Raw genomic sequence first — 144,179 nt, 5'->3', positions numbered from 1 at the left:
CAGAGTATAGAAATTCCAATATGTAAATGGGAAATGATCAATATGGATTTTGTGATAGGGTTACCATGTACTCCGCGTAAATTTGACTCAATATGGGTGATCGTGGATCGACTCACGAAATCAGCACACTTCTTACCAGTTAGATCCACCGACACTGCGGAACAATATGCTTAATTGTATATCAAGGAAATAGTTAGGCTTCATGGCACTCCAGTTTCCATCATTTCCGATCGAGGGGCCCAGTTCACAGCTAATTTCTGGAAGAAATTTCAGCAAGGTTTTGGTACGTAGGTAAATCTTAGCACGGCTTTCCATCCACAGACTGACGGGCAAGCAGAGCGGACTATTCAGACGCTTGAGGACATGTTGTGTGCGTGTGTGCTTGACTCCAAGGTTAGCTGGGATGATCATTTGCCGCTCATAGAATTTTCTTACAACAACAGCTTCATGCCAGTATTCAGATGGCGCCGTTTGAGGCCTTGTATGGTAGAAGATGTAGATCGCCGATTGGGTGGTTCGAGGTTGGAGAAGCTGAACTAATAGGACCAGACCTTGTGCATCAGGCTATGGAAAAGATTAAGATCATAAAAGAGCAGTTGAAAACTGCTCAGAGTCGTCAAAAATCCTATCCAGATGTTCGTCGCAGAGACTTAGAGTTCAAGGAAGATGATTGGGTGTTCTTGAAGGTATCTCCCATGAAGGGGATCATACGGTTTGGAAAGAAAGGTAAATTAAGTCTGAGGTATGTCAGGCTGTATAGAATTACTCAAAGGATAGGTACCACCTGAGATGTCATTAGTGCACCCGGTATTCCATGTGTCCATATTGAAGAAGGTAGTTGGAGATCCGTCCGCAATCGTACCGGTTGAGACCATCGAGATTAGTGAAGAACTGTCATACGAAGAGGTTCCGGTTGCTATTCTTAATAGACAGGTCCGAAAGTTGAGGAACAAAGAAATTGCATCCGTAAAGGAATTATGGCAAAACCAGCAAGTCGAAGAAGCTACTTGGGAAGCCGAGAATGAAATGAAAAAGAAGTACCCTCATTTATTTGAATAGCCATGTAATAGCTCTATAAAGTTGTCCCCCCCCCCTAAATTTTTGTACCACTTGTTCGGCTAATATAAAGACACTACTTTCTAGTTATATGTCCCCCATGAGGCTTCGGTTGGTGTTATTTTGCATTCTATTGTGTCATTTAGTTCTATATATGTTGCTAAGGTGTGTTTCGGGGGCTCTCTGACAGGTGGATAGGCCTAAATACAAAGGGAACTCTAGCAAAATTCTCAGAAAGTTAGGAAGTTAGGCAAATCTGGAGCTGATGTTACGTGGTACAACTGAAACTCTGTTAAGAAAACCTTGATCCTCATTCGAGGATGAATGATCTTAAGTGGGGGAGGATGTAAGGACCCATAAAAATTTAAACCAAAAACTCGGGGTTTCGTGGTGCCAAGATAGATTCCTGCGTTATTATAGTAGAAATTCTTCGCGGCGAGCTTGCGAGCCTCGGTTCGGACTTTTTGGATTGAAAAGTACCCCAAGGACTTGAGGAAAATGTTTCGCAGAAGGACGCATTTCTGCGGCCCATTATGCGGCCGCATAATCACTCTACGGACCGCATAATGGCCGCACAGTGAAGCAGTATGTTGGCCAATTTGAGGTCAGCTTTGCGGTCAATTATGCGACTGTATAACCACTATGTGGACCGCATATCGATCACATAATCCCTCTTGAGTTTTTGCGGAGGGAGTTCTGCTGTGCATTATGCGACCGCAGAACGAGTATGCGGACCGCATACTGGTCGCATACCTGGGCCATAAGTTTAGGCCCCTGAGGGCCATTTCTGCGGTCACTTTGCGGACCGCATAACCATTATGCGGTCGCATATGCGACCGCAGACCTGCGTCGAGGCACCCCTTTTCTTAATTTAAAAACCCGACCCCCATTCCGTTAAAACACCCCTTTAGTCCATTTTGAAACTCATTTCTCATATTTCTAGTGTGTGAGAGAGAGAGAGAGAGAGAGTTCTAGAGAGAGGGCCTAGTTTTCATCAATAAATCTTCAACCATCACTCAAAGCTTGGAAATACTCAAGTAGAGCACGAAATTCTTCATCCAAAAAGGTAATATTTCATCACCCCAGCTCTTAATTTCAAACATAGCTATAATGGGGTACTAGGGTAATACTTCATGGGTATGAGAGTGGTTCATCTTGCATGCATGTGATAAAGAGTGTGGGGAAAATAAAAAATGAACTAGAACTATGAACATTTTCCTAATTTTGGGTTCAATTTATATATTGCTAAAATAGATTGAGGTTGCTAAGGGTTCCGGATAATTGTAGAGTCTAAAGAAGCGCAATTGAGGTATGTATGGCTAACTCTTTTCTTCTTAGAATCGAACTCCTGGTGTCCGAATAATTGGTGTAAGTTCCAACTTGATCATTCTAGAATTGTTTGCCTTAGTGTGTTGGATTGAAAGACTCATGTTCCCTAATTGTTTTAGATGGTTACCATGTCATCATGCTATTTGAGAATGAAATCATGATTTTCCAAGATCCTTCCCTTATGTGTGAAATGCCTTATATGATGGTACTTATCAACATGAATGATGATGTTATTTGAACGAATACAAAAGGAAAAACTTGGATTATAAAATGTTCCCAAATGCCAAGTACTACTTAATAAATGAGGTTGTTTGTGGCATGTAACGAAAGATGGGAAAGAGTTGTGAATTGAGTGAAAAATTGAAAAAGGTTATATCTCAAGTGAGATGGCTTAGCCGATCGGGCCGAGATCGTACGCCATGCTGTACACATGGTGGCATTTGTGTTGGAATCATTGATTTACAATGTGGACATGGATATGTCTCACTTGAGATGGCTTAGCCGGTCGGGCCGAGACCGGACTCCGTGTAAAAACACGGTGGCATTATGAGTTGTGGCTTTGGCACTAAAGATTATTAACCTAAAAAAAAGATGGAAGAATTGAACTGGAAACTATGTGATCCTTACTTGGAGTTTCTTTGTATTTCTATGAAGTACTTATTGATTATTATGACTGCATTCTCTTTGTTTCACTGTTCATTCTACTAAGATTGGTGTTTGCCTTACATACTAGTACTATTCGACAGTACTAACATCCCTTTTGCCGGGGGCGCTACATAATTGAATGGATGTAAGTGGTTCCATCGTAGATAGTGCTGATCGCAGATAGTGGTGGTCTCCCTCACACTCATCACAACAGTCCTGGTGAGCCCCATTTTTTCCTCGGGTCATGTAGTCCTTCTTTTGTATAACTTTTCATATTTTAAGGTATAGCCGGGGCCTTGTTGTCGGCATTGTCATGTTGCTCTTTTGTACCCTTAGAGGCTCTGTAGACGTTTATATGGGTCATGTATGTATGTTGGGGTGGTCATTGGATCGAGTTGTATTTTGGAAACTCAACTATTTCATAACGTTTATATATTTATATAACTGATCTCTCCCCTGTTTTACAAATGGGGATGCGTTCCCTTTTTGGATTATGAATGAGTCGGGTAGGAAAGGTCTAATAGGCTTACTCGACCGAGTTCACTCGGTTGAGCATCGGTCGCGCTCCCCGAGGTTGGGGCATGACACGAAGCACATCATACCTATGACTATGGTTGATAGCAATAACTAAACTTTAGCATATGTGTTCGACACACATTTCCCTTTACTTTATGCCATACTTCAAATCTTTATTCAACAAAAGGACAACATGTTTCTAACAATCCTAACCTCACAAACCGACTCAATATCACAATGCATTCATGGTTTGAACACTTAACATCATAGAGAAATCTAATAACGTCACCTATCCCTTGAAAAGTCATGTGCCCTCACAATAACAAGAGAGTAAGTTGAATCCAGACATTCGAATCAAATGCTCAAATATATTTTAAGGATTCTCATATATCAAAGAAATTCCTCACTCTCACAAAGAAGTCCATTGCATGCACAAAGTACCATAGGCTTGCCCATTATATAAACCTCTACTAATGTAGACTTGCTCGATCTAAAATCAATTAGGACTTTTATGGTTGTAATGTTGATTTAAGGACGAGTAGGATAAATTTAGGAATAGTGACTAACCCTCCTAAGTACTTTAACACATCACATAATTAACTTTAAGCGCATTTTTCTTCAACCCAACTGCATTTTCACAAATAATATCATCCCCAAAGTATTTTCTCTTTCTTTAAGCACTACTTTAATTCACACCCACTAGCAAGAATAAGATATCTTTTTTTTATGATTAGTTTTCACTAGTGTGTATTATTTTTCAAAACAAGTGCACCCTTTTTATTTCATTGGTTCCACTCGAAAGCCACCCCACACTTAGTCCTTACTTATTATAGCGCTCACTTCACAATTAAAGTGCTTTACGAGGTACAATGATCAAAATATTGTTAATTGAGAACAAATGGGCATAGGCTTGTAGTGTGGTTTCCAAATAAAAGTCTATAGGCTCAAAAGGGTTGAATAGGTATAAATTTTATTTGTGGTAGACATTAAGTTCAAAAAGATTAAAGAAAGCCTAAAATCATTTTTCAAACCGAGCAAAACCTAAAATTTTGCTTCAACTCACATGTTGGGCAAGTTATAGACTCTAATGCAATAACACGGACTATACAATTCTCACCAGACATGGTACATGACTCACCAAGGACGGTTCCATTCCTATTCTCAAATAATTGCAAGTATTCACAGAGCCACAAAATATTAAGCATCAAACACAAAGTGACACAAGCCAAGAAAATGAGATATATGTGTCAACAAACATGTTATTACTCAACAAGGCATAATAAACATTTTCAAACCATAGGGAAGGTACTACACCTGCTAGAGCCTAAATATTCTATTATCAAACTAGTCAAAGACGCCTAGCAATTCTCATTTTTCCATTCTTTTATTCCCTAAATTCTATTCTAATCTAAATACAAAACAGAAACTACAATCCGGTTCAACTACATCCCGTGGAAATGAACCGAGGCACAAAGAAAAACCACGAGAGATTATTACTACCTAAAATAATAAAAAGACCTATATATATATATATATATATATATATATATATATATATATATATATATATATATATATATATTAGTAGACTTAAGTCCCTCAAGAAAGCTTCCTAAGAGATTCATCGTTGGGAAAAGTCCAGTCATTTCATTTTTTTAATTATTAAATAAGGAGAAATACGAAAATAAAATAAACATTGAACACACGAACTAATTAGTTTATCTAATATTTACAAATGACAGAGAATAGCTTCCACCCCACACTTAGATCATGCATTGTCCTCAATGCATATATAAATTCATAAACACAAAAACATGTAAGGTGGCAGGAAAAACTCCCTGATCAGACATCGTCTTCGCCCTCATCGTCGAAGGCTCCATCTACACATGTCCAGTCCTCATCCTCTTCTCCCCCATCATCATCATCATCATCCTCGCCGAACTGCTCTGGCTCAGCCTTGAAACATACTGGTGTGTTGACATCCTCATCATCTGGGAGTCGTTGCCCATTGACAAGCCTAACTAGCTGTTGTGCATGAGGATTGAGCGGATAACGCTCCTCCAAGGTGGCCCTCTCCTCAGTAGTGGACGGCATTCCCCTTATCCTAAGATGTAAATCCATCATCCCATATATATGTGCCATAAGGCTGTCATCTCGAGCATTGCTCTCGGCACCTGTCATTGTGGCCATGGCATTTTCCTCTTTCACCTGCATGCTTGTGATGTCCATTAGTCTGAGAGGTTGAGGAATGCTTTATCAAAATCTCGCTCCTCCTCCACCTCTTCTTTGCGCAGGTACTGAGTCAACATGTTGGCAAAGGACAATCTGTCAATGCGCTTGCTTTTCTCACCTGGGACATCTGGTAGCATATTAAGTGGCCCACATTCACTTTTTGGCCAGTCATGAGGAAGTAAAACACGCATATCCTTTCACGGCTTATAAGGGTCTCATGATTTCATGGTAATAGTCACGTGTTGATCAATTTCAGTCACACCTGAGCTTCTGGCTTCATTGGTTTCTTTGTAAATTTCCTATGGCGTTGGGTCTTCTTGTCACGAACCCAAGCGGCCACAGAATTGATACCACAAAGAGTGTGTCTCAATGCCTGATATGTAGGACGGGTGATGAAGTTGTCCAAGAGTTCTTGTGGAACATCCGGAGCTCCCAAAAACTTGCATATAGTTGTTTCCAAAAAATCGATCAACCGTCCGATAATAGGCATCAGCGCTCAGGATCATTCAGATCAAAATCGGTATAAAATTCTCGAACAAGGTTGACATTTATATCCCCGATGTTTCTAAACATGTAGCTTAAGACAAGGTCATTAATACCTTTCCAAATTGATTAGTACTTAGCTTGTAGGCACCGCTCATGAATAGTTGACTCAAAATGTATATGTCTCGGCCGACAAAGTTTGTACCAATCCTTGGAAGATTGAGGTATGCTCTTTAGTCCAAATTCTCGTTGTCCCTCAGGTTGTAGGCGTGTTGCTATAGCTGCAACTGCTTGCAACACTTCAACTTGGATTGAAGTGGCCTCCCCACATTTTCTCTTTTTCGGTGGAGGTCTGGAAGAAGCCTTGGCCTTAGTTGGAGCAGTAGCCTTGCCCTTACCTTTACCATCATCTTTTTTAGGAGACATACTCGTACCTACATAAGTGAATGTTCCTCAGTGATAAAGCAGATGAATCAATTCAAAACATGGTCTTGCGATCCCACACTTAAGAGTTCATTACATGATGTTCAACCATTGAGGCTACTCAGACTTCACCTCTTTAATTTAGCATGCGAATAAAGCAATGGCAAAATGGTGTTTACCACAATTGCTATGCATGTAGCTGCTGTTGAGCCCAACTAAATTTGCAATTTGGAGTGGTGCAATGCAACTTAGCACAAGTATTATAATCCTGGAGACCAGAACTTCATTTGGGCAAAGAGTGTCTTTGAGGCATTTCGACAAACACTTAGCATGTGCTAGTGTTGTCAAAGTGGTTGTAGAGATGAGGGATTGCCTCACCATCCCCAAATCGGCTTGGGGATTTCATGTTATAACCTTGTACCCAACATCAATACCATTCCTATGGGATTTATGGGATTAGGGCGAGAAAGCAATTTGATGCTATGAATACGTACCCAAAATTGTTGGAATTTCATTTCTTAACTCAATTCAAATTTGTGATAGATGAAAGAGTTAGGAACATACCTTAGATGCTTAGGAGGATTGAAATGTTCTTCAATTGATGTCTCAAGTGAGTAAAAGAGTGGATGCAAATCGTCTTGAATGAAATTTGTGTGTGAGGGTGAATGGAAAAATAGACGGGCAGTGTAGTGTGTTTAGTGAGGTGTGTGTCTTTGTGTAGTTTTTTAATATAAAGAGATTCGAAAACAAAGTAGTGTTTTAATATAAAGAAGTAAGAAAACAAAGTAGTGTTTTAATATAAAGAAGTTAGAAAACAAAGTAGTGTTTTAATATAAAGAAGTTAGAAAACTAAGCTTAAAAAATATTAAAACATCACTTACTTGGCGACGCACGCTCCCAGCGAGAAATTTACCTCACGAAGCAAGATCCATATGGAGATGAGATGCAGGCGAAGCGAGGTCATAGCAAGCTGGTGGTCTAGTTGGGCGAGGTCTGCAGCGTGGTATTAAAAAGAAAAGAAAACTGACCTCGCGATAACCCGCGCAATGCGAGGCAAACGCGAGCTCTACCTCGCTGTAACCATGTGAGGTCCATGGCGATCTCTAAAGCATGCATGTGGGCTGACGTGAGGTACTGCTTAGCGAGCTGTATCATTTTCAACCAGAGGCTTAACGCCAGGTTTTTCTTGTTGTATCCCTTGCGACGCGAGCTTAAACGTGAAGTAATTACCTGGCAACACAAGCTAGAAAGCACGCTGGGCAGCAGGCGATGCAAGCTGTACCGCAAGATTGACCTCGCTTAATCCCTCACTGGGTGAGCTCTATAGAACGCTTAAGACCTGGCGACGCGTGGTGTTTAGCGAGAAAAGGAGTGGTTCGTTGTGCTTAGGATGGTCAAGCTCCCAAGAGAGCAATGGACAATAGGTTTACAACAATGGACAGTAGGTGATGTGTGGTGCGTGCGTGTATGGGGCTGGCCCAGCGAAAATGGGAGATGGAGAGGCGAAACCAATAGCGAGATAGAAACTTGGCTGGCAAGAATTTCAGCGAGCAAAGGGCCGTGCGAGAAGATCTCTAATGCATGCTTAGAACCCGAGGACGCGAGCTCCTAGTGAGAAACTTACCTGGCGCAGCGAGATCCTTAGCGAGTTATGAAGCAGGCGACGCGAGGCATAATGCGAGGTTATTTTCTGGCTATGCGAGGTCTACTGCCCGGTTTTGCTCGTTGTTTCCCTTGCGACGCGAAGCTTCCGCGAGATTGGTCTCGCTATAACCCTCGCTGGGTGAGGTCTTAGTGCGCTGAAGAATTGGCGACGCTAGCTGGAAATCACGCTGGGCAGCAGGCGAAGCAAGCTGTGCCGCGAGGTGAAATGTTTGCGATGCGAGGTTTGCTTCCAGGTGCGATATGCATTTAAACTGGGTGACGCGAGGTATCCATCGTTGTTTGGAGCGTACACATGTAATTGGTTTTGGTTTTGTGAATGACTACAAGCGTCATGACTTTCCATCGTACTCCATTACCTGTTCAGACACCAAGATTTAGCTAAAAACTTGTTAGTGCATAAAACAAACAAATATTTATAGTTAAGCTAAAATAAACTACGAATTGGATTGCCTCTCAACGAGCGCCCGATTTAATGTCGCGACATGACGCATGCGATCAAACTTAAGGTTCACTCAACCATTGAGGCTCCTTCAAATGAATCACCAATACAATATTTTCCTCATCCATGCCAAGGTAATGTTTCAACCTTTGCCCATTAACTCTAAACCTGTTCGTTCCATCCTCGAATTCAATTTCTACAACTCCACTTGAGAGTACTTGCACCACTCTAAATGGTCCTGACCAACTAGATTTCATCTTACTTGGAAATAGTTTCAATCTTGAATTATACAACAACACGACATCTTCTGGTTTGAAAATCCTCTCTTGAATATGCTTGTCGTGCATGATCTTCATCATTTCCTTGTACAACCTGGTGCTTTCAAAAGTATGGTAACGGAACTTATCGAGTTCATGAAGTTCTGTGACTCTACTCGTACCAGCGACCTCCATGTCAAGATTTAATTGCTTTAATGCCCAAAAAGCTTTATGCTCTAGCTCCACTGGTAAGTGACACACCTTTCCGAAAACCAATTTGTACGGTTACATACCAATTGGAGTTTTGAATGCAGTGCGGTCGGCCCATAGTGCATCATCCAATTTTTTTCGCCCAATCAGCCCGAGTAGCATTTACAGTTTTGGTCAAAACACTCTTGATTTCTCTGTTTGACACCTCAACCTGACCACTTGTTTGTGGGTGATACGAAGTGGAAACCTTATGGCGTACACCATATTTTTCCAGCAACTTTGCGAAGGCTCGGTTGCAGAAGTGAGTTCCTCCATCACTAATGATCGCTCTTGGAGTTCCAAATCGGGTGAAGATATTTTTTCTTAGAAAATCAATAACTCCCTTTGCATCATTTGTTGGGAGTGCTACAACTTCTACCCATTTCGAGACATAGTCCACTGCTACTAGTATATACTTGTTGTTGTATGAGTTAACAAATGGTCCCATAAAGTCGATTCCCCATACATCAAATACTTCCACTTCTTGGATTGGGTTCATGGGCATCTCATGTCGACAAAAAATATTCCCCGTCATTTGACACTCATCACAGCTCTTTACCCAAAAGTGTGCATCTTTAAACAACATCGGCCAATAGAAGCCCTACTCCAATACTTTAGCAGTTGTCCTTACTCCTCCGAAATGACCTCCATAAACCAAAGCATGACAAGCCTACAAAACAGAAGCTTGGTCTATCTCTTGAATATATCCCTGGATCATGTTATCAATACAAATCCGAAACAAATATGGTTCATCCCATAAATACATGCGATAATCACGAAAGAACTTTGTTTTCTCCACAGAAGACAATTCATAGGGAACAATATCGCTTGCCAGGTAGTTTGCAATGTCGGCATACCATGTCGCTTCCTCAAGTTTCGTGGATAACAATTGTTCATCCGGAAAAGTCTCCATGTCTCTTCCATCTCAACCTTCATTTCAGCTCCTTCTATCCTGGACAAGTGATCGGCAACTTGGTTCTCCGTTCCTTTTCGGTCACGAATTTCCAAGTCAAACTCTTGCAGCAGTAGAACCCATCAAATCATGCACGACTTTGCTTCCTTTTTATCAATTAGGTACATGAGAGCATCATGGTCAATATAAACAATTACCTTAGAGCCTATCAAGTAGGACCGGAATTTGTCAAATGCGAATACCGCTGCTAGCATCTCTTTTTCTGTCACTGTGTAATTTAGTTGGGGCGCCATTCAATGTTCTATTTGCATAGTAGATTGGATGCATGATTTTATCTTTTCTCTATCCAAGTACTACTCCCACGACATGGTCACTTGCATCACACATCACCTCAAATAGTTTCTCCCAGTCGGGTGCAACTATGATAGGTGCAGACACTAGCCTCTTCTTTAATCCTTCGAAAGCTACTCTGCAGTCATCAGAAAACACAAAAGGGTGATTTGTTTTCAAGAAATTTACACAAAGGGTTAGCAATCATGGAAAAAGCTTTTATAAACCGCTTGTATAAACAGGCGTGACCAAGAAAACTTCTTATTGCCTTGACGAAAGTGGGTGGTGGCAGCTTCTCTATTACATCAATCTTGGCACGTTCTACCTCAATGCCCTTACTTGACACTAGGTGTCCCAAGAATATACATTCATGTACCATAAAATGATATTTTCCTTGTTCAGCACCAGATTAGTCTCCATATGTATCTGCAATACTCTTTTCAGATTTCTAAGCCAATCATCAAAAGCATTTCCCACCACTGAGAAATTATCCATGAGAACCCCATTATATCCTCTACAATATCTGTGAATATGTCCATTATGCACCTTTGGAATGTGGCGGGTGCATTTCATAGGCCAAACGGCATTCTCCGAAAAGCGTAAATGCCATATGGACAAGTGAATGACATTTTCTCTCTATCCTTCGGGGCAATAGATATCTGGTTGTACACTGAGTATCCATCCAAGAAGCAAAATTGGGACCTCCCTACCAATCTATCTAGCATCTGATCAATGAACTGCAGGGGTAAATGATCTTTTCGGGTGACCTTGTTCAATCTTCTATAGTCCATGTAAATTTGTCATCTCGTGACTATTCTTGTTGAGATTAATTCATTGTTCTCATTTTGCACAACAGTCATCCCACCTTTCTTTGGCACACACTGAACTGGGCTAACCCAGTTGTTATCTGAAAGGGAAAAAATAATTGTCGCATCTAACCACTTGATCACTTCCTTCTTTACAACCTCCTTCATGTTAGGGTTCAACCTTCTTTGATGTTCTATGGAAGTTTTGTGCCCATCTTCCAGTAGAATTTTATGCATGCAGAAGGCCAGACTGATACCTTTAATGTCTGCAATGGTCCAACCAATTGCATTCTTGCACTCTCTCAACACCTGAAATGTTGTTCTACCTGCACATCTAACAAACCAGATGAGATAATAACATGTAAAGTTGAATTAGGTCCCAAGAAATCATACTTGAGGTGAGATAGTAGCAGTTTCAGCTCCAATTGTGGTGGTGCTTCGACCGATAGCTTGGCTGGAGGATTCATTCTTTCTTCTGAGTGTAAAGGCTCAAATTCGAGCTCTTTTTTCCAGTACCCATGCCCTTGAAGAGCCAACACCCATTCCGCTAAGTCCTCGCCATTTACTTCTTCTATGTTCATAAGGTAGGCTGTTAAAGGGTCTTTTGCATTAAGTTCCTCATCATCTTCCTCCATAATTACATCCACCGTGTCTAACAAAGAGCAATTTGCAAACTCACTAGGTCGCCGCATAGACCTTTGCACATTAAATATTATTTCTTCATTATTTAGCTACATCTTTAACTCCCCCATTTCACAATCAATCGGAGCTCTCCCTGTGGCCAAGAACGGCCTTCACAAAATTATGGGAATCTCCTCATCAACCTTGCAGTCCATAATGAAACAATCTGCTGGAAACACGAATTTTCCAACTTGCACAAATACATTGTCAAGTATACCTGATGGTCTTTTCACCGTTCGGTCAGCTAGTTGCTGTAACATGGATGTGGGCCTTGCTCTTCCAATGTCTAACCTTTTATAGATAGACAACAACATCAGATTTATACTTTCTCCCAAATCACACAATGCTTTGGCAAATGCATAGCTACCTATGGTGCATGAAATTGTGAAGATTCTAGGGTCGGATAACTTCTGAGCTATAGGTCTTGACACAACAACACTACAAGTCTGTGTCAATGTGATAGTTGCCAAGTCTTGGAAGTCGAACTTATGAGACATCAAGTCCTTCATCATTTTTGCATAACCGGGCATCTTCCTCAAAGCATTAATTAGAGAAATGTTTACCTGAATTTGCTTCAGCATTTCCATGAATCTTTTGTACTATTCATCCTTCTGATATTTGGCCAACCTCTGTGGAAAGGGTGCTGGAGATCGCTTCTTTTCTGTGGCTTGAGTTAGATCCTGCTCAGGCACTTTTTATAAAACCTTTTCTTGCATTTTCTCAGTCTCCTTCGCAACCTCTTTTCCTTGTTCATTTTCTCATGGGTTGGTTGAACTCTTACTTCTGTTAGCCCGGTTGACTCATCTAACTCAATTGGCACTGACACAAGTGTTTCAGTTGGCCGACTCTCACGAGCAATTTCTTGCTCTGAATCAAGATCTCTACGATTTCTCAAGCTCACCTCCATAAGGGGCTTCGGGCCCTATTCTTTTGGATTGACATGTGTGTCCACAGGTAACTTACCTTGAGGACGATTGTTAAGGGCCATGGATAATTGCCCTAGTTGAATCTCAATGCCCTTGATATCCGAGTCGTGTGACACTAACTTTTCTTGCATTTGGTGGACCTTTTATTCCATTTTCCCGCTGGCCCTAATGAGTTGTTGCAACATTCCTTTTAATTTCAGATAACCCATCATCCTACCTCACTATTTGCTTTTGTTGAGGTTGTTGATAAGTTAGTTGCTGATTTTGCTGGTTGTATCCTTGTTGCCTTTGGTACTACTTGACCCTGTGGTCGCATAGCTCTAGGATTGTTGGTATTATTGGACTGTTGTTGTGTTGGTCTATACTGCTGATTTTGTTGCCCCCAATTCTGACCACCTTGTCTATGTCCTCCATAGTTGCCCACATAGTTCATGTTCTCTTGATAGTTCTGGTTGTCACTTTCACCACTCCACGAACACATATATGGTTGGTTAATGCATGGTGTACATAATCTCCCATTAGTCGTGTCAACTATGTGCACCTGCTTCTGGCCTGATTCATCTGTCACATCTCCTTTTTCCCGAGAGAAATAGGGAGTTTTTTCAGGATTATTTATTTAATTTAGAGTCGCCACTTGAGATAATTAGAGAATCCTCAAGCTCAGGTACCTCAAGACTGGATAAAGCAGACGGTTTTCGAGGCTTAATGTGTGATGCAGGTTTTATATCTTTTGTCATATTATTACGGATGTTTTGTGAGCTGACTACCAAATTTATAATTTTTAAAAATAGGGTACAGGTTAAAAGGTGGCACAAATATAGGGTACGACTGCAAATCCCTCAGTTATATATAACATGTTCATCTAGAAAAGAACCCCAATATCTATATACATTCTATATGTTATATACACAAATTATATAAAATTTATATACTTTTTCGGCTATCAAATATAAATAATTTCTGGTGCATGCTACAAGTGATAATATTCCTTATTTATTTGGAGTATATAATACTCAAAGTCTGTAAAAGCTTGGCAATCGCTACGAATTGCATCTTACGAAGGAGAATCTCATCTAGGGTGTTTTTCCCCTTCATAAACATTTAGATTTGATTATTCAGATGATTACTTAATTTTAGGTAATTGGCTATCAAAGTCATCTATCTATTTTTTTTTTCCAAAAATCACTTTAATTTTACCCGATTAAGCATCAATGATTTTGTTTTGGGGGTCTTACAAAAGTCACTTTACTTTACCTAATTAGCTTCAATGGTCATCTTTTCGATTTATGTGATATTCTTTTCTTTTTATTCAGTTGCAAAAAGAATAATATTTATGGCTCACTTTGGCCCACAAGTTTTGAAAGTTTTAATTTCATTCTTAACTTGGTGCTTAGTTAAATACCATCACATAAATTGGAAAAGGGGAGTAAAATACGTAATTAAAAACTTGGACCAATTTAGAACCCTACTCAACCCTAAATCGATTTAATACCTGACCCAACCTATCCATTTTTTATTCATTAAAAATTCTAAAACACTCATATTTTCATTTACTATTCTATGTCTAGTGATAAACTTCTCAAGATGTCCCTTCGGGGATGGCCCAGTTGGTTTGGAGGGCGGTCATCTATACAGATGACCTGGGATCGATCCCCCTCAATGCTTTTTGGGTTGAGCCTGTATACCTAGTGCAGTTTACATCCCCTGTGTGGTTTGCAGGCTATTACACATTTGAGGGTTTAGCCAGCATGCACAGAGTGCTCACCCGAAGGGCAAAGGTTGTGGCAGAGGCTGTAGCAGTTGCGGGTTTTCCTGCAGTTCCAAAAGAAAACGTTCTCAAGGTACCTAGGCATTAAAATTTTAGTTTTGTTTGTGAGCTATCAATCAATATGAATAGTGTTAAACTTGGAAAAAAATGGTACTAAGATATGAACGAAATGTGCAATGAATACCCTGAATCTAACAGATTGTTAGAACTTTCTGTATCCATTTTGTGGATGATTTGGAAGGCTAGAAATGACTGGACTTTCAACTCTATGCTATGGAATGAAACTGAGCTCTTGTGATGATCAATGTATGATTTTAATGAATTCGTTGATGTAGTGCAATGTTCTAAGGCGGATCTACCTTATGGGGTAGGGGTACCACGTTACCTGCTCGCTTCGCTAAAATTCTTACTATGCACATAATATCTCTGTAAAGAAACGTATAAAAGGATAGAGTGGCACCCAGAAGTTACAAAGTGAAAGTCGGTGCCATTGGTTCATTGGTTCAGCCTTCCCTTTGAAGGCTTTCTTGGCCTCATGTATGCAATTTCAATTCCCTGTTGGAGCAGCTCCTTTGATTTTTAATTTTTTTTACTTATTAAGACTTTTTTATTTTCAGTTGAGCCATAGGGCCTCACCTTTTTTTCTTCTTTTTCGGTTCTTTCCCTCCTTTTATTTCTTGCTAAGTTTCTCTTCTTTATTTGTTTAACTTCCAGTCCTCATTTTGTTTATATCATTATACCTGTTACACCCTATATTTCCGTACGTAAAAGTGCGTCGTGAGAAAACCAATATAGGACCAAAAATGATATCATATTTGAAAATATATAAAGTAAGTTAATCATGTTACCTCGGAGGTAACAACTATTGGAGATCATGAACAACAAGTAAAAAGAGGGTTGGAAGGTTCAGAAGCTAAAGAAATTGAAGAAAATAATGTTTCGTCGAAATTTGACAAGTTGGGAATGTTATAACATGTACTTTTGGGTAGATACTAGGGTGCATAACATGATAAGTAGGTTATGTTATGAGTTATGTTAGTCATATGATAGTCTTATGTTTTGTTTTGAAGTCAAAAGAGTTGTGGAACAAAAGTCGATGAAAGTCATCATAAGTTACGTTCATAAGTTTTACTGAAACTTTGGGTCAAATGTAACTGCAATTTTCTCCCAATATACTTAGAATTATGGGTTGTTTAACCCATCAAATTGAATATCTATGAGTCTATTTTCTAACTCATTAAACCGTTTGTCAATACAATATCGGAGTAGAGAGATATGGCCATTTTTGCGAGACTGCGCTGATTGTCACCTACTTGCTTAAATGAGAATCCAAAAATAGGCCAGTTCGGGTCGTCCAAAGAGGATATTTTAAAGGCCTATCTCCTTCATATATTAGACTGATAATAATTCATAATAACCAGACATTAGCTCTGAAAATATCCTCCCAAATATTGCCCACAAACCCTAATTGATGTTCTCTCCTTTTCAAGTTCTAATTGGAGGTAAAACCTAGAGTTTGAAGAACCAAGATAGGTCTGAGTTATCCAAAAAATAAGGTATGTTTACTGCTCTCTTTCATCCATTTTTTTCTGCTGTAAAATCATGGTAAGTCGTTCTATATTTGTAAGAACTCACGGGACGGTGATCGGAAACCGTGAGTTTGAGTTATTAACTTGTAGAGGACTGTTTTATGGATTGTTTTGTGTTGTTGTTGGGCTGCGTGTTTTACTACTATTTTGTGGAGTTTCGTAGGAGGAAGGGTGTGGAGAAATACCACATAAATGCAGGGTGGTGGGCTGGTCGTTCGTCGTAACATTTTCAGACTGTTTGACACTACTACGGTGGTCATTTTTTGTATGAAGAGATTGGGGTGTGTTGGGCTGTTCTGTAGTATTTTGTGGTATATATAAGGTTGGAAAATAATGTATATATATTGTTATTGTTGAGTTCTTGTGTTGTTGGTGTTATCTTGAATTTGGAGGAAGTAAGGATTATAGGGCAGATGTTTCCCATTTTAATACTAAATAAGCTTGTCGTTCTTTGTGCGATAGTTGTACCTTTCATAACTTAATGATAGTATTATTATCGTTGTTATAGATTAAGGTTCGCAGAGGCAAGTTCAACTTGGTGATTGGAAAGATTGTGATAAGGTATGTTAAGGCTAAGCCCTTATTTCATTTTGGCATGATCTCGTAACTACATGTGTTTGATAACAAGGCATAAAGAGAAGTTCATACTCCCAAAATTATATACATTACCCTCGTCTCATAAGTTACAGTATTCTTCCTTATCGAGACTTTATATCCAATTGAGTATTGCCTTTTTCCAGTCAAGAGAGCTAAGATGACCCGATAGGTATGACCGCTATACTCAGTCAGGTCCAGGTGAGAGCTCACGGGCGACGGGTTGGCAGCGACAACGAGGTTCAAGGCAGACATGGTCATTTACGACGTGGTGTGACATCTGTGGTAGAGGACACTTGGGCCAATGCCGAGAAGGTTCTGATGCTTGTTATACATGTGGGCGTCCAGATCATATGATGCGAGAGATTTTGGAGGTACGGCACAACCAACGAGTTCAGCAACAGGATCATCTATGTTTGTGCATTATTTAGGGCACGAGTCTCAGTCTTCGGCTGGTAGAGGTCGAGGCAGAGGTAGAGGTAGAGGTTCTAGTTTACGTGGTAATCAGAACCGTATCTATGCTTTAACGGGTCGACAGGATCAGGAGTCTTCACCAGACATTATGACAGGTATATTGACCATTTGCTCTCGCGATGCTTATGCCTTGATAGACCCAGGATCTACTTTATCGTATATTACCCCACTTGTCGCGGGGAAGTTTGGTATAGTGCTTGAAATACTAAGTGGTCCTTTTGTGGTATCTACACTGGTCGGGAGAACCGATTATTTCTAGACGGGTTTACCGAGGTTGTACGGTGATAGTTTGTAGTCGTCATACCTCAACCGACCTAGTTGTTCTAGAGATGATGGATTTTGATGCTATCATGGGCATGGACTGGTTGGCAGCTTGCTATGCCACAGTTGATTGCCGAGCAAAGGCAGCCAAATTTTATTTTTCGGGTGAGCCAGTCCTTGAATGGGTAGGTAATACATCGACACCCAAAGGTAGGTTTATTTTCTATTTGAAGGCGAGGAAAATGATCGCAAAAGGGTGCATTTATCATATTATGCGAGTTAGAGATGCAGATGTTGAGATACCTACACTTCAGTCTATTCCCGTAGTCAAAGAGTATGCAGATGTGTTTCCATATGAGCTTCCAGGTATTCCTCCAGAGCGAGAGATTGATTTTAGCATCGATTTGCTTCCAGGAACTTAACTAATATCCATCCCTCCTTATAGAATGGCACCTACCGAATTGAAGGAGTTGAAGGAGCAGTTAAAAGATTTGCTGGAGAAAGGTTTCATCAGGCCCAGTACCTCACCTTGGGGTGCACCGGTACTATTTGTGCTGAAGAAAGACGGCTCGCTGAGGATGTGTATCAATTATAGGCAGTTAAACAAGGTAACTATTAAGAATAAGTATCAACTTCCAAGGATCGATGACCTGTTTGATCAGTTACAAGGGGCTAGATTCTTTTCAAAGATAGATTTGAGGTCGGAGATACCACCAGGTCAGAGTTCGGGAGAAAGATATTCTGAAGACAGCCTTCAGGACCCGATATGGCCACTTCGAGTTCCTTGTCATGTCTTTCGGGTTGACGAATGCACCTGTCGTATTTATGAACTTGATGAATAGCCTATTCCGACCATTTTTAGATCTGTTCGTGATAGCATTTATTGATGATATTCTGGTTTATTCAAGTTCAGAGGATGAGCATGCGTACCACCTGTTAGTGGTACTATAAACCCTCTGTGATCTTAAGTTATATATTAAGTATTCTAAATGTGAGTTCTGGTTGAAGTATGTAGCATTCTTGGGGCATATTGTATCCGATGAAGGTATAAAGGTAGACACTCAGGAGATTGAGGCCGTGAAATCTTGGCCTAGACCAACCACTCCGACAGAGGTTTGTATATTTCTAGGCTTAGCAGGATACTACCGGAGGTTCGTAGAGGGTTTTTCTTCCCTTTTGGCACCATTGACGAAGTTGACGTAGAAAGAAACTAAGTTTCAGTGGACGAAGGCTTGCGAGCGGAGTTTCCAAGAGCTTAAGAACAGGTTGACCTCAATGCCAATTCTAACACTTCCAGAGGGTCCAGATGGTTATGGCGTGTATTGTGATACCTCACGTGTCAGGTTAGGGCGTGTCCTGATGCAACATGGGAAGGTAATTGTGTATGCTTCAAGGTAGTTAAGGAAGCACAAGAGGAATTATCCAACCCACGACCTCGAGTTAGCTGCGGTTGTCCATGCACTTAAGATATGGCGGCATTATTTATATAGTTTTCATCTTGATGTATTTACTGATCATAAAAGCCTGCAATATATCTTCAAGCAAAAAGATTTGAATTTGCGAAAGAGGTGATGGCTTGAGTTATTGAAAGATTACGATGTTAACATTCTCTACCATCCAGGGAAAGCTAATGTTGTAGCAGATGCCTTAAGTCGTCGATCTATGGGTAGCTTAGCACATGTAGAGGCCGATAAAAGACAATTAACTAGAGAGATTCATCAATTAGCTTGTTTGGGGATTTGGTTAGTAGATTCTGATGATGGTGGAGTTGTACTCCAAAACACTGCAAAATCATCTCTCATAGCTGAAGTCAAGGAAAGGCAGTACAAAGACCCAGAGTTAGTCAAGTTGAGAGAGCGAGTTCTGCAGCAGAAGAAGTCATTGTTATAGCTCAAGGGAGATGGGGTTCTCAAATACAGGGGTCATCTGTATGTTCCAGATGTAGCAATGCTACGAGACAGGATTATGTCAGAGGCACATTATTCGTGGTACTCCATTCATCCTGGGTCGACAAAGATGTATCATGACATTAAGGATGTGTACTGGTGGAATGGTATGAAGAAGAACATTGCTGAGTTTGTCGCCCAGTGTCCTAGTTGCCAGTAGGTGAAGGTAGAGCATCAGAAGCCTGGAGGGCTAATGCAGTCTATAGATATCCCGACGTGGAAATGGGAGGCGATAAACATGGACTTTGTCACGGGTTTACCTTGTTCTTATCATAAGTTCGATTCTATATGGGTGATAGTCGATAGGCTCATGAAATAAGCTCATTTCCTACCGGTCAGATCTACATATACAGCAGAAGATTATGCAAAGTTATATACTAAGGAGATAGTGCGGCTACACGGAGTACCAGTATCTATTATATCTAACCGTGGGGCCCAGTTTACAGCATATTTTTGGAGGTCATTTCAGAGAGGTCTAGGGACTCAGGTGAATCTCAGTACAGCTTTTTATCCACAGACTGATGGACAAGCCGAGCGCACAATTCATACGCTTGAGGATATGTTACGAGCATGTGTGTTGGATTTTAAAAGAAGTTGGGATAAACATCTACCTCTTGTCGAGTTTGCATATAATAACAGTTACTACTCCAGTATCCAGATGGCTCCATACGAGGCTTTGTATGGGCGTAAGTGCAGATCTCCTATAGGGTGGTTTGATGTAGGAGAATCTGGGTTACATGGGATAGACCTGGTTCAACAGGCCATTGAGAAAGTAAAGCTTATCCGGGAGAGACAGTTAATAGCTCAGAGTCGTCAGAAGTCATATTCTGACGTGCGGCGATGAGACTTAAAGTTCGGGGTTAATGATTGTTATTCTTAAAGGTATCACTTATGAAGGGCGTGATGAGGTTTGGCAAGAAAGGAAAGCTTAGCCCACGGTATATTGGGCCTTTATAGGATCATTCGGAGAGTGGGCCAAGTATCTTATAAGTTAGAATTTCCCTCAGAATTTGAGTCAGTCCATCAAATTTTTCACGTATCTATGCTACAGAAGTGCATTGGCAATCCTACAAGAGTGGTGCCCACGGATGATGTACAGATTATGGAGGACTTGTCATACGAGGAAATTCCAGTTGCCATCCTAGACCGATAAATCCGCAAGCTACAAAATAAGGAGGTAGCCTCCGTGAAGGTTTTATGGAGAAGCAAGAATGTGGAAGAGGTGACGTGGGAAGCGGAGGAAGAAATGAAGTCTAAATACCCCCACCTATTTCAAACTGAAGATATGTCTCGATATGGGATGCTACAACACAGCTCTATTCAGGCTAGTAGGTCATCAGGTAAGCTCTTATTTCTTAACTTTCAGTATTTATGATTTAAAGTTGTGTGAGGCAAAGTATTGCTATTTATAGACATTGGCCATGTGTGGCATGCATAGTATATTTTCTGGCTGCGTGCAGGTTGGTTTTAGTCTAGTGTACGGAGGAGACTCTGGCAAACATTTTCCAAAGTCTCTAAGAGTAAACATTAGAGAACGAATGTTCCCAAGGGGGGAACGATGTTACACCCTATATTTTCGTACGTAAAAGTGCGTCGTAAGCAAACTAATGTAGGACCAAAAATGAGATCATATTTGAAAACATATAAAGTACGTTAATCATGTTACCTTGGAGGTTACCACTATTGGAGATCATGAACAGCAAGTACAAAGAGTGTTGAAAGGTTCAAAAGCTAAAGGAATTGAAGAAAATAATGTTTCGTCGAAAGTCGACAAGTTAGGAATGTTATAACATGTACTTTTGGGGTGATACTAGGGTGCTTAACATGATAAGTAGGTTATGTTATGAGTTATGTTAGTCGTATGATAGTCGTATGTTTTGTTTTGAAGCCAAGCGAGTTGTGGAACAAAAGTCGATAAAAGTCATCACAAGTTACGTTCATACGTTTTACTAAAACTTTGGGTCAAATGTAACTGCAATTTTCTCCCAATATACTTAGAGTTATGGGGTGTTCCACCCATAAAATGGAAGATCTATTTCTATTTTCTAACACATTAAACCGTTGGTCAATACGATATTAGAGTAGAGAGATATGAGCATTTTTGCGAGACTGCGCAGACTGTCACCTACTTGCTTAATGTGAATCCAAAAATGGGCTAGTTCGGGTCGTCCAAAGTGGAATTTTTAAAGGCCTATCTCCTTCGTATATTAGTATGATAATAAATCATAATAACCATACATAATCTCTGCAAACATCCTCCCAAAAATTGCCCACAAACCCTTAATTGATTTTCTCTCTCTTTTAAGTTCTAATTGGAGGTAAAACCTACAGTTTGAAGAACCAAGATAGGAGCTGAGTTATCCAACAAATAAGTTAAGTTTACTACTATATTTAATCCATTATTTCTACTGTAAATTCATGGTAAGTCGTTCTATATTTGTAAGAACTCACGGGACGGTGATCGGAAGCCGTGAGTACAAGTTATTCACTTATAGCGGACTGTGTTGTGGACTATTTTGTGTTTCTGTTGGGATGTGTGTTTTACTACTATTTTCTGGAGTTTTGGAGGAGGAAGGGTGTGGAGAAACACCAGATAAATGCAGGGTGGTGGGCTGGTCATTCATCGTAACATTTTCGGGTTGTTTGACACTACTACGGTGGTCATTTTGCGTATGAAGATATTGGGGTGTGTTGGGATGTTTTGTAGTATTTTGTGGTGTATATAAGGTTAGAAAATAATGTATATATGTTGTTATTGTTGAGTTCTTGTGTTGTTGGTGTTATCTTGAATTTGGAGGAAGTAAGGATTATAGGGGAGATGCTGCACGTTTTAATAATAAATAAGCTTGTCGTTCGTTGTACGATAGTTGTACCTTTCGTAACATAATGATAGTGTTATTATCGTTGTTGTAGATTAAGGTGCGAAGAGGCGAGTTCAACTTGGTGATTGGAAAGATTGTGATAAGGTATGTTAAGGCAAAGCCCTTCCTTCATTTTGGCATGATCTCGTAACTACATGCTTTTGATAACGAGGCATAAAGAGAAGTTCATACTCCCGAATTTATATATATTATCCTGGTCTCATAAGTTACAGTATTCTCCCTTATCGGGACTTTATATTCAATTGAGTGTTTCCTTCTTCCAGTCAAGAGAGCAGAGGGTCTATATATATACAGTATTACAGTATTTTCACCACCATCGAGCTATAATCAGTGGGCAGGCTCCTATTGGGCAACCTCTGATCAGATGGTAAGTTATATACCAAGCCTACTATGTACGAGCGCCTATGAGCGAGCCCAGGATGTCCGAGATACAGAGCCTAGTATGGTCGAGCGCCTATGAGCGAGCCTACTACGGCCGAGCAGTTACACGTATAGAGCCTTATAGGGTCGGATATTTATTTTACTTACTATATTGAAAGATTTGAGTCAGTATCATTAGGTAAGTATATATTCAGATCATATTTGACTCCCAATTACTTTCAGCTATTTTATTATCAGTTTAGCTTTCAATTATGTTATTGCCTTACATACTCGGTACAATATTTCGTATTGACATCCCTGTTACACCATGTGAGTCCCAAGGTGACGTATAATGAATATGAGACATGTTAATCATGATTTAAATTAGTTTAAAGTCATATATGATGTTTGGATTGAAAATATAAAGTTTGGGAAAAATCAGATTTAAGTTTCGGAAAGACCGACTAAGGATTTGCCTTGTAACAGATCTGTTTGAGAAATACATTTCGTATGCTATATGAGGTCCTTTTGGGACATATTATATACCTAATTCAAGGTCTTGTAATTTATTTTCCAACTCTATTAACCGTACATTCATACGACCCCCGGATAAAAAGTTATAAGCATTTGAAGAAGGACCAATGCTAGGGTGCCAAGTACCATCTTTTGACTTTTCAAACAAATTGGATATTTATATCCTTATCTCGTCTCCTTCTTCAATTTTCCAGAGAACACGACCAAATAAGACCCCTAACTTTACTCTCAAGCTCTCCTCAAGTGTTTCCAATGAGATTATCATTCGGGACACGAAACCAAGTATAACATTAAAACGATCCCTACGACGTAAGTATCGCTATATCGCCTCTCTCTTTTTTTATAGTTTGAGTTTTGGAAGGTACTTAATAGTTAAGAAAACGTGTACTTTCTGTATTTAAGTTTTTAAATATCAAGTAAGGTTGATAAATTTGTTTCCTAATAGTTAGAACTCACGGGACGGTGATCGAAAGCCGTGAGTTTGAATTATTTGACTTGTAGTGGACTATTTTGTGGGCTATTTCGTGTTACCTTTTGGATGTCTATTTTTCTACTGTTTAATGAAGTTTTGGAGGACAAATTGTGTGAAGAAATACCACATAATTACAGAATGGTGGGCCGGTCGTTCGTCGTTACATTTGTTTTAGGTTGTTTGACATTACTTTGGTTGTCGTTTTATGTATGAAGTGATTACGGTGTGTGGGCTATTTTGTGGTATATTGTGACGGAGATAAGATTGGAAAATGATTCTTACATGTTGTTATTATTGTGTTCTTGTTGTTTTTTGTATATGGTATTGGAGGACGGCCTAATTACATGGGAGATGCGGCCCAAATTTACGTAAACGAGCTACTAGTTTAAGTAGCGCACTTAGCCTTTACTCAGCACTGATTTTGAATCTCCTTATGTTGTGGTAGATTGAGTTGAGTTGTTTGAATAATTTCTTGGAAGGTATTAAGGACTCAATAGAGTTAAGGTATGTTAAGGCTAAGCCCTTCCTTCATTTTGGCATGATCCCGTAACTACATATGTTTGACAACGAGACATAAAGAGAAGTTCCTATTCATGAATTTATTCACATTATCCTAGTTTCATAAGTTACAATATTATTCCTTATCGAGACTTCATATTCAGTTTAGTTTTGTCTTTATTCAGTCAAGAGAGCAGAGGGTCTATATATATATATATATATATATATATATATATATATATATATATATATATAATATTACAGTATTTTTACCACCATCGAGCTATAATCGGTGGGCAGGCTCCTATTGGGCAACCTCTGATCAGATGGTAAGTTATATACCAAGCCTACTATGGTCGAGCGCCTATGAGCGAGCCCAAAATGTCCGAGATACAGAGCCTATTATGGCCGAGCGTCTATGATCGAGCCCACTACGGCCGAGCAGTTACACGTACAGAGCCTTATAGGGCCGGACATTTATTTTACTTACTATATTGAAAGAGTTGAGTCGGTATCATTAGGTAAGTATATATTCAGATCATCTTTGACTCCCAATTACTTTCAGCTATTTTATTATCAGTTTAGCTTTCAGTTATGTTATTGCCTTACATACTCGGTATAATATTTCGTATTGACGTCCCTGTTACACCATGTGAGTCCCAAGGTGACGTATAATGAATATGAGACTTGTTAATCATGATTTAAATTAGTTTAAAGTCATATATGACTAAATATGATGTTTGGATTGAAAATATAAAGTTTGGGAAAAATCAGATTTATGTTTCGGAAAGACCGACTAAGGATTTGCCTTGTAACAGATCTTTTTGAGAAATACATTCTGTATGCTATATGAGGTCTTTTGGGACATATTATATACCAAATTCAAGGTCTTGTAATATATTTTCCAACTCTATTAATCGTACATTCATACGACCCCTGGATAAAAAGTTATAAGCATTGGAAGAAGGACCAATGCTAGGGTGCCAAGTACCACCTTTTGACTTTTCAAACAAATTAGATATTTATATCCTTATCTCGTCTCCTTCTTCAATTTTCCAGAGAACACGACCAAATAAGACCCCTAACATTACTCTCAAGCTCTCCTCAAGTGTTTCCAATGAGATTATCATCCGGGACACGAAACCAAGTAGCGATAACATTAAAACGATCCCTTACTCACCCTACCTTCTTTTTTTCTCTTTTTTTTGCGGGGTATTTTAACAAAAGAAGTTTGATACAAGATACAATTAGGGGTGTACATAGAACGGGTTGGTTCGATTTTTATCAAAATCGAACCAAACCAACTATATCGGTTGGATTGGTTCGGTTTTGTCGTGTTTTTCGGTTTTCGGGTTTTTTTTTATTACATGAATATTATTCCAATCTTACTTTATTAAAGTTATAGATAAAGTTTTGAGAAGTGAATATATGTTTAGTAAATATTGAAAAAATTGACAATCATATGATCTATTAAAATATTCTAATGGGAGAATTGTTTAGTAACACGTGATAGTTATTTTCTTAGTTGTCTAATTTTCGTTAATGTACGTTTTCAATCACATGAGAGGATCCCAAATATTTCAATATTTTTTAAAAGAAAATTCAATATAAAGTCTTAAAAATATATATAAAAATTATATATTTATATGTCGGTTTGGTTCGAATTTTTTTACTCAATACCAAACCAAATCAAACCAAACCTAGTCGGGTTATTTAATCGGTTTAGTTTGATTTTTCGATTTGGTGCGGCCTTCCGGTTCGGTTAGAACATCCCTAGATACAATGAATTGAGAAATAATCCTTCAATTCTAATATATGAAGTATGTCCCTTAATTTACCACTTCGCACTTGTTCTATATTGAGATACTATTAAACTATGTTTTAGGCCATGGTATATATAAAAGGAATTATAATGCGAGCTCGAGTCTCTTTTTTTCCCTCAACAGAAACGTCTCGCTAGTTTTTTAATTTACTGTAAAGAATGGTTAGTGATTGATTAGTAATTTAGTACTAGTGTGAATAACACTTGACATCGAAGATTTGTAATCTAGAGGGTGAATTGGTAAATGAAGTTGGACTTTTCTGATCAGTCAAAACCTTTGAGTTGAACAAGGAAATAAAATTGGAAAATCTTGTGCAAGAAATATCTATGGATGGGCCGGCGTCAACAGTAGTATTTTGGGCAGCTGCTATAGGATGATAATTGCTTCTATCTTCTTATGAAAAACGTGACTGCAAATAGTACGATTTAATATGTATGAAGCATAATTATCATCAAGTTGTTGTTGGACAAGATTTTCGAATAGATATCCTCCACGAATTATTCGTACTCCCTCCGTTTCACTCAAATGGTCACTCAACTATCCAAAATTATGTACTAAAATCATCTTTCTTTCGTTTGTAACAGCAAAGTCACTTAACTATGCGTATAACACTCAAAATGCTACTCAATTAGATTTCTCAAACTTATGATTGCCAAATACCTATTTTACTTTCTAAATTATCAACATTTTTCTTCTTTTTATTTTATTTTTAACTTTTTAATATTATGATTGTTTTTTATTTTTAATTTATATTATGGACTGACCTATATAATACATAAATTTTATTTATAATTTAAAAAATAAAAATAGTATTTAAGCATATATAATGTTGGAATAATAAAATATTGAGCATAGTAGAAAAAAATAATTAGAAAAATTAATTGTTCGTAATAATAATTTTGATATTAATAACAAATTCTCAAAAATTTATTTACACATATGAAAGAAAATAAGAGTTTTAAAATAGATATTCCATGCGCATAATATAAAACTAACTATTTAAAATAAAGGTATTTTATATTAACACATTATATATTCTTGAGTATTATGCTAAATTATATTATTATTATTTTGATATTATATATTCTAGAAAATTAATTTTTTATTATTTATTATACAAATAAAAAATTTATTCCATAAGTAAGTCCATAATGTAGATTAAAAAGATAAAAAACTATAATATTTTAAAAGTTAAAAAAAAAAAGATAATAATTTAAAGGATAAAATAGTTATTTGACAATGAAAAGTTTGAGAAATTTCGTTGAGTGACCTTCTGAGTGCTATAAGTAGGGGTGTACATGGGTCGGGTTGGTTCGGATTTTCTAATTATCAAACCAATCCAATTGTATCGGATTATTAAATCTAAATACCAAACCAAACCAATAAAAGTCGGGTTTTTTAATCTCGGATTTTTCAGATTTTCGTGTTTTTTGATTTTTTTTTTTTAAAAAAGTCTTCATAGCACAAAACGTAAAATTTGTGCTCCAAATATTTCTTTAATCCTAGTAAGACAGAACTATATAAGGTGTTTTTCAATAAAATAAATTAAATATGAGATGAGTCATGGCATTGTACTAAAATATTCAACAATAGTAACGATCCGACTGGTCGTTTTAAGTATTTTCAGCCCCGTTCCCCCATTTACTTCTTAATTTGTACTTAACAGTTATTGTGTGACTTGACGGGGTAATTGGTTCGGGTCCGGTGAAGTTTTGGAATGAATTGGAACACTTAGTTTCAAGGTTTAAAGCTTAAGTTAATATAGTGATCGGATGTCGACTTATGTGTAAACGATTCCGGAATAGAATTTTGATGATTCCAACAGCTACGTATGGTGATTTTGGACTTAGGAGCGTGTCCGAAAAATTATTTGAAAGTCCGTAGTTGAATTTGGCTTGAAATGGTTAAAATAGAAAGTTAAGCTTGGAAGTTTGACCGGAGAGTTGACTTTTGATATCGGGGTCGGAATCCAATTCTGAAAATTAGAATAGGTTTGTTATGTTATTTATGACTTGTGTGCAAAATTTGAGGTCAATCGGACTTGATTTGGTAGGTTTCGGCATTGAATGTAAAAGTTGGAAATTTTTAGTTTTCACTAGGCTTGAATTGGAGTGCGATTTATGTTTTTGATGTTGTTTGATGTGATTTGAAACCCCAAGTAAATCCGTATTATGTTACAGGACTTGTTGGTATATTTGAATGGGATCCCGAGTGGTTCGAATGAGTTCCGGGGTGAGTTTTGAGCGTGTCCGGGCATTTCCGCACTCTGACAATGGTATGGGAGAGTTGAAGTGCGGAGGGCACATTTTAGAGTGCAGAAGTGCGGCCGCAAACTCCCAAAGAGCTGTAGCAGTAGGAATTGTGCGGTCTGCAGAATTCTTCTCGCGGCGGCAGAAAGGTGATTTCGCTGGTTGGCTGGTCCAACTTCGGAGGCTTATATCTTTTAATTTACAAAGAATTTAGAGATGATTCAAAAATAAAAGTTGTAGACATTTGAATCTAGTTTCCAGAAAGATAAACCAATCATCATTTGGACATTTTTAGAGAACGTTATGGTCAATTTATTGAAGCCTGGTAGTACAGAGATGCAGAAGTGCGGCCGCACAATTTTGATTGCGGCCGCAGAACCTGGGATGTGTGGCCGCACAAATAAATGTGCGGTCAGCACAATGGGGATCAGATTTTGTACTATATGAATGACGGTTTCATCTCATTTTTCATTTTTGGACTATGGGAGCTCGGTTTGTGGCGATTGTTCGTGGGATTTTCAAGAAATTCATCGGGGTAAGTGATTCTAACTCGGATTTAGTTAACATACATGAATATATCATTGTTTTCATCATTTAATCAGTATTTGGAGATGAAAATTTGGGGAAAATTGTAGAAACTTCATAAAATGAATTTTTGGGATTTGAATGTCCATTCGAAGTAGGATTTGAGTAAAACTAGTATGGTTGGACTCGTAATTGAATAGGTTATCGGATTTTGTGAGTTTCATTGGATTCCGAGACGTGGGCCCCACGGATGACCTTTAGGTGTAATTTCGGATTTTTATTGGAAATTAGTATTTTCATATGGAATTAATTCCTGTAATTTGTATTGACTGAAACGAATTATTTGTGACTAGATTCGAGGCATTCGGAGGCCGATTTGCGAGGCAAAAGCATATCACAGTAAAAGATTTCACGGTTTGAGGTAAGTATGTCACGACCCAAACCGATGGGCTGTGACGAGTGCCCTAGTTCTACCTATCAAACACCCTTAAGTATTCGTTTAAGATATAAACATGAAATAAGTGTAGGTCATGCATAACATCTGGAAATAAACTACTAATTCATATGAACAACTTACGTGGGAAAACATGCCCAAAAGACATATATATATGTCGGGACTGGGCCCCGTCGTAGCCATATATGTATGCAAACACATCGTACCAAAACTCAAAGCAGCTCCGGATCAAATGGAGCACACCAACTCTCGATGATCAAGGAGCCTAAGAAGGGGGACCGTCAGCCTGTCTACCTGCACCTGCGGGCATGAAACGCAGCGTCCCCAGGCAAAAGGGATGTCAGTACGAATAATGTACTGAGTATGTAAGGCATGAAAATCAGTACATAAAAGACATAGATAAAACATGGTGTAAAGAGTTCCACCTGTGAGTCTAAATAACTTTGTGAATCCTGAAGCATTTATAATGTCATGCACGTGCGTGTAAATGTCATATCATGCATAGGTATAGGTGTACATAACATCATCAAGCCTCTGAGGGCATCTCATCATATCATCTCGGCCATTGTGGGCAAAATCATATACTAGCTGATCAGGTGGTGGTGCGTATATAACGTTGTAACCTTTTTCCATATCCCATATACATATAACATACGCGTATATAACGCCATCTGGTCATGGGTCAATATACATGTATAAATGAATGAAATGCATAAGACATATGTTAATAAGATTTCTCAGAATGTTATAAGATCAATATGCCCTTCGGATAAATTTTGTCAACTACGTATTTTTCTGAGACCCATGAACAGAAGATATAATAATAATTCAAATGGGGAATCAAGAACATAAGCATCTCTAGTATTTCTATGAATAGAGTCATTTATGAAAGTTGTGCGTTTACTCGTTTCGTTTGTATCGTATGAATCATACCAAAAGGAAAGAAGGGATAGCCTTACCATACCTCAAGTCGTCAATGCAATTCAACAACAAGCTTATGGAAACTAGCGTGCCATCCCTATAACAAAGAAATACGTGTACAATTTAGATGGTTGTATTATATTACGTATCTCAAATAATAACTCGATTCTAAAATAAAACGGGCAGCATTTCCCCTGATTTTACTGCTCCCTCAAGCCTACTATAGGTGATATACAAACATAATACAATCAGCAACTCAAAACCAACCTAATTACAATCCGGGACCTTCAATACAGCAAAAATCCCAAATATACCATAATACACCAAATCAACAAGTTATCAATTAGCCTATAACTACAACGACGAGCAACCAACCTACTACCCTACCACATGTGGCATTTATCCACACCCTTTTATCCTTCCAAACTCCATAAATCAGCAGCACAATAGACAGCCCAAAAGCAACACGAAACAGCCCACAAAATAGTCCACTACAAGTCAAATAACTCGAACTCACGGCTTCCGATCACCGTCCCGTGAGATCTAACTATTAGGAAATGAATTTATCAACCTTTTTTGATATTTTAAAGCTTAAATACAGAAATTAGTAATTCTATTAACTATTAAATACATTTCAAAACTCAAACTACAAGGAAAAAGAGAGGCGATATAGTGATACTTACGTCGTAGGGATCGTTCTGATGTTATCGCTTCTCGATTTCATATCCGGGATGTTAGTATTCTTTGAAGCACTATTAGAGAGCTCAAGGACAGGTTTTATGGTGTCCTTTGGTCGGATTTTATGTAAAAATGAAGAGAGAGGCGAGTTAAGGCATATATCAACTTTTGAAAAGTCAAAGAGGTGCTAGCTTGGCACCCTCTCATTCGCCCATTTTTCGACGCTTATATCTTTTTATCCGGATGTCGTATGAATGAACGGTTAAGAGCGTTGGAAATTACATTCCAAGACCTTCCATTTGGTATATAATATGTCCCAAAAAGACCTCATATAGCACACAAAATTTATTTCTCAAAAAGCTCTATTACAGGGCAAAATCCTTAGTTGGTTTTTCCGCAACTTTAATCCGATTTTTTTCAAACTTTATATTTTTTATCCAAACATCATATATAGTCATATTATGACTTTAAACTCATTTAAATTATGATTAACAAGTCTCATATTCATTATACATCACCTTGGGACGCACAGGGTGTCACAAAGTAACAGTTCTAAATTTGGTCCTGCGGGTATGCAATCCCGAATTTTGTGTTATGTGATTGATTTTGAGGTGAAGTGCATGCTAGGTGACGGGAGTGTGGTCGTGCACCGTAGAAATTGTGACTTGGTCAATTCCATGGATCTGTGTAGTTGAATAAATTATTGTTATCCGTACATTTTTCTACGTATTAGAGAAATCGAACTATAAATTATGTTTAAACCATGTGTTGACACTGTTGGGACCCACAGAGGTCGTGTACATATTAAATTATCTGTTAAATTACTATTTTGTACTCAGTCGTGGTTTTACTTGCATATTACATCTCAGTCTCTCTTGTTCATTATCGATGCATCATATCATTATTGTTGGGCTGCTTATTATGATTTCTGAGAGCCCGAGATATTGGAGAGGTTGATGACTAAGTGAGGTCGAGGGCCTAATTGTGAGGATATTTATGGGATCGGGCTGCACGCCGCAGCATGTTTCATTGATTTATGCCATGATTGGCTTGTTATAGCGTTTGGGCTGAAGGAGCCCCTCCAGAGTCTGTACACACCCCTAGTGAGCGCAGGTACCTACTACGTGCGAGTATGAGTGCCGAGTTGTCACGACCCGAAATCCCCACCTTCGGGCCGTGATGGAGCCTAAGATTTCACTTGCTAGGCAAGCCAATATTAGAATAATATTATTCATTTTAAAACAATTTTTAAAATTTATTAATAACAAAGAAACAAATGCGGAAGTAAAGTCTGAAATGTATTGAATAATCCACAAAAATAACGATGTCTAAATACCATCCCAGAATTGGTGTCACAAGTGCACAAGCTTCTAGAATAATACAAATAAAGGGTCTGAATAAAATAAAGCTATCTGAAAATAAACACACAGCTAAAGTAAAGTAGACGGAGACTTCAGAACTGCGGACGCCATGCAGTTATACCTCAAGTCTCCTCTGGGTAGCTGAAATCCGAGCAAGTCTATGGTATGCTGCTGGGACCAACTCCGAATTCTGCATAAGAAGTGCACTGTGTAGTATCAGTACAACCGACCCCATGTACTGGTAAGTGTCGAGCCTAACCTCGACGAAATAGTGACGAGGCTAAGGCAGGTCACTTACATTAACTTGTACGCAATAATAGTAATGACCACAATAATAGAATTAAATCAGATAACTTATTTTTAATAGTTGAAGCCAACTCAGTTGTCATAACCAATTATTATTTCAATCAATTACCGTTGCAACGTGCAACCCGCTCCCACAATATATTCATTTTCAACCCTCCAATATATTTATTTTAATCAAGTGTATCTATAGACTTTTAAATAAGTGTGTTGTGGCGTTCAACTCGATCTCCCAATATGGACTTTTAATACAAGTCTGTTGCGGCATGCAACCCGATCTCCCAATATGGACTTTTAATAAGTCTGTTGCGGCGTGCAACCCGAACCCCCAATATATTCATTTTTCAATCACTTCTGTTAGAAGAAATTTCCCCAATAAATGCAATAATTAATGAAAAAAATTTTAAGACAACAAGCATACAATAATTATGATTTAATTATGAAACAAACAATGATAATTAGCAATTTATTATGGAAATCGGGATAAAAATAGGCAGTTTACTATTTCATATGCTAATTTTCAAGTATCAACTAATGCACATAAATCAAATCAGCATGTAGCAATTATTGCAGGAATTCACGAATTAATATTTGACAAAGAATAGGAGAGAAACAATTATCATAACAATTAATTAGTGTATTAAAACAAATTTAGGATTTTCAAATAATTATGCAAATAATTAAGTTGACGACGTATAGAAACTCGTCACCTCGCCTATACGTCGTTCACATGCATTTCACATAACAAATAATTTAAGGGTTCTATTCCCTCAAGTCAAGGTTAACCACGACACTTACCTCGCTTTGCAATTTCAATCAGTTACTCGACCACAGCTTTTCCTTTTACATTTGTCTCCAAAAGCTTCAAATCTATTCACAAACAATTCGATATACTCAATACGAATCATAGGAATTAATTCCATATGAATTTACTAATTTTTCGGATAAAATCCGAAATTCACTTTAAAAATTGACAGTGGGACCCACGTCTCGAATCTCGGAAAAACTTACGAAATCCAAACACCCATTTCGAGACAAGTCCAACCATATAAAAATTATCAAATTCTGATGTCAAATGGACCTTCAAATCTTAAATTTTTGTTATTGGAAGATTTTATAAAAATCTGATTTATCTTCCAAAATTTTACGGATTCATGATATAAATGAGCACAGAATCATGAAATATAATCAATATAGGATAAGGAACACTTACTCCAATGTTTTCCCGTAAAAATCGCCCAAGAATCGCCTTACCCGAGCTCAGAAATGGACAATGGTTGAAAATGGGTCGAATTCCATTTTCCAGAACTTAAGTTCTGTTTCTCAGATTTTTACTCATCGCGATCGCGGAAATTCGTTCGCGATCGCATAGAATAACTTTTGCCCAGGTTCATTTAACTCTACGCGATCGCGTAAATGGCCATGCGATAGCGTACAGGCTTATGCGATCTTGTAGCACAATTTCAGTGCTTCAGCTTCTGCCTCATTCCTTCTACGCGATCGCAGCTTGGTCCTCGTGTTCGGAGTGCCTTAGCTTTTCCAACTGTGAGATCGCGTACAATACTATGCGATCGCATAGTACAAATTTTCATCCGTTCTCAACAAGACTTCGCGATCGCGGATGAAGACACGCGATCGCGATTAAGGAAACCATAACTAGAAATATCAGATTTTTCCAAAGTTTCAAAACACTCGTAGCCTATCCGAAACTCACCCGAGCCCTCGGGGCTCCAAATCAAACATGCACACAAGTCCTAAAACATCATACGAACTTGCTTGCATAATCAAATCATCAAAATAACACCTAGAACTATGAATTGGATCCCAAATTAAATAAAATTTTCAAGAAAACTTTAAAACTTATATTTTCACAACCGGACGTCCGAATCACGTCAAATCAACTCTGTTTCTCACCAATTTCAGCAGACAAGTCATAAATATTATAGTGGACCTATACCAGACTCCGAAACGAAAATACAAACCCGGTGTCAATAAATCCAACATCAGTAAATTCTTAAAAATCATTAAGCTTTCAAACTTTTAATATATCATCAAAATTCCATATCTCGGGCTAGGGACCTCGGAATTTAATTTCCGGCATACGCCCAAGTCCCAAATCACGATAGGGACCTACCGGAATTGTCAAAATACTGATCCAAGTTTGTTTGCTCAAAATGTTGACCAAAGTCAACTCAGTTGAGTTTTAAAGCTCTATTTCACATTGTAATCCATTTTTCACATATAAACTTTCTGAAAAATTATACGGACTGCGCATGCAAGTCGAGGAATGATAAATAGTGCTTTTTCGAGGTCTTAGAACACATAATTACTTATTAAATTTAAAGATGACACTTTGGGTCATCACATTCTCCACCTCTAAAACAAAGGTCCGTCCTCGAACGGAGTTAGAAAAAGTACCTGAGCTGGTGAAAAGGTGTGGATATTTACTCTGCATATCCGACTCGGACTCCCAGGTAGATGCCTCTACCGGCTGACCTCTCCATTGCACCCGAACTGAAGGATAACTCTTAGACCTCAATTATCGGACCTGGCTAGAATAACCACCGGCTCCTCCTCGTAAGTCAAATCTTTGTCCAACTGGACTGGGCTGAAATCTAACACATGGGACGGATCACCATGATATTTCTAGAGCATAGACACATGGAACACCGGATGAACCGCTGATAAACTAGATGGTAACGCAAGCATGTAGGCTACTTCACCCACCCTTTCAAGAATTTCTAAGGGTCCGATATACCTAGGGCTCAACTTGCCCTTCTTTCCGAACCTCATTACACCTTTCATAGGTGAAACCCGGAGCAATATTCTTTCTCCAACCATAAATGCAATATCACGAACTTTATGGTCGGCATAACTCTTTTGCCTAGACTGAGTTGTGCAAAGTTGATCCTAAATAATCTTGACCTTATCCAAGGCATCCTGTACCAAATCGGTACCCAACAACCGAGCCTCTCCCGGTTCAAACCAGCCAACTGGCGAACGGCATTGCCTTCCGTATAATGCCTCATATGGAGCCATTTGAATGCTCGACTGGTAGCTATTATTATAAGCAAACTCCGCAAGTGGCAAGAACTGATCCCAAGAACCTCCAATTTCTATAACACAAGCGCGAAGCATATCTTCCAATGTCTGAATAGTGCGCTCTGACTGTCCGTCTGTCTGGGGATGAAATATTGTACTCAACTCAACCCACATTCCTAACTCACATTGTACAGCCCTCCAGAAGTGTGAGGTAAACTGCGTACCTCGATCTGAAATAATAGACACGGGTACACCGTGAAGGCGAACAATTTCACGAATGTAAATTTCAGCTAACCTTTCTGAAGAATAGGTAACTGCTACTGGAATGAAATGTGCTGACTTGGTCAACCTGTCCACAATGACCCAAACTGCATCAAATTTTCTCTGATTCTGTGGGAGTCCAACAACAAAATCTATAGTGATACGCTCCCATTTCCACTCAGGAATTTCTAACTTCTGAAGCAAACCACCAGGTCTCTGATGCTCGTACTTGACTTGCTGACAATTTAGACACCAAGTTACATATGCAACTATATCCTTCTTCATTCTCCTCCACCAGTAATGTTGCCGTAAATCTCGATACATTTTGGCGACACCTGGATGAATGGAATACCTAGAACTGTGTGCCTCTTCAAGAATTAATTCACGAAGTCCGTCAACATTAGGCACACAAATACGACCCTGCATTCGCAGAACTCCATCTTCCCCCACAGTAACCTGTTTGGCATCACCGTCTCGCACCGTGTTTTTAAGGATAAGCAAATGAGGATCATCATATTGCCACTCTCTGATGCGCTCATATAAAGAAGATCGAGCGATTGTGCAAGCTAGAACCCGACTGGGTTCCGAAACATCTAACCTCACGAACTGATTAGCCAACGTCTGAACATTTGCAGCTAACGGCCTCTCACTAATCGGAATATACGCAAGACTGCCCAGACTCATAGCCTTTTTACTCAAAGCATCGGCCACCACATTGGCCTTTCTAGGGTGTTACAAAATGGTGATATCATAGTCTTTCAACAACTCCAACAATCTTCTCTGTCTCAAATTAAGATCTTTTTGTTTGAATAGATACTGAAGGCTACGATGATCAGTAAATACCTCACACGAGACACCGTAGAGATAATGCCTCCAAATCTTCAGCGCATGAACAATGGCTGCCAATTCTAAGTCATGAACAGGATAATTCTTCTCGTGAACTTTCAACTACCGTGACACATATGCAATCACCTTATCATCTTGCATTAATACTGCACCAAGCACAATGTGAGATGCGTCACAATATACCGTATACGATCCTGATCCTGTGGGTAATACCAACACTGGCGCCGTAGTCAAAGCGGTCTTGAGCTTCTGAAAGCTCAACTCACACTCATCTGACTATCTGAATGGGACACCTTTCTAGGTCAGTCTGGTCAATGGGCTTGCTATAGATGAAAATCTTTCCACGAACCGATGATAGTAACCTGCTAAACCCAGGAAACTCCGGATCTCTGTAACTGAGGTAGGTCTAGGCCAATTCTGAACAGCTTCAATCTTCTTAGGGTCCACCTTTATGCCTTTTACTGATACAACATGCCCCAAAAAGGCAACTGAGTCTAACCAAAACTCACATTTTGAAAATTTGGCATATAACTGATTATTCTTCAAAGTATGAAGCGCACTCCGAAGATGCTGCTCATGCTCCTCTCGACTGCTGGAGTAAATCAAGATATCATCAATGAATACAACCACAAAAGAATCAAAATAGCGCTTGAACACCTGCTTCTTCAAATCCATAAATGCTGCTGGGGCATTTGTCAATCCAAATGACATCACTAGGAATTCGTAATGCCCATACCGAGTCCGAAAAGATATTTTAGGGACATCAGATGCCCTAATCTTCAACTGATGGTAACCAGACCTCAAATCGATCTTCAAAATTACCTTGGTACCCTGAAGCTGTCGATAATCTATACACATCTGCATAAAGCCATCTTTCTTATTTACAAAAAGTACTGGTGCACCCCAGGGCGAGATATTGGGTCTAATGAATCCCTGATCGAGCAAATCTTATAACTGCTCCTTCAATTCTTTCAACTCTGGCGTGGCCATATGGTATGGTGGGATAGAAATGGGCTGAGTTCCCGGAGCCAAATCAATACAGAAGTCAATATCTCTGTCGGGTGGCATTCCCTACAAATCTGCAGGAAATATTTTTGGAAATTCACGAACCACTGGGACTGAATCCATAGAAGGAACATCCGTGCTGGGATCCTGAATATAAGGCAAATAGGCTAGACACCCTTTCTCGACCATACGTCGAGCTTTCATATAAGAAATAACCCTGTTGGCAGAATGGCCAGAAGTTCCTTTCCACTCTAACCGAGTTAACCCCGGCATGGCTAGGGTCACTGTCTTGGCATGATAATCCAATATAGCATGATAAGGTGAAAGACAATCCATACCCAAGATGACATCAAAATCTACCATATCAAGAAGTAGAAGATCCATACTAGTCTCAAGACTATTGATAGTAACCAAACACGAATGATAGACATGATCTACTACAAGGGAGTCTCCCACCAGTGTAGATACACACACAGAAGCACTCAGAGAGTCACAAGGCACAACCAAATATGAAACAAAATAGGAGGACACATAGGAATAAGTAGATCCTGGATAAAATAGAACTGAAGCATCTCTATGGCAAACTGGAATAATACCTGTGATCACAGCATCAGATGACTCGGCCTCAGGCCTAGCTGGAAAAGCATAAAATCGGGGCTGAGCCCCACCACTTTGAACTGCGTCCCTGGGATGGCCTCTAACTGGCTGGCCTCCACCTCTAACGGTCTGACCTCTACCTCTAATGGCCTGACCTCCACCTCTAGCGGCCTGAACCCTACCTCTAGCTGGCACGAGAATCCTGCCAAGATCTGTTACTCGACAACCTAGGGCAATACCTCCTGAGGTGACCAATGCTCCCACACTCATAACACCCATCCTGATACCGTGGCTGCTGAAGCTGAAGATGACCCGAATAGGCCGGATAACCGCTGTAGTGACTCTGGAGTGGTGGTGCACTGATAGGAGTTGAATGTGCACTAAGTGTTGGCTGCCCAGAATAAGGCATAATAGGACCGTGACTCCCTGAAGCACCGGGAGATGCATGAAGTGCTGAATGAAATGGTCTGGGAGGATGACCCCTACCAAAATTACCCCTGCCTCCATGTGAGTCACCACTAAAATCAACCAACTGACGAGGCCTCTTATCAGACCTCTGCCCTCTCTCCTATGCAAGAACAATCTCGATCCTCCTCGCGACATTAGCAACTGCCTGAAAAGAAATCTCGCTTCTGGTCTCCTTGTCCATTTGAAGCCTTATAGGGTGAGTGAGTCCCTCAATAAACCTCCTCACTCTCTCTCCCTCAGTAGGTAGTAAAGGGAGAGCATGACGGGCTAAATACACAAAACGGGACTCATACTGAGTAACAGTCATACTGCCCTGTTGTAGACACTCAAATTGCTTGCGGTAATCCCCTCTCAGTGTGATAGGAAGGAACTTCTACAGAAATAGCTGAGAGAACTGCTCCCAGGTAAGTACAAGCGATCCGACTGGTCTGGTCAATGTATAATATCTCCACCACCTCTTGGCAGAACCCGTCATCTGAAATATAGCAAAATCAACCCCATTGATCTCAACTATACCTATGTTCTGCAGCACCTCATGGCAGCGGTCATGATAATCCTGTGGGTCCTCAGAAGGGGTACCACTAAAGTGAACTGGAAAGAGCTTAGTGAACTTATACAGTCTCTATAAGGCCTCAAAAGACATGGCGGGCCTATCACCGGTCTGTGCCGCAACAACCAGCTGAACTACCCCAACTGGCGGGGCTGTTGGAGCCTAATTCTAGGGAGCCATCTGCTCCGGATCGGGAGTAGTGAGAGTTTGTGCTCCTCCCCCGGCCTGTGAGACGGCTGGCACCACTGGAAATGTACAATTCTGGGCTACGCCCTCCATAAGACTTACCAAACGGACTAGAGCATCCTGAAGCACTGGAGTAGCTATGAATCCTTCCAGGACCTGAACTGGTCCAACCGGTACAGTCTGAACTGGAACCTCCTCCTGAAGATCCACCTAAGGTTCTACAACAGGTGCATCTGCTCGAGCTATGGACTGAGCTCTACCTCTTCCTCTGCCTCTGCCTCGGCCTCTAGCACGACCTCGGCCTCGACCTCTACCCCTGGCCATAGTTGCCACCGGGGGCTCTGGTCCTTGTCCATCGGTAGATGTATTACGGGTTCTCACTATCTGCGAGAGAATAAGAATAGAATGGTTTAATTATCGATGATAGAATAAAATCGCACGACAGGGTAAGAAAGAAGTGATATTGTTCCTAAACTTCATAGCCTCGGAGAGATAAGTACAGACGTCTCTGTACTGATCCTTCAGACTCTACTAAGCTTGCTCGTGACTCGTGAGACCTATATAACCTAGTTCTCTGATACCAACTGTCACGACCCGAAATTCCCACCTTCAAACCGTGATGGCGCCTAACATTTCACTTGCTAGGCAAGCCAACATTAGGATAATATTATCCATTTTAAAATAATTTTTAAAATTTATTAATAACAAAGAAACAAATGCGGAAGTAAAGTCTGAAATGCATTGAAAAATCCATAAAAATAACGATATCTAAATACCATCCCAGAATTGGTGTCACAAGTGCACGAGCTTCTAGAATAATAAAAATAAAGGTTCTGAATAAAATAAAGCTGTCTGAAAACAAACACACAGCTAAAGTAAAGTAGACGGGGACTTCAGAACTGCGGACGACGTGCAGTTATACCTCAAGTCTCCTCTGGGTAGCTGAAATCCGAGCAAGCCTATGGTACGCCGTTGGGACCAACTCCAAAATCTGCACAAGAAGTGCAGAGTGTAGTATCAGTACAAACGACCCCATGTACTAGTAAGCGTCGAGCCTAACCTCGACGAAGTAATGACGAGGTTAAGGCATGTCACATACATTAACCTGTACGCAATAATAGTAATAACCACAATAATAGAATTAAATCAGATAACTCATTTTTAATAGTTGAAGCCAACTTAGCAATCATAACCAATTATTATTTCAACCAATTTCCGTTACAACGTGCAACCCGCTCCCATAATATATTCATTTTCAACCCTCTAATATATTTATTTTAATCAAGTGTATATATAGACTTTTAAATAAGTCTGTTGCGGCGCGCAACCCGATCCCCCAATATGGACTTTTAATACAAGTTTGTTGTGGCGTGCAACCCGATCCTCCAATATGGACTTTTAATAAGTCTGTTGCGGCGTGCAACCCGATCCTCTAATATATTCATTTTAATCACTTCTGTTAGAAGAAATTGCCCCAATAAATGCAACAATTAATGTAAAAAGTTTTAAGACAACAAGCATACAATAATTATGATTTGATTATAAAACAAACAATGACAATTAGCAATTTATTATGGAAATCGGGGTGAAAATGGGCAGTTTACCATTTCATATGCTAATTTTCAAGTGGCAATTAATGCACATAAATGAAATCAGCATGTAGCAATTATTGCAGGAATTCAAGAATTAATATTTGACAAAGAATAGGAGAGAAATAATTATCATAGCAATTAATTCGTATATTAAAACAAATTTAAGATTTACAAATAATTATGTAAACAATTAGTTTGACGACGTATAAACACTCGCCACCTCGCCTATACATCGTTCACATGCATTTCACATAATAAATAATTTAAGAATTCTATTCCCTCAAGTCAAGGTTAACCACGACACTTACCTTGCTTTGCAATTTCAATCATTTATTCGACAAGAACTTTTCCTTTTAAATTTGTCTCCAAAAGCTTCAAATCTATTCACAAACAATTCGATATACTCAATATGAATCATAGGAATTAAATCCATATGAATTTACTAATTTTCCGGATAAAATCCAAAATTCACTTTAAAGATTGACAGTAGGGCACACGTCTCGAATCTCGAAAAAACTTACGAAATCCGAACACCCATTCCAAGACGAGTTCAACCATACAAATATTATCAAATTCCGATATCAAATGCACCTTCAAATCTTAAATTTTTATTTTTGGAAGATTTTATAAAAATCTGATTTTTCTCCCAAACTTTTACGGATTCATGATATAAATGAGCATGGAATCATGCAATATAATCAATATAGGATAAGCAACACATACCCCAATGTTTTCCCATGAAAATCGCCCAAGAATCGCCTTACCCGAGCTCAAAAATGGACAATGGTTGAAAATGGGTCGAATCCCATTTTCCAGAACTTAAGTTCTGTTTCTCGGATTTTTACTCATCACGATCGCAGAAATTCGTTCGCGATCGCGTAGAACAACTTTTGCCCAGGTTCGTGTAACTCTACGCGATCGCGTAAATAGCCATGCGATCGCGTACAGGCTTATGTGATCGCGTAGCACAATTTCAGTGCTTCAGGCTTCTGCCTCATTCCTTCTACGCGATCGCAGCTTGGTCCTCGCGTTCGCAGTGCCTTAGTTTTTCCAACTGTGCAACCACATACAATACTATGCGATCGCATAGTACACATTTTCATCCGTTCTCAACAAGCCTTCGCGATCGCGGATGAAGAAACGCGATCGCGATTAAGGAAACCAGAACTAGAAATACCAGATTTTTCTAAAGTTTCAAAACACCCGTAGCCTATCTGAAACTCACCCGAGCCCTCGGGGCTCCAAACCAAACATGCACACAAGTCCTAAAACATCATACGAACTTTCTTGCGCGATCAAATCGCCAAAATAATACCTAGAACTACGAATCGGACACCAAATCAAATGAAATTTTCAAGAAAACTTTAAAACTTATATTTTTACAACCGGACGTCCGAATCACGTCAAATCAAATCTGTTTCTCACCAATTTTGGCAGACAAGTCATAAATATTATAGTGGACCTATACCGCACTCCGAAACCAAAATACAGACCCGGTGTCAATAAATCCGACATCAGTAAATTCTTAAAAATCATTAAACTTTCAAACTTTTAATTTTTCATCAAAATTTTATATCTCGGGCTAGGGACCTCGAAATTTAATTTCGGGCATACGCCCAAGTTTCAAATCACAATACGGACCTACCGGAATTATTAAAACACTGATCCAAATATGTTTGCTCAAAATGTTGACCAAAGTCAACTCAATTGAGTTTTAAAGCTCTATTTCACATTTTAATCCATTTTTCATATAAAAACTTTTCGGAAAATTATACGGACTGTACATGCAAGTCGAGGAATGATAAATAGTACTTTTTCAAGGTTTTAGAATACAGAATTACTTATTAAATTTAAAGATGATACTTTGGGTCATCACACGAGTGCCGAGTGCTGAGTGATTGAGAGAAATGAGTGACTGTGAGGAATGAATGACTGTGAGGAAAGAGTGACTGTGAGGTTGAAGTGAATGTGAGGAAAAAGTGATTGTTACCCTGAGAGGATGCATTGATTTCATTATTGCTGCACTTCAGCTGTCATTTATCACTATTTTGGAAATTTCGAAAAAATATTATTTTTTGTTAAAGTCAAATTTGATATGAAATTACTATGAAATTTTAAATGTTGAACTTGAAAGCATGCCTACCCTTTTATGTTGGAAAGTACTGTATTTGGACTTAGCTGAGAAGCTCGTCACTATTTTTAGTTCCTTATTTATTATTGTTACTTGCTGAGTTGGTTGTACTCATATTACACCCTGCACTTCGTGTGCAGATCCAGGTGATCTCGGACACGGGGAGTGTTTATTCTTTCACAGAGTTGATTTTTCCGAAGATTCACAGGTAGTTGCCATGTTTCGCAGACCATGTCTTTCCTTCCCTATCCTCTTGTTTATTGTATTTGGTCTCAGATCATTATAGACCTTTTTTTCTAGACTTGTAATGTATAGATGCTCATGTACTCAGTGACACCGGATTTTAGGAGTGTATTTGTATCTGTAATTGTGAGATCTTTTATTAAATTCAATTAATATGTTTTCAGACTTAAAAAAAATATGGGTTATTGATGTTGTCGGCTTGCCTAGTACTGAGATAGGCGTCATCACGATAGGTGTGATTTTGGGTCGTGACGACAATAAAGATAATAAAATCGCATAAAATAAATATTATGAATTAGTCATAATGAAAACAAACATAATTTAAAATTATGACTAATAAGTACTATTATTTACATGACTAACCACTAAAAGAAAAATAAGTTATACATTTTATCTAAACATGGAAAAACTAAAAAATAGATATCCAATACTATTTTCATTCATAGTACAATTGAATTGAATGTCTTTTATTAGTATTAGTATTGATTTGATTTTGGTTTAGAATTTTTTGAGTTACTAACATTTATGGACTATAAAACCTATTGGAGCATCAAAAAATTATAAGTCCAAGCTTGAAATAATACGTTAAAAGATAAAACTATAAAAAAGCTTAAGAATATTTATAAACTACACTACCATAAATATTTTTATGTATTAAATATATTTAAAACTTCTATGCATATAATATCGGGTTGGTTTAGTTTCGGCTTGACTTTTTTTAGTTAAAACCAAACCAAACCAAACCAAATATGGTCGGGTTTTGTTTTTCCAACACCAAACTAAATCAAACAAAATCATAGTCAGGTTTTTTTTCTCGGTTTGACTCGGATTATCGGGTTGGTGCGGTTTGTCGGTTTCATTTGTACACCCCTAGCTATAAGCATAGTTAAGTGATTTTTCTGTTACAAACAAAAGAAAGATGACTTTACTAGAAAATTTCTATAATTGAGTGACCATTTAAGTGATGGACTCGAAGAATTTTTTATAGCAACACGATGACATACTTAAAATTATAAGTTTCAATAGTTTTTCATTCTTTTAAATATCTTTCGAGTCAAATTGCAATAAATTGAAATAGAGGGAGTAAGGGAACTAGGAAGTTCTTATTTTCCTGGCCAGCCTTGACAGTCCAAGAAAAAGCATCATAGATAACCCAAATATCACTCCAATTAAATGTTCCTGAAATTTCCAAAAGATAAAGACAAGTCAGATATATTTGAGGATTTGACATATATTTTGGATTGGGAAATGATTTCCATGTGGAAAGAAAACTCAGAGGGTAGGTTTATTTTTATAGTACCATGATAATTATGAAGACATAGACTTCCCTCGTCCACTTACTATTATTTTTAGTTCTATATATCTATTTGCTGTGTCAAAATAAAGAGACACACAAAAAGCATGTGTAAGTTTTTTCCCTGTTATAAAGATGAATCTATATATTTAGATAACATTAAGCTAAAAATATATTCTCTCCACACATTGAAGTGAATCAATATAATGGACGTGGCAATATGTACCAACGTATGGATGCTACACATGGCCACCTCCAAAAGACCTCCGTCATCTACTTTTTTAATTTCCTCTTTCAGCCGAGGAAAGCCAAAAGCCAGCTGCCTCTCTACCAAAACTGAACCATCACCTAATCAGTACTCTGCTATTTCATCTTCAGATCAAAATCCCACTAGACGTTCAGGGAATTACCAACCTACTATGTGGGATTTTGAGTATATTCAGTCCATACACAATGATTATGCGGTAAAATAATTTGTTTAGCACATATTCATGTTATTCAATATAATTATCTGCATTATTAATTCGTTGTAATATCATTCAAAAGATTACGTAGCTGATCATCAATTGTAAATGTGTTGCGTAGGGAGAGAAGTATATGAAGCGTTTTAACGAACTGAAGGAGGAAATGAAGAAGATGATAATGGCTGAGGGATCACAAGAGTTAGAGAAGTTGGAGTTGATTGATAATTTACAAAGGTTTGGAGTTAGTTACCACTTCAAGCATGAAATCATGCAAATTTTGAGCAACATAAACCAGCACACTTCAGCCACAAGAGATTCATTATACGTCACAGATCTGAAATTTAGACTCTTGAGAGAACATGGTTTTCATATCTCTCAAGGTAATGTTTTTGCCAAATCAATTTCCTTCTTCTTTCATGCATCTGATATTTGGTCATTTTATTTAATTTCTTCCTTGTGTTTTAGATATACTGTACGATTTCAAGGATGAGCAGGGTAACCTCAAGCAGAGTCTCTGTAAAGATACAAAAGGATTGTTACAATTATATGAAGCTTCATTACTCTTTGACGAAACTGAAAGCACTTTTTTAGAGTGTGCAAATAAATTCGCAATGTCACATCTACAGAATTATTATCTCAAGAATAAATATAATAGGAGTAATCAAGACAATCCGACAGTCGCATTAGTGGGCCATGCACTGAAACTTCCTTTGTATTGGATGATGTTGAGAGTTGAGACAAGTTGGTACCTTAACATTTATGAGAATATTTCAAATGCTAATCCTCTTCTGCTGGAGCTGGCCAAGTTGGACTTCAACATTGTTCAAGCAACACATCAAGAAGATTTGAAAATCCTGTCAAGGTGACTAGATATATATCTTTTAAGTGACTAATCTTTATATATTTATGAGAGTTGTTCTCATTTTGCACCCCTAAGGTATGTCCTCTTCTATGATTCGCACCATATCTTAGTATTATTTTTAATGAATTAAACCTTATTTTCTTGAAAAATAATAATATTATTTTCAAATTATCTGCAAGGTCAAAACAAGAAAAATAGTTATACAGAAGAAAAACGTAAGTGATAATGTATGAAATCTGGATGGTGAGAATTATATTAACAACAACAGCAATAACTCAGTGTAATCTCACAAGTGAGGTCTGGGGAGAGTAGGGTGTGGTGAGAATTATATTAACAACAACAGCAATAACTCAGTGTAATCTCACAAGTGAGGTCTGGGGAGAGTAGGATGCACGCAGCCTTACCCCTACCCTGGAAGGACAGAGAGACTGTTTCTGATAGACCCTCCCTCGACTAAAAAAAGATGGAAGAAGCACTGATAGCAAATAATAATCATACAAGATATATATTTAGAAAACTAAATCCAAGAATACAAAAGAGAAGATGACAGGAGTACTGGTAGCAAGTAATAACAGTACAAGATATGTCGTGATAACAAACTAAGGGAGTACTGATGGCAAGTAATAACAATACAAGATATGTGGTAATAACAGACTAACGATAAAAGGGATACCATACCAACGGTAATACTATTGAACAAATAAAGACAAAGGGGAACGCTCGACTACCTACTAACCTTCTACCCTTAATTTTTGACCTCCACACCTTCCTGTTAAGGGTCATGTCCTTGGTTAGCTCAAGTTGTGCCATGTCCCTCCCGATCACCTGTCCATAAGACTTCTTTGGCCTTTCTCTAACCTTCCTCACACCCCCCAAGGCCAACCTATCACACCTCCTGACTGGGGCATCTGCGCTTCTCCTTTTAACATGCCCGAACCATCTTAGCCTCGCCTCTCGCATCTTTTCCTCCACAGGGACCACTACCACCTTGTCCCGAATAACTTCATTCCTAATTCTATCTAACCAAATATGCCCACACATCCATCTCAACATCTTTATTTCAACTACTTTCATCTACTGGACATGGGAGTTCTTGACTGGCCGGCACTTTGCCTTATACAATATAGTCGGTCTAACCACTACCTTGTAGAACTTACCTTTAAGTCTCATTGGCACATTTTTATCGCACAAGATATCGAAAGCGAGCCTCCACTTCGTCCACCCTACTCCGATAAGATGTGTGACATCCTCATCAATCTCTCCATCACTCTAAATAACAGACCCAAGATACTTGAAACTCTCCCTCTTAGGAATGAGTTGCGTATCAAGCCTCACATCCCCGTCTGCTTCCTGGATAACACCGCTGAACTTGCATTCCAAGTATTCTGTCTTGGTCCTGCTCAACTTGAAACCTTTAGACTCAAGGGTATGCCTCCAGACCTCAAGCCTCTCGTTAATACCACCCTGCATCTCATCAATCAGAACTATGTCGTTTGCAAATAACATAAACCAAAGCATCTCACCTTGAATTATATTAAGTTCATCTGAAATAAAAGGAAGTCTTTTTTTTAATTTCTACAATATATTTTATTACTTATATTTTGATGTTATTTCTCTTTCCAAAGGCTAAGAATATGTTTTAATTATTATTTTCACAAATGCCTCTGATTAGTGTTTTATCCCTTAATGTGGGTGGGATGTTCCGGCACCAATCCAAATTTAGCCGGGCCTAATGTGGATACTAGAAAGTGGAAGAAAAAAAGGTTTAATTTGGAGGAGTTGAGATACTCTCTAATACCTTAAATATTTATCTAAGAATATGTGAAATATATTTGATCCAATAATTACTTTGGTAGTTAAAAATTTATTATACTATCAATATATAGATTTAAAATCGATTATTTAGAAATTAATATGCCTGATAATTTCTCTCATACAACATTAGTTTTCATGGAAAGATGGTGGAAGAGCACACGCCTTGCAGAAAAGTTGCCATTTTCAAGGGATAGACTGGTGGAGGCTTTATTTTTTGCAGTGGGGATAATATTTGAGCCTCAGCACAGCTACTGCCGAAGAACGTTGACAAAAGTCATTGCTTTTGTTGCAGTCATAGATGATATTTATGATGCTTATGGCACACCTGATGAGTTGGAAGTCTTCACTAATGCTATTGAAAGGTAAACTTTAGGGAAGCAGTAAATTTGATATATTCATTTGCTCATTGGTTAACTATACTAATTAATTAATTGTTTCGCTGTCTAGAACGGTTTAACGGAAGACATGTGCCTTTAATTACGACTTTTACAAAGAAAATTGGAGAAATTACTCCGTTACTGATTTTCTAATAATTAAATATAAATTCAGATGGGAGGCAGAAGCAATGGAACAACTTCCAGATTATATGAAAGTATGTTATCTTGAGCTCTTCAATACAACCAATGAAATAGTTTATGAGGTACTCAATGAGAAAGGGATCAACATTCTACCCTACCTTATAAAATCTGTAAGATTCATTATACTTGAGAGTTATTCTAATTTCTTCATTCTCTTTCTCGTTTTCTGAACCACTTGCATTTTTTAAAATTATGGGTTCATTGTTGAAATTTCACATTTATATTTATGTTTTATGTCAAAACTGATAGATTTAGTTGAATCTATTAAATCCATGCTACATCTTTTATTTGAGACAAGTTATTAATTAGTGGGCAGATTTGTGCAAATCTTACCTACAAGAAGCAAGGTGGTACTACAATGGATATACGCCAACTCTGGAAGAATACATGGATAATGCATGGATCTCAGTTGCAGTTCCTATGGTATTAGTACATGTTTTCCCCCTTGCTACCAATCCAGTTATCAAAGAGGCATTTGAATCCTTAAGCAAATATCCTGACATAATTCGCTGGTCTGCTATAATTTTTCGTTTCGCCGACGATTTGGGGATATCATCGGTATGCTTTTATACCTTTCTCTCGTATAAAACTTACTTATATTTGACTCTTGAATTGAGATTATTTGAATGATATATTTGAATGGAGACATTGTGATCAGAAATAGCCAGATTTATAAATGACAATTGAAACATAGTCACACTTTAAAAAGTAATAGAAATTTAGTCACTTTTACATGTAAAGATAAAATTTGAACAAAAATACCCTTAAAAGTCCGGAAAAATTCCAGCATAATATGCTAGAATTCGAATTTTTTTACATATGAGATTCCAACATAATGTGCTGGAGTTCCAACATAATATGTTAGAATACGCAGAAGCTTCATAATCTAGGATATTATGCTGGAACTTTTCGTGTGCTGGAATTCCAACATAATATGCTAAAGTTTATACGGAGGAGATCCATAATTTAGCATATTATGTTGTTACTTTCTATGTTTCAGCAAAATAGTGGCTAATTTTTAATGACTTTACAAATGCTTCTATTTTTCAATTACCAGTCCGAAAACTGCATATGTGCTATTTTCAAGGACAAAAGTATACATATTTTCAACGCTGAAATTGTTTGGCCTTCAAAATAAATATAATAAATAGATGTAACAAATTCTATATATATGTCTCGATTCATTTAATTTATCTATTTCCTATAATTAATTCAGGAAGAATTGAGGAGGGGTGACGTTCCCAAGTCTATTCAATGTTACATGAACGAAAAGGGAGCTTCAGAAGAAGAGGCAAGAGAACACATAAGACTTCGTATAAAGGAGACATGGAAACTCCTGATAAACACAGCTCAAAGGGAGAACTCATTATTTTCTGAAACATTCATTGGATGTGCAGTAAATATTGTAAGAACGGGTCAAATCATTTACCAGCATGGAGACGGACATGGAATTCAAAATTTTGAGATTAAAAATCGCATTTCCAAATTATTTTTTGAGCCCATCTTAACTTTAATTCCATGAAGTCATATCCTAATTTTGGTTTTTATATCTTTAAACAAATAGCCAGTCATATTTATTGTTTACTTTTTTTTAGCTATATACATAAATTTTACATTGATTATATACTATTATACACATATAATACATAACTTATGCATATATTATACCTTCACTGGCTACTTTTTGATTGGGTGGACGGTTATTTGGGTTAATTCTATTATGCATTTCTTATCAAGAAAGATCACTGTGAAAAAAAAAAAAAAAAAAAAAGGACAAAAAACACTACGTATCTAAACTATTATGAATGGAAGGGCCAAAACAGCTGTGTTTTGGGTAGCTAGATGGCATTGACAAGTGTGTCTATGTTATGAGAAATGTGACTGCAAATAAAGCGCAGCTTAAAGAATTGAAGACGTGATTTATGTTATGAGAAACGAAGACATGATTTAACATGATTTGATACGTAACACGTTCACTATAGAGAAAATCAGTAACAAATATTGAAAGGAGTAACAGGCCCATTAATTCTTAACCTCAGTTTAATTCTTGATGAGTCTGTTTCTATATGTCTCGACTCTTAAATCAAAGTATTCGGTTTCTAATGATTAATGTAATCCTTTATTTATATAAAATATTTTACTTTTCTACTTTGAAATACTTTATATTTTCTTAAAAAAATTTGGGGCCTCCGAAAAAGAGTTGTGGTGGATGGATAGTATATCTCCCTTTTTAACCGAAAGTATTCGGTTTCAGTATTTGGAATGAAAAAAAATCCCTTCTCAGGAACGGTCTCACTTTAATGAACTTTACACCGTACGAATTCGAATTAATCAATGCCTCAAATTAAATACCGGACATCAAATAAAAATTGGAAAACAAAAATTGGAGCCCCAAAAATTCTGGGGCCTAAACCCACCGCTTTAGCGGCTTTATCTTCTGGCCGCCCCTGAACATGATTTGATACATAACACGTCCACTATAGAGAAAATCAATTTTATTTTAGTAAGAAATATTGAAAGGAGTAACAAGCCCATTAATTCTTAACCTCAGTTTAATTCTTGATGAGACTGTTTCTATATGTCTCGCTCTTAAGTCTCTTCATCAGAAGCAAATTCTATTTCAGTCATTAGGATCTAAGGGCCCTTGAGTACTTTAATTGAGCCAACTTTGTATCCACAAAATGGATTCAAGAATTCTCTAATTTTCCCTAGCTAGGCTAGCCGCTAGCTATTTGAGTACTTGAAAACGAAATGCAAAATAAATTATAACAAAATTTGGAAAATTTCCTAGAGGAACATGATATGATGAACTAGTCCAATTTGATTTCGCCCTTTTCACCGAAGTTATAAATAGTTTTTAATTTAATTTTTCAACCGATGTCCAATTGTCACGACCCAAAAATCGCATCGCAGGCGTCGTGATGGCACCTAGTCTCTAAGACTAAGTAAAACCGATTATAATCATAAGTCAAGCCATTTTTTTTAAAACATATAATTTAATACAACCTCCCAAGACTGGTAATACTGAGTCACCAACTCTAATTGAATACATGAAATTATCCCAAGGATCGAATATACAGTACTGATCGAATAAAAAATTATCAGTACAACAAAATGGAAAGACTCCAAGGGACTGCGATGGCCAAGCAGTCCTACCTTGAATCCTTGCAATCATACTCTAATCTCTATCCGAATCCGATATCTTCAATACCTGTCTCTGCACAAAAATATGCAGAAGTGTAGTATGAGAATATTTCCTAACGGTTCCATAGCCTCTCGAAGATAAGTACAGACGTCTCCGTACCGATCCGCAAGACTCTACTAAACCTGCTTGTGACTCATGACACCTATGAACCTAAAGCTCTGATACCAACTTGTCACGACCCCAAATTCCCTCCGTAGGAGGTCGTGATGGCACCTAGTCTCTAAGACTAGGTAAGCCTATCAATGCGGAATAATCATAAATATCTAAAATAAATAAACTACAATTCAAATAATTACAACTCCCAAAACCCGGTAGAAATAAGTCACAATCTTCTAAAAATTTATTCTTAATGTATCAATGTATCAAGGTCTAAAGAAAAATAAGGAAGCAACATAAAAATGAGAGAAGGGGACTCCGAAGTCTGCGGACGCTGGCAGATATACCTCGAAGTCTCCGTGCGCAGGTAACTCACTGACGTCTAGACTGGTAAGATGTATCCGGATCTGCACAAAAAAGATGTCCAGAAGCGTAGTATGAGTACATCACAGCGGTACCCAGTAAGTGTCAAGCCTAACCTCGGTAGAGTAGTTACGAGGTCAGGTCAGGCCCTACTGGAGAATAGATAATGACATGGAAAAATATTTAAACAATTTAATAAGATAAAGTGATAATGGAAATGAATCAAGTACTATGTCACATTTAATTACACCAAATAATGGCAAATAAATACCTCGTGGAAACAAAAATGAATTCCTTTTCAACTTTAAGAAAAATCACAATAAAAATCAAAGGCAACTACGGCCATAAATCAATATCAACAAGGGCACTACCGAGGTACCGCCTCGTAGTCCCAAATAATAATTTAATTCACAATATCTCATTTTCTTATCTCACCGCGGGAGCATTCACAATTTATTTTAAAGAAAATATTTTTTCCGAAATAGCATCCCGTATTTTAGCCATCCTTATCACACCGCATGACTTCTAGTAGTTCCTCCTACTAGCCACGCGTATCAAGCCACCCTTATCTCACCGCATGCGTTTCAATACCCAGACCTTATACCACCGCATGCGTATCAATATCACAATATATCACAATTTTCACCTCAAGTGCCCAAATATTTCAATATGCCAAAATAAATAAACGATATTTTTCACAATAAAGAGCTCACGGCTCATGCCAACATAAATCATCAATAATATTTTTCCACAATCAAGATCCTACGGCCCCATCACAATGAGTACAAAAATCTTACAAAAATATTCAAGAAATAAATAATTTAGCAAAATAATATTTCAAAATCTTTAATACGTTGCTTCAATACCAAATTTAAAATGTTAATTACTTCATATTAATAATATCTAATTTAAAGGAAATCAATTTCAAGTAATGCACAGAATAAAAGAAACCAAGTTTCAACCAAACAGATAAAACAATTAGCAGGAAAAGGTCAAGCAAATTTAAAGTATACAAATCAAATCAATGATAGAGAATATAACAAGATTTAATAATTTAATTAATATGCAACAGTGATCCTCATAATTTAAACACAAAATCCTTCACATTTAATCCGTATACACACTCGTCACTTCGTGTACATGACTTTCATCACATTACAATTAATACCAATCCTAGGGGAAATTTTCTCCACACAAGGTTAGACAAGTCACTTACCTCGACTTGCTCCAATTTAACCAAGTAGTATACTTTTCCTCGATTTTTCGATTCTGATCGACTCGTATCTAGTCATAAATAATTCGATACAATCAACAAAAATTATAGAATTAATTCTATAAGAAAATACTATATTTTTCAATAAAAATCCAAAATTAACTCAAAAATGGGCTCACGTCTCGGAATCCGTCGAAAGTTAAGAAATATGAATGCTCATTCAATCGCGAGTCTAACCATACTAAAATGACTAAATTCCAATAACAATTCGACCCTCAAATCTATCCATGAGGGTTTTTCAAAATTTTCAACTTAAATCACCAATTAAATGTTAAAAATAGTGATGGATTCGGGTAATCTAACCAAGATTAAGTTAAGAACACTTACCCCGATGTTTTCTCTGAAAATCTCCCAAAATTCACCTCAATTTGAGCTCCAAATCGTTAAAAATAGAAAATGGGACGAAACTTAAACATTCTGTCCAGTGGTTTCTTCTTCGCGAACGCGACCCTTGCCTCGCGTTCGCGAAGCACAAAAATGTGCTGCCCAACTTTCCTCTTCGCGAACGCGACCAACGCTTCGCGAACGTGAAGGTTTGCAAATTCAGACCTTCGCGAACGCGTAGAACAAAAGACTGGGGTTCCCAGCTGCCTCGCTCTCCTTCGCGAATGTGACGCCACTCACGCGTTCGCGATGCACACACAGACCATACCTTCGCATTCGCGTCCTCCCCTTCGCGAACGCGAAGAACAAAACCTCACACTCAGAACACTCTTCGCGAACGCGTCCTACTCCTTGCGTTCGCGATGCTTCCACTGACCACACCTTCGCGAACGCGAAGAACAAACTTCTGCAACAAAAACCAGAAAAACCTGCTACTTCTCTAAGTCCAAAAATGACCCGTTGAGCATCCGAAACACACCCAAGGCCCCCGGGACCTCAACCAAACATACCAACAAGTCCTAAAACACTATACAAACTTAGTCGAATCCTCAAATCACATCCAACAACGCTAAAAAATACGAATCGCACATAGATTCAAGCCTAATAAACTTTGAAATTTCTAATTTCTACAAATGACTCTGGAACCTATCAAATCACGTCCGATTTACCTCGAATTTTGCGCACAAGTCATAAATGACATAACGGAGGTACTCAAATTTTTAGAATCGGATTTCGACCCCGATATCAAAAAGTCAACCCCTCGGTCAAACTTCCCAAAAATTCAACTTTCGGCATTTCAAGCCTAATTCCACTACGGACTTCCAAATAAAATTCCGATCATGCTCCTAAGTCTAAAATCACCATACGGAGTTGTTGGAATCATCAAAATTCTATTCCGGGGTCTTTTGCAAATAATTCGACATCCGTTCACTATTTGAACTTAAACTTTTAATTTTGCATACGCCCAAGTCTCAATTTATGATACGGACATACCGGAACTGTAAAAACACTGATCCGAGTCCATTTTCTCAAAATGTTGATCAAAGTCAACTCAGTTGAGTTTTAAAGCTCTAATTCATATTTTAATCCATTTTCACATAAAAAATTTTCGAAAAATTTTACGGACTGCGCACGTAAGTCGAGTAATGATAAATAGTACTTTTCGAGGTCTTAGAACACAGAATTAATCATTAAATTTAAAGATAACATTTTGGGTCATCACATTCTTCACCTCTAAAATAAACGTTCGTCCTCGAACGGAGTTAGAAAAAGTACCTGAGCTGGTGAATAAGTGTGGATAACGGTTGCGCATACCATGCTCGGCCTCCCAAGTCGCCTCCTCGACCGGATGACCCCTCCAATGAACCATCACGGAAGCAATGTTCTTTGACCTCAGCTTTCGAACTTGCCTATCTAAAATTGCCACTGATTCCTCAACATAAGATAGATCCTTGTCCAACTGAACCGAACTGAAGTCTAACATATGAGACGGATCGCCGTGATATTTTCGAAGCATAGAAACATGGAATACCGGATGAACCACAGAGAGACTAGGTGGTAGCGCAAGTCTATAAGCCACTTCTCCAACTCTTTCAAGAATCTCAAACAACCCAATATACCTAGGGCTCAACTTGCCCTTCTTCCCGAACCTCATCACCCCCTTCATAGGCGAAACCTGGAGCAATACCCGCTCACCAACCATGAATGCAACATCACGAACCTTCTGATCCGCATAACTCTTTTGTCTAGATTGTGCTGTACGAAGTCGATCATGAATCAACTTAACCTTTTCCAAGGCACCCTGAACCAAGTCTGTACCCAATAGTCTAGCCTCGCCCGGTTCGAACCAACCCACTGAAGACCGGCACCGCCTACGATACAAAGCCTCATACGGAGCCATCTGAATGCTTGACTGGTAACTGTTGTTGTAAGCAAACTCCGCAAGTGGTAAGAACTGATCCCAAGCACCCCCAAAATCTATCACACACGCACGAAACATATCCTCCAGCATCTGAATAGTGCGTTCGGATTGTCCGTCCGTCTGAGGGTGAAATATTGTACTCAACTCTACCCGAGTACCCAACTTACGTTGTACTGCCCTCCAAAACCGTGAGGTAAACTGTGTACCCCGGTCAGAGATGATAGATACCGATACACCGTGAAGTCTGACAATCTCGCGAATATATACCTGAGCCAGCTGCTCTGAAGAGTAAGTAGTAATCACAAGAATGAAATGAGCTGATTTGGTCAGCCTATCCACAATCACCCAAACTGCATCAAACTTCTGCTGAGTCCGTGGGAGCCCAACAACGAAATCCATAGTGATTCGCTCCCATTTTCATTATGGAATCTCTAACTTCTGAAGTAATCCACCCGGTCGCTGATGCTCATATTTCACCTGTTGACAATTTAGACACCGAGATACATACCTCACTATGTCTTTCTTCATCTGCCTCCACCAATAGTGCTGTCTCAAGTCCTGATACATCTTTGTAGCACCCGGATGAATGGAGTACCGCGAACTGTGAGCTTCCTAGAGAATCAAATCATGCAAACCGTCCACATTAGGCACACATAGCCTGCCCTGCATCCGTAATACACCGTCATCTCCAATAGTGACTTCCTTATCATCACCATGCTGAACTGTATCCTTAAGGACAAACAGATGGGGGTCATCATACTGACTTTCCCTAATACGATCATAAAGAGAAGACTCAGAAACCACGCAAGCCAAAACTCGACTCAGCTCGGAAACATCCAATCTAACAAACTGGTTGGCCAAGGCCTGAACATCCAAGGCTAAAGGTCTCTCTGCTACCGGTAAATATGCTAAGCTGCCCAAACTCTCCGCCTTACGACTCAAGGCATCGGCCACCACATTGGCCTTCCCAGGATGATAGAGAATGGTGATATCATAATCCTTAAGCAACTCCAACCATCTCCGCTGCCGCAAATTAAGATCCTTCTATTTAAACAGATGTTGTAGACTCCGGTGATCGGTGTAGATCTCACAATGGACACCGTACAAATAATGCCGCCAAATTTTTAAGGCATGAACAATAGCTGCTAACTCCAGGTCATGTACAGGATAATTCTTCTCATGCACCTTTAACTGTCTGGACATGTAGGAAATCACCCTACCGTCTTGCATTAACACTGCGCCGAGACCAATACGCGATGCATCACAATACACAGTATAAGATCATGTACCTATAGGTAATACCAATACTTGGGCTGTAGTTAAAGCTGTCTTGAGCTTTTGGAAGCACTCATCACATTCCTTGGTCCACCTGAACGGAGCACCCTTCTGGGTCAATTTGGTCATATATGCAGCAATAGAAGAGAAACCCTTTAAAAATCGGCGATAATACCCAGCCAAACCAAGGAAACTCTGGATTTCCGTAACTGATGACGGTCTGGACCAATTCTGCACCGCTTCAATCTTCTTCAGATCTACCTTGATCCCCTCGCATGAAACTATATGACCCAAAAATTCCACAGAATCAAGCCAGAGCTCACACTTTGAGAATTTTGCATATAACTTCTTTTCTCTCAAAATCTGCAGCACAATCCTCAGGTGTTGTTCATGATCTTCCCGACTGCGGGAATACACCAGAATGTCATCAATAAATACAATGATGAAAGAATCAAGATAGGGCTGAAATACTCTACTCATTAAGTGCATAAATGTTGCTGGGGCGTTGGTCAGCCCAAAAGACATCACAAGGAACTCGAAATGACCGTACCGAGTCCTGAAAGCAGTCTTTGGGATATCTGGCTCTTGAATCTTCAACTGATGACTGCCTGAACACAAATCGATCTTAGAAAACACTCTGGCACCCTGAAGCTAATCAAATAGGTCATCAATACGTGGCAATGGGTACCTGTTCTTCACTGTAGCCTTGTTCAGCTGGCGGTAATTAATACACATCCGCATAGAACTATCTTTCTTCTTTACAAATAAGACAGGAGCACCCCAAGGCGATACATTGGGCCGAAAAAAGCCCTTATCCAGCAATTCCTGTAACTGTTCTTTTAATTCTTTCAAGTCTGCTGGGTCCATACAGTATGGTGGAATAGAAATGGGCCGAGTGCCCGGTAACAAATCAATGCCAAAGTCAACATCCCTGTCGGGTGGCATACCCGGAAGATCCGCTGGAAATACATCAGGAAATTCCCTTACTACATGAACTGACTCTACAGTAGGAGTATCAATACTAACATCTCTCACATAGGCCAGATACGCATCACACCCCTTCTCAACCATTTGTTGAGCTTTAAGAAATGAAACAACCCTGCTAGGAACATGATCCAAGGTACCTCTCCACTATAGCCGTGGTAGACCTGGTATAGCCAATGTCACCGTCTTGGCATAACAATCAAGAATAGCGTGATAGGGCGACAACCAGTCCATGCCCAAAATAATATCGAAATCCACCATACTGAGCAATAATAAATCAGCTCTGGTCTCAAAACCACTGATAACAATTAAACACGACTGATACACACGGTCCACAATAATAGATTCACCCACGGGTGTAGATACATAAACAGAAGAACTCAAGGAATCACGTGATACACCCAAATACGGGAAAAAATAAGATGACACATAAAAATAAGTGGATCCTGGATCAAATAAGACTGATGCATCTCTATGACAGACCGGAATAATACCTGTGATAACAAAATCGGATGCAACGGCATCTGTCCTAGCAGGAAGGGCATAATATCTGGCCTGGCCTCTCCCTCTAGGGAGACATCTACCTGCCCGACCTCCATCTCTAGCTGGCTGTGCAGGTGGAGTGGTAACTGGTGCAGTAATCATGGCCTGAGAAGCCTGAGGACCCTGTGGAATAGGTGGGGCCTGATAAATCTGTGGAGGTGAACCCCTCCTAAATCTGGGGCAATCTCTCAAAATATGACGAGTGTCACCACACTCAAAACAAGCCCTCGGAGGACGTGGCTGCTGGGACTGGCTTGGGCCTGATCGACTAGACTGTCCGCTGAAAGCACCCCGTACAGGAGGTACAGAAGACACTGGTGGTGCATAATATGGAACCTGAGGTCTGGGAGTAGTCGGAATACCACTGGAAGCTGGAAGTGCTGAATGAATAGGACGGCTCATATAACCTCTACCATGACGGGCTGCAACTGGGGCACGAGAATTATTATATGTGCCAGAATCTGAGGGTCTCTTAGCTTCCCTTTCTTCCCTCTCTCGAGTCCGCATACCTTCCAATCTCCTAGCAATTAACACCACTTGTTGGTATATGATGTCCATCTCTAGCTCTCGGGCCATACTATATCTGATACTAGGGTGAAGACCCTCAATAAATCTGCGAACCCATTCTCGAACAATAGCAACTAAGGCTGGTGCATGCCTAGCCAAATTACTGAATCAGACCGCATATTCTGACACGGTCATAGAACCCTAGCGCAGCTGCTCAAACTCTGCGCACCATGCATCTCTAAGACTCTAAGGAACATACTCCCTTAAAAACATATCTGAAAATTGAATCCAAGTAAGTGAAGCTACCTCAACCGGACTATCCAACTCATATGCCCGCCACCACTGGTAGGCTGCTCTTCTAAACTGGAATTCCATGAAAGAAACCCCACTAGAATCCACAATACCCATAGTACGAAGGATACAGTGACATTCCTCCAAAAAACCCTGAGCATCCTCTGAAGCTAAACCGCTGAAAGTGGGAGGGTGGTACTTCTTATACCTCTCGAGCCTGAGTTGTTCCCCCTCTGAAACTGTTGTCCTAATCTCAGGCCGAACTGGGACAACTAGCTGCACTGGTATAATCTCTGGGGCACGGTCAACTTGGGCCCGTAGTTCTGGAGTACGGGCGGCGGGAGTCTGTGCTCCTCCCCCGGCCTGAGATGTGGCAGGAGCAAGTGGAATTAACCCTGCCTGAGCTAGAGTGCCAAACATGCTCAAAAACTGGGCAAGAGTCTCCTGAAAAGCAGGAGTAGTAACAGGCATCTCAAGTGCCTGCTCTCCAACTAGAGCTATTGGTGGCTCTAATGCAGCAGCTCGTACAGGTGCTCATACTGCACCATGTGGTCTTCCTCGGTCCTTGGCTCGGCCTCTGCCCCGACCCCGGCCTCTTGCGGCTCCAACAGGGGGCGCGGGTGTCTGATCATCAGATCCAGTTGTGCGTGTCCTCACCATCTGTGAGAGAATAGAAAGACAATTGTTTAGAATTTTGAAATCAACAAAGGCGCACGATAAGGAATCAAAGAAGTGAATATTTCCTAACAGTTCTATAGCCTATCGAAGATAAGTACAGACGTCTCCGTACCGATCCACAAGACTCAACTAAACCTGCTTGTGACTCATAACACCTATGAATCTAGTACTCTGATACCAACTTGTCACGACCCCAAATTCCCTCCCTAGGAGGTCGTGCTCTAAGACTAGGTAATCCTATCAATGCGGAATAATCATAAATATCTGAAATAAATAAACTACAATTCAAATAATTACAACTCCCAAAACCCGGTAGAAATAAGTCACAAGCTTCTAAAAATTTATTCTTAATGTCTCTATGTATCAAGGTCTAAAGAAAAATAAGGAAGCAACATAAAAATGATAGAAGGGGACTACGGAGTCTGCGGACGCTGGCAGATATACCTCAAAGTCTCCGTGCACAGATAACTTACTGACGTCTAGACTAGTAAAATGTACCCGGATCTGCACAAAAAAGATGTGCAGAAGCGTAGTATGAGTACACCACAGCGGTACCCAGTAAGTACCAAGCCTAACCTCGATAGAGTAGTGACGAGGTCAGGTCAGGCCCTACTGGAGAATAGATAATGATATGGAAAAATGTTTAAACAATTTAATAAGATAAAATGATAATGGAAATGAATCAAGTAGTATGTCACATTTAATTACACCAAATAATGGCAAATAAATACCTCGTGGAAACAAAACAGAATTCCTTTTCAACTTTAAGAAAAATCACAATAAAACTCAAAGGCAACTACGGCCATAAATCAATATCAACAAGGGCACTACCGAGGTACCGCCTCGTAGTCCCAAATCATAATTTAATTCACAATATCTCATTTCCTTATCTCACCGCGGGAGCCTTCACAATTTATTTTAAAGAAAATATTTTTCCCGAAATAGCATCCCGCGTTTTAGCCATCCTTATCACACCGCATGACTTTTAGTAATTCCCCCTACTAGCCACGCGTATCAAGCCACCCTTATCTCACCGCATGCGTTTCAATACCCAGACCTTATACCACCGCATGCGTATCAATATCACAATATATCATAATTTGCACCTCAAGTACCCAAATATTTCAATTTGCCAAAATAAATCAACAACAATATTTTTTCATAATAAAGAGCTCACGACTCATGTCAAAATAATTCAACAATAATATTTTTCCATAATAAAGTGCTCACGGTTCCATCACAATGAGTACGAAAATCTTACAAAAATATTCAGGAAATAAATAATTTAGCAAAATAATATTTCAAAATCTTTAATACGTTGCTTCAATACCAAATCTAAAATGTCAATTACTTCATATTAATAATATCTAATTTAAAGGAAATCAATTTCAAGTAATGCACAGAATAAAAGAAACCAAGTTTCAACCAAACAGATAAAACAATTAGCAGGAAAAGGTCAAGCAAATTTAAAGTATACAAATCAAATCAATGATGGAGAATATAACAAGATTTAATAATTTAATTAATATGCAACAGTGATCATAATTTAAACACAAAATCCTTTCTATTTAGTCTGTGTACACACTCGTCACCTCGTGTACATGACTTTCATCACATTACAATTAATACCAGTCCTAGGAAAAATTTCCCCCACACAAGGTTATACAAGTCACTTACATCGACTTGCTCCAATTTAACCAAGTAGTATGCTTTTTCCTCGATGTTTCGATTCCGATCAACTCGTATCTAGTCATAAATAATTCGATACAGTCAACAAAAATTATAGAATTAATTCTATAAGAAAATACTATATTTTTCAATAAAAATCCGAAATTAACTCAAAAATGGGCCCACGTCTCGGAATCCGGCGAAAGTTACGAAATATGAACGCTCATTCAATCGCGAGTCTAACCATACTAAAATGACTAAATTCCAATAACAATTCGACCCTCAAATTTATCCATGAGGGTTTTTCAAATTGTTCCAACTTAAATCACCAATTAAATGTTAAAAACAGTGATGGATTCGGATAATCTAACCAAGATTAAGTTAAGAACACTTATCCCGATGTTTTCTCTGAAAATCTCCCAAAAATAGCCTCAATCCGAGCTCCAAATCGTTAAAAACAGTGGTTTCTTCTTCACGAACGCGACCTTTGCCTCGCGTTCGCGAAGCACAAAAATGTGCTTCCCAACTTTCCTCTTCGCGAACGCGAAGCTTTGCAAACTCAGACCTTCGCGAACGCATCCCTTATCTCGGGAACGCATAGAACAAAAGACTGGGGTTCCCAGCTGCCTTGCTCTCCTTCGCGAACGCAACGCCACTCACGCGTTCGCGATGCACACACAGACCATACCTTCGCGTTCGCGTTCGCGTCCTCCCCTTCGCGAACACAAAGAACAAAACCTCACACTCAGAACACTCTTCGCGAACGCGACCTACTCCTCTCGTTGGTGATGCTTCTACTGACCACACCTTCGCGAACGCGAAGAACAAACTTCTGTAACAAAAACCAGAAAAATCTGCTACTTCTCTAAGTCCAAAAATGACCCGTTGAGCATCCGAAACACACCCGAGGCCCCCCGGACTTCAATCAAATATACCAACAAGTCCTAAAACACCATACAAACTTAGTCGAATCCACAAATCACATCCAACAACGCTAAAAACACGAATCGCACATAGATTCAAGCCTAATAAACTTTGAAATTTCTAATTTCTACAAATGACTCCGGAACCTATCAAATCACGTCCGATTTACCTCGAATTTTGCGCACAAGTCATAAATGACATAACGGAGGTACTCAACTTTTCAGAATCGGATTTCGACCCCGATATCAAAAAGTCAACCCCTCGGTCAAACTTTCCAAAGATTCAACTTTCGGCATTTCAAGCCTAATTCCACTACGGACTTCCAAATAAAATTCTGATCATGCTCCTAAGTCAAAAATCACCATACGGAGCTGTTGGAATCATCAAAATTCTGTTCCGGGGTCGTTTGCACATAATTCGACATTCGGTCACTATTTGAACTTAAACTTTTAATTTTTCATCAAAATTCCATATCGCGGGCTAGGGACCTCGGAATTTGATTCCGGGCGTACACCCAAGTCCCAATTCACGATACGGATCTACTGGATTTGGAAAAACACTGATCCGAGTCCGTTTTCTCAAAACATTGATCAAAGTCTACTCAGTTAAGTTTTAAAGCTCTAATTCATATTTTAATCCATTTTCACATAAAAACTTTACGGAAAATTTTACGGACTGTGCACGCAAGTCGAGTAATGATAAATAGTGCTTTTTGAGGTCTTAGAACATAGAATTAATCATTAAATTTAAAGATGACATTTTGGGTCATCACAGATTTAAATAGCAAGGCAACAGGAACACTATAAATATTACTCAAACGAATAATAAACACAGGCACATCCAATTAATCAAGTCCTTAAAAATATACAGATTTTATCTATAAGTTTTTCAATAAAAGTCTCTAGAATATAATCCTTTTCAATAAATATATTTCGAATATACTTCCTTCAAATAAATATCTTTCCATTATAATTCTTTCAAATAAATATCTTTCGAATATAATTCTTTCAAATAAATATCTTCCGAATATAATTCTTTCAAGTAAATATCTTTCAAATATAATTCTTTCAAGTAAATATCTTTCAAATATACTTCTTTCAAGTAAATATCTTTCTAATATAATTCTTTCAAATAAAAGTCACCATGTGACACCTCATTTAACTTTTCTGGCGTGAGAAATATATTCAACATATCACATCAAATGGCACGACAATACCTTCGTGCACTTGTCTCATTCTCACCCAATATATATATATATATGTAGACCAAATCAATTGGCACGGCAACACCCTTCGTGCATTTATTTAAATCATATCAATTGGCACGATAACTCCCTTCGTGTATTTATATCTTTCTCACCGTGCATACATATAACAGTACCAACTAGGTGGGAGAAATACCAATAACAATAAAATAAATAAAGTGGAGGCACATAGGAAGCAACAACGACTACAAGTCACATAGAAAACATAGGTGCACAATAACATCTCAAGATAAAGGCATGAATGTATACACAACAAAACGATATCACAATATAATGTATGTCTCTTGTCCTCGCCTGCACGGAAATATCCTTCGTGCCATGAATATATGATAATATAAAAATAATTGCACGACATCACTCTTCGTGCTTTTACTCTCATCCTCACCTGATAATATAATTGAAATAGCACGGCATCACCCTTCGTGCTTTACACTCTCAATGGCACGGCATCATCCTTCGTGCTTTACACTCTCAAATGGCACGACATTACCCTCCGTGCTTTACACTCTCCCTCACATGATAATATAATTCCAATCACACAATTTTCACATAAGACTCAATGCCTAAGGGGTAATTCCCCTACTCGAGGTTAGGAAAGATACTTACCTTTTTGAAGTTATGCCGATATTCCGAAATCGCCTTCTTGCTTGAATTGACCTCCGGACAGCTCAAATCTATACAAATTAATTGTACAACTTCATTAAAATTCATCGGAAACAATTCCGGATAATAATACGCCGACTTAGAAATTTATTTCAAAAAGTCAACAAAAGTCAATGCGGGGCCCGCCTCTCGGAACCCGACATAATTTTTATGAAATCCGAACACCCATTCCGATACGAGTTCAACCATACCAATTTTATCAAATTCCGATAACAACTCGACCTCCAAATCCTAAATTTTTCTTCCATTAAAATCCGAATTAAATGATGAATATAATCATAGATTCATGAAATATAAACACTTTAGGATATAGAACACTTACCCCAATCCATACGGAGAAAATCGCCTCAAACATCGCTTCAATCCGAGCTCCAAAGCTTCAAATATGTTAAAAATGGCTGGAACCTCGAAATATAGCTACTGCCCAGGTATTTACTCTTTGCGATCGCGGAAAATGCTTTGCGATCGTGAAGCACAACTTTTCTAAGCCAAAATTCGCGATTGCGGAAAATGCTTCGCGATCGCGAAGAACAAGTGCCCAGCTCTTCCAGACAGCCTCTAGTATAATGGTCATAACTTTTGGTACAAAACTCCAAATTGCAAATGGTTTAACTTTCTGAAAACTAGATACCAAGGACTACAACTTTAATGTTTTGCTCATCTTCAGTTCCTTATAGATTTCGATATATAAGCTGCCAAAATTTAACCCTGTGCAGCACAAATTTCTTCTTAGCGATTTCCAACATCTTCCCAGACAGCCTATACTATATCAATCATAACCTTTTGTACACAACTCTAAATGATAAATGGTTTACCTTTCTGAAAACTAGACACAAAGGGCTATAACTTTTATTTGGATTATCTCCACATTACTTATAGATTGCGAGATATAAGCTTCCAAAGTCGGGTCAGTGCAATAGAGATTTTCTCAATGCGATCGCGAAAAGGCTTCCACGATCGCGATTCACAGTGTCCAAACAGCAAAATTGCTCTTATCGATCGCGGCCGTTTGTCCGTGATTGCGATGCATACCTCAGTGGCCAAAAACCAGCAACTAAAAATAGCCTAGAAATGGTCCGAAACCACCTCAAAACTCACCCCGAGCCACTCGGGACCCCGTCCAAACATACCAACAAGTCTCAAAACATATTACGGACTTAGTCGAAACCTCAAATCACATCAAACAACGCTAAAACTATGAATCATACCCCAATTCAAGCTTAATGAAACTAAGAAATTTCAACTTCTACATTCGACGCCGAAACCTATCAAATCAAGTCCGATTGACCTCAAATTTTGCACACAAGTCATAAATGATATAACGGACCTATGAAAATTTTCAGAACTGGATTTCGACCCCGATATCAAAAGTCAACTCCTTGATCAAACTTCCAACTTAAACTTCATATTTTCGCCATTTCAAGCTTAATTTAACTACGGGCTTCCAAATAATTTTTCGGACACACTCCTAGTCCAAAATCACCATACGGAGCTATTGGAATAATCAAAACTCTATTCCGAGGTCGTTTACTCAAAATTCCAAGTATGGTCAACTCTTTTCATTTAAGCTTCAAAAGTGAGAATTGTTCTTTCAATTTAATCCTGAATTTTCCGAAAATCAAAATCGACCACACCCGCGGGTCATAATACATATTACGAAGCTGCTCGAGACCTTAAATCACTGAACGAGGCATAAATTCATAAAACGACAAGTCGGGTCGTTACATTATCCACCTCTTACACATACGTTCGTCCTTGAATGTGCCAGGAATCTTTCTAAGGACATTAAATTACTGAGTGTATTCTTACACACATATTCGCAGGTGATTTTATGTTCCGCAATTTAACATGGGTCCGACAATACCATCTCAGTTGAGATTATTTCTTTTATCCATACTTATAAACTTTGAAACCAATTTCTTACACTCCAAACATTTCCAAAAGGCCTGATTTTCACATCAACACACGGTATTAGTCTCAACTGGCTATTGCCACTCGTGCTTACCACACATTAACTTTCTTGATAGTGTTGAAGTACTTCGAAATTCTTCCGGGGTGTTACATTCTCCCCCACTTAGGATCATTCGCCCTTGAATGAGAAGTAGAGTCCTCCCTCAAACACATAACATAATTTATCTCTTCTTTCACACGTCTCAATCCCCCAAATTTTACTAACTCCCAAATTTTTCAAAAATTTTGGCAGAGTCTCCCCTGTAAATGGGGCCTATCCACCTGCCAGAGTAACACCAAAACAACTCCTAACAACACATCCACAACCCAACAAAGCACCACAATGTATATATCAATAACACTAATCTCAGCATTACAAGCACCGTATTACCATAATGATATCAGAACATGAAGCATATCATATGTATGCCCATCACCACATCTCTGGTCTTAATAGTTGTTCATAATCGATTACAACATCGCCAATTAACCTCATATTAACCAAAACCTCATTTCGAATTTTCACAATGCTGACAGAAAAATGTGAGGCATGAAGACCTCATAACTATTTACCCGACTTAACGAGTCACATTTAACGCCGCCTAGGCACTTACCTCGTAGGCTAAAACTCAATATTTGCCTCGCAATTATGGATAAATATGCACAGAAATACATAAAAGAATTATCAAATAAGCCTAACATGCATGACTCCTTATTAATACTATAGTACAAGTTTTAATTTCACAAAGGGAGAATTTAAACACATAAACTTTCATCACAAGGATATTGTCCTTATACAACTTCCACCGCAGCTTGTAGCCCAATTTAGATATTTCACATCATATAAAAATGCGAGGATCTCGTCCTCAACTCCGAATCATAAGTATTTTGCACATTGTTCCAACTGAAATTTTTAATTTCCTTTCTTTCTTTCTTTCAATAAATTTCGTAAACAATGTTTTTTTCTCAACACATAATGAACCCTCATACCAGTGGGGAATATAATTCATAAAATTGAATTTAATTATTCCGAAATCACATCGAAACCCACTGTAGAGAGTAATAGAAAGTCACCCTTGGACTCATAGCCCACAATAATGTACAAAACAAAAATGATACACACGGGCTAACACCATAAAATCTCCCAACATGGATAAACACAGGAGTGGAGTACAAATTTACTAATCCACCATATGTAAGGAGCATGAAATGAGTTCTCACCTCTATAATCGGAATCGAATCAAAATAAGAATGGTGCTCCTTTTATTATAAATTAAATCATACCTGTAATTACACCATCTGGTGTATCGGTCTCAGCCAATTCATAGCAATTATATCAACAGGTCGGGCCTCCACCTCTTAGGCGCCCTCTACTCGCCTGTGCTCCACCCTTAACTGGCTATGCACGTGGAGTATTAACTAGAATAAAGCTTATAGCCTGAGTGTTCTGATGAAATCCACCCCTCCCAAGTCAGGGACAATTCCTCTTGATGTGTCTAGTATCACCACTCTCATAACAACCCCTCTGCAGGTGCGGCTGCTCATACTGAATCTCTGCCGGATAACTGAAATAACCACTGTAAGAACCCCGTGCTGGTGGTGCATTAAAAGAACTTACTCTAGCACCCCGAATATTCTGAAAGTGTTTTTGTGACCCCGCTGGTACTGAAATGTAGAATTATTAAGGACGCGGGAATACCGCAAGCCCCAACATCATCCCATACAAATCTCACTTCTTAATCATATACAAGTTTCGGAGAACCTTTCAATACCACATAAATACATCTCAGGCCAAAACTAATATAACACATGACCCCGCAATCTGATCATTGATAGTGGACTCCCCTCACTTGGCGTGAAGCCATAGGACACATTCCAATGATCCACAATACTAACCTTCATCGCTCATAGGATACCGGTCATAAGACACCTCAAGATTTTTATTTGGCACATGTCATCCTCGTGACAGTTAAACTCACTTCCTCCAGTGTCTTGGCTGCGTATGTACCCTTCGCTAAATAGAAATCCCATACGAACTACATAGTCTCTAATACCACCAACTATTTCAAATCTACATCCACCTCGTGACCCTACCACGATTGTGACGATTAGGCAATTAATTAAACCTTCTTAAGATCGTACTTATCAACCATATGTCAGAAACTGTTGTACCCCAATGTGGACAACTAAATGATCTCTCAATACTTCCGCATCCTCGATCTGGATGACACGTTGTAACAATGGTTGAGCAATGCTAGTTCCCTTATAACCCATCTGTAGTATCACGAACCATTGGCGCATAGTTGATACTGAGTGCCCAATTTCATACACGAGTGGATGCAAAAGAACATTAGATATATGTTTCAAGCTGAATAAATACCGCACGATAAGGAATAAAAGAAGTGAAGATTTTCTACTAGCTCTGTAACCTCTCGAATATAAGTACAGACGTTTCTGTACCTATCCGCAAGACTCTACTAAACTCGTTCGTGACTCGTAGAACCTATGAACCTAGAGCTCTGATACCAACTTGTCACGACCCAAAAATTCTACCGCAGGTGTCGTGATGGCACTTAGTCTCTAAGACTAAGTAAGCCGATTATAATCATAAGTCAAGCCATTTTTTTAAAACATATAATTTAATACAACCTCCCAAGACTGGTAACACTGAGTCACGAACTCTAACTGAATACATGAAATTATCTCAAGGATCGAATATACAGTATTGATCGAATAAGAAATTAACAGTATAATAAAATGGAAAGACTCCAAGGGACTGCGATGGCCAAGCAGTCCTACCTTGAATCCTTGCAATCATACTCTAATCTTTGTCTGAATCCGATATCTTCAATACCTGTGTAACGATCCGGCCAGTCGTTTTAAGAGTAATAGCCCCGATCCTCTATTAACTACTTTCCCCATATCTATTTTCTGCTATTATGACTTGCCTGGAGGTTTCGTTTTGGTTTTGGAGTGTTTTGGGACACTTAGTCCCTAATTAGGAGCTTAAGTCTTAAAATTTGGACCATAGTCGGAACAATGTGAAGACGGCTCTGGAATGGAATTCCGTCAATTCTGTTAGCTCCGTTGGGTGATTTTTGGCTTAGGGGCGTGTCCGTATTGTGTTTTGGAGGTCCGAGCTCAATTAGGCTTGAAATGGTGAAAGTCAAATTTTTGGAGTTTTGGACCGGTAGTGGAATTTTTGATATCGGGATCGGATTTCGATTATGAAAGTTGGAGTAGGTTCGTAATGTTGATTTTGACTTGTGTGCAAAATTTAGGGTCAATCAGATGTGGTTTGGTTGGTTTCGGCATCGGTTGTCGAATTTAGAAGTTTCAAGTTCTTTAAGTTTGAATCGGAGGATGATTCGTGATTTTAGCGTTGTTTGATGTGATTTGAGGGCTCGACTAAGTTCCTATGGTATTTTAGGATTGGTTGATATATGTGGTTGAGATCCCGGGCGCCTCGGGTGATTTTTGAACGAGTACGGGCTTTTCAGCACTCTAATATTGTTTTGGGGGTCTTTGGAAGTGTGGACCGCACATTTTGGGAGTGTTGTGGCAAAAAGGGAGTGCGAACCTCAGGGGAATTATGCGGACCTTACAATTTTGTGCGCGGCCGCACTCAGGAACTCTCAGATTCTCTGGTCCGATTTTGGAAGCTTATATCTTTTAATCTACGAGAAATTTTGAGATGATTCAAAAACGAAAGTTGTAGCCCTTCGGGTCTAGTTTCCAGAAAGGTAAAGAAGTCAGCATTTGGAAATTTATAGAGAAAAATATGGCCAAAATACTAAAGCCTGCCAGTGCAGTCACCAAGAGTGCGGCTGCACAATTTTTGTGCGACCGCAGAAGCTTGGATGTGCAGCCGCACATGGAATTGTGCGGACCGAACATTGGGAGTTCAGAGGATGTACTATATATCTGAGTTTTAGGTTATTATTTTATTTTTGGACTTTGGGAGCTCGGTTTGAGACGATATTTTGTGGGTTTTTCAAGAAATTCATCGGGGTAAGTGATTCTAACTTGGATTTGGTTAATATACATGAATATATCACTAATTTTGTCATTTAATTAGTACTTTGAGATGGAAATTTGGGAAAAAATATAGAAACTTCATAAACCACAAATTGAGGATTTGAAGGTCGAGTTGTGATCGGAATTGGCTAATTTTGGTACGAGTGGACTTGTGAGTGAATGGGTGTTCATATTTTATGACTTTTATCCGATTTCGAGACGTGGGCCCGGGAGAATTTTGGGGCGATTTTTTAATTTCTTGTTTTAGCTTTGATTTCATTAATTAGATTAATTCCTTATAGTTGTATTTATGGTATGTAATTGATTTTGGCTAGATTTGGGCCATTCGAAGACGGATATTCATGGTCAAGGTATTGTTACTGATTGATTGAGCTTGGTTCGAGGTAAGTATCTTGTCTAACCTTGTGTGGGGCATTTTTCCTTAGGATTTGAGTCTTCTATGTTGATTGTAGTCCATGTACGCGAGGTGACGAGTGCGTGCTCACACTTATTTGTGGAAAGTTGGCCTTTTATGGTTCTTAGGTCCTTATATTCACTAAGTATGAAGTTGTTCTTGATATGATTAAGTTCCTATTTGCTAGATTCACCTCTACATGCTTTAATTAGAATTAATTGCTTCAGGATTCACTCTTATTGCCTATTTGACTCTTATTTTATTTAACTAAAGATTTTACCTTTTCTATTGTCATGCTATCTTTTCATAACTGCTTATCTTTATTTGAAATTATATTATCTCATTCTATAATTGTTCAGTATTAATTGAGGTTATGATTATCTTTCCGCTGCTTATTCTTAATTGAATTGTTGAATATCCTTCGTAATTTCTCAACCTTAAAAGAAATTTAGATATCCTATATCTTAGTCGACTGGTTTTATTTGAAATTATTTGACTCGTGTTAGCTTCCTTGTTGTTGAAATGTATGTTGTGGGATCATTGCCACATATTAGTTTTCCCTTGTTGAGCTGTTTTCTTTATGCCTGGCATTCTTTACTGTGGTTATTTCTTGTGAATTGGTTCTACCGTTTCTTATGATTTAAAGTTCTTGAGTTGATTACTTACACTACAACAAAAAGGGTATTTAGCGGCAATACAAAACGACTTTAGCGGCAATAACAATAGCCGCTATATCGTTTACCGGCCACTGGCATTTAGCCGCTGATGTTGGAGTCGGCAAAGCCTTTTGCGGCCTTTCTGACAAAAGCTGGTAAAATATATGATTTATTGCCGCTAGAAAGAATTGACTTTAACGGTAATTGTTTGCGGCAATTATGATGGCTGCTAAACCCCAATATAAAAACGGCTAATTTATGCTCATTTAGCGTCCTATTATATAGCCTCTAAATTTAAAATAATTGCCGCTAAAAGTTCATATCTTTAACGGCAATTATTTTGTGGCAATTAGAATTGCAATAGTATCCCTGCTGACAAATTCTTAGTTTGCCCTTTTAGCGTCCATTTCAATGGCTGATATATTCAACTAAATTGTCGCTAAAAAGCTATCTTTAACAATAATTATTTTTAGCGCTAAAAGTCACAAGCTGTAATGGAAATAATTTAGGCACCATTAATAATAGTTACTACATTCGTCTAGAATATGTTCCAAACAACAAAATATATTAATATTAATTCAAAAATATAATATACCTTACTAAATCTTAACAAACAAAAGGAAGTATTAATAAAAAAATCAATGTCACATTAACTTAAAAAATAAACTTATATTGTTTGAACTGAATAGCTAATGTTATTATATAATTAATCCTGACGAATGACAGTCTTCAAATAATTTCCGCAACTTTTTATCATATTTAAATCTTCCACCCGCTAAATTATTGAACATCAGAGTGTGTGACCTGAAATTATAAAAAAAACTGTGTCAAAAGATAAAATATAATATGAAAAAACATATTGAAGACTCCATCATTGTCTGTTTGTATATTCTTTTTCAGCCAACTCCCTCACCTAACATTTATTAGCAGAAACAACTAGATGGATTAATAGGCGAGCAAAATGGATTTGCAAATAATGAAAGAGAGATTCTTTCTTTGTATTAACCGAGGGGAACAAAAAAAAATCAAAAGCAGAATATTAGCTTGGAGAAGTGAAAGGAAGCTGCGTGCCAAGTTCATTAGCAAATGTTATAGTCGCCAAGTTCTTTTCCTTAAACATAGATACTAGAATATGCTTCCTTAAACAAGTTCTTTTGCTTACATGCACAATAACCTCGACAAAACCTTAGCCATAGGCATATTGTATGTGTCACAAATAGTTAAAATTACTCTAGAAACTATAGTCAACTTAAGAATAATTGTTTCTGATAAGAACCTAAACATAACTACAATTCCAAGACTAAGTTCTATGGACCAGTACAACAAGATACTCATAAAACCTTCACACGACTGATATGAAGCTATGTCCAAATATGATACCTACCGCAGGATATAAAACATTTTAGCTAGTAGAGATGAGCTACATGAATCTTCTATATCAATATAAGTTTTGTATAAAGTTCCCTGAAAACAAAAAATACTTTAATTCCAACAAATGAGATGCTGCCTTTATTTTTTAGCTACGTACGAGAATTTATTAAATTATAAGGCTTTCGATATTAGTTTCTAGTATATCAGCAGGTCATGTCCTCCTTGAAATTTTGCTTTTAGTAATCACATTATATACTATGAAAAAATAGCCACAAGAAGCAAGGACAAGTTTACTACATATCATTCTGATACCCATGTAAGTCATTCTAAAATCAAGTAAAATCTACACAACAAAGGGAAGAGTTACACTAGTATATGACTAGTACAGATTCTTTCAATTGCAAAAAAGAGATACAATATCTTAAAAATTCACCTCCCTTGACATAGTCCATATGAGAGTAAAAGACCTTTTGAATTAAAGGATATATCTATATCATGGATTCTTTCTATGTGTAACTTACCTCTCAAAACAAGTTTGATAGTTTACTAAGGTTCACTTTCTCTATTCTTTCTATTGGTAAACCATGTGTCTATAGACTTCATTTCTACTCAAGCTCCTTCCTTAATCGATATTTACCAACATCTACTCTCAAGAAATGCAAATGCGTTATTCAGTTGGTGGAGGCTCACATTTACCCAGCAAAGACACAACGTACTTGTTGTGATTGACATTTAGATTTAAGGCTATCGGTTTGCCAACCATCCCAAGAGTTCAAGCAGGCAAATATGATTAAAGGTAGAAAGTAATGTCCATTTAACTGAATAAATAAATAATCTTTTCACTATGTAGTAATACATTGATAATTAAAACTCTTGTAACTTTCCTTTTTGTAAGAACAATATGTGTGATGCATTATGTCCTGAATTGTATTTCTGTTTGTGTTCTTTTTAGAGGTGAGAAGGCATTTTGCAACAGTGGTTGTAGATATAAAGAAATATCTTGGAAGAGGGAATGGATAAACCAGAGACTGATAATGTTTATGGTATTATTTCCTGATAGTAATTGAGTCACTTAAGGATGATGGCAAGTTTTATCTGTAGCAGCAACTTGCAAAAAGAAGTGAAGGTGTTGAGACTTGAGTGACTAGATTTGCATTGGCATCAAATATGCAAATCTAGTAGTTACAACTTGTTCAAGGAGATCATTCTTTAAATGAGACAGGTAAGCAATATCCTTTCCACTGCTGCATAAATCACACGAAATTTCCAAATATACGGTCATAATTTTACAAAAGCTTTTCCAGTTTATTTTATTCCAAGGCAAGAAAGAAGTGTTGTCAACTGGAGGAGGAGTCCGTATAACTAAGAAGTTCACTGGCATAGGCATAGCAAAGGAAAAAATACATTTTTGTAGTAATATTAACTTATGCTTGAGAAAAATGTTACTACAAATTACAACAGAAAGTTGGATGGTAAAGATGTAGTAGGTGATTATGGTATCTGACAGTATTCACTATTATCACAACCTTACGACATCAACAACCGTGGAAAAAGGAAATATATATATGTAACGACCCGACCGGTCGTTTTGAGCAATTATGTTCCTTTCAACTATTTGAAGTCTTGAATAACTTCCTACGAGGTATTATGACTTGTGTGAATTGTCGGTTTTGGTTTTAAAGTATTTCGGAGTTAGCTTGGAAGGATGAATTTTCATGTTGGAAGCTTAAGTTGAAATAGTTGACCGGATATTGACTTATGAGTAAACGACCTCGGAATTTAATTTTGATGATCTCAATAGCTCCGTATGGTGATTTCGGACTTAGGAGCGTGTCCGAAAAATTATTTGGAGGTCCGTAGTGGAATTAGGCTTGAAATGCCGAAAAATTTAATTTTGGGAAGTTTGGCCAAGAGGTTGACTTTTTGATATCGAGGTCGAAATCTGATTCTGGAAATTTGAATAGCTTCGTTATGTCATTTATGACTTTTGTGCAAAATTTGAAGTCATTCCGGATTAATTTGATATGTTTCAGCACAAGATATAGAATTTGAAAGTTCAAAGTTCATAAATTTTGATTTGAGGTGCGAACACCGCAGGTGCAAAGAAATCATCGCGGGTGCGAAGACTGCAGGCGCGAAAAAATCACCGCGGGCGCGAAGACCGCAGGTGCGAAGAAATCACCGCGGGTGCGAAAATCCTGGACAGAATATTAAAAACAGAGGGGTTCCAAGTTTTGGCCATTTTTGGGCCTTCAAACACGGTTTTTGGGGCGATTTTGAGAGAGAATTCAAGGGAAACTTGAGGTAAGTCACTTGTGATCATTTCTACTCCATAATATTGAATTATCATCGAATAATCCGACTAGATTACATGTTTTTGAGGTGTAAATCGGGGGTTTGAACTTAGGGATTTGAAAATAAGATTTGAAGATTTGGAGGTCGAGTTGAGGTCAGATTTTGGTAAAATTAGTATGGTTAGACTCGTGGTTGAATGGGCTTCTGGATTTTATAACTTTTATCGAATTCTGAGACGTGGCCCCCACAGGTGATTTTTGGGGCGTAATTTTGGATTTTTGGAAAATATTAATATTTTGATATGAAATTAATTCCTATAATTTTTGTGGGCTGAATCAAATTAATTGTGACTAGATTCGAGCTGTTTAGAAGTTGATACGCGCAGAATGGAATTTCTGGAGCATTCTTAGCTTGCTCGACATTGGATTTTGCTTGTTCGAGGTAAGTAACTCTTCTAATCTTGGAGTTGAGGGTATGAACCCTGAATATATGTATTTTGTGAATTGTTGGGAGGTGACGTACATGCTAGTTGAAGGGCGTGTGGGCGTGCACTATAGAAATTGTGACATAATTGTTTCTGTGAAATTTTGTAGTTAAATGATCTTGGCATTTTCCATGTGTTTTATGAGTTAAAGAAATTGAGCTGAAAAGCATATTAAAAATCATGTTGAGGCTATGTGCCAGTATTATTGGGACCCACAGAGGTCATATTGCTGTGAATTATTTATTTAAATTAAAAATTCATACTCAGTCATATTCATTTCATTGCATATCATATCTCAGTCTCTGTTGTTATTTATTGATGCATCATATCATCATTTTTGGGCTATTCTCATGACATTGTGAGCCCGTGAGAGAGAGACTGAGAGATTGATGACTGAGGGAGGCCGAGGGCCTGGTTGTGAGGATATTTTGGGATCGGGCTGCACGCCGCAGCATGCCATGTTGGCTTTATATATATTATTACTATTATATGGATTGGGGATGCCCGCCTGCAGCAGGACTTATTGGCTTATTATGGCACGTGAGTTGTCCGTGCGGATTCTGATATGATATTATAGAACGTGAGTTGTCCGTGCAGATTATAGCGCTTGGGCTGTAGGAGCCCCTCCGGAGTCTGTACACACCCCTAGTGAGCGCAGGTACCTACTGAGTGCGAGTGCCGAGTGACTGTAACGACCCGGCCGGTCATTTTGAGAATTAGAGCCCCGATCCCCTAATATCTGCTTTCCCCATATTTGTTTCTGCTTTTGGGACAGGCCGGAGTGATTGGTTATGGAATTCAGAGAGTTTTGGGACACTTAGTCCCTAGTTGTGAGTTTAAGCCTTAGAGTTTGGACCGTAGTCGGAACTGTGTGAAGACAGATCCGGAATGAAATTCCGTCGACTCCGTTAGCTCCGTTGAGTGATTTTGGGGTTAGGAGCGCGGCCGGAATGTGTTTTGGAAGTCTGTAGTAGATTTAGGCTTGAATTGGCGAAAGTTAGTTTTTCGGCAATTTCGGCCGATAGTGAAAATTTTGATATCGAGCTCGGAATGGAATTCCGAAAGTGGTTGTAGGTTCATAGTGTCATTTGTGATCTGTGTGTAAAATTTGATGTCATTCGGACTAGATTTGACGTGTTTCGGCGTCATTTGTAGAATTTGGAAAATTTTAAATTCTTAGGCTTGAATCCGTGCTTAATTCATGATTTTGGTGTTGTTCGATGTGGTTTGAAGGCTCGACTAAGTTCGTATGGTGTTTTAGGATTGGTTGGTATGTTTGGTCGAGGTCCCGGAGGCTTCGGGTGTGTTTCGGATGCTTAACGGAATGAAGTTGTACTTAAGAAAAAACTGGTGCCTTTGCTGGTTCTGGTGTTTCGCACCTGCGGAAGGGAGGCCGCAGGTGCGAGATCCGCAGGTGCGGAGGGAGTGCGCAGATGCGGAACTGGTGGGGCTGGTGATGGAGCGCAGGTGCGCAAGTTTGACCCCACTTGCGTGCCCGCAGGTGCGAAGCGTGGGCGCAGGTGCGGAGCCAGGCTGACTTAGTGAAATGCGCAGATGCGCCGATTTGGACCGCAGGTGCGAGGAATTGCCCGCAGATGCAGACCCAGCCCGGATAAGTGACCTTCGCACCTGCGATGATATTTCCGCAGGTGCGTGACCGCAGATGCGGCCCCATGAGCGCAGGTGTGGAAATCGCTGGGTTGAAGAGGCAACTTCGAGGGTTCATCCCTCATTTTTCACCAATTCAATTTAGAGCTCGGTGGGACACAATTTCTCGAGAGATTTTGAAGGAGAACTATTGGGTAACTAATTCTAACTCTATTTTGATCATAATACATTAATCTATTATTGTTTTCCTCGTCTAATTAAGGAAATTGAGGGTAGAAGTTTGAAAATGGGGGAAAAGGTTCCCCAATTGAAAATCTGAGATTTGAATGGGAATTTGACGTCGGATTTAGATGATTTTTGTTCGAATGAACTCGTGAGTGAATGGGTGTTCATAATTTGTAATTTTACCCGATTCCGAGACGTGGGCCCGGGGAGACTTTTTGGGCGTTTTTTCTAATTTCACGCTTTAGCTTCGAATTAATTAGCTAAATTAGTTACTTGTAGTTATATTTACATAATGCAATTAATTTGAATAGATTCGGGCCATGTGGAGTCGGATACTCGTGGGAAGAACATGATATCGAGTTGATTTGAGCGATTCGAGGTAAGTGGCTTGACTAACCTAGTGTTGGGGACTTTTCCCTTAAGATGTTTGATATTAATTGATGTGTGGGCGTCATGTACGTGAGATGACGAGTACGTATATGGGCTATTATTGCAAAAATCCCATTTTTCCTTTCTAAATCATAAACTGTTTTCCCTTATTAAATTTCACTAATACGTTGAATAGTTTAGCTTAGATTAGAGAAGCATGCTTACGTGTTTTAACTGTCTATTTGACATTCTGTGCGCCATGCTTAGTTAAGTCCCTACTTTCCTTATCTGTGTTCAGTATAAACCGTATAACTCGATGACATACCTGCCATTTCATCTTGCGTTGCATATTTAAATTGGGACTACGGACGTATTCCGGGAGATCCCCCTGTCTTGCATATTTATTTTGGGACTACGAACGTATTCCGGGAGATCCTCCAGCACTGTATATTTACTTTGGGACTAAGGACGTATTTCGAGAGATCCCCCAGCACTGTATATTTACTTTGGGACTACAGACGTATTCCGGGAGATCCCCCTGTACTGCATATTCATTTGAAACTAAGGGACGGTATCCCGGGAGATTTCCCACTGTGTTTACCTTCTTCTAAGCCGAGGGCTCCCTTAACTGTTAAACTTTCGAGAATTTCTTTAACTGTGTTACCGTAAATTTATTGTTTAATTTATTATATTTACTCCGGTAGGGCCTTGACCTGACCTCGTCACTACTCGACCGAGGTTAGGCTTGGCACTTACTAGGTACCATTGTGGTGTACTCATGCCCTTCCCTGCACATATTTTTGTATGCAGATCCAGGTGCGAGCTCTCAGCCTCGGGGTTGGTGCGTGCTGCTGATTTTAGGAGACTTCAAGGTACTACTGCTTGCGTCCGCCGATCTTCGGAGTGCCCTTCTACTCCCTCGCCTAGAGACTTTCTTTATTATCTTCAGACTTTTGTATAGAGCTACATAGATTATAGCAGCTTGTGACTTAGTGATGTTCCGGGTCTTGGAAAATTATTTTGTATATGCCGAGTGGTACTACTCTTGGCTATTCACAGTATGTTATTGATCTTTAAAAATATTGTGTTTTCTTTATATTTTTCGTAATCTTAGGCTTACCTAGTCGTAAAGACTAGGTGCCATCACGACACCTTACGGAGGGTTAATTTGGGTCGTGACAAGTTGGTATCAGAGCACTAGGTTCATAGGAGTCGCGAGTCACAAGCCGGTTTATTAGAGTCTCGCGGATCGGTGCGGAGACGTCCGTACTTATCTTCGGGAGGCTATGTAACTGTTAAGAACAATCATATTTCTTTGATTTCCTTGTCGTGCGAGTTATTGACATCAAATATTCTAAGATTCTATTCTATTCTTTCTCACAGATGGTGAGGACCCGTACTGGCAGGACCGAGGATCAGGCACCCGAGCCCCCTATCAGAGCCGCCAGAGGTCGGGGTCGGGGTAGAGGACGACCACGTGGTGCAGCCCGAGCACCTGCGAGAGCTGCGTCAGAGGAGCCCCCAGCAGTTCCAGCTGGAGGGCCAGCACCGGAGATCCCTATTGCTACTCCAGCCTCCGGGAGACTTTAGCTCAGTTCATGAGCACGTTCAGCACTCTGGCTCAGGCTGGACTATTTCCAATAGCTCCCGCTACATCTCAGGCCGGGGGAGGGGCACAGACTCCCGCAGCCCGCACTCCTGAGCAGAGGGTCCAGGTTGATCAGGCCCTAGAGTATATTCCTATGCCCCCAGTGGCTCCGGTTCAACATGAGATCAAGGTAGCTGCTTCTGAGGCAAAGCAACTCAGACTTGAGAGGTACAAGAAGTACCACCCACCTACTTTCAGCAAACTAGCTTCAGATGATGCTCTGGGTTTTCTTGAGGAGTGTCATCGTATTCTTCGCACTATGGGCATTGTGGAGACGAGTGAGGTTTCGTTCACCGCTTTCCAGCTGAGGGGAGCAACATATCAGTGGTGGCGTGCCTATGATCTGAGTAGTCCGGACGAGGCAGCCTCACTCACTTGGACTCAGTTTTCAGAGATGTTCTATATTCCTCAGAGCCTCAGGGATGCTTGGCGCGCAGAGTTTGAGCAGTTGCGTCAGGGTGTTATGACTGTGTCGGAGTATGCAGTCCGTTTCGGTGAGTTAGCTCGCCATGCACCGGCTCTGGTTGCTACAGTCAGAGAGAGGGTTCGTCGCTTCATTGAGAGACTCCACCCCAGTATTCGGACCAGTATGGCCAGGGAATTGGAGATGGGCATCACTTATTAGCAGGCAGTGAGCATTGCCAGGAGAGTGGAGGGCATGTTTGCCCAGGACAGAGAGGAGAGAGAGGCCAAGAGGTCTCGAGAGACTGGTCATTATTCAGGAGCTCGTGCACCAACAGCACGCTATGGTAGGGGTTTTGTGAGTCTCCATGTTCATTCAGCTCTTCTAGCAGCCAGCGGTGTTCCAGCTCCTCCTAGACCTCAGGAGCCCTATTATGCACCGCCAGTATCCAGTATGCCTCCTACTCGAGATGCTATTACCGGCCAGTCCAGCAGGCCAGGTCTGAGTCAGTCTCAGCCGTCGCGTTCTCCGAGGGGTTGTTTTGAGTGTGGTGACACTCATCACATGGTTAGAGATTGCACTAGAGCCAGGAGGGGTACACCTTCACAGACTTATCAGCCTCCACGTGCTCCACCGGGTCCTCCGTCCATTCTTCCAGCACCAGCTGCCACCCCACCTCCTCAGCCAACTCGAGGTGGAGGTTTGGGAGGTCGAGGTCGCCCTAGAGGGGGAGGCCAGGCCAGGTACTATGCCCTTCCAGCCCGTTCAGAGGCCGTTGCTTCAGATTCAGTCATCGCAGGTATCGTCCCTGTCTATCATAGGGATGCATCAGTATTATTTGACCCAGGCTCTACGTATTCATATGTGTCTTCTTATTTTGCTCCACATTTGGGGATATCTCGGGATTCTTTGAGTTCCCCTGTTTATGTATCTACTCCCGTGGGAGATTCTCTCGTTGTGGACCGCATATATCGGTCGTGTTTGATTGCTCTTAGTGGTTTTGAGACCAGAGCTGATTTGTTATTACTCAGTATGGTAGTTTTTGATGTTATCTTGGGCATGGACTGGTTGTCGCCCCATTATGCTATTCTTGATTGTCACGCTAAGACCGTGACGCTGGCTATACTAGACTTGCCGAGATTAGAGTGGAGAGGTACCTTAGAGTATACTCCCCGTAGGGTCATTTCATTTCTTAAGGCTCGGCGAATGGTTGAGAAGGGGTGTGATGCGTATTTGGCCTATGTGAGAGATGTCAGTATTGATACACCTACAATTGAGTCAGTTCCAGTAGTGAGGGACTTTCCAGATGTGTTTCCAGCTGATTTTCCGGGCATGCCGCCCGACAGAGATATTGATTTTGGCATTGATTTGTTGCCGGGCACTCATCCCATTTATATTTCTCCCTACCGTATGGCTCCTCCTGAGTTGAAGGAGTTGAAGGAGCAGTTGCAGGAGTTGCTTGATAAGGGTTTCATCAGGCCCAGTGTATCACCTTGGGGTGCTCCGGTCTTATTTGTGAAGAAGAAGGATGGTTCTATGTGTATGTGTATTGATTATCGGCAGTTGAATAAGGTTACAGTGAAGAACAGATATCATTCGCCTCGCATCGATGATTTATTTGATCAGTTACAGGGTGCCAGGGTGTTTTCCAAGATTGATTTACGTTCTGGCTATCATCAGTTGAAGATTCGGGAGCCGGACATCCCGAAGACTGCTTTCAGGACCAGATATGGTCACTATGAGTTTCTTGTCATGTCATTTGGGTTGACCAATGCCCCAGCAGCCTTTATGCATTTGATGCACATTGTGTTCCGGCCTTATCTTGATTCCTTCGTCATTGTGTTTATTGACGACATCCTGGTATATTCCCGGTCTCGGGAAGATCATGAGCAACACTTGAGGACCGTGCTTCAGACTTATAGGGAGAAGAAATTGTATGCAAAATTTTCTAAGTGTGAATTCTGGCTTGATTCAATGGCATTCTTAGGCCACATAGTGTCTTGTGATGGGATCAAGGTAGATCCGAAGAAGGTGGAGGCAGTGCAGAGTTGGCCCAGACCGTCATCAGCTACGGAGATCCGCAGTTTCCTTGGTTCGACGGGGTATTACCGTCGCTTTGTGGGGGGATTTTCATCCATTCCAGCACCTATGACCAGGCTGACCTAGAAGGGTGTTCCGTTCAGGTGGACCGAGGTGTGTGAGGAGAGCTTTCAGAAGCTCAAGACAGCTTTGACTACAGCCCCAGTATTAGTATTGCCTACAGGTTCGGGGTTCTACACTGTCTATTGTGATGCCTCGAGGATTGTCCTTGGAGCGGTATTGATGCAGGACGGTAGGGTGATTGCCTACGCGTCTAGACAGTTGAAGGTGCATGAGAAGAATTATCCGGTTCATGATCTCGAGTTAGCAGCTATTGTTCACGCCCTGAAGATCTGGCGTCATTATTTATACGGTGTTCCCTGTGAGATTTACACTGATCACCGGAGTTTGCAGCACTTATTCAGGCAGAAGGACCTTAATTTGCTTCAGCGTAGGTGGTTGGAGCTACTTAAAGACTATGATATCACTATATTATACCACCCGGGAAAGCCAATGTAGTGGCCGACGCCTTGAGTCGCCGGGCAGAGAGTTTGGGGAGTTTGGCATATCTTCCGGAAGTTGAGAAGCCCTTAGCCTTGGATGGTCAGGCCTTAGCCAGTCAGTTCGTGAGGTTGGATATTTCAGAGCCTAGCCGAGTATTAGCTTGTGTGGTTGCTCGGTCTTCTCTTTATGACCGTATCAGGGAGTGCCAGCATGATGATCCTCATCTTCTAATTCTTCAGGATAGGGTTCGGCGAGGTGATGCCAGAGATGTGACTATTGGTGATGACGGTGTGATGAGGATGCAGGGCCGGATATGTGTGCCCAATGTAGATGGACTTCGGGAGTTGATTCTCAAGGAGGCCCACAGCTCGCGGTACTCCATTCATCCCGGTGCCACGAAGATGTACCAGGATTTGAGACAGCACTACTGGTGGGGGAGGATGAAGAAGTATATAGTTGGGTTTGTGACCAAGTGTCTCAACTGTCAGCAGGTCAAATATGAGCACCAGAGGCCGGGTGGATTACTTCAGAGGTTAGAGATCCCAAAGTGGAAGTGGGAGCAGATCACCATGGACTTTGTAGTTGGACTTCCACGGACTTTGAGAAGGTTCGATGCTATTTGGGTGATCGTGGATCGGCTGACCAAGTCAGCTCATTTTATTCCAGTGTTGACCACTTATTCTTCTGAGAGGTTGGCTGAGATTTATATCAGAGAGATTGTCCGTCTTCATGGTATTCTAGTATCCATCATTTCAGACAGAGGTACACAGTTCACATCACGGTTTTGGAGAGTCGTACAGCAGGAGTTGGGTACTAGGGTGGAGTTGAGCACAACCTTTCACCCTCAGACGAACGGGCAGTCCGAGCGCACGATTCAGATTCTTGAGGATAAGCTCTGTGCCTGTGTGATGGAGTTCGGAGGGTCATGGGACCAATACTTGCCACTTGCAGAGTTCGCTTACAACAACAGCTACCAGTCTAGCATTCAGATGGCACCGTATGAGGCTTTGTATGGTAGGCGGTGCCGGTCCCCTGTGGGATGGTTTGAGCCGGGCGAGGCCCGATTGTTGGGTACAGATTTGGTCCAGGATGCCCTGGATAAGGTGAAGGTGATTCAGGAGAGACTTCGCACAGCCCAGTCCAGGCAGAAGAGTTATGCGGGCCGGAAGGTTCGTGACTTGGCATTTATGGTTGGTGAGCGGGTCTTTCTTCGGGTATCGCCTATGAAGGGCGTCATGAGGTTCGGGAAGAAGGGCAAGCTGAGCCCGAGGTTCATTGGTCCTTTTGAGATATTGCGGCGAGTTGGGGAGGTTGCTTATGAGCTTGCCTTGCCTCTCAGCCTAGCAGGAGTTCACCCGGTATTCCACGTGTCTATGCTCCAGAAGTATCACGGTGATCCGACTCATGTATTGGATTTCAGCTCAGTCCAGTTGGACAAAGATCTATCTTATGTTGAGGAGCCAGTAGCTATTTTGGACAGGCAGGTTAGAAAGCTCAGGTCAAAGAATATTGCTTCAGTAAAGGTCCAGTTGAGGGGTCAGCCGGTCAAGAAGGCGACTTGGGAGACCGAGCAGGATATGTGCAGCCAGTACCCTCATCTTTTCACAGTTCAGTTATGTCTTTATACTCGTTCGAGGACGAACGATTGTTTTAAGAGGGGGAGGATGTAACGACCCAGCCGGTCGTTTTGAGAATTAGAGCCCTGATCCTCTAATATCTGCTTTCCCCATATTTGTTTATGTTTTTGAGACTGGCCGGAGTGATTGGTTTTGGAATTCAGAGAGTTTTGGGACACTTAGTCCCTAGCTGTGAGTTTAAGCCTTAGAGTCTGGACCGTAATCGGAACTGTGTGAAGACGGATCCGGAATGGAATTCTGTCGTCTCCGTTAGCTCCGTTGAGTGATTTTGGGGTTAGAAGCGTGTCCGCAATGTGTTTTGGAGGTCTGTAGTAGATTTAGGCTTGAATTGGCGAAAGTTAGTTTTTCGGCGATTTCGGCCGAGAGTAAAAATTTTGATATCGAGCTCGGAATGGAATTGAGAAAGTGGATGTAGGTTCGTAGTGTCATTTGTGACCTGTGTGTAAAATTTGAGGTCATTCGGACTAGATTTGACGTGTTTCGGCGTCGTTTGTAGAATTTGAAAAATTTTAAATTCTTAGGCTTGAATCCGTGCTTAATTCATGATTTTGGTGTTATTCGATGTGGTTTGAAGGCACGGCTAAGTTCGTATGGTGTTTTAGGATTGGTTGATATGTTTGGTTGAGGTCCCGGGGGCCTCGGGTGTGTTTCGGATGCTTAACGGAATGAATTTGGACTTAAGAAAAATCTGGTGCCTTTGCTGGTTCTGGTGTTTCACGCCTGCGGAAGGGAGGCCGCAGGTGCGGAGGGAGTGCACAGATGCGGAACTGATGGGGCTTGTGATGGAGCGTAGGTGCGCAAGTTTGACCGCACCTGCGAGCCCGCAGGTGCGAAGCGTGGGCGCAGGTGCGGAGCCTGACTGCCTTAGTGAAATGCGCAGATGCGCCGATTTGGACCGCAGGTACGAAGAATTGCCCGCAGATGCGGCCCCAGCACGGATAAGTGATTTTTGCACCTGCGATGATTTTTTCGCAGGTGGGTGATCGCAGATGCGGCCCCATGAGCGCAGGTGCGGAAATCGCTGGGTTGAAGATGCAGCTTCGAGGGTTCATCCCTCATTTTTCACCAATTCGATTTAGAGCTAGGTGGGAGACGATTTCTCGAGGGATTTTGAAGGAGAACTATTGGGTAACTAATTCTAACTCTATTTTGATCATAATACATTAATCTATTATTGTTTTTCTCGTCTAATTAAGGAATTTGAGGGTAGAAGTTTGGAAATGGGGGAAAAGGTACCCCAATTGAAAATATGAGATTTTAATGGGAATTTGACGTCGGATTTAGATGATTTTTGTTCGAATGAACTCGTGAGTGAATGGGTGTTCACCTGACCTCATCACTACTCGACCGAGGTTAGGCTTGGCACTTACTGGGTACCATTGTGATGTACTCATGCCCTTCCCTGCACATGTTTTCGTGTGCAGATCCAGGTGCGAGCTATCAGCCTCAGGGTTAGTGCGTGCTGCTGATTTTAGGAGACTTCAAGGTACTACTGCTTGCGTCCGCAGATTCTTCGGAGTCCCCTTCTACTCCCTCGCCTAGAGACTTTCTTTATTATCTTCAGACTTTTGTATAGAGCTACATAGATTATTGCAGCTTGTGACTTAGTGATATTCCGGGTCTTGGAAATATTTTTTGTATATGCCGAGTGGTACTACTCTTGGCTATTCACAGTATGTTGTTGATCTTTAAAAATGTTGTGTTTTCTTTATATTTTTCGTAATCTTAGGCTTACCTAGTCGTAAAGACTATGTGCCATCACGACACTTTACGGAGAGTTAATTTGGGTCGTGACAAGTGACTGGGAGGCATGAGTGATTGTGAGGTATGCCCGAGTGGCATGAGTGATTGTGAGGTATGTCCGAGTGGCATGAGTGACTGTGAGGTATGCCCGAGAGGCATGAGTGACTGTGAGGTTTGCCCGAGGGGCTGTATATGAGTGATGTTCTGCCCGAGGGGCTGTTTATGATTTTATCACTGAGTTGCATCGCATTGGCATGCACACATGACATACAGGCATATAGATGTATTTTCCTCATGCTGTACAACATCACATCATTCATGATTTCTCATACATTTTTACAGATGGGCATAGTGATGCATTTGTTTTACACAGGTTATCCGGAAGGAAAATGAAACATCTTATTTATTATTGAAAAGATTTTGGGAGAAATTATTATTTTCAAACTATTCATATTTTTGGCAACTTCGGCAAACGATTTGGGTTTTCACTGATGTATTTGAAAGGAAGAACTATTATTTTTGAAATCATGATTTGGCTGAGCATTTTATCTCTGAGTTAATTCTGGTATTATTTGCTTTATGTTGTTATGGACTGTTGTGGACTATTGCTTATGGACCCGACCTTGGTGGAAGCTCGTCACTACTTTCAACCTACAGCTAGGTTTGTTACTTACTCAGTACATGAGGTCGGTTGTACTGATATTATACTTCTACACATTGCGTGCAGATGTTGGCTGTTGTTGTTGCTGTGCTCGATGGTTGCGGAACTTGAAGATGTACCTGCATTCCTTTTGTAGCTGCCTCTTGTTCAGGGTAGACTTAGATTTATAAAAGCCATGTTTATGTATTATTCAAACAGACTATGTATTTATTTCATTTCCGCTTTGTATACTCTATTCTTAGAAGCTCATGATTTGTACTACCAGTTCTTGGGAATTGTATAAGACTGAGACATTTATTCACTTAAATTGCTTTAATAATTATTATTGAAATTTGATAGTTGGTAATTGGCTTACCTAACGGGTTGGGTTAGGTGCCATCACGACTAGTTAAATTTTGGGTCGTGACAATATAAAAGCAAGAAGCATCCAAGGAAAGCACAAATACAACAACAAATTAATAAAAATCAAGGAGATACACTCAAACAGTAGAAAACACAAACAGTAGCGCCGAAGGATAAAGATGAGTATTACCGTGAGAAGGAAAAGTATTTTCAGCAACACTAGGTATCCTTGATGTTTGTGGTACTCGTTCATGGCTACTGTTGGCGTCAGGAACCTGATAAATATTAACACACTAGTTAACAATACTTTTATAGGATTAAAATTTCGTAAAAATATCTAAAACTTATAAACTCGAGTTACCTGTTCAGTTGAGGTGCCATTGATATTTTGACGCATAGGTTCACTAGGAGCATATTTGCGCATGAATTATCTCACTAGGAGTAATTCTGATTGCATCATCTCACTTGTTGTATGCCATCCTTTTTTCTAGCACCAATGAGTATAAGTTCACAGCTTAAATTTAAATAGCATTAAAGATTAGAGAATCATGACCTAACACCTATTACTCAAGACATGCATCCTAACAGATCCTTTTACATACAAACACATTGATCCAAATTCATCATATGACAAAGCCAGAATAACTATGCTTTAAAAAAGACACGGTTCTAATCTAATAACTGACTAAAATCCCAATAAAATGCAACTTTCACCACTTAAAAAATCAAAGAACATTAAAGCATTACCAAATCCAAAAGACGACTTAAACCTGGTATAATTTCAGGATAATCATTAATAATGAAGTTTATTATGATGCAATCAACACTATTTAAAATAAACAAAACCCATCATATGGATTCCAGACTAAACGACCCTATTGTGATTGGAAAATCTAAATAAACTTTATTATAATGCAATTTTTCTCAAAAAAAACATACGAAGTACATACAGAAATCAATTCACCCACTAAAGAACACTAGCAAACTGTACACTAAAACACGCACATTTTATCCTATATGGCCACTAGCATAGTCAAGAAAAATAAAAAAGTTGATAATAAACCTCAAAACAGATGTTACAGACCCTCCAGTCCAGATTCAACAGAATTTTATGTAATCCTTTATTTTATTAGTTCCTTGGGGAAGAGTTTTACCTAATTTATCTTATTCAAGTACTGAATTATACTAAGAGCATATAAATATTAAGCACAATTGATGGAAAATCTAACTACCCAGTTCACCTTTTTCATACACACTCCGTTCCAAAATTATTTTTTCTTTTATCACATTTGAATTCCAAATTAGATCGAAATTTCATATTTTTTCACTAATGGATTTCACAATTGTCATAACATAATGACCGAAAAAGTGTTCAACGTGAAGTTTCATTTGATATTTGAGAAGTTAATTTGTATAAAAGAAATTGGGATGGAGAAATAACACAGCAGGGTTAAGGATATAGCACCAAAACAAATATATCACAGTAAGAAAAAAGTAACAAACCAAATCAAACTTCTGATTATCAACAAGAGGGCGAAAAGTTACACCCATCAACTTCAAGAAGAAAGCAGTATTACGTATTTACAAAATCTAAAAAATTTAAAATTTAGAGACACGATAAGATAATCAACATCTTAATAAATTGCCAATTTAGACTATATCCATAATTTGCCCAGGCATCAAAATTAAATATTCCTATTATTCCCTTTTTAATAAAAGTTATTCTAGTAAGTAGTAATTTGGATGTTGAGCTTTGCATCTGATATTGATTTTAATGAATAATTTGATATTGGGATCAAATGTTGATGATTCTCGGATTGGTTGAGTTGGCCTTTTAAGTATTGAGTCAACATATTGGTCAAAAGGTTGAATCTTTCTGTTGTCATAATAATAGAACCCTAAATTCCAAAAGATAGAGACAGGGATAGAAAGTGCATATAGAGAAATTGAGATCTAGAAATAGAGATATAGAGAGGAATCAAAATCATATCTACAACCTGGAAGAATTTTGTTTGTTGAAGGCCAAATTGCAATGGTACGTTTTCTTACTTCAGCAACTTTGCAAAGCTTATGGAGGCTTCACCGTAATAGTTGAAGGCCGCACAATGAGATATATTTTTTTTAAGGAAAATCGAGTGGTAAATTATATCAGAGGGAAAATATTAAGAGGGGAAACTAAATTGGAAGGAAGAGGATAAGTTAAAACCAAAGTTTTGCGGGCTATTCTCTTAAATTTCTACTAAATATATATTTATTGCTGGCTAATATTCTTTGGCTGCTAATATTTTGCCTTCATTTAATACTTTAGCGGCAATTAAGTTATTGTCACTAAATAATTGCTGCTAAAATCACTTTTTGATGTAGTGACGCTATGAGATTGAGACTTTTCCCATTTTCACTTAGAGGGAAAGCTTTGGACTGGCTCGAGAGGCCACCCAACCACTCCATACACACGTGGGATGAGTTGGCAGAAAAGTTTATAGCCAAGTTTTTCTCATCGGGTCATATGGAAAGCATTGAGGGATGAGATCTTAGCCTTTAAACAAGAACCTAATGAATCCCTACATGAAATCTGGGAGCGATATCGGACAATGGTCAAGGTCTGCCCAAAAAATGATATGACTGAAGCAATGATTCAACAGACATTCTATAGGGGCATCAACACGATCAACCAGTGTGTGGTGAATCAGCTAGCTAGGGGAAATTTTATGAAAATGCCTTATGCCGATGTTTGTGACATACTTGATGAGATGGCTGACACATCCTCTGCTTGGCAGAGTCGAGCAAATATTCCTCATGGTGACCCTAATGCCATCCATCTTCATAAGGAACTTCATGATCACGGACAAGCCATAGCCGATTTGACAACTACTATGAATCAGTTAGCAAAGGCCCAACTTCAGCAAGTTCAAGGGACAAAGCAAGTAAATACCATGGAAGGGGTAAATGCCATGGTCAACAAGAAGAGATAGCATGGTTAACAAGTGCAAAGCAATCAAGATCAATATGAGCAAAGTGGTAGTGATTACAATCAAGACGATTCTTATGATGATCAAAGTGAGGAAATATTATATGCCAATAACTACCAAGGTCAACTGAGCAATGCTCCAAATCAACAATGGAGATCGCAAGGGAACAATCAAAATTGGGACAACCAAGGTCAAGGGAATTGGAACAATGGCAACAACAACAACTCGAACAATTGGGGGAACAACAATCAGAATTGGGGGAACAACAATAACAATTGGGGCGGCAATGAAAACCAAGGGGGTTGAAATAATAATAATCAAGGCAACCAGGGGTCGGGCTTTCAAAGGCCCCCGATGTATCAACAGCCCAACAATCCGCCTCCATATTGGTCTCAAGGGCAAAGTTCTTCAAATAATGAGATGGGGCGGGTAGAGAGTATGTTCAAATAAATGATGGAAAGGAATGCTGACTCCGATGCCCAAATAGCCTCCCATACTACCTCTATTCGCAACTTCGAAGTACAAATGAGTCAAATTTCTCAAGCATTGACTACTCGCCCGCATTTAGGCACTACCAAGTGATACGGTAGTAAACCCGAAGGGTGGGAACAATACAGGTCATGCTATGGCGGTGACCACAAGAAGCGGTAGAGGTGGGGATGCAAGTACCTCTAATCCAAAGAAGATTGTGAGTGATGATGTTGTATTGCAAGAAGATTATGAGATTCAAGCCAATGATGAGAATGTGAATGATGAAGTGAGGATCGATATTGATGACAACATAGAGGAGACTCAAAATGATATGAACCCGTCTAGGGAACACGTGATAGACATACCGGAAAACGGTAGTGCCTAAAGCCAAAGCCTCTTTGCCAAGGCCTCCTCCATCGTATCCTCAAAGGCTTGCAAAGAAAAATAATGAAAACCAATTTAAGAAGTTTATTGAGATGATTAAAAGCTTGTCAATCAATGTGCCCTTGGTAGAAGCTCTCGAACAAATGCCGGGATATGCCAAGTTCATGACGGACTAGGTAACTAAGAAGAGATCTATGAATTGTGAGACCATCAAAATGACTCATCAAGTGAGTTCCATTACAATTCCATGCACCATTGGTAGCGCCGATTTTGCAAAAGCCTTGTGTGATTTGGGAGCAAGTATTAATTTGATGCCATATTCCGTGTTCAAGACACTAGGTATTGGGCAACCAAGAGCTACTTTCATGAGATTACAAATGGCGGATCGGACAATGAAAAGGCTGCTAGGTATTATTGATGATGTTCTAGTCCGGGTCGACAAGTTTATTTTACCTGCTGATTTTGTGATTCTCGAACTGCAAAGTCGACTATGAGGTACCTATAATATTGGGGAGACCTTTCCTAGCAACAGGGAAGGCATTGGTTGATGTGGAAGCAGGGGAGCTCACCTTCTAAGTGGGCGATGAAAAAGTTGTATTCTACGTGTGCAAATCAATGAGGCAACCAAATAACAATGAAGTTTGCTCTTTTGTGGATCTTGTGACGGAGGTGATAGTTGATGACACGAGTGCCATGATCAATGTAGAAGACCCTTTGGAAGCTGTGTTGTTAAACCATGAGGATGATGAAAAGGAAGGCTTGGTTGAATGTGCAAATGCGTTGCAAGGAATGAGATCCTACTCATATGGGCCCCGTAAACTTTCCTTGGACTTGGAAACCAGAAGACTCCACCAACAAAGCCCTCAATCGAGGAGCCACCAACATTGGAGTTGAAGCCTTTGCCTTTACACCTCAGGTATGAATTCTTAGGCCCTTCTTCCACATTACCTATTATTCTTTCTGCTTGCCTAACTAACGTGCAGGTAGACTCCACCCTTGCGGTGCTTCAAAGAAGGAAAAAGGCAATCAGATGGACTTTAGCTGACATTCGGGGTATAAGCCCCGCCTTTTGCATGCACAAAAATATACTAGAGGATGATGCCAAACCCTCCGTGGAACATCAAAGGAGGTTGAACGAGGCTATGCAAGAGGTCGTCAAGAAAGAAATTATCAAGTGGCTTGATGCTGGGGTTGTGTACCCTATTTCAGATAGTTCAGGGACTTCACCGGTACAATGTGTGCCGAAGAATGGGGGGTATGACTGTGGTCATAAATGAGAAAAATGAGTTGATCCCCACTCGTACTGTCACCGGATGGAGGGTATGTATGGACTACAGAAAGCTGAACAAAGTGACCCGCAAGGACCACTTTCCATTGCCCTTTCTTTATCAAATGTTGGACAGACTCACTGGGCGTGCCTACTATTGCTTTTTGGATGGGTACTTAGGGTACAACTAGATTCTCATTGCACCGGAAGACCAAGAGAAAACCACTTGCACATGTCCGTATGGCACATTTACATTCTCACGGATGCCGTTTGATTTGTGTAATGCAATGGCTACCTTTCAGCGGTGTATGATGGCAATATTTACGGATATGGTGGAGGACTTCCTTGAAGTATTCATGGATGATTTTAGTATTGTGGGGGACTCATTTGAAGAATGCTTAGACAATCTTGACAAAGTGTTGGCCCGATGTGAAGAGACCAACCTAGTGCTTTATTGGGAAAAATGTCACTTTATGGTCGAGGAGGGTATTGTCCTCGGCCATAAGATCTCAAAGAACGGTATTGAAGTGGACAAAGCTAAAATTGAAGTTATTTCAAAACTCCCTCCTCCTACTTCCGTCAAGGGAGTTAGGAGATTTCTTGGGCACGCGGGGTTCTACCGAAGGTTCATCAAGGATTTCTCAAAAGTGGTGAACCCCTTGTGCAAGCTACTAGAAAAGGATGTAAAGTTTGTGTTCAATGAAGATTGCATGAAAGCTTTTGAGCTTCTCAAGTATAAATTGACAACCACTCCCATCATTACCGCACCCAATTGGAGTTTACCATTTGAGCTCATGTGCGATGCTAGTGACGTTACAGTAAGAGCGGTTTTAGGGCAAAGAGTCAACAAGATATTTTATCCGGTCTATTATGCAAGCAAAATGATGAATGACGCCCAAATCAATTATACGGTGACCGAGAAAGAGTTATTAGCCATTGTCTTCGCCATGGAAAATTCAGGCCATAACTAGGGGTTTTAGCCTATTATTTGCTATCTTTTGCTTAGGTTTTGGGTCAAAAATATGTAAAGGTATTCCCAAAAACTAACTTAATGTGCTTGCTTGTAGGGTTTGGTCAAAATGAGGCAAAGAAGCCATAATCAACTCATGAAGGAGTCAAACCTGCACGAATCCAAGGCTGAGACTGGAGCGCTGAGAGTGGCAGAAAAACGCGGCCGCGTAAGGACCACCGCTGAGGCGGCCAATATTACGCGGTCCGTGAAAGTAGATTCAGAGAAGCTGCTTTGATTACTAAAATCACCACTGACCGCGTTGGAAAGGCGCAATCGCGAAGGGAATTCCGCTGAGAGCGCATCTTGAGGTTCAGAGACCCTGCAAGTCGGGCTTAACTGAAGAACGCGGTCCGCGTCCAAATTATGCGACCGTGGTGGAAGCACACGTTGACGCGGTTGAAATTACCCGGTTCACGAAACTAAGCCCAATCCAAGCCCAGTATTGAAGAAACGCGGACCGCGCTCATTATTACACGGCCGCGAAAGCTCAAGCGCGGACGCGGTCAGAATTACGCATCCGCGAATCCTCCGCAGGGGTATGTTTATCCGGAAATTTCAGCCTAGTATAAATAGATCCTTTTATCAATTTTAGGTTAAATTTTATTGAGGAGAGCACGTGAACAGCTGAGTTTTACCCTTTTGGGCAATTTTAGAGTAGATATACCTTCAAACTTTAGATTTTCATCTTGTACTTTAATATTATGGCATATATTTCATCTTTATCTTTGATTTCTGCTGCTATTATGAGTAGCTAGACCCCATAGCTAAGGTTGTTACCCAACCCTAGTGTGGGTATTTAATGGGTCTTGAATGTTAGGGCTTAATTATTTATGGGTTAGTGATATTTAGCCTAATTCATGCTAAAATTGTAGAATTAGTAGTTGCAAATATTGATTCATGCCTTTATGACTTAGGCTCTTCTTGAGAAATAGGGACTAAGTCTAGGAAAATTAGGCTAACAAGGAATTGGAGTGAACTCAAGAGATTAATAGCCCCAATTAAAGGGTTAAACCTAGAGATAGTAATACCCTACTTGAGCCAATTTCACTTGTATTGTACGAACACCCATTTGGGCTTGAGAAAGCAAAATCGGGCAAAGTCACTCAAACTACCGAGAGGTATAGAGCAAGCACTTATGTGTGATGGTTATATCACGACCCCAAATCATAACAAGTTTGTCTTAGTTTCTTGATACCCATTAGATATTCACCTAGGCGGAAGTCACTTCCCTAGTGCTTTTTAACACTTGAAAACTTTCACCAAGCATATTGTACTTAGCTTACACTCAACATACTATAGTATAAAATTAGAATAGAATAAATCGTAACAATTTTTGGAAGTGCAATTAGGAACAACACGCACATCTAGATTAGTTAGATACCCAACTCCCAACCAAATTAACTCCCTGTTGAAATCGATCCCGACCTCGTTGGGTAAAACTGCATTGACCATCCTCGCTGCTCTATAGTGGTGTAGGTTTGGACCCGATCAATAGAAGTCTTAGTCTGATGAATCTTTCTCCTAAGATAAGAAAACCTAGTCTGATGAATTTTCTCCTAGGATAAAAATCTTAGTTGATGAATCTTTCTCCTAAGATAAAAAATAACTAGTCTGATGAACTTTCTCGTACGATAGAAATCTTAGTCTGATGAATTTTCTCCTAAGATAAGAATCCCTAGTCTGATGAATTTGCTTCTAGGATAGACGTCTTAGACTGATGAATCTTTCTCTTAGGATAGAAAATCTAGTCTGATGAATTTTCTCCTAGAATAGAAGTCTTAGTCTGATGAATCTTTCTCTTAAGATAACAAAAAAAATCTTAGTGTAATGAATCTTTCTCCTAAGATAAATAAACATAGTCTGATAATTTTTTTCCTAGGATAAGAAGTCTTAGTCTGATGAATCTTTCTCCTAAGATAAGAAAACCTAGTCTGATGAATTTTCTCCTAGGCTAGAAATCTTAGTCTGATGAATTTTCTCCTAGGATAGAAGTCTTAGTCTGATGAATCTTTCTCCTAAGATAAAATAAAAAATAAAAAAGAAGGCCTAGTCTGATGAATTTTTCTCCTAGGATAATCGTCTTAGTCTGGTCAATCTTTCTCCTAAGATAAGAAACCTAGTCTGATGAATCTTTCTCCTATAATAATAAATTTTAGTCTAATTAATTTTTCTCCTAAGATAAAAAAAAAACCTAGTCTGATGAACTTTCTCCTAGGATAGACGTCTTACTCTGATAAATCTTTCTTCTAAGATAAAAAACCTAGTTTGATGAATTTTCTCCTAGGATAATTTAAAAAAGGACATTTGTTCATGCCCTCAGAAAATAAGCATTGGGAAAATTTGTTTAGGAGAATGATTTTCTCAAAAATAAAATAGAAAAAAAATTGAATTTTCTCAAAATAAAAAACAAAAAAAAACAAAAAACCAAAAAAAAAAAAATCCTTCTTAGTTCGTTTTAGCATTCCCTAGTCTGTTTTTCCAACATAGGGTCCCCACTCCCTAGTTGATTTTATTTTAGCATAGGGTACACAATTCCCTAGTCTCGTTTTCCAATATAGGGTTTCCACTCCCTAGTTGATTTTATTTTAGACATAGGGTCTCCACTCTCTAGTCTCCTTTTCCAACATAGGGTCTCTACTCTCTAGTTGATTTTTATTTTAGATATAGGGTCTCCACTCCCTAGTCTTCTTTTCCAACATAGGGTCTCCACTCACCACTCCCTAGTTGATTTTTCAACCTAGTCTTCTTTTCCAACATAGGGTCTCCACTCCCTAATTGATTTTATTTTTAGACATAGGGTCTCCACTCCCTAGTCTCCTTTCCAACATAGGGTATCCACTCGCTAGTTAATTTGATCTTAAATGGAGGGTACACCACTCCTTGATATCTTTGCCAATATAGGGTATACCATTTCCTGGCCACTTTTTCCTAACATAAGGTACACTAATCCTTAGTTGAGACATCTTTTAGACAATAAAGGAACACCATCCAAAAATAACAACAAAAAAAAAAAATCATCATGATCTTTTCAGGGTACACCATTCTCGACCTTTTATTGCTTTCAATAAAGAAGTTGTTTAGAATTTTGTTACAATAACTCACGAAATTTTTCTAGTGAAAACTGGGGTAGAAAAATTTCATTCGTTTGTTTATTTTGGTGTCTGAGAAGGTTTTACCTCGAGGCACAGGGTTCGAGATGGCCAAAAGAAGAAATCTCAATCCAGAATCAAAGAAAAAAAAAGGAAGTGAATCCAAAATGCAAAAGCAAATGAAAGATGTGAACTGCTCAAGACATGACTGAAGTCACGAGCACTTCATTCCTCGCTTTTATCAGAAGAAGCCGTAGAAGAATGAACTATCACCTGCAGCTAGCAACTATCAAGGTTCAAATTAAAAGTATGCATGAAGAACCATTCAAGACTCAAGATCAATCTTCAGAAGACTTATAGATAGGAATCTTGTAACTCGTAGTTGAAAGGCTTAGTTAGTCTTTTTCATTTGATTTTGATGTAATGTAATAAACAGGACCGCGGACCGGAACCTCGTCGGAACCTCACTCGACTCTTGAACTCTTCATTCGATCTTCCTTTCCTGAACTACACGCGACCTGATTCCCTTATAATCGGGGATATGTAGGTTGTCCAGAACCAGGACTCGGTTGCACCCTTTCCTTTATTTATTTTCCCTTTTGAATAAAGATTTAGCCAAAAATTAGTCACATGGCTCTCCTTGTCTTTGCCTGAAAACTCTTCATGTTTTCAAGCAAATAGGGGCAGTTGTGAGCACCTAATTTTTTACATACTTGAATTTTTTACTATCTCTTAGTGTTTAAATATTTATTAAGTTTAATCTTGATATTTTAGCCTTTATTTCACCTTTTAGTAGGTTTATTTGATAAAGTTAAAAATCACACAAAAAAGTCACATTTCAGATAATTGTTGTATTTTATTTGTAAAAGAAAAGAAAATTCACAAAAGAAATATTTTTTCTTCTAATTTTGGTAAGACTAATAATTTTATAACTTTTTCTTAGTAGTTTATTATATTTTTCTTGTTTAAATATTAGTGTAATATTTTAATTTTAGATTATCTTTTAAAGACGCTGCCTTCCTTTTTCTTCTCCAACACTAAAAACACCATTTCTCACCACCCAAGCACTCCCATCTTCTTCCTTAAACCACCGGCAAAAGGCCAGCCATGAAAGGCAGCTAAACCATCTCCAAAAATGCATCAAAACCACTCAAAACGACCTCCAAAGCTACCCCATTTCAGCTCCAAAAACAAGCTGAAAACTGTCCATAAACTAGCCCTTAAACCACCTCAAAAACAGCTGCAAAAACGTCCAAACACAGTCCAAAAATCAGCTCCAAAATACAATCGTTTTTAGCCCCAAAATCGACACCAAAACACCAACTGAAATGCCCATTCAAAACCATCGAAACCAGCCCCAAAATCATGCCAAGACAGCCCCCAAACTTTGCTAAAAAAACAACCTTTAACGAAGCTCCAAAAATCGAACCCCGTCGCATCATTGAAACCACCTAAAATGTGGAAAACAGTCCCCTTTCAGACAAAAACAGCAACTCCAAAATTTAGTTCGGGGTCGACGTCGAGTTTCTCTGGTTGGGTTTCTATCGTGGTCTTGTGTACCAGTCATTTGATCTTCTTTCTGTCAATTGCTTGCCTCCGATTGTTGAGGTCTGTTTGATGGGAGATTTCATAATAATTCAACTCATTTGTTTGAAAAGAAATCTTTTGCAAAGAAGGTGCGTCTCTTTATTTCTAATACTGTGTTTGGCTAGTTTTCATGCTTATAAATATTGCTATGTTTTTGTTATGTGGTTTGATTTAGTTGTTGATCCAATATGTGATTAATGTTCGCGAATATAAATTTGGCGTAAAAAAATGATGATCTGATAAATGATTTAATTAGGAGATGATGTTTTTACTTTGATACTAGCTTATTAATCAAGTTTGTCACGACCCAAAATCCATTAAAGGTCGTGATGACGTCGGACACCGCTGTCAGGCAAGCCAAAAATAAATACTTAATTTGGTTCTTATTTTTAATATTTTAGAAATCATATTTTTTTTCAATTAAACAGTAAAAGATGGAATATATATATTGTAAATAATAATATTTTACAACGATTTCAATACAGGACAACCCAAATCACCCCAAAACCCGGTATCACAAGTGCATGAGCCTCAACTAGAAATGCAAAATAAAATACAACATCTGTCCGGAATACAAATTCGGACAGGAGAAATATACATATTCTGAAGGAGACTCTGCTGGTTGCGGACTCGTAACTTGGAATGCAGCTCACCTAAGTCCCCGCAATAACCACGCCTCTGCACCCACAAGGCCACTAGACATATATGCACCTGCACAAAAATGTGCAGCAAGTGTAGTATGAGTACGTAAATCAACGCGTACCCAGTAAGTATGCCGCCTAACCTCGAAGAAGTAGTGACGAGGGGTTGACTTCGACACTTACGATGGGCTATAAATAAAATATCAATGATATAATTAGGCATGGATTATGTAGAACGGCTGTAAGCTCAATATCATGAAATAAGTAAACAATTCTTTTGTTCATAAGAAATTTCCAGATTTTATTTTCGTCATTTAACATTTTTTTGTGTCTGGGGCCAATGAAAGCAATATCAATTATTATAAATTCTAAAAATATATCATGCGCAAATCATGCCGAGGTCGTACGGCCCGTTCTGACATAATATTTAAACTGTGCTCTGTTGAGGGTCGAACGACGCGAACCATAGATGGATCTATTTAACCTGATGAGGCGTTCGGCCCGCTCCACAAAAGAGAAAATACAATTTAAAACAACCAAATTCAAGATTTATTAAGGCAACTATTCAAGAAATACAAATTCTCATTTACACTCAAGAAGAATGGAGTTTAACCTTTTAAAGTTCCTTTACCAAGTTTCGATATGATTTAAGCAGTTTAAATTAACAAGTAGGATGCAAGCATCACAATTATAACACGATCTGGGTCCTAGACTACCCGGACATAAGCATATTAGTAGCTACGCATGGACTATCGTCACCTCGTGCGTATGTAGCCCCCACAAATAGAAGCACATATTGAATTATTTCACCTATGGGCTTAATTCCCTCTTACAAGGTTAGAAAGGAGACTTACCTCGCTTCAAAATTCCATAACCGGCTCCAAAGCCTTTCCAATAACTCACACCAATGCCCATCGCTCCAAAACTAATCAATAAAGGTGCAAATCCATAAATATATACTCTAACACTCATAATAATTCAATTCACAACAATTTCCAACTCCGCTCGAAAAGTCGATAAAAATCACCTTCAGGCCCACGTGCCCAGATTCCAAAATTTTTCGAAGATAACTATTACCCATGACCTCACGAACTCAAATATATGATTTATTTCCAATTCCATCCCCAAGTTCGCGGTCAAAATCCAAAAATACCAATTTTTAGGTTTTTCTTCAAAATCCTACAATTTCTATCAATGTTTCATGTTTAAATCCTTATACAACCCATGTATTTGACTTATAATAAGTGGGAATCACTTACCTTGTGTTTCTTGGTGAAAATCCTCCTTTGAAGCTCTCCAAAAATCGACCAAACCAAGAGAAAATAAAAGAAAATGGGCCAAATCTCGTTCTTAAAGAACCCTTCTGCCCAACGACTTCTCGCACCTACGGTCACTTGACCGCTTCTGCAGTTCCGCAGGTGCGGCAAATATTCCGCTTCTGCGGAGATGCCCCCGGCTGCCTGCTTCCGCTTTTGCGCCTTCCCTTCCGTACGTGCTGTTTCGCTTCTGCGGCGAGATGCCGTATCTGTGGTCTCAGCACTGCCCAACAAAAATCGCATCACCCTTTTGGCCGCTTCTGCGGCTCCGCACCTACGGCCAAAACCTCGCAGGTGCGGTTACATCAGGAGGCAGTTGCTCCAGCACTTCTTCCAAGTCCAAACTCGATCCGTTGATCATCCGGAATCCACCCGAGGCCCTCGAGACCTCAACAAAATATACCAACACATCCCAAAACACATTATGAACTTAGTCGAGGCCTCAAATAACGCCAAACAATATCAAAACTACGAATCACCCTCCAATTCAAACCTAATGAACTTTAGAACTTCAAACTTCTACAATCGATGCCGAAACCCATCAAATCACGTCTGATTGACCTCTTTGCACACAAGTCATAATTGACATTACTGACCTACTCCAACTTCCGGAATCGGAATCCGACCCCGATATCTAAAAGTCCATTCCCGGTCAAACTTTCCCAAAACCTTCAAATTTCCTCTTTTCGCCAAATGACCCCGAAATGACCTACGGGCCTCCAAATCCTCATCCGGATGCGCTCCCAATACCAAAATCACCATACAGAGCTATTCCTAGACTCAGAATCCCAAACGGACATCGATAGCATTGAAATGCACTTCAACTCAAATTTATGAAATCTTTTAAAAAATGCCAACTTCCATAATAAGCGCTGAAATGCTCTCGGGTCATCCAAAACCTGATCCGGACATACGCCCAAGTCCAAAATCATCATACAAACCTGTTGGAATCTTCAAATTCCGATTCTGAGATCGTTTACTATAAAATACCTTTTCGTCAATTCCTCCAACTTAAATCTTCCAAAATTAGAATTTTCTTTCCAAATCAACTCCGAACTTCCCGAAATTAAATTCCGACCACGCGTACAAGTCATAATACCTAAAACAAAGTCATAATACCTGAAGAGAAGCTGCTCAGGGCCTCAAACCGCTGAACGATACGCTAGAGCTCAAAATGACCGGTCAGGTCGTTACATTCTCTCCCACTTAAACATATGCTCGTCCTCAAACGTGCTAAGAACTGTTCTGGAGTTGTCTAAAATCACCGTTTTAACACTTCGTGCACCTACCCGTGCTACCGCAACTCAGTTGAGCACATTAGCTCAAGCCAATCTGAAGATCTTCCACTTTATTTAGTCAAATAATCCTTAGATCCAACTTCCAACATCTGAAATCCTCTACCAGGTCTGTTTCCAACATACGAACATTGTATCCATCACTACATGATGCACCAATACATGATTGCATACCTTTACTGAATTCATACCATGCACCGTGTAAATCACATGACCATAATAACATCCTCTGACAACGATAGTCAATATCCCACGAATTTGATGCCCACACACACCTCACGAAGCATATAAGTCTCGTTTCAACTCTCGCAATACTGCCACAACAGAAAGGATGTGTAGAAATTCATAACCAACTTTCGAGTCGACAATTCATTGAGTACCTCCTCCTGACAAGGACCATTACCCCATTATGAACAAAATAATGATATTTGCTTTTTAATATGCCTCATATAATCCGATCGCACTGATCCCAGGTCCAATAATCTTGTCTCACCCAGTATAAGCTATTCCGGCAATATGCCACCACAAACACTACCAAAGGTCTCATATGATGCCACCATGTGCCAACAATCCACAGACTCTCATATGATACATAAGGAAAAATGAACTCTGGAAAGAGCTGTTCAACCCACGTGACTAATTAAACAACCGAAAAGATGTTATGAACCTTCCTCAGAAAATGAGAAGTAAAACATACAAGAATATGTATAGGGAACTGTACTCAACCTCACACTATTGCGGCGTGCAACCCGATCCACACATGATACTGTTGCGGCGTGCAAACCGATCCAACCATGATACTCGTGGCGGCATGCCACCCGATCCAAACAACATACCCGTGGCGGCGTGCCACCCGATCTACACATAATAATCTAAAGAAAACACATATCGAGCCGTAACGCTTATACTTACAAAATGCCCGAATATCAACCATAAGCACGCCAAGTGCATAATACAAATCCTGGGGAGACGGGTAGCGTCCATAAGCTACAAAACTCATGCACGACTAATGTGCAATAAATGACTTGCATCTCGAGAGCCATCCTGCTCATATAACACCACAAACTATACGGGGTCTCAATACGAGTGCGAATAATCAAACAGCCTCACAACCCACATGGCACAATAGAGACTACACTGAAGGGCCGACAACAGAAATAACATCCAAGGCCAGAAGAACCCTCCGAAGACAACGCTATGCTGAAATGAACACATCTGGCCTGATATAGAGCCCACATTCACATTTAGATCCATCCACAGACCTCAAGCCTATTCTGATCGTACCACAATAGGCTAATAACCTTTCAAGGATCCACAATAACCCTTTTCCCATGACACACAATAACAACCGTCAATTCCGGGACAAACTTCCACAGTCCACAATCAAATGAACCGAGCGCCCTTTAGGAATAAATTCTCAAATTAACGATAGTACCACGATCTCCATACTTGGTTTCAATCTTCAATCAAGCAAGTGACTACATGTCACACTTATATAATCTTCCCATGGGACACGCTCCCATGACCTTCCGCACCAGATAACAAGTCTACACATCCATACCACCGGCCATACTAATGCTGTAAAGCAAATCAAGAATCCGCAATCAGTACGCAAAGCCTCTTACATAGGGCACTGATCTTAGGTGACGCTAAAGATAATACCAGCTTACTCCAACCATCTGAATTCCTTTTCCTGCTCATCCGAACTTGTGACATTCTTGTCAACACCGAACCACGGCCTTGATCCTCAACTTCCAATTCCCATGCTACTCACTGCACCTAATCGTTCTAATACGCAAGAGAACAAGAGTTTCATCATAACTCCTGAACCACTAATAAAATTCACACTTTATCATATATGAACCTCTCACTTAACTCATTTCAGGAGAACCATTGCAACACACGACTGAATTCTCATAACCACAGAAAATACAATTCTCAAGTAGTGGTCTAAACCACCATAACTCTTCCGGGATCCATCTACACATAACATGCCATAATACTCGAATGCCTCCGAATAAAATCAATTATGGCGACTGTCAAGCCTCACATGTACCGCCACAAGTCACATGTTACTTAACACGCTGAAGGAACTGATCATTGCCACCATTATGCCCATTCAACCATTGCCAACCGAGCCACTTCTTCTAATTTACTCAGGACTTGCCCTAGAAATAATAATATCTCCATTCAAAACACCATGGACCCAAATCCGCACTCATCCTGAGTGACTTTATTTCATGAGACCACGTTGTCTCCAAAACCCACAAACCATCTCACACCCTCCTTATGCGCATATTCACATCTTCAACTGGTACACCCATTCTAAAAATCCCTCTATGAATCCGAAGTTATTTTCTCCCATTCCTCCAATGCCACACCGCAAACCGAAGATAACGTAGAACACTCCAAGCTACTTTTCATAATTCACTGGAAAAGCTCAATACTTAACCATACTACTGGCTCGAAATCCTTAGGCACCGCACTTTGAACCCACTAGAACCATTGTTGAGAGTCACCCACTCTGACTTGTTCCCAATTAGGATCGAACTCCAAGGCCCTGCTAGCACATGAACACCCTCTCAAAGAAGAAACCGGCTGAATTTCTTTCCTTGTACATAAACTCCGAGTCTTCCCAAAGCCTGAACATGAATCGATAAGGCCAATTTTAGCACACATTCCTCAAATCCTTGGGTCAAATCACCATTGATGTTCTCTTTCCTTAGTCGTAACAACCCACCAATATGCCAATAACTAGAAACCTCACAAGTAGACAACCATGCAATCAAATTGTAGACGGTGAGGCTCTCCCACTTAGCTTGAAGCTACCATTACATGACCCTAGAACCTACAAAGATTCCTTCTTCCTCACTGACATGACCTCGCGCAATCGACCCACCAAATTCCTCGAAATCTTCGTGTTAACCATTTCATGATCGCTCTGAATCCCTAGCCACATTCACCTGTTCGACCTCATACCGGGTAGCCAGTAAAATTCTTCATAGAAGCTTCATCAACACCATACAACAGTTAACCTGCTCGCCAGAAATAACCCACCTGTGGAAATTCCATGTCGACATCTTCCAACAATGCTGCATCGAGTACAATTACCACAAAACTAATAAACCATCCTCAGCCCATGCTCGTTCACCAGCTGTACAAGTCCGTTCACTCCTCATGGACATCAACTAAAGAGGTGACAATACATTCTAATCTAAAGTCATGTTGTATCCTTCTTCATACCATGCAACACCTTTCAAACATATCCAACCCTTCTCCGTATAGCAGCCAAATATTCCAAATTAAGTGCATAGACTTAGTCACTGTCCACCATGAGTTCCAAATCACTTTGAACTTTCCTCAACGCGTGTAGCTATCCTACCACAGAACCCATCTGCTACTCTGCCACTCTCCCACTTTGGTCAAACCCTCTCCTTTAAGCAACTATCCGACTTTTATTTCTCACACTTGGTCTTCTAGAAATTTAACCACCGTAAGACACCTCCCACATGTCCTTCCTCATCCTTCGCTTCCCAGTTGTTGCCTTAAGTCAAAATCTATCTCTATAGAACTTGAACCAACAGATCGCTACCAACTTTAAACCTCCCCAAAGGTCATCTTCCTTGAGCCCTCAACACTCGGACCACCGATTAAGTCCTGAACCACCGCACACTGCGATCTCTGACAGCCGCTTCCCCGACACTATTTCACACTACCCTGCCCCGAAGGCAAATTGATGAAGACTATAACACCAGCGATCTTAACACATTCAATCCAGGGTGACGACACCACATCACAGATGAAAATTCCACCATGCTCGAAATACCAAGTCTCGTTATTCCGTCAACCCAAACCTGAACATTCTTAGTCCGATTTCCTTTCCTTTGCCGGAAATAAAATACTGGATCTCTGAATCATGTAATGAGTAAACCTCCTGCCAAGTCATTCACTTCTTCGACGCATAGACAAGCATCCTACCATTACACAACCACGGTGCGATAGAAACGCATGAATCGTCATAACAATCAATTCCAAATCTCAAAACCTTAGGTAATACTGATACCGAGCTGAAACGACAGAACGACCTTCTGCAAGGTGACGACAATAGCCCAATCAAATACGCAGGGAAAAATATCCTGCAACGCATCTGTAGTACCATTAAAATTCCTCGATTCCCAATTTATAACAAGTGATTCACATCGCATAAGACTGAATAGGAAGGGAATAAAGGCATAAGCCTCAAAGGAATCAAATGGCACGATGAGAAATCAAGAAGGGAAGTGCTCCTATTAGCCCGGTAGCCTCTCGAAGATAAGTACAGATGTCTCCGTACCGATCCGCAAGACTCTACTAGAATCGCTCATGACTCGAGAGACCTAAGTGAACCTAGTGCTTTGATACCATATTGTCACGACCCAAAATCCATTAAAGGTCGTGATGGCGCCGGACACCGCTGTCAGGCAAGCCAAAAATAAATACTTAATTTGGTTCTTATTTTTAATATTTTAGATATCATATTTTTCTTCAATTAAACAGTAAAAGATGGAATCTACATTGTAAATAATAATATTTTACATCGATTTCAATACAGGACAACCAAATAACCCTAAAACCCGGTGTCACAAGTGCATGAGCCTCAACTAGAAATGCAAAATAAAATACAACATCTGTCTGGAATACAAATTCGGACAGGAGAAATATAAATATTTTGAAGGAGACTCTGCTGGCTGCGGACTCGTAACGTGGAATGCAGCTCACCTTAGTCCCCGCAATAACCGCGCCTCTGCGCCAACAAGGCAACTAGACATATATGCACCTGCACAAATATGTGCAGCAAGTGTAGTATGAGTACGTAAATCAATGCGTACCCAGTAAGTATCCCGCCTAACCTCGAAGAAATAGTGACGAGGGATCAAGTTCGACACTTACTATGGGCTATAAATAAAATATCAATGATATAATTAGGCATGGATTACGTAGAACGGATGTAAGCTCAATATCATGAAATAAGTAAACAATTCTTTTGTTCATAAGAAATTTCCAAATTTTATTTTCATCATTTAACATTTTTTTTTATATCTCGGGCCAATGAAAGCAATATCAATTATTATAAATTCCAAAAATATATCATGCGCAAATCATGCCGGGGTCGTACGGCCCGATCCAACATAATATTTAAACTGTGCACTGCCGAGGGTCGAACGACGTGAACCATAGATGTATCTATTTAACCTGCCGAGGCGTTCGGCCCGCTCCACAAAAGAGAAAATATAATTTAAAACAACCAAATTCAAAATTTATTAGGGCAACTATTCAAGAAATACAAATTCTCATTTACGGTCAAGAATAATGGAGTTTAACCATTTAAAGTTCCTTTACCAAGTTTCTATATGATTTAAGCAGTTTAAATTACCAAGTAGGATGCAAGCATCGCAATTATAACATGATCTGGGTCCTAGACTACCCTGACATAAGCATTTTAGTAGCTACGCATGGACTCTCGTCACCTCGTGCATACGTAGCCCCCTCACAAATAGAAGCACATATTGAATTATTTCACCTATGGGTTAATTCCATCTTACAAGATTAGAAAGGAGACTTACCTCGCTCCGAAATTCCATAAACGACTCCAAAGCCTTTCCAACAACTCAAACCAATGCCCATCGCTCCAAAACTAGTCAATAAAGGTGCAAATCCATAAATATATACTCTAACACTCATAATAATTCAATTCACAATAATTTCCAACTCCGCTCGAAAAGTCGATAAAAATCACCCTCAGGCCCACGTGCCCGGATTCCGAAATTTTTCGAAGATAACTATTACCCATGACCTCACGAACTCAAATATGTGATTTATATCCAATTCCATGCCCAAATTCGCGGTCAAAATCCAAAAATACCAATTTCTAGGTTTTTCTTCAAAATCCTACAATTTCTATCAATTTTTCATGTTTAAATCCTTATACAACCCATGTATTTGACTTATAATAAGTGGGAATCACTTACCTTGTGTTTATTGGTGAAAATCCTCCTTTGAAGCTCTCCAAAAATCGCCCCAACCAAGAGAAAATGAAAGACAATTGGCCAAATCCTGTTCTTAAAGAACCCTTCTGCCCAACGACTTCTTGCACCTGCGGTCACTTGACCGCTTCTGCGGTTTCGCAGGTGCGGAAAATATTCCTCTTCTGTGGAGATGCCCCTAGATTCATGCTTCCGCTTCTGCGCCTTCCCTTTCGCAAGTGCGGTCTCACTTCTGCGGCGAGATGACCGCATCTGCAGTCTCAGCACTACCCAACAAAAATCGCATATGCGCCCTTTTGGCCGCTTCTGCGGCTCCTCACTTGCGGCCAAAAGCTCGCAGGTGCGGTTACACTAGGAGGCAGCTGCTCCAGCACTTCTTCCAAGTCCAAACTCGATCCATTGATCATTCGGAATCCACCTGAGGTACTCGAGACCTCAACCAAATATACCAACACGTCCCAAAATACATTACGAACTTAGTCGAGGCCTCAAATCACGCCAAACAATATCAAAACTATGAATCACCCTCCAATTCAAACCTAATGAACTTTAGAACTTCAAACTTCTACAATCGATGCCGAAATCCATCAAATCATGTCCGATTGACCTCAAATTTTGCACACAACTCATAATTGTCATTACAGACCTACTCCAACTTCTGGAATCGGAATCCGACCCTGATATCTAAAAGTCCACTCCCGATCAAACTTTCCAAAAACTTTCAAATTTTCATTTTTCGCCAAATTATCCTGAAATGACCTACGGGCCTCCAAATCCACATCCGGACGCGTTCCTAATACCAAAATCATCATGCGGAGCTATTTCCAGACTTAGAATCCTAAACGGATATTGATAGCATTGAAATGCACTTCAACCCAAATTTAAGGAATCCTTCCAAAAATGCCAACTTCCATAATAGGCGCCGAAACGCTCCCGGGTCATCCAAAATACGATCCGGACATACGCCCAAGTCCAAAATCATCATACAAACCTGTTGAAACTTTCAAATCCCGATTCTGAGGTCGTTTACTCAAAAATCACCCTTTAGTCAATTCCTCTAACTTAAAGCTTCCAAAATGAGAATTCTCTTTCTAAATCAACTCCGAATTCCCCGGATTTCAATCCTGACCATGTGTACAATTCATAATACCTGAAGCGAAGCTGTTCATGGCCTCAAACTGCTGAACGACGCGCTAGAGCTCAAAACAACCAGTCGGGTCGTTACAATATTGTTGAAATAGTTTTGGGTCATAAGCAAAAGGTTTGTAGTGAATTAATTTGAATTATGCAATAGGTTTTGATAGGTGCAACTTTCTTTTGTTTGGCTTGGATAATTATCGTCATTGCTGCTTTAGTAAGTTGGGCCAAATATACAATTCCCCCAGCCCAATAAAAATGAAACAACCAGCTGGGCCTAATTTTATAAATATATAGAGTAGTGAGAACTTATTAAGTTGTAAATAATTCAAAGTGAGTGGTTACATAACGACCCGGCCGGTCGTTTTGAGAGTAATAGCCCCGATCCCCTATTAAGTGCTTCCCCCATATCTTTTTCTGCTTATGTGACTTGCCGGGAGGTTTTGATTTTGGTTAGGGAGTGTTTTGGGACACTTAGTCCCTAAACGGAAGCTTAAGCCTTAGGATTTTGACCGTAGTCGGAACTATGTGAAGACGACTCCGGAATGGAGTTCCATCGGTTATGTCAGTTCCGTTAGCTCCGTTGGATGATTTTGGAATTAGGGCATGTCCGAATTGTATTTTGGAGGTCTGTAGCTAATTTAGGCTTGAAATGGCGAAAGTCGAATTTTTGGAGATTTTGACCGGAAGTGGACTTTTTGATATCGAGGTTGGATTCTAATTTCAGAAGTTGGAGTAGGTCCGTAATATCAAATATGACTTGTGTGCAAAATTGGAGGTCAATCGGACGTGATTTGATATGTTTAGGCATCGGTTGTAGAAATTTAAAGTTTCAAGTTTATTAAGTTTGAATCAGAGGGTGATTCGTGTTTTTAGCATTGTTCGATATGATTTGAGGGCTCAACTAAGTTCGTATGGTATTTTAGGACTTGCAGGTATGTTTGGTTGAGGTCCCGGGGGCCTCGGATTGATTTCGGGTGGTTAACAGATCATTTTGGACTTAGGAAAGATAGCAGATTTTCTGGTATTTTTGTTGCAAACTTTTCTTCATCGCGTTCACGAGAGAGGTCTCGCGTTTGCGTAAGGCATCTGGGAGGCCAGCTGAGTTTGCCCTTCGCGTTCGCAATGTGGTTCCCGCGTTCGCGAAGATGTGGATCATTTAGTCTATGCGTTCGCGATATGATCATTGCGTTCACGTAGAGGAACAGTCAGATGGAACTCCAGGCAGTTAGCCTAGGCGTTCGGGATGAGAGTCTCGCGTTCACATAAGGTCAGGCAATGTAAGCTTCTGCATTCGCGAGGGTGCTCTCGCATTCGTGAAGAAGGTTTTGGACTGAAGGAAAATTTGTGCTTCGCGAACGCGAGGGTATAGCCGCGTTCGCGAAGAAGAAAATGCCTGGGCAGAATATAACATTTCAAAAACGAGGGTTTTGCCATTTTTTTTCAAAACCTTGAGTTGGGGGCTCGGATTTGGATGAGTGAATGGGTGTTCAAATTTTGTGACTTTTATCCGATTTCGAGACGTGGGCCCGGGTCGACTTTTTGGGTCGATTTTCTAATTTCTTGCTTTAACGTTGATTTCATTATTTAGATTAGTTTCTTATAGTTGTATTTATGATATGTAATTAATTTTGGCTAGATTTGGGCCATTCGGTGTCGGATATTCTTGGAAAAGGCATTGTTACCGATTGATTGAGCTTGGTTCGAGGCAAGTGACTTGCCTAAACTTGTGTGGGGGAAATCCCCTTAGGATTTGGTACTGTTGTGATATATGAGCTCCGTGTACGTGAGGTGACGAGTATGTACACGGGCTATTTGTTGTAAAACCCGATTTATTTTACTGAGTAATAATCTGTTTTTCCTTTAATTTGAGTTATACTGTTTAAATGAGTATTAGTCTGTTTTTCATTCTTAACTGAGCTATTCCAATATGTGTAGCTATCCTGTTTAGTCTAATATCACATGTCTACGTGCTTTAACTGCTTATTTGAACTCTGTGAAGCATGCCTAGTTGATTTTCTGCTTTTCCTTATTCTTTATCAGTCTTAACTGTAGAGTTCTTGATGTTAACTATGGTATTTATCGGTTGAGCCGTGTGTTTACTTTTGATACTACGAGGCGGTACCTCAGGAGTTCTCCTTTCACATTTACTTTTGAGACTACGAGGCGGTACCTCGGAGTTCTCCTTTTATATTTACTTTTAAGACTACGAGGCGATACCTCGGGAGTTCTCCCTGCATATTTATTTTGGGACTACGAGACGGTATCTCGGGAGATCCCCTGCTATTTATCCATGTGTGTTGCATTGTTATTTCGCTGCATTTTTCTTTGTTTAAATTCCAGTCTCTTATTATACTGTTATATTCTCTTGCTTTATTTATTATTTACCAGTGGGCCTGACCTGACCTAGTCACTACTCAACCGAGGTTAGGCTTGGCACTTACTGGGTACCGTTGTGGTGTACTCACGCTATCTTCTGCACATGTTTTGTCTGCAGATCCAGGTACTTCTTATCAGCCCCGCTCTTAGCTGAGAGTGCTTGTTATTGTACGGAAACTTCAAGGTACATTTGCTGCATCTGCAAACCTCGGAGTCCCCCTCTATTCTCTCCTATGTCATTTACCTTCCGTACTTCTTTTGTTGGACTCTGGTGTATAGAGATACTAGTTTCCTTCTGTAGCTTGTGACTTATGATGTTCCGGGTTTTGGGAAGACTGTGTATTTATAGAGTATTGGTTATTGTACATGCCGAGCGGGATTGTTACTAGTTATTTAGTTATCTACTGCTGTTAGTTACCAAATTTTACTTTCGTTTTGTTATTTTCCGCAATTGTTAGGCTTACCTAGTCGTAGAAACTAGGTGCCGTCACGATGTTATACAGAGGGAGTTTGGGTCGTGATAGGTTAATAATCTAAAGAGCTAATGACTTCCCATAATTCTTCATCCATAAATCATGACCTTTCCATAATCTCAAAGTTTGGGGAGAATAATGAACACCACATTATACTTTTAGGCGCGCTTTCAATCTATCATCGTGATTGTGTACACGTTCGCGTGACATAATTATGATTCTCAAAATAAATCAAGGTACGCATTCGCGCAACTTTGACCAAATAATCTTAAATAATTAAGTGTTGTGAATTGTGTATACGTACGCGTGACATGATTCTTGATGCGCCAAATGAGACGAGTACATGTACGCGTGACTCTTTTTCAAGATAATTCCATAATGCCATAATCAGGTAATTTAAAAGCGGTAAAAGGTAAAACGCACATAGGTTCTATAACGCATAATTAATAATTAATTAAGCCAGGTATGATTAAAAGCGGTCGTGCTAAAACCACGGAACCCGGGAATACCTAACACCTTCTCCCGGGTTAACAAAATTCCTTACCTGGTCTTCTGATTTCCACAGACTTTAAAACAGAGTCAAATTTCCTTGATTTGGGATTTTAAAATAAACCGGTGACTTGGGACACCACAATTGTCACGACCCAAATTTACCTATAGGTCGTGATGGCGCCCAACATCCCAGCTAGGCAAGCCAACTAATGATTTAAACATATATTCATTTCTTTAAAAATTATCCGAGTAATAAAACACAAAGTACTTGCAAAAATTAAGACAATGTGAGAAATAAGATAAATTAAAACCCAAGTAAAATAATTAAATCCAAAAATTCTACTAGTGCGATCCAAGACCTGGTGTCACGAGTATATGAGCATCTAGTAGATTATACAAAATTCTAAATATTATCTAAAATAAAATAGACAAAATACAAATACAAGAAGAGGCACTAGTTGCTGCAGAACGACTCAGAAAGGCAGCTCACCACTAAGTCTCTGGATAACGTGGGTGCGCTCCGATAGGTCCTCCGATAGTACCTGTCTCAGGTCCTGCACAAAAAGAGAAGCAAGCATAGCATGAGTACGTAAACAACGTGTATCCAGTAAGTATCAAGCCTAATCTCGAAGAAGTAGTGACGAGAGGCCGACTTTGACACTCACTATGGGTCAATAATATTACAATAGAAATATTTAATTAAACATGATTTTTAGATGAACAACAATAAGTTTCTAAACAAGTAGAAATAATTAATTCCTTACATTCCAATAAATTCCAATTTATCAATTAACTTCGCAAGCGGCAATTAAAGTATCAAGGTATCATGTAATTATTATTATTAGGCACGAATTCTGCCGAGGTCGTACGGCCCGATCCAGAGTATCGTGTACACTGCCGAGGGACGTGCGGCGCGATCCATAGATGCATCTATACTGCAGAGGCATTCGGCCCGCTCCACAAAAAAGGAGGACATTTTCTTATGAACCTCCGGAATGAGATGTTATTATAATATTAACACGTAGTTACACAAAATTTACACAAAATTTCGAGTATATGAAGTTTCGATCTTTTACTATTTCCTCAAACAATTTGCAACAATATTCCAGTAATTTAATTAAATAAAAGGAGCAATTATCACAAGTAATTCATAATTTGAGTCCTAAACTACTTTGACATTAACATAATTAGTAGCTACGCACGGACTCTCGTCACCTCGTACGTATGTAGTTCCCACAATTAGAAATAATTATTAATATGAATCACCTATAGGGTAAATTCCCTCTTATAAGGTTAGGCAAGAGACTTACCTTGTCTTAAAGCCCACTTCCCGATAACAATGTCGCAAAAAATCTCAATTCGGTGCCGAAAAATCCGAAACTATCCAAAAGTTATATAAAACAATTAATACATGCTCAAAAATTCAAAATTAGACTATTAAATAAATTACCCTATCGAAAAATGATAAATTCCTAAAATTCACCCCGGGCCCACGTGCCCGGATTCCAGAAATGTTCGGATGAAACCATTAACCATAATCTCAAGAACTCAAATATACAATTTACATCCAATTCCATAACCATTTTCGTGGTTAAAATCTCATTTTATACAAATATGGGTTTTTCCTCTAACCCTTGATTTCCATGATTTACAGGTTATAATCTACCCATAATTTATGTATTTAACTCAAAGTGTGTAGAATTAACTTACCCTTAAGTTGCTAGTTTAAATCCCCTCTCAAAAAAGCTCCAAAATCTCCAAAAAAAGGAGGAAATACGGGCTAAAAATGACTGAGCCTCGTCCCTTTTTAAGGTTCTGCCCAGAAAGTATTTCTGCATCTGCGGTGCCTGGGCCACATTTGCAGCGTCGCTTCTGCGGAAGAACCCAAGGCTGACCAGGCTCACTTCTGCAGACGAAGACCCGCTTCTGCGGTCCCGCTTCTGCGCCAAGTCTGCTGCTCCTGCGACTCATCTCTCTCTCTCTCCTGCGAGCTCTTACCTGCGGCTGGCCAAGCGCAGGTGCGATTCTGACAGCAGCTGGGAGCTTCAGCTTTGGCTCCCATTTCCAACTTGGTCCAATCCTCCTCCGATTAACCCCCGAGGACCCCGAGGCCCCGCCCGAACATACCAACAAGTTTGAAATCATAAAACGGACTTGCTCGAATCCTCGGAACGTGTAAAACAACTTCAAAACTAAGAATCATACCTCAAACCAAATTGATTCAACTTAGAATTTTCAAAATTTTCAAACTCACTCCGAACGCGCTGAAACATACTTAAACTACTCGGAATGATACCAAATTTTGCGTGCAAGTCTTAAATCACCATACAGAGCTATTCTCAGGCTCGGAATTCCAAACGGGTCTCAATTACTCCAAAACCTAGTCCAAACCAAATTTAAAGAACATTAAAACTTCAAATAGTTGATTTTCACTATTAAGCGCCGAAACGCTCCCAGTTTGTCCAAAACCCGATTCAAACATACACCCAAGTCCAAAATCATCATACTAACCTATTGGAACTGTCAAATCTCGATTCCGTGGTCGTTTTCTCAAAATGTTGACCGAAGTCAATCTTGGGCCTTTAAAGCCGAACTAAGGAACCAAGTATTCCGATTTCAACCTGAACACTTCCAAATCCCGAACCAACCATCCCCGCAAGTCATAAATTAATAAAAGCACATACGGGGAGTTTTATTTATGGTAACGGGGTTCTAAAAGTTAAAATGACCGGTTAGGTCATTACATTCTCCACCTCTTAAACAAACGTTCGTCCTCGAACGAGTTTAGAATTTTACCTAGAGTGCTAAATAAGTGTGGATATCTACTCTGCATGTCCTCCTCGGCCTCCCAAGCCGCTTCCTCGACTGGTTGGCCCCTCCACTGGACTTTTACTGCAGTAATCTTCTTGGACCTCAACTGGCAAACCTGTTTATCAATAATGGCAATTGGCTCCTCTTCATAACCCAAGCTCTTATCTAGTTGAACCGTGCTGAAGTCTAACAAATGCGATAGGTCGGCATGATACTTCCGGAGCATAGATACATGAAAAACTGGATGGACTCCTGATAGACTGGAGGCAAAGCAAGCTCATAAACAACCTCCCCAACTCATCTCAATACCTCAAATGGTCTTATAAACCTTGGGCTCAACTTGCCCTTCTTCCCAAATCTCATGATTCCCTTCATCGGCGAAACCTTAAAGAGAACTTTTTCACCCACCATCAATGATAAATCATGCGCTTTCTGATCCGCGTAACGTTTCTGCCTGGACTGTGTTGTACGAAGTCGCTCCTGAATTAATTTTACCTTTTCCAAGGCATCTTTTACCAAATCATTACCATGTAACTTAGCCTCACCGGGCTCAAACCATCCGATGGGTGAACGACTTCGCCGACCATATAAATCCTCAAATGGAGCCATCTCAATGCTGGATTGATAACTGTTATTATAAGCAAACTCGGCCAAAGGCATGAAACGATCCCACTGACCTCCAAAGTCAATCACACATGCCCTGAGCATATCCTCCAAAATTTGAACTGTCCGCTCCGACTGCCCGTCGGTCTGCGGATGAAGGGCTGTGCTGAGCTCTACGCGGGTCCCCAATTCACTCTGTACTGATCTCTAGAAATGTGAAGTAAACTGAGGGCCTCTATCTGATATGATGGAAATTGGCACACCGTGCAACCGAACTATCTCCTGAATATAAATCTGGGCCAACCTCTCTGAAGTATACGTAGTCACAACCGGAATAAAGTGTGCCGACTTGGTCAACCTGTCGAAAATGACCCAAACTGCATCAAAATTCCACAAGGTCCGCGGCAACCCAACTACGAAGTCCATAGTAATGCATTACCATTTCCACTCTGGTATAGTCCTCTGCTGAAGTAGTCCACCTGGCCTCTGGTGCTCATATTTAACTTGCTGGCAATTTAGACACCTAGCTACATACTCAACTATGTCCTTTTTCATCCTCCGCCACCACTAATGCTGCCTCAAGTCACGATACATCTTCGTAGCACCTGGATGAATAGAATACTGAGAAGTGTGTGCCTCCTCTAAAATCCTTTTCCTCTGTCCATCCATATTAAGAACACATAAACGATCCTGGAGTCATAGAACACCATATGCGCAAATAGTAACTTCCTTGTTCACCACCCCGTAGTACCGTTTATCGAAGAACCATTAAGTGTGGATCATCAAACTGGCGAGCATTGATCTGCTCAAATAGTGAATACTGGGCCACAACACACGCAAGATATCGGCTAGGCTACGAAATATCCAGCCTCACAAGTCTGTTAGCCAAGGATTGAATATCAAAATTGAATGGTCTCTCCTCTACTGAAATGAAAGCCAGACTACCCATACTCTCCGCCTTTCTACTCAAGGCGTCGGCAACCATATTCGCTTTGCCCGGATGATACATGATAGTAATATCATAATCTTTTAGTAACTCAAGCCATCTGCGCTACCTCAAATTTAGGTCCCTCTGCATGAACAAATATTGCAAACTGCGATGATCAGTGTAAACTTCACAAGACACCTCATAAAGATAATGCATCCAAACTTAAGAGCGTGAACAATTGCAGCTAACTCCAAATCATGTACCGGGTAATTCTTCTCGTAGGGTTTTAGCTGACGTGAAGCATGTGAAATAACTCGCCCCTCCTGCATTAATACACAATCCAAACCAAGGCGTGAAACGTCACAATACACTGTATACATCCCTGAACCGGAAGGCAAAACTAACACTGGTGCTGTAGTCAATGCTGTCTTGAGCTTCTGAAAGCTCACTTCACAATCATCAGACCATCGGACGGAGCACCCTTCTGGGTTAATTTGGTCAAAGGTGCTGCAATAGATGAAAAGTCCTCCACGAACTGACGATAATAACCCGCTAAACCTAGGAAACTCCTGATCTCAGTCGCCGAAGTGGGACGATGCCAATTCTGAACTGCCTCGATCTTTTTAGGATCAACTTTAATGCCCTCGCCCAATACAATATGTCCCAAAAATGCTACAGAATCTAGCCAAAACTCGCATTTGGAGAACTTAGCATAAAGCTTTTGTTCCCACAGTGTCTGAAGCACCATTCTCATATGTTGCTCGTGCTCTTCCTTACTGCGCGAGTAAATCAAAATATCATTAATGAAGACAATCACAAACGAATCAATATATGGCATGAATAACCTGTTCATCAAATCCATAAATGTCACTGGGGCATTAGGCAAACCAAAAGACATCACAAGAAATTCATAATGACCATATCTAGTCTGGAAAGCCGTCTTCGGAACATCCGAATCCCGAATCTTCAACTGATGGTACCCCGACCTCAAGTCGATCTTAGAAAATAACCTAACACTCTGCAACTGGTCAATAGATCATCAATACGCAGCAAAGAGTACTTGTTCTTAATGGTGACTTTGTTCAGTTGGCGATAGTCAATACACATTCGCATAGTTCCATCCATTTTCTTCAAAAATAACACCGGTGCATCCCTAGGCGATACACTTGGTCTGACGCACCCTTTTGCTAATAACTCCTCAAGTTGTTCTTTCAATTCCTTTAATTCTTTCGGAGCCATGCGATACAGCGGGATAGATATAGGCTGGGTATCTGGAGCCAAGTCAATACAAAAATCAATATCACGATCTGGTGGCATACCTGGAAGATCTGAAGGAAATATATCGGAGAACTCCCGAACCACAGGCACTGAATCAATAGTCGGGGTCTCTGCAGTAGTATCCCAAACATAGGCTAGATAAGCCAAACAACCCTTCTCGAGCATATGTCGAGCTTTTAGAAAGGAAATAACATAATTAGATGCGCTGACAGACGAACCCTTCCACTCCAACCTAGAAAATTCCGGCATTGCCAAAGTAACAGTCTTAGCATGGCAATTTAGGACGGCATGATATGGGGATAGCCAGTCCATGCCTAGGATAATCTCGAAGTCGGTCATATCAAGCAGCAAAAGATCTGCTCTAGACTCATAACCACAGAATGTAACAACACAGGACCGATAGATCTGATTCACAATAACAGAATCGCTCACAGGAGTGGACACATAAATAAGAGTACTCAAGGACTCTCGAAAACACCCATGAAATGAACAAATAGCGATGACACATATGAATACGTAGATCCTGGATCAAATAATACGGAGGCATCTTTGCCGTAAACAGAAATAATACCTGTAATCACTGCATCTGAGGCTTTTGCATCTGGTCTGGCCGGAAAAGCATAGAACCAAGCTGGAGCACTAACTGGCTAGCCTCCACCTCTAGGACAGCCCCTACCTACCTGCCCTCCACCTCTGGGTGGTCGGACGACTAGTGGAGCAACTGGTGTGGTAATCATAGGCTGCTGACCCTGCTGCACTGGTCTACATCGAAGCCTGGGGTAGAATCTCCGTATGTGAGTGGGATCCCCGTACTCGCAACAACTTTTCGGTGCGATGGGCTGCTGATTAGAAGTCTGACCCTGGGGACCTGAATACCCACTGGAAGAACCCTGAATAGTTGGTGGGTGATAAGAACTCTCTGGCATAGTAATGAAATAAGGTCGCACTGGGGCACCCCGAGGAGGCGGTAGTGCTGGATATGGGGGCCTGCTGGACTGCCCTCTCATGAGCTGACCTCTATCCCTAGAAATAGTACCTCTGAACTCTCCAGAATATCTAAACCGTTTATCCCTCATAACCTGCTCTCGGCTACTTTGACACACACCTTCAATCCTTCGGGATATCTCCACAACCAACTCATAAGAAGTCCCCATCTCAACATCTCGGGCCATAGTGGCCTGAATGCCAGTATGTAAACCCGCAACAAACCTCCGTACTCTCTCCGCCTCAGTAGGCAGTATCATAAGTGCATGGCGAGATAACTCAGAGAACCTTTCCTCATAATTGGTCACTGACATCTGACCCTGCTGGAGCTGCTTAAACTGAAACCGCAACTCTTCCCTCTGGGAGGGTGGAATATACCTGTCCAAGAAAATACGGGTGAACCTTATCCCAAGTCATGCGAGGAGAATCTGCTGGTCTGCCAAGAAGATAGGACTTCCACCACCTACGGACCCTGCCTTCCAGCTGAAAAGTAGCAAAGTCTACCCCATGAGACTCTAATATCCTCATATTGTGCAGTCTGTCCCTGCACTATCAATGAAATCCTGGGGATCCTCATGTCGCTCTCCCCCAAAGACAGGAGGATGTAGTCTAGTCCATATGTCCAATAGTTTTTGCGGCTCGGCGGTCGCAGCTGGTCTAGGCTCAGGTGTAGCTGCTGCCACTAGCTGGACTCCACCCACGGGTAGTGCACCCTGGGTCTGATATACAGCAGTTGCCTACCCATGAGCCTGTGCGGTAGGGGTATGTGCTCCCCCGCCCGCCTGAGATATGGCTGGGTCTGCCGGAAAGAAATCGGCCTGAGTCATAGTGTCCATGAACCGCAGCATACGACCCATGACCTCCTGGAATCCTGGTGCAAACGTGAAATCCACCAGAGCTGGCTCTGGTATGGGCACTTCATCTTGTTCCTCAATAATAGGATCCTCTACTGGACCCACTGGTGGCAAAACTGGAACAACCTTGGGACGTCCTCGTCCCCTACCACGGGCTGGAGCCCTCCCTCGGCCTCTAACAACAGTGGGAGTAGCTCTTCCCTGGTCTGGAACCTCATTAGAGCGCGTTCTCACCATCTGTGAGAGAATAAGAGAAAGATATTTAGTACTACATTATTTGCACGATGGGAGATGAAGAAAGGTAGTTTTCCTAACACCCTATAGCCTCTCGAAGATAAGTACAAACATTTCCGTACCGATCCGCAAGACTCTATTAGGCATCCTCATAACTTGTGAGACCTACATGAACCTAGTGCTTTGATACCATATTGTCACGACCAAAATTTACTTATAGGTCGTGATGACGCCCAACATCCCAGCTAGGCAAGCCAACTAATGATTTAAACATACATTCATTTCTTTAAAAATTATCCGAGTAATAAAAATCGGAGTACTTGCAAAAATTAAGACAATGTGAGAAATAAGATAAATTAAAACCCAAGTAAAATAATTAAATCCAAATATTCTACTAGTGTGTGCCAAGACCTGGTGTCACGAGTATATGAGCATCTAGTAGATTATACAAAATTTTAAATACTGTCTGAAATAAAATACACAAAATACAAATACAAGAAGAGGCACTAGTTGCTACAGAACGACTCAGAAAGGCAGCTCACCACTAAGCCTCTGGATAACGTGGGTGCGCTCCGATAGGTCCTCCGATAGTACCTGTCTCAGGTCCTGCACAAAAAGTGCAGCAAGCGTAGCATGAGTACGTAAACAACGTGTACCCAGTAAGTATCAAGCCTAATCTCGAAGAAGTAGTGACGAGAGGTCGACTTTGATACTCACTATGGGTCAATAATATTACAATAGAAATATTTAATTAAACATGATTTTTAGATGAACAACAATAAGTTTCTAAACAAGCAGAAATAATTAATTCCTTACATTCCAATAATTTCCAATTTATCAATTAACTTCACAAGCGGCAATTAAAGTATCAAGGTATCGTGTAATTATTATTAGGCACGAATTCTGCCGAGGTCGTATGACCCGATCCAAAGTGTCGTGTACACTACTGAGGGACGTGCAGAGCGATCCATAGATGCATCTATACTGCCGAGGTGTTCGGCCCGCTCCACAAGAAAGGAGAACATTTTCTTATGAACCTCCAGAATGAGAAGTTATTATAATATTAACACGTAGGATGTTCAATGTCTATTAACAATTCAATAATTTACACAAAATTTCGAGTATATGAAGTTTCGATCTTTTACTATTTCCTCAAACAATTTGCAACAAAATTCCAGTAATTTAATTAATTAAAAGGAGTAATTATCATAAGTAATTTATGATTTGAGTTCTAAACTACCCGGACATTAACATAATTAGTAGCTACGCACGGACTCTCGTCACCTCGTGCGTACGTAGCCCCCACAATTAGCTACAATTATTAATATGAATCACCTATGGAGTAAATTCACTCTTACAAGGTTAGGCAAGAGACTTACCTTGTCTCAAAGACCACTTCCCGATCACAATGTCGCGAAAAATCTCAATTCGGTGCCGAAAAATCCGAAACTATCCAAAAGTTATATAAAACAATTAATACATGCTCAAAAATTCAAAATTAGACTATTAAATAAATTACCCTATCCAAAAATGATAAATTCCTAAAATTCACCCCGGGCCCACGTGCTCGGATTTCGAAAATATTCGGAGGAAATCGTTACCCATAATCTCAAGAACTCAAATATACAATTTCCATACAATTCCTTAACCATTTTTGTGGTTAAAATCTCATTTTTATACAAATCTAGGTTTTTCCTCTACCCTTGATTTTCATGATTTACAGGTTATAATCTATGTATTTAACTCAAAGTGTATAGAATTAACTTACCTTCAAGTTGCTAGTTGAAATCCCTTCTCAAAAAGCTCCAAAATCGCCCAAAAATGGAGGAAATACGGGCTTAAAATGACTGAGTCTCGTCCCTTTTTAAGGTTCTGCCCAGACAGTATTTCCGCATCTGCGGTGCCTGGGCCGCATTTGCAGCGTCGCTTCTGCGGAAGAACCCAAGGCTGGCCAGGCTCGCTTTTGCGGTCCCGCTTCTGCGCCAAGTCTGCTGCTCCTGCGGCTCAAGCTGCTTCTGCGACTCATCTCTCGCACCTGCGGCTGACCAAGCGTAGGTGCGATTCTGACAGCAGCTAGGAGCTTCAGCTTTGGCTCCCAATTTTCAACTTGGTCCGAGCCTCATCCGATTAACCCCCGAGGCCCCCAGAGCCCGTCCAAACATACCAACAAGTTTGAAATCATAAAACGGACTTGCTCGAACCCTCGGAACGTGTAAAACAGCATCAAAACTAAGAATCATACCTCAAACCAAATTGATTCAACTAAGAATTTTCAAATTTTTCAAACTCGCTCCGAACGCGCCGAACCATACTTAAACTACTTGGAATGACACCAAATTTTGCGTGCAAGTCTTAAATCACCATACGGAGCTATTCTGAGGCTCAGAATTCCAAACGGACCTCAATTACTCCAAAACCTACTCCAAACTAAAGTTAAAGAACATTAAACCTTCAAATAGTTGATTTTCACTATTAAGCACTGAAACGCTCTCGGATTGTCCAAAACCCTATTCGAACATACGCCCAAGTCCAAAATCATCATACGAACCTATTGGAACTGTCAAATCTCGATTCCGGAGCCATTTTCTCAAAATGTTGACCGAAGTCAAACTGGGCCTTTAAAGCCAAACTAAGGAACCAAGTGTTCCAATTTCAACCCGAACACTTCCAAATCCCGAACCAACCATCCCCGCAAGTCATAAATTAATAAAAGCACATACGGGGAGTTTTATTTAGGGAAACGAGGTTCTAAAAGTCAAAATGACCGGTTGGGTCATTACAATAATAAATATTCCAAGTGGCGACTCATAAATAAATAAAATAATTCCTTTTTCGAATAATGTCACTTTAATTGGAAAAATTCCCTATCCTTCGGGCAAAAAGAGGTGTGAAAATGTCAAGAGTCACCCATTAAGTTTCCACATAATAATAGATTTTTTCTCGAAACTAATTAAGTCAAGAAAATGGAAATCGGTGAAATTAAAGATGTAAGAATATAATTTCAAACTTTAGATTTTTGTATTTCTTAAAGGATTGAATTATTTATCAGTACTAGGACATATAAATCAGTAAGGACTGTCGAAGTCGAGACGATGACACGTGTTTGTTTGGATAGTCCACCGCAATGAACTCTAACGCGTTTGTCCGTTCAAACTTTTTTCTTTTTCTCGAATTTCTTTTCAAAATTTAAAAAACGATATTAGTCTTGCCTTGAGAAAATCAGAGAATCATGCTGATATATAACGTGGTATAATTACAAAATTGTAAATCACATACTTGAAGTAGAAAACTAAGTTCAACTTTGAGAGAATCAGAGACTTCTCCTTCGTCCACTTATTAATTTTTAGTTCTACTAGTTCATTTGCGTTGCGCGTGTACCAATATTAATGAGAATAAAGTTTTTAATAATAATATAATATAATATAATATTTAAAAAATTTATTTGCGTTATACCTCTTTTATTTTCACTGTCTCGAATTAATTCTGAAGCCAAAGAATTTGATGGCTCGCAGTCTTGATTAATAAGAATAATGAACGTTGCATGGCTCCAATAAAAACTTAAAACGATTTTCTTATATGTAAATGAATTTTTTTTTTGGTTGTTTAATTAGACTACAATAAGCTTCCTCAATCATTATGTCACGACCCAAAATTCTTTAAGGTCGAGATGGCGCCGGACACCGCTGTCAGACAAGCCAACAATACATACTTAGCTTAATTACACATTTTTGTATTTTTGAAAATCAAAAACTTCTTCGATGAAATAATAAAGATAAATCTCATAGAGTAAATGATAAGTAATTTTAGCAACTACATTTATAAACAGTTCACAACCATTTTCCAAAACCCGGTGTCACAAGTGCATGAGCTTTTACTAAGGAGTTTAGAATAAAATACAATATCTGTCCAAAATACCAATTAGACATGAAAATATAACAACTCTGAAGGAGACTCTGTTGGCTACGGATCGTAATACAGAATGCAGCTCGCCTATGTCCCCACTATTATTAACCACACCTTTGCGCCCACAAGGCCGCTAGACGTATATGTACTTGCACAATAAAATGTGCAGCAAGTGCAGCATGAATACGAAAACAACGTGTACCCAGTAAGTATCAAGCCTAATCTCGAAGAGGTAGAGACGAGACGGCCGACTTTGACACTCACTATGGGTCAATAATATTAAATAATCATGAAAATAGAAATATTTATATCAACGTGATTCAGAGAGTTAACAATAATTTTATTGAACCAATAGAAGTAATGAAATTCCTTCAATTCCAATAAATTTCCAATTTATTAATTAGCCTTATTCACAGGAATAACCATAATTGCTTTACAAGCAGAGATAATTAATTCTTTCAATTTCCAATAGTTTCCAATTTATCAATTAAATTCCTTCAAATACAACAATTTTCAATCTATTAATTAAATCCTTCAATTTCAATAAAAAATCCAATTTATCAAATAGCTTTACAAGCTGCAATAAACTGTCCAAGTATCGTGTAATTATTATTATTATTAAGCACGATTTCTGCCGAGGTCATACGGCCCGATCCAGAGTTTCGTGTACACTGTCGAGGGACGTGCGGCACGATCCATAGATGCATCTATCCTGCCGAGGCGTTCGGCCCGCTGCACAAGAAATGATGACATTTTCTTATGTACCTCCAGAATAAGAGTATTTATTGTAAGATAAATTCGGGAGGATGAACAATTTCTCTTAGAAATTAGTTAATTTAAAAAGAAAATCAAGCATATGAGATTTTCGTCCTTTAATATCGTTATCTAACAATTCACAATATATATATATATATATTAATTAAACAAAGAATATAATTTACACAAGTAATTCACGCTTTGAGTCCCAAACTACCCGGACTTTAGCATTAATAGTAGCTACGCACGGACTCTCATCACCTCGTGCGTACGTAGCCCCCGCAATTAGCAATAATTATTCAATCTATTCCCTATGGGGTAATTTCTCCCTCACAAAATGTAACGACCCGACTTGACATTTTAAGAATTAATGCCTCGTTCAATGACTTAAGGTCCCGGATAATTTCATAATATGTATTATGACCCGCGGGTATGGTCGAGTTTGATTTCGGAAGATTCAGAATTTAATTTAAAGAAAAATTCTCATTTTGAAGCTTAAATGGAAAGAGTTGACCGGAGAGTTGACTTTTGAGAAAATAACCTCGGAATAGAATTTTGATTATGTCAATAGCTTCGTATGATGATTTCGGACTTAGGCGTATGTTCGGATTTGTATTTGGAAGTCCGTAGGACAATTCGACACATTTTGGCGAAAGTTGGAAAATATAATATTTTGGGAAAAGTCTGACCGAAGGGTGAATTTTTGATAATGAGGTCGGATTTCGATTCCGGAAATGGGAATAGCTTCGTTATGTCAATTATGACTTGTGTGTAAAATTTGAAGTCATTCCGAATTGATTTGATATGTTTCGGCACAAGATATAAAATTTGAAAGTTCAAAGTTCATAGATTTTGATTTGAGGTGTGATTCGTCGTTTTGATATTGTTTGATGTGATTTAAGAATTTGACTAAGTTTGTATGATGTTTTAGGACTTGATGGTATATTTGGTTGAGGTCCCGGGGGACCTCGGGGGAGTTCGGATGCCTAACGGATCGAATTTGGATTTGGAGGAAGAGCTGAAGCAGCTGGGCATCTGGTATGATCGCAGTTGCATAAAAAAAGGCCGCAGGTACGGGCTCGCGGATGCGTGGAGTTAGTTGCGGAAGCGGAAAATGCATGGGCTGGCCAGGCACCGCGGGTGCAAAAAATTATGCTGCGGCTGTGAAGTCGCAGGCGCGAAGAAATCCATCGCAGGTGCGAAGAATATTACAGTGGGTGCGAAGCCGCGGGTGCGAAAAGTTTTACCGCGGGTGCGAAGTCGCAGGTGCGAAGAAATCACCGCGGGTGCGAAAACCCCTGGGTAATACAAAAACAGAGGGGTTCCGAGCTTTTGCCATTTTTGGGCATTTCAAGCTCGGGTTGGGCGATTGTTCAGCAAGGTTTTCAAGGGAAAACTTGAGGTAAGTCCCTTGTGATCATTTCTACTCCATAATATTGAATTATCATCGAATAATCCGATTAGATTACATATTTTTGAGGTGTAAATCGGGGGTTTGAACTTAGGGATTTGAAAATAAAAATTTAAGATTTGGAGGTTGAGTTGTTATTGGAATTCGATAAAATTGGTATGCCTAAGTGTCTTGCTTAACCTCGAGTGGGGGAATTACTCCTTAGGCATTGAGTCTTCTGTGCCATTTGTGATATGTGAAAAGCCGTGTACGCGAGGTGATGAGTATGTACTCGGGCTTATACGTGCAAAATTCATTTAATTAAAGTCTTAGGCATTATTGTGTAGTAAATTAGAAAATTGTGGAAAATTATTAAATCATCTATTTGCCATGCCTAAATCCTTATTGTTGAATTTATTTTTATATGATAATTTGATGTGATTGTTACTTGAAATATTTATGAAATTTCGTGAGTATTGTTGGTTTAATATTTCTTGTAAATTAATTCCAATATGAATTTTCTTATGCAAATAATTAATTTAAGCGAGCTTAAGAATAAGTATTAATATAATTATCTAAATTTGCATTAATGAAGGTTTTGCTTTATGCTGAGTAATTTCTATCTCTATTGATTGTTTTTGGGTGTTATATACATTGTGTGGAGCCTTGGGCTATTTGTTGTGAAATTAATTGATTTTTGTTATATCTTTGGAATTTGGTTGTAGCCATTGGGCAAATTGTGATACGAATTGATTTTATTATGTTGCCGTATTAATTTTTCGTGTAAATTGTTGTATTGTGTGAGTTATTATTTTGGGGAGATAAGGGTGGCATTTCACTGTTGTTGTGTTTGTTAGAATATTGTCTGGGCGGAGCGGTAAGGGTGGCAATATGGAGCGATAAGGGTGGCAATAGGAGCGATAAGGGTGGCTATTGATATTGTCTGGGCGGAGCGATAAGGGTGGCTATAGGAGTGATAAGGATGGCAATAGGAGTGATAAGGGTGGCTATTGTCAGGGACGATATCTGATGATGTGGGGTTGATGATTTTCATGTGATGTTGTGATATTCTTGTGTTTATTTTTATATTTTGTGCAATTTTTTTTGTTGTTGGTAAATTGATGACAATCTGATTTATGTTGAAATTGAGAGCCTGTGGCTATTGCCAGGCGGATTATAAAATAAAATGTGGGCACGAGGTGCCGTGAGTAAATAATGAGGATATTGGCACATGAATTGTTCGTGCAGTTGTGATATGAATTGTGGGCACGAGGTGCTATGATTAAATAATAATAATTTTTGGCACGTGAATTGTCCGTGTAGTTGTAATATGAAATGAGGGCACAAGGTGCCGGAGAAATATGATGATCTAATTATGGGCACGAGGTGGCGTGGAAATATGAAAAATGGGTGGAGACACGTGTTTAAGAAAAATATGGAAATGGGCTGAGACCCGTATTTTTATGATTATGAAACGAGGTATCACATGGTGACTTTTTAATTGAAAGAATTATATTCAAAATATTTATTTGAAAGGATTTTTATATAGAAGGTATTATATGAAAGAATTATATTTGAAAGGTAATTATTTGAGAAAATTATATTTGAAAGAGAGTTATTTGAAAGAATTATATGTGAAAGACATTTATTTGAAGGATTTGATTTATTGTGTGTAATTGTATTTATTAATTGTTGAGCGATATTAATGATATTCTTGTTGTCTGCTGTGCATATTACTGGTTTTTTTATGTTTCCCTTATTGTTATCTGCTTCCTATTATTTTGTATATTATATTGCACAAGCTATTAGACTAGTGAGTGTCTTGACTGTACCTCGTCTCTACTCCACTGAGGTTAGTCTTGATACTTACTGGGTACCGACCGTGGTGTACTCATACTACACTTCTGCACATTTTTGTGCAGAGCCAGGTATTGGAGTTATTGGACTTGAGAAGAGTTAAAGCGGGATCGTAAGGATTGAAGGTAGAGCTGTTTGGTCGTCGCAGTCCCTTGGAGTCTTTTCATTTCATTATACTGTTAATTGTTTTTATCAAACATTATTGTATATTCGGTTCTCGTAATCATTCCATGTATTCAGTTAGAGTTCGTGACTCGGTGCTACAAGTCTTGGGAGGTTGTACATTTATATTTTTTCCGCTGTTAGTTTTGGTTACTTATTTAATTAAAAAAAAGGCTCTTAAAATATAATTGAAATCGGCTTAGGTGCCATCACGACGCCTGTGGTAGGATATCTGGGTCGTGACAAGTTGGTATCAGAGCTATAGGTTCATAGGTTCTACGAGTCACGAACGAGTCTAGTAGAGTCTTGCAGATCGGTACGGAGACGTCTGTACTTATCTTTGAGAGGCTACAGAATTGTTAGGAAATTTCCATTTCTTTCATTCCTGTCGTGCAGAATTTGTTGAATTTGGAATTTGAACCTTGTATTTCCATTCTCTCACAGATAGTGAGGACACGTGCTACTGGGTTAGCTGAGCAGGCATCCGCACATACTGCTAGGGCTGCAAGAGGCCGGGGCCTAGGTAGAGGTCGGGGAAGGGCACGTGCTGCGACTAGAGCACCTGTCAGAACAACAGTTAAGGAGCCACTAGTAGCTCCAGTTGGGGGACAGGTACCAGAAGCACCTGTTGTTACCCCAGTACTTTAGGAGACTTTAGCACAGTTCCTGAGTATGTTTGGTACATTAACTCAGGCGGGATTGATCTCTGTTGTACCAAACATTCCGCATATTGGGGGAGTAGCTCAGACTCCTATTTCAACTCCAGAGCAGCATGTTCACGTTGGTCAGGTTCCGGGTGTAGTACCGGTACAACCTGTTATTCCGGTTCGGTTCTACCTGAGTTCAGGCTCGAGGCATCAGAAGAAGAACAAAAGTGACTTGAAAGGTTCAAAAGGTATAGTCCACCTACTTTCAGTGGCACAGCTATAGAGGATGCCTAAGAATTTCTAGAAACTTATCACCGTATTCTCCGCACCATGGGTATTGTAGAGGTGAGCGGAGTTGCCTTTACTACATTTCAACTGTCAGGCGCAGCGTATCGATGGTGGAAAATCTATGAAGAAGGTAGACCAGTCGATTCCACACCACCAACTTGGGCTCAATTTTCGAAAATTTTCTTGAGAGAGTTTGTTCCCCAGACTCTCAAAGATGCGTGGCGCGCAGAGTTTGAACGGTTGCGTCGGGGCACTATGATAGTTTCAGAATATGGTATTAGGTTCAGCGAGTTAGCCTTTCATGCACCTATCTTGGTTCCTACAATCAGAGAGCGGGTCCGCAGATTCATTGAGGGGCTCGAATATGATATTAAAATATGCATGGATCGAGAATTGCAAACTGATACTCCATTTCAACAAGTAGTAGAGATTGCAAGGAAGATTGAGGGTGTTTTAGGCGAGGAAAGGGAGTCTAAGGAGGCCAAAAGGTCTCGAAGATCAGGGGGGTTCAGTGGATTTTACTCTTCAGCTAGAACCCATTATAGCGGAGGCTCGAGCAGTCGGTCAGCTCAGTCCGCACATCAGATTACTCGGAGTGCTCTAGTTTATAGTGCACTACCGACACGATATTCTTACAGTGGTTATTCCAGTTATCCGGCACAGACTCAGTACGAGCAGCCGCGACCTTAGAGGGGTTGTTATGAGTGTGGTGATACTAGGCATATCATGAGAGATTGTCCCAGACTTGGGAGGGGTAGATTTCATATGAACACTCCAGCCATAAGTTTTATTCCAGTTGATACTCCACGTGCACAATCAGCTAGAGGTGGAGGACAGGCGGGTAGTGGGCGCTTAAGAGGTAGAGGCCCGACCCGTTGATTTAATCACTATGATTTGGCTGAGGCCAATACACCAGATGGTGTCGTTACAGGTACGATCCTGATTTTTATTATAAAAGGATATTTTCCTTAATTTGATTCGGTTCTGAATATTGAGGTGAGTCCTCCTATTATGCTCCACTTATGGGTGAGCTTCGTAAATTTATGACCCACTTATATGTTTATCCCTGTTGGGAGATTTAAAGTTGTGAGCCCGTGTCTGTCATTTATTTTTGTACACCATTGAGGGCTATAAGTACAAAAGTAATTTTTATTATTCATTACAGTGGGTTTAATATGTTTCGGAATAATTAATTCCAATTTTTATGAATTATATGCCCTACCGATAGGAGGGTTCATTATATGTTGTGAAAATTGTTTATGAAATATATTGAAAAGAAGAAAGAAAGGAAATTGAAAATTTCAGTTGGCACAATGTGCAACATACTTGTGATTCGGAGTTGAGGATGAGATCCTCACATTTTTACATGATGTGAAATATTTAAACCGGGCTGCAAGCCGCGATGGAAGTTATGTAAGGACGAGGTCCTTGTGGTGAAGTATTTATGAGTTTAAAATTTTTCCTTTGTGAAATTTAATTGTACAATAGTATTAATAGGGAGTCATGCCTGTTAGGCTTATTTGATAATTCTTGTATATTTTTCTGTGCATATTCAGCCATTTTCGTGCTGTAAACATGAGTTTTAACCTATGAGATGAGTGCCCATGTGGCGTTAAATGTGACTAATTAATCCGAGTAAGCAATCATGAGGTCTTAATGCCTCACATTATGTTGTTAGTGTTGTGAAAATTTAAAATGAGGTGGTAGTTAATATGAGATTAATTGATGATGCTGGAATTAATTATGAATAGCTTTTAAGACTAGAGATGTGGTGATGAGCATACATATGATGTGCTTCATGTCCTCATATCATTATGATAATGCAGTGCTTGTAATGCTGAGATTGGTGTTATTGATATATACCTTGTGGTATTTTGTTTGGTTGTGGATGTGTTGTTAGGAGTTGTTTTGGTGTTACTCTAGCAGGTGGATAGGCCCAATTACAGGAGGGACTCTGCCGAAATTTCTGAAAAATTTGGGAGTTAGTAAAATTTGGAGGGTTGAGATTTGCAAAGGAAGAGATAAATATGTTATGTATTTGAGGGCAAATGATCCTAAGCGGGGAAGAACGTAGCAACCCCGAAAATTTTGAAGTACTTCAACACTATCAAGAAAGTTGATGTGTGCGTAGGCACGAGTTACTATAGCCAGTTGAGACTAATACCGTGTGTCGAAGTGAAAATCAGGCCTTTTGGAAATGATTGGAGAGTTAGGGAATTTGCTTTAAATCTTATAAGAATAGAAAAAGGAAATAATCTCAATTGAGATGGTGTCGTCGGACCCGTGTTAAATTGCGGGAATGTAGAATCACCCACAAGTATGTGTGTAAGAATACACTCAGTAATTTAAATTCCTCAGAAAGATTCTTGGCACATTCAAGGACGAACGTATGTTTAAGAGGTGGAGAATGTAACGACCCGACTTGTCGTTTTAAGAATTAATGCCCCGTTCAACGACTTAAGGTCCTGGGCAACTTCATAATATGTATTATGACCCGCGGTTGTGGTCGGGTTTGATTTTCGGAAAATTCGAAATTTAATTTAAAGAAAAATTCTCATTTTGCAGCATAATGGAAAGAGTTAATCGGAGAGTTGACTTTTGAGCAAACGACCTTGGAATAGAATTTCCATGATGTCAATAGCTTCGTATGATGATTTCAGACTTAGGCATATGTTCGGATTTGGATTTGGAAGTCTGTAGGACAATTCGACACATTTTAATGAAAGTTGGAAAATATAAGATTTTGGGAAAAGTTCTACCGAAGGGTGAATTTTCGATAACGAGGTCGGATTTCGATTCCGGAAATGGTAATAGCTTCGTTATGTCAATTATGACTTGTGTGCAAAATTTGAAGTCATTCCGAATTGATTTGATGTGTTTCGGCACAAGATATAGAATTTAAAAGTTCAAAGTTCATAGATTTTGATTTGAGGTGTGATTCGTCGTTTTGATGTTGTTTGATGTAATTTAAAAATTTGAATAAGTTCGTATGATGTTTTAGGACTTGATAGTATATTTGATTGAGGTCCCAGGGGGCCTCGGGGGAGTTCGGATGCCTAACAGATCGAATTTGGATTTGGAGGAAGAGCTGAAGCAGCTGGGCATCTGGTATGATCGCACTTGCGCAAAAAAGGGCCGTAGGTGCGAGCTCGCGGATACGTGGAATTAGTCGCGGAAGCGAAAAATGCATGGGCTGGCCAGGCACGTCGGGTGCAAAAAATTATGCCACGCGTGAGAAGAATATTATCGCGGGTGCGAAACCGCGGGTGAGAAGAATATTACCGTGGGTGCGAAGCCACGGGTGTGAAGAATTTTACCGCGGGTGCGAAGCATCAGGTGCGAAGAACTCACCGCGGGTGCAAAACCCCCTGGGCAATACAAAAACAGAGGGGTTCCGAGCTTTTGCCATTTTTGGGCATTTCAAGCTCGAGTTGGGCGATTTTTGAGAAAGGTTTTCACGGGAAAACTTGAGGTAAGTCCCTTGTGATCATTTATACTCCATAATATTGAATTATCATCGAATAATCCGATTAGATTACATGTTTTTGAGGTGTAAATTGGGGGTTTGAACTTAGGAATTTGAAAATGAAAATTTAAGATTTGGAGTCGAGTTGTTATTAGAATTCGATAAAATTGATATGGTTGAACTCGTATTGGAATGGGTGTTCGGATTTCATGAAAATTATGTCGTCTTTCGAGGGGTGTGTTCCGCGTTGACTTTTGTTGACTTTTTGAAATAAATTTTTAAGTCGACGTATTATTATCCGGAATTGTTTCTGACAAATTTTAATGGAGTTATATAATTAATTTGGATAGATTTGAGCTGTCCGGAGGTCAATAATTATTGAGTTTCTCCTTCTGACAAGAACCATTGCCTCATTATAACCATATAATGGTATTTTCTCTTTATTACACTTCATATAATCTGATCGCACTGATCCCGAATCCAATAATCTCGTCTCACCAAGTATAAGCTGCTCAGGCAATAAACCACCTCAGACACGATCAAAACGCCTCATATGACGCCACAATGAGCTAATAAGCTACGGACTCGATTGCGATGCATAAGGAAAGTGAACTCTGGAAAGGATTACTCAACCCAAGTGACTAATTAGACAACTGAAAAGGTGTCATGAACCTTCCTCAGAAAATGGGACACAAAACACACAAAATAGAATATAGGGGACTGTACTCAACATCACACTGTTGCGGCGTGCAACCTGATCCAACCAACATACCCGTGGCGGCGTGCCACCCGATCCGCACAAAAAGAATCTAAAAGGAAATACTTACCAAGATAGAATGCTCATTACTACAAAATATCTGATTATCGGACACAAGCAAGCTAAGTGCATAATACCATCCCTGGAAGGACCGACAACGCCATACGCTACAAAACTCAAGCACAACTAAGGTGCGATATATGATCTGAATCTCGAGATCCATCCTTCTCACATAACACCATTGCTACGCGGAACCTCAACACATAAGAAATTTATCAAGCCGTTTCACTAGTCATATGGCACAATATAGTATTGCATGAAACAATCGACGACGAAACGACATCCAGCGTCCGAATACTCCTCCATAGGGAGCTTTTATGCTGAAATGAACACATCCAGCCTGATATAGAGCCCGTATTCATATTTAAATCCATCCACAGACCTCAAGCCGATTCTGATCGCACCGTACTAGGCTAATAACATTTCAAGGATCCATAATAACCCTTTTTCCCATACCACACAAGAATAGCCATCATAATTGGAACAAACTTCCACAATCCACAACCAAATGAATCGAGCGCCCTCCAGGCATAAATTTTTGAATCAACGATATTACCACAATATTCATACTTGGTTTCAATCTTCACTCAATCAAGTGACTACATGCCACTCTTACACAATCTTTCCGTGAGACACTCTCCCACGACCTTCCGCACCAGGTAACAAGTCTGCACATCCATTCTACCGATTACTCTAATGTTGTAAAGCATATCAAGAATCCACAAATCAATACACAAGGTATCTTACACCTGACATCGACCATAGGTGATGTCAAAAACAATACCATCTTACTTTAAACATCTAAATCCTTTTCCTGCTCATCCGAGCTCATGACATCCTTGTCAACACCGAACCGAAATCTTGAATCCTCAACTTTCGAATTCCATGCTATTTAGTGCACTTAATCACGCAAAAGAGCAAAAGTACAAGAATCCCATCATAACTCCCGAACCACTAATAGGGTAAACACCTCATCATATAGAAATCTTCTACTTAACTTATTTCAAGAGAACCATTGCAACACGTGACTGAATTCCCATATCCGCAGGAAATAAACTCCTCAAGTAGTGGTCTAAACCACCATAACTCTCCCGGGATCCATCTACACTTAACATGCCATAATACTTGAACTCCTCCAAATAAAAATCAATTATGGCGGCCGTCAAGCCTCGCACATACCGCCACAAATCACATGCATAACTCAATCACTCAATGCGCTGAAGGAACTGATCATTGCCACCATCATGCCAATTCAACCATTGTTAGCCGACCCGTCTTTTCTCAATTTATTCTCAACTTGCCTTAGAAATAATAATAGCTCCATTCATTACATCATGAACTCAAATCCACACTCATCTCGAGTGATCTTATTTCATGAAACCATGCTGTTTCAAAACCCACGAATCATCTCATACCCCTCATTTTGGCACTTTTACATCTTCAACTGGTACACCCATTCTGATACTTCTTTTATGAATCCGAAGTTATTTTCTTCCATTTCTCAAATGCTACACCACAACCTGAAGATAATGCAGAGTACTCCAAGCCCCGTTTCATAATCTACTGCAAAAGCTCGATACTCAACTATACTACGGACTCGAGATCCTTAGGCACCGCACTTTAAATTTTTGAACACTCTAAGACCGTTATCGAGAGTCACTTGCTCTGACTTGTTCCCAAACATGATCAACACTAAGGCTCTGCTAGCACATGGACACTTTGTCAAGGAAACACCCGACTGTCTCACTTTTCCTATGCATTACATCTGCACGAAGCATTAACTCTGAGTCTTCCAAAAACCTGAATATGAGTCGATAAGGCCAAATATGGCACACATTCCCCACATCATTTGCTCAAATTACCACTGATATTTTTTCCCTTAGTTGCAATGATCCACCAATACACCGATAACCAGGAACCTCACAAATAGACAACCATGCAATCCAATTGTAGATGGTGGGGCTCTCCCACTTAGCTTGAAGCTACAATTACATAAATTATGGAATCCACCGAGATCCTTTCTTCATCGTTGACATGATTCTGCACACGCAACTCGCTAAATTTCTCGAAATCCTTCTATTAACCTTTAATAAACACTCTGAACCACTAGCCACATTTACATATTAAATCTCTTACCGGGTAGCCAGTAGAATTCTTCGCAGAAGCTTCATCAACACCACGCGACCGCTAACCTGCTCACAGGAGATAACCCACATGTGAAAATTACATGCCGACATATTCCAACGTCATTGCACTGGGTGCAATTACTATGAAATTAGTAGATCATCCTGAGTATGAGCTTATTCACCAGCTACATCAGTCCGTTCACTCCTCATGGACGTCAACTAGAGGTGCGACAATACATTCCAATCCAAAGTCATGTTGTATCCTTCTTCATATCAAGCAATTCCCTCATGTTGTTTCCAATGTTCCTCAATATAGCAGCTAATATTACAACTTAAGTCCGTAGACCTAGTCACTGTCCATTCTACATCCCAAATCACTCCAAACTTTCCTCAAGACGTGTAATCATCCTACCACGTAACCCATGTGCTACCTTGCCACTCTCCCACTTTGGTCAACCATCTCCTTTAAGCAACTACTCGACTTATGTTTTCTTACACTTGGCCTTCTCGGAACCTAACCACCACAAGACACCTTTCACATGTCCTTCCTCATCCTTCGCTGCCCAGTTGTTGCCTTAACTCAAAATCCATCTTTGTAGCACTTGAACCAATAACTCGTTACCAGCTTTAAACCTTTCTGACGATCATCCTTCTTGAGACATCAATACTAGAAATGCTACTTCGATCCTGAATCACTGCACACCGCGATCTCTAACGACTGCTTCCCCTATACCAATTCCTAACACCCCATCGTGAAGGCGAGTTGAAGAAAACTATAACACCGACAAACCTTAACGTATTTAACAAGGCGATGACACCACATCAAAATTGAGAACTCTACCACACTCGAAAATATCAAGCTTCGTTACTCCATCAATCCCAAACATAAACATTCATAGTCCGGTTGCCTTTTCTCTGCTGGAAATAAAATATGGAACCTCTGAATCATGTACTGAGAAAAACCTTCTTTCAAGTCGTTTACTGCCCTGACACATAGACATGCATTTTACTATTTCATAAACACTGTGCGATAACAACGCACGAATCGTCATAACAATCAATGCCAAATCTCAAAACCTTAGGTAGTATTGATACTTAATTTGAAATGACAGAGCGGCCTCCTGCAAGGCGATGACAATAGCCCAGTTAATTACACAGGGAGAAGCATCCTGCACTACATCTGTAGCACCATTAAAAATTTCCTCGATCCCCAATTTATAACAAGCGGTTCACGTCGCATAAGATTGAATAGGAAGGAAATGTAGGCCTAAGCCTCAAAGGAATCAAATCGCACGATGAGGAATCAAAAAGGGAAGTATTCCTAACAGCCCTGTAGCCTCTCGAAGATTAGCACAAACGTCTCCGTACCGATCCGTAAGACTCTACTAGACTTGCTCATGACTCGTGAGACCTAAGTGAACCTAGTGCTCTAATACCATGTTGTCACGACCCAAAATCCAAAAAGGTCGTGATGGCGCCGGACACCACTGTCAGGCAAGCCAACCATAATCAATTAACTTAATTACCCATTTTAGTATTTTTGAAATAAAAATTTCTTCAATGAAATAGTAAAGATAAAACTCATAGAGTAAATGATAAATATTTTTAGCAACTAAATTTCTAAACAATTCACAACCATTTCCAAAACCCGGTGCCACAAGTGCATGAGCATTTACTAGGGAATTAAAATAAAATACAGCATCTGTCCAGAATACAAATTAGATAGAAAAATATAATAAATCTTAAGGAGATTCTGTTAGCTGCAGATCGTAATATAGAATGCAGCTCACCTATGTCCCCACAATTATTAACTACACCTCTGTGCCTACAAGGCCGCTATACATATATGTACCTGCACAATAAAATGTGCAACAAGTGCAGTATGAGTACGAAAATAACGTGTACCCAGTAAGTATCAAGCCTAAATCTTGAAGTGGTAGAGATGAGATAGCCGACTTTGACACTCACTATGGGTCAATAATAATAATTATAATAAAACTAGAATATCTAAATCAGCATGATTCACAGGATTTACAATAATTTATTTAACTAGCAGAAATAATCAAATTCCTTCAAATGCAACAATTCTCAATATATTAATTAAATTTCTTCAATTCAAATAATTTCCAATTTATCAATTAATCTCATTTACAGGAATAACCATTAATTCCTTAACAAGCAGGAATAATAATTCATTAAATTCCAAGGATTCTCCAATTTATCAATTAGCTTCGCAAGCTGAAATAAACTATTAAGGTATCGTGTAATTATTATTATTAAGCACGATTTCTGCCGAGGTCGTTCGGCCCAATCCAGAGTATTGTGTACACTACCGAGGGACGTGCGGCACGATCCATAGATGCATCTATCCGCCGAGGCGTTCGGCCCGATCCACAAGAAAGGAGGACATTTTCTTATGTACCTCCGGAATAAGAGTATTTATTGTAAAATTTATTCGAGAGGGTTACAATTTATTTCAACAATTAATTAATCTAAATAAAAATTAAGAATATGAAATTTTCATCTTTATTATATTTCCTAACAATTCACAATTTATATATCAAATAATTCAATTAAATAAAGAATACAATTTATACAAGTAATTCATACTTTGTGTCCTAAACTACCCGGACTTTAGCATTAATAGTAGCTACGCACGGACTCTCGTCACCTCGTGCGTACGTAGCCCCCACAATTAGCAACAATTATTAATTTAATCACTTATGGGGTAATTTCTCCCTCACAAGATTAGACAAGAGACTTACTTCGCTCCGAAGTTCCATAGCCGACTTCCAAGCCTTTCAAATAATTCGACCGATGCCCAACGCTCCAAAACTTGCGTTCGCTTTATTAACATTCACAAGCTTTTAATCCTCCTCCGACATCGTAACATTGAGTAAAATGCTCATACTCCACCAACAAATTGATATCTACAATTACAATCCCAGTTACAATCAAAATATGACTCAAAGATATTTATCAATATCCATTTATGGCTCTCAAGTTGGCTATAAGCCTCCAGCTCAAATCGTCTAATAGGTTCACTTACTAGCACATTCAACTCCACTCTTATCATTTAATATCCATTTGAAGTCATCAATGATACTACATTAATTCTCCAACACCGCCAAATTACTATTCATCGTCTTCCTTAACCAACATTTCCAAAACATTCAATTTGGTGATTACTTAGTTGAATAATTCCAACTAAGCTAGAAAATGATTCCATAGGTTCATTGCATCCTTTAATTTCATTTCTAAGAACACTATTTATCTTTCCCTCATTTTCTCAAGAACACTATTCATGCCATGAACTAGAATTTATAAAATCAATTATCCAACCATAACAACTTGAAACAAATATTAGATTTACTCTCACCGACTCATAAGAAATGAGCTTGAAGCATTAGTATTACCTTCTTGAAGCTTTTCCTTGAAATTCCAATGTTTGGGAAATTTGGTGTTCTTGAACAACTTGAAAGATTTCTAGGGATTTCAAAGATTGAAGGATGTTAATACTAGTGTTAATAGGATGTTATTAACTTAAAATATCCAAAAACACTCACCTTGTATTCTTAAGTAGTCCCCAAGGTCGAATCCACCATGAAAGAACCAATCCCTAGCTCAAGAAAATCCCCAAAAATGGCTGCTGCCCGTGACTGCCTTATATAGGCACATGTGCTTCAGCGAGTTGTACCTTGAGTTGTACAGGTTGTACCTCATATTACAAGTTTTTCCCTTCTGGACACCTTTTACTTAAACGTCCATAAGTCCTTGTAGAAATATCCAAATGACGAACGGTTGAAAGCGTTAGAAACTAGACTCGAAGAACTTTCATTTGATAGGTTGTCCACCATATAACTCCTTATATATATATATATATATATATATAGGCATGCTCGTCCAAAGTTAGGTTTTGTGTGTACTCATTTGGAACTTTAGTCTATCATGTAATTTCCAACTTGATTTAAACTTAGGTCTCTCCTTAGACCCCACATCACTTATAATATGACTTGTACACTTATTAATATACGAACCTGCTGAAACCTTCAAATCCCGATTCCGGGGTCGTTTTCTCAAAATGTTGACCGAAGTCAAACTTGGCCTTTTAAGGCTAACTTAATAAACCAAGTGTTTTGATTTCAACCCAAACACTTCCAAATCCCGAACCAACCATCACCGCAAGTCACAAATCATTAAAAACACATTCGGGGAGTTTTATTTACGGGAACGAGGTTCTAAAAGTCGAAACCACCGGTTGGGTCGTTACACTTTGAATCCTAAACTACCCGGACTTTAGCATTAATAGTAGCTATGCACGGACTCTCGTCACCTCGTGCGTACGTAGCCCCCGCAATTAGCAACAATTATTCAATTTAATTCCAATGGGATAATTTCCCCTCACAAGATTAGACAAGAGACTTGCCTCAACTTGCTCCAATTTAATCCACTGGTAGGACTTTTCCTCGATTATCCAACTCTGTATGGCTCGAATCTAGCCAAAATAATTCGCTACAATCACTAAAAATTATAGAAATCAATTTCATAAGAAAATAGTACATTTTTTAAATAAAAATATGAAATTGATTCAACAATCGTCTGTGGGGCCCACATCTCGGAATATGGCGAAAGTTACGAAATATGAACGCCCACTCAACCACGAGTCTACCCATACCAAAATCACTAAATTCCGATAATAATTCAGCCCTCAAATCCTCAAATCTATCCAAGAGGATTTTCAAACTTTTTCCAATTTAATTCACCAATAAAATGATAAAAACAGTGATGGATTCGGGTAATTTAACCAATATTGAATTAAGAACACTTACCCCGTTGTTTTCTCTGAAAATCTCCCAAAAATCGTCCAAATCTGAGCTCCAAATAGTTAAAAATAAAAAATGGGACGAAGTCCCATTTTCAAAACTTAAACTCTCTGCCCAGTGATTTCTTCTACGCGATCGCGTAGCACAAATTTTTCTTCCCAGAAAATAACCCTACGCGATCGCATAAAGTCCCACGCGTCATGAAACACTGATTCCGAAAACCTAGGCGATCGCGAACCTCCTCACGCGATCGCGAAGCATTAAGCGCTTGGCCCAGTTCCTCCCCAGTTTATCCTACACGATCGCAAACAACGACTCGTGATCGCTATGCACAAGATGTCCTAACCTATGCAATCTAGGACATGCCCATGCGATCTCAGAGAACAAATTACAGCTTCCCAAATTACTCTGTTCGATCGCAGACCAACTTACGCGATCGCGTATAAGCAAAATCAGAAGAAAATTTCCAGCAGCTATCAACAGTCTTCCAAAGGCCAAAAGTGATCCGTTAGTCATTTGAAACTCACCCGAGCCCCTCGGGACCTCAATCAAATATACCAACAAGTCCCAATACATCATACGAACTTAGTCGAACCTTAAATCACATCAAACAACGCTAAAACCACGAATTATCCTCCATTTCAAGCTTAATGAAATTTAAGATTTCTAACTTTTACATTCGCTACTGAAACCTATCAAATCAACTCTGATTGACCTCAAATTTTGCACACAAGTCATAAATAAAAAAATGGAGCTATGAAAATTTTCGGAACTAGATTCCGACCCCGATATCAAAAAGTTAACTCACCGGTCAAACTTCCAAACTTAATTCTTGTTTTACCCATTTCAAGCCTAATTTAACTATGGACTTCCAAATAAAATTCCGAACACGCTCCTAAGTCCAAAATCACCATACGGAGCTATTGGAACCGTCAAATCCCGATTCCGGGGTCGTTTTCTCAAAAATGTTGACCGAAGTCAAACTTGGCCTTTTAAGGCTAACTTAAGGAACCAAGTGTTCCGATTCCAACCCGAACACTTTCAAATCTCGAACCAACCATCCCTGCAAGTCATAAATCATTAAAAACACATACGAGAAGTTTTATTTAGAGAAACGGGGTTCTAACAGTCAAAACGACCGGTTGGATCGTTATACATTATTCAATATATTCATTTTAAAATTTGTTTTAATTTTATAACTTTATCAGTTGAATTTTACAAATTATTATTGTGCTTCCTTTTTAGTTTCAACTTTCATTAAAGCACATAACCCTTGAAGATTTTAAAAGTTTTCTGAAAATACTTTTCATAAGCTATTAATTCTCAAGTTCATTCAAGAAGACATATACATAATTAATTAGTTGTACTTTTATTATGATTCTTTAAGATTTTTGTCACGACCAAAAATCTCACATGTCGTGATGGCGCCTATCTCAATACTAGGCAAGTAGAAAATCCCAATAAATCACCATTTCTTTTAAATTTGAAAACAAAATAATTAAATTCAGCAGAAGAAATCTCAAAATTTCAAATATATCACTCCCAAAATTCGGTGTCACTGAGTACATGATCATCTAATGTGAATACAATGCTTGACTGATAAAAACCACTGCCTGAAAGTATATAACAATACAATAACTGAAGGAAAGAGAGACAAGGTCAGCGGACGCCAAGCAGCTACCTTGATAGTCTCCAACTGATAGTACTCTGAAATCGAACAATCTCCGTGTCCAAAAGCACCTGGGTCTGCACACGAAGTGCAGAGTGTAGTATGAGTACAACTAACTCAATAAGTAACAAGACTAACCTCTGGGCTGAAAGAAATGATGAGCTCCGCAGGTTCAATCAAGTAAAAATAATAGTACAGAAATGTAGGCATGCTTTCAAGTTCAACAGATAAACTCAGTACAAATGAAATAGATCAATACTGCATGATATAAGGAATATGACATCTCAGTAGCAAGACCTCCTGTAGATACTGGTCACAAATTATTCGATCACTCGGTATAATTTATGGCCAGTCCAGCCCCGGGGTGTTCCAACCCGTATATATATATATATATATATATATATATATATATATATATATATATATATATATATATATATATATATATATACACACACACACACACACACACACACACACACACACACACATATAATCACTCAGTACCGTATAAGGCCAATCCAGCCCTGGGGTAATTTATCCCCAAATGCAAATGATACGGACAAGATCCATATCCAGGTAAATTCATTACAATATAAATAAGTAAGGCAAGCCCATGCCTTGGGAAAATCCATCCCAAACATATATTTAAGCAGCAAGTAAGGCAAGTCCATGCCCTGGGAAATCCATCCCGAATGTATATAATCATCTACGCTTACTGGGGGTGTACTGACTCCAGAGGGGCTCCTTCAGCCCAAGCGCTACAAGTCGACCGCACTCACTGGGGGTGTGTGCAGACTCTCGTAGGGGCTCCTTCAGCCCAAACATGATATAAAGCCAATATGGCCTACTGCAGGCGGCCAGTCCTGATCCTTATAATAATAAAGCCAATGAGGCCTGCTGCAGGCGGGCTGCCCTGATCCATTTAATAATAAAGCCAATAAGGCCTGCTGCAGGCGGGCAGCCCCGATCCATAAAATAGTAAAGCCAATAAGGCCTGCTGCAGGCGGGCAACCCCGATCTAGAACAATAATAATGTATAATGCCATTTTGGCCTGCTACAGGCGGGCAGCCCCGATCCATTTAATAATAACATATATAAAGCCAAATGGCATGCTGCATTGCGCAGCTCAATCCCATAAATATCCTCACAATGGACAATTATTACTGAGTGTGAAATGTATTTTTAGAACAATTAATTCAATAGCATCACGACCCAATGGGTCATAAAATATCGGCACATAGCCTAAATATGATCTTTATTACTAGCCTCAGCTTAATTCTTCTAACACGTGCCACATTTTCAGATAATAATATGATTCTTTAATTTTTCTACTCCGCAGGATTTATTCAAGACACTTTCTGTGGTGTACGTTTACATGTTCGTCACCTATCGTGTGTGTCACCTCCAAAAAATTCATATCATACCAAATTCGGGGATTCTTACCCTCAGAACCAAGTTTAGAAGTGTTACTTACCTCAAACCGTGTAATTCTTTACTCCGGTATGCCTTTGCCTCGTGAATTTGCCTCCAAACACCTCGAATCTAGCCACAATTAATTCGATTCAGTCAATAAAATTTATTGGAATTAATTGCATAAGAAAATGCTAATTTTCCATAAAAATCCAAAATTTAGCTCAAACATCGCCCGTGGGCCCCATGTCTCGGAATCCGATGAAACTCACAAAATCCGACAACTCATCCAATTACAAGTTCAACCATACTAATTTCACTCAAATCCGACTCCGAATCAGTGTTCTAATCTCGAAAATTTATTTTTATGAAATTGTAGAAATTCCTCCGATTTCTCTTGCAAAATCAATAATCTAACGCCGAAAACGAAGATTAATTCATGGAATATAATCACAAGGAAGTCAAGAACACTTACCCCAAGTTGTGTGGAAAATTTCCTCTCCAAAGTTGCCCAATTCGAGCTCCAAAATCCGAAAATGAAGAAAGAAACCAAAACCCACGATTTTATCTTATGTCCAGTCATTTACTCTTTGCGACCGCGAAGCAAAAAAATTTCCATCCCAAAATTTGCCTTTCGCGATCGCGGAAAATGCTTCGCGATCGCGAAGCACAAAAGCCCAGCTTTTCCGGATAGCCTCTAGTATAACTGTCATAACTGTTTGTACAAAACTCCAAATTGCAATTGGTTTAGCTTTATGAAAACTATACACCAAGGACTATAACTTTCAGTTGTTGCTCATCTCCCAATTCCTTATATATTCTAAGATATAAGCTTCCAAAGTCAGCCCTGTGCAACCGAGAATTCCCAAACTCTTCCCAGACAGCCTATAGTGTATATATTATAACCTTTTGTACACAACTCCAAATGACAAATGGTTTATCTTTATGATAAATAGCCACAAAGGGCTACAACTTTCCCTTTTGGATCATCTCCAAATTCCTTATAGATTGCGAGATATAAGCTTCCAAAGTCGGGTCAGTGCAACAGAAGTTTGTTCTACACGATCGCGCAAAGGCTTACGCAATCGCGATTCACACTGCCCAAACGGCAAAATTGCTCTTCGCGATTGCGACCAATTGTCCGCGATCACGATGCATACCTCTGTGGCCAAAAACCAGCAACTAAGAATGGCTTAGAAAATGGTCTGAAACCACCCCGAAACTCACCCGAGCCCCTTAGGACCTCAATCAAATGTACCAACAAGTCCTAAAACATCATATGAACTTAGTCGAAGCCTCGAATTACATCAAACGACACTAAAACCACGAATCGCACCTCAATTCAAGCCTAATGAACTTTGAACTTTCAAATTCTATATATTGTGCCGAAATACATCAAATCAATCCGGAATGACTTCAAATTTTTCTCACAAGTCATAAATGACATAACGAAGCTATTCCAATTTCCAAAATTGGATTCCGACCTCGATATCAAAAAGTCAACCCCGGTCAAACTTCCCAAAAATTCAACTTTCGACATTTCGAGCCTAATTCCACTACGGACCTCCAGATAAATTTTCAGACACGCTCCTAAGTCCAAAATCACCATACG

At 39.5% G+C, this 144,179-nt stretch overlaps 2 protein-coding genes and 1 long non-coding RNA gene across 6 annotated transcripts; 1 reads left to right on the top strand and 2 right to left on the bottom strand.

Moving 5' to 3' along the window:
- Positions 1 to 12,137: 12,137 nt before the first annotated feature.
- Positions 12,138 to 12,611, bottom strand: LOC142178812 (uncharacterized). The gene has a single exon (XM_075248533.1). The coding sequence runs from the start codon at positions 12,609 to 12,611 to the stop codon at positions 12,138 to 12,140; it is 474 nt and encodes a 157-aa protein (XP_075104634.1).
- Positions 12,612 to 44,953: 32,342 nt separating this feature from the next.
- LOC107762925 ((-)-camphene/tricyclene synthase, chloroplastic) lies at positions 44,954 to 50,194 on the top strand. Of its 4 annotated transcripts, none has more exons than XM_075248556.1 (7): positions 44,954 to 45,321; positions 45,443 to 45,701; positions 45,787 to 46,183; positions 48,142 to 48,360; positions 48,548 to 48,686; positions 48,886 to 48,999; positions 49,793 to 50,194. In XM_075248556.1, exons 1-7 carry the CDS (start codon positions 45,064 to 45,066, stop codon positions 50,096 to 50,098), a joined length of 1,692 nt encoding a protein of 563 aa, XP_075104657.1. In that variant the 5' UTR covers positions 44,954 to 45,063; the 3' UTR covers positions 50,099 to 50,194. The 4 variants fall into 4 exon arrangements, with proteins under 4 accessions (XP_075104657.1, XP_075104656.1, XP_075104655.1 ...); XM_075248555.1 differs by having other exon boundaries at positions 48,548 to 48,590; positions 48,886 to 49,134; positions 49,793 to 50,192; XM_075248554.1 differs by having other exon boundaries at positions 48,886 to 49,134; positions 49,793 to 50,192.
- Positions 50,195 to 72,199: 22,005 nt separating this feature from the next.
- On the bottom strand, positions 72,200 to 89,242 carry LOC107796909 (uncharacterized). Its single transcript, XR_012707033.1, has 4 exons — positions 89,020 to 89,242; positions 87,384 to 87,509; positions 87,213 to 87,297; positions 72,200 to 72,457 (listed from the first exon to the last, which is right to left on the bottom strand). It is a non-coding gene; the product is annotated as an uncharacterized LOC107796909 (long non-coding RNA).
- Positions 89,243 to 144,179: the final 54,937 nt, after the last annotated feature.

The sequence above is a fragment of the Nicotiana tabacum genome, unplaced genomic scaffold (assembly GCF_000715075.1).
Source record: "Nicotiana tabacum cultivar K326 unplaced genomic scaffold, ASM71507v2 Un00001, whole genome shotgun sequence".
Lineage (NCBI taxonomy): Eukaryota > Viridiplantae > Streptophyta > Magnoliopsida > Solanales > Solanaceae > Nicotiana > Nicotiana tabacum.
This window is presented reverse-complemented; position numbering and strand designations above follow the sequence as displayed.

What these genes read in the sequence shown, in the direction of transcription:
- LOC142178812 (XM_075248533.1), bottom strand. Translation starts at nt 12,611, where the DNA reads ATGGAAATGCTGAAGCAAATTCAGGTAAACATTTCTCTAATTAATGCT.
- LOC107762925 (XM_075248554.1), top strand. Translation starts at nt 45,064, where the DNA reads ATGGACGTGGCAATATGTACCAACGTATGGATGCTACACATGGCCACC. An exon ending in TGGTTTTCATATCTCTCAAG is followed by an intron (nt 45,702 to 45,786) that starts GTAATGTTTTTG and finishes CTTGTGTTTTAG; the next exon opens with ATATACTGTACGATTTCAAG. An exon ending in GATTTGAAAATCCTGTCAAG is followed by an intron (nt 46,184 to 48,141) that starts GTGACTAGATAT and finishes TTTCATGGAAAG; the next exon opens with ATGGTGGAAGAGCACACGCC.